The sequence below is a fragment of the Populus trichocarpa genome, chromosome 13 (assembly GCF_000002775.5).
Source record: "Populus trichocarpa isolate Nisqually-1 chromosome 13, P.trichocarpa_v4.1, whole genome shotgun sequence".
Classification (NCBI taxonomy): Eukaryota; Viridiplantae; Streptophyta; class Magnoliopsida; order Malpighiales; family Salicaceae; genus Populus; species Populus trichocarpa.
In genome coordinates this window covers 6,193,807-6,337,985 of record NC_037297.2, presented here as the reverse complement: position 1 = coordinate 6,337,985, position 144,179 = coordinate 6,193,807, and the positions used below count along the sequence as shown (strand labels likewise).

The following is a 144,179-nucleotide window of genomic DNA, read 5'->3' as shown; positions in this document are numbered from 1 at the left end:
CTTGATAACTTGTTTCATATTGCTTTCTTTCAGTTTATCATGGTCTCAATAAAATATATTGGCATTGAATTGATTCTCGATTTTACAAAAAAGAATAAAGTTTTCTTGTCTATGATGAATTAAAAATAAAGGGATCGAAAATGAAAGCTTGGTCCAATAACAACCATTTTTTTTTAAAATAAAATAAAAGAGTGGCAATGCCTTTAAGCTTAAGATTTTGGTCAATCTCTATTTCAATCCTTAAAGTTTGCAAATTATATGATTTAGTTCAAAAATTTATTTTATTCACATTTCAATCCCTAACTTTGAGAAAGTAGAGAGAGTCACAATATTACAACAATGGTGAGAGAAAGTTGATTAACAACATGCTTTTTTACGAGGAAACTTGTTGATCTTAATGTCAACAGGTCTCATTTAACGAGAAAAGTTTCATTAAGATCTTTTTAAATCCTTATCTTGCTTGAAAAACATAGATCAATATTGAGAAATAAATTTCATTTCTAATTAGATTTTTTTTTTGGACTATTTTTTGAGTTTTTTTTTTGTTGATAGATTTTTTTTTTGAGGCTTTAAGGATGTTTATTAGTTTTTTTTAGGTGAAAATTGTTTAAAAATAAATTTTAGAGTTAAAAAAAACCCTCTTTGATTTTTTAGTAATCTATGTGACGTTAGGATTCTAATTAGCAGATGATGTGTTGTCTACTTTTTTAAGAAATAATTAAGGAGATGACATGTCGCCTACTCAAATAAAAGAAATAGGCGTGTGGACCTACGCTTAAAGGCTTATACTTCTAGGCTTATTTTTAGTGGGTAGACGTGCTGGGTTTTTCAAGCTTGCATGACTGGTCTTTTATTGTTTTTTTCCTTTCCCAACAATTTAGCTTGAATTATTAAAAATAAAATAATTTAAAATATATTTGGTTTATATTTTTCCAATTATTAGATTAATTAAGAATATATTTAATATATTATTTTATTAAATTTCATTTAATTTTTAATTTGTTGTTAAATAAGATTATAGAAATCTCTTTAGACTATAAATAAGTGTTCTTTTTTACAGCCCATCATAATTAACTTTTTTTTTTAATTTAATTTAATTTGTTTGTTGTTATTTCCTATTTTTTTATCATATAACTAAATAAAGAATAGTTTCAAAAAAAGTAAACTTATTAAAGCTAATATGGTTCATGACTTAGGCCACATGTTTAATAGCTTGACTCAAATTAATCTAATATATTATCGTCTCAATGCTTACAAAAATAGGATGTCATACTGAATTTTATTTTAGTCAAGCCATTTTTTTAATTCACCAAGTCGACTAGGTCATATTAAATCAACCTCCACATGGTTTGATTTGAAACTTGAGCTAAGCAAAGGTTTGGGTCGAGCAATTTTCCTATGACAATGCACAAGCACTGTACTATTCTCTTGCTTTCTAATACACTCACATTAACATTATTAGGTTTTTTCTAAATAAAAACTATAGAATGAATTGCGTCAAAATAGGTATGAATACATGAACTTGTACACCTAAGAGACATCCTAGGAGTTCTGCAACCACAACCACTCCAACAAGGATGTTTAAAACAAGAACGCCTTATACAAGGTGATATTTCTTAGTATATTAAACATAACAAAAAACACAACCTAACTTCGATGTGATAGTCTCTAACATGTTAGCGGCTCCATGAATATAAATAACCATAAGCTTATTGCCTGGCCTATATAATTTATATCCATTTTCATAATTTTTTATTAGGAAATTCTATCTCCCATAAATCATGTTACAGTATAAAAATCTCAATCCCTTTATACAACAACCCTCTATTAGTGATAATAAAATGGAAGAGTAGATAAAATTGAATTATCTTAACGCTTAAGAGAGATATGGATAGAAATGGGATGAACAATAAGATCTTATTACAATCTTCCATATCTTTAATGGGTTGACAAATTGTATGTAATTCCTAGAGAAATAAAAATATAGATTTTAAGCAATTCTTTAAGAAAGACAACCAATCAATAAGAGAACACAACACCAATTTCATTAATTAATATGGCGATGGTGTAGTCAATATTTTCATAAAACCGAGGCTATTTGGTTTATAATTATTCGAATCCACTTTCCACTAGTTTTTAACACTACTACTTTCAAGAACACTTTTACTTCATAAAATTAGAGGCTAAATTATCTTATTTAGTCAAAGTAGTCAAAGACTTAGGAGAGGCTATAAAAACTTTTGCGCTATGGTTTAGGACTTTGAAAGCTAAGTGCAATAGAGCGATAACTGAGTAAGATGGATAAAGTTACTACTCGAGGACATGTAGTGGAACATAAAGAAGAAGTTTGTAAGAAACAAGTATTTAGATATCTATACTCTCATTGATGATGTTACTTGTTTTGAGAAAGTTCTAGCAAAACAAATAGAAAAGAAACCACTAAGTGTGATATACCTTGTTAACTATTTAAACAATACCATGAGTGCACTCATTGATTGATTCAAACTCTAATTTTCAAATAAGAACAAAATGTCTATTTTTATTCTAATTCTAATATTAGCAATGACTTCATAAATAATTATAAATGGACCTAATATGTTTTTTTTAATTCTTCATAAATATTCAATGTGAATAAAGTATCTATTTTTTATATTCTTATTCAATTTTCTCAAGTTAATTATTCCTTTATTTTCCTATACATTCACATAAAATTATAAGGATTGAAACTTATTTTTCAAATCATGATAAGTTCTTATTAGTAAAAAAGAACCATGTTAAAAATAATATATATATATATATATATATATATATATATATATATATATATATATAACAAAATATGTAAACAAGGGAAGTGAGTTTTATCTAAAGAAACTTTTAACAAAAATTCATAAGAAAAAATTATTTCCCCAACACAATTAGGTGTAAAGAAAGAAAAATATGTTCATCCTGTCAAAGATTTGTTGTTCTCTACTTTATTATGAAAATAATTTGGCCCTTATGGTGAACTTGCTATGTGAATTATGCTCATGCACCAAAATTTTATTTTTGAATAAGAAATTAAAATTATATTATTTATCAACTGAAGTAAAAACATCATTAAATAATTTTATTTATAATATATAATTTTATTATCATGACCAACATATATAATTGCCGACAAGGTACAGGTATGACATCTTCAATGAGTTGTTCATGCCACTACAGGGAGGTAGACTACTTCCGAACTCAGTCCTTCGTCTTGCTAAAACAGTTCCATGAAAAAAAGTCTTCTGTTCCTACGAAACTTGTACAGTATACCAAGTGCAAAATTCTCAAGATCTTTCATGGAGAAGAGATTTCAAGGAACGGAGAAAGCCAATAAAAAAAAAATACAAGAAAAGGATTGCTACTTTCTACTAAAGAACGACTGATAAGAAAATGATTTTGATTTGACATACAGAATTTGTTTCTCCTTGTGATGAATACACTTTTTTTTAAAAGAATCTGCTTCGGCTTACAAGCTCTTAGTCAATGTTTCAACTCTACAGAAAGTTCAGGGTTATAGGCATTGGAACATGACCTCCTATACTTCAGATTTATAAAAAAGGAAAAAACAGAAGAGTATGAAATGGAAGATAGAGTTTTCCTTTCTGTATGTATACACACAAAACTTAATGTTTGACTAACATGGCCTCCAGCTTCCCCTTCCTCGCAGCATGTTTTAGTTTCTCAAGTGCAACGAGTCCAACTTGCCTAACTCTTTCTCTGGACAACCCCATGCTGATAATAGCAAAAATCAACAAACTATAAATTTCAAGGCACTCAAATCTAGTCCTCATTTATACAAAGTCAGCAAGCAGAAGCAGTGCAAAAATTTACTCACCGCTTGCTTATGTCCTCCCATGTGAGGCATTCTTTATCTAAACCATGGTAAAGACGTATAATCTCTCTTTCTCGTTCTTGAAGAGCTGAATCGATAAGCTTGTTTACTTCCTCCTGTCAAATACATTACTCAACAAATTAGCCTTTTTTCTCTTACAATCATCTGGAATCCGAATACAGGAGGGTGAGTTTTATATATATATATATATAATATATATAATTGTGCCTCTCAAAAAACTCAACCATCCTTTCGAAACTCTACTTCACAAAATATCTCACTTAGTGTGGTTCATGTTTTTTGAGTTTTTATGGTGTCTACAGCATCACCTCATGGTAAACCTAAGCTGTATAAGTTAATTGCGGGTTTGTTCTTCCATTCAAAAGTTTTTCCTTCTCATTACAAATTCTTGTTTTCTTGTTCTTTTTACCTTGAGTGCCCACTCATCTACTCCATGCCATGGGTTGTTCTCGAGGCGATTATCTGCAATGTACTTTGAAAAAAGAGAGAGAAAATGAGTCAATGATGAAAATAGACACATGAGAAGGATTTGCAGAACGGAGAGTTGAGTTTCACTTACACTATGGTGTGTTTCTCCTGGAAGACCATTCAAAGAGGGGAACGCTTCCCTATCAAGTGAGAAGACCTTACTGATAGCCTGCGTATGATGACATTGTTTGGTAGGCAGAAAGAGAGACTGAAAGGCTATAGAACAAGCAGATTCATAAATTTAGTACCTCAGTAGCATTCCTAACTTTCCTTTGGGACATATTCAAGCTTTCTGCAATTCTCTGAAAATAATAATGAAATAAGAAGATTCGTATGGGAAACAAGAACAAAACAGAATAAACAAAATTAAATATCTCCTCATCAAAGAAAAAGGGATTAAGAACGTTCACAAATGGTCAACTTTTTGGAAATTGAATGATGCACCAGCACTCAATTCTTATACACAGGAAAAATTAAGAAACTAAATTTCTGTGATTTTGATCCTGGTAAAATAATGCACTTACATCAATTGATGGAGTCACTCCTTTCTCTTCTAGTCTAATCTTCGCATTCCGAATTAGGCCTAACCTTTCATGCAAGTGATTAGGCAATCTCAAGGTTCTTGGATTCTCAACTAAAGCTCTTGAGACACCCTGTGTCCAAACAAAGATGTAAAAATGCATTAGTTTTGTAATATCACTGATGACTAGCTGGCATTATTATCGCAGCAAACTCATTTTTCAGGTACGAATTGCTTTGGGATAAAAAAAACAAGGGCCGTGAATGCTAAACTTCATAGGAAGACAAGTTTTCGAATATAGGTTATTAGAATGTAATGATTCAAAAGATTTGTGTGGTTATTATCTATTGTGGGATATACATACAACTGCTGGTGGTAATATCTGATGTTCCAATATATGAAGTTGTCTACAATCTAAAAGGAAAAATCAGCCTTACCTGACGTATCCACCAATAAACATAAGTTGAGATTTTGAACCCTTTGGAAGAATCAAATTTCTCAATACCTCGCAATAGCCCAATTAAACCTGCCTGCATGAGAAATATTACAAACATTACATATAAGAGGTCGGCCACAACTCTATCCAAGCTACTCAGATACATGGATACCGACATTTCATACTTGAAGTGAAGCAAAAGAAAGTAACCTGAACAAGGTCAGCCATTTCAGCACCCATGTTATCATTTTTTTGAGCAATAGACATAACCAGACGAACATTGCTCATGGCCAGCTTCTCTCTTGCCAAGGAGCATTGAATCAATTGTGACTGTAAGTCAGCACGAGAAATCCTCAAGGAATCCGCAAGTTGTTCATCTGAGGGCTCACAACCTAATCTCTCCTTCAGACTGAAATTTCCAGATTCGAATATATTGATCATACAGCAATGGAATGAAACACAAATGAAAGATATGGATCGCATGTTTTATAAATGAGTGTTTAGCACACTAAAGAAAATTAAGTCATGATTTCTCTTCACATAAAATTGTCCCAAGTTTCGAGAACACGGAGCAAGGTGTGAATGATAAGGAAAGAAAAAATCATTGCCATCCATACCGTTGCCCTCAATTATATCTGCCTTTGTCACATTCAAAATCTATTTTACGTCAGAAAAATGCAATAAAGCTGCTTATCATAGAATCAACAAGGTGTGCGAACTGGGCGTTTAGCCCCGATTTCAACCAAAAAAAAAAAAACAAGGTGTGCGAACAAATAACTACACTGAACTACAAAACTTCTCTTATCATTAATATTGTATTCTCACCTGGATTTATGGTCCTCTAAGGAAAGACCAGCTCTAATTATCCTTGACAGACGCACAACTTCTGTATGGGGAAGCACCTCATCACTTACTACACCCTTCACATAACCTTTCAAACGATTCAGCAGTAGATCTGGACTAATATCTGACCTTAGCAGCTTAAAGTCACTACTACGTGACATGAATTTGCTTTGGTTCTGATTTTTTCTCTTGTTATTCAACCTTCGTTGTCGAGCAGACACCCCAGAACAAGTGACAGGTATCTTCTTGTTACTTTTTTTAATTTTTGAGTCACTTGAGTTTATCCTCTCAAAAGAAAGATTCCATTGCTTTTCTAGCATAGACTTCTGCAGCAAAATGAGAGCTTCTACTGAATAGTCGAGAACAGAACTTTCTTCTTCGAAGTCATCTAATGTCTTGAACCATGTGGCCACAGTTGAAGAAGCAGAAGCAGTATCAATAAGTTCTTTAAGGGCTTTATTGGAGTGTGGATTTCGATAGGACGAGGGGAAGCTGGGGCCATATTTTGATGACTTTTTTGCAACAATCACACTCTTTGTTGTTGTAATTTGATAGTGGGCTACTCCATGATCATTGACATTGGAAAGCTTTTCTGTGAGGTCTGAAAAATAAAAGGAGGAACTCAAGAGCCTCTTTCCTGTGGTAAGTCCAATAAATGAAGCTGTGGCCATCATATGGATACTTTCAGGTTTGTACAATAATCATCACAAGCTTTTAGAAAACTGATGAACCAGTCTACCGCTCTTCAAGCCTCCTCTATTCACAAGGCTCCGTGCATGTAGATATTGTTTAGGATAAATCTCCCTAAAGCTCACTTTGATAGCCCTTCTGGAATTAAAATCGAAGGAAATTGGGGGGAAAAAACAAATATTAGGCTCCTCAATAGGTCAAAAAAGAAAAGAAAAAGAGTAACTATATGTTTGGTAGATTGTAAAAAAATGTATGGAGACAATAGCGATCCTCGTCGCATCACATTCCATAACAATCTACCAAATTTTGTGTGAGTTCATTGTATTCAAACTATCCAAAATAAACAACTACATGAGTATCAGGGAATGGGGTCACAGATATGGATATGCAGAGGATTAGTATCCAGAAACAAAGTAAATAGAGTTGAACTAAGAATTTCTAAAAACATCAATCTCCAATCATATAGGAAATGGAAAGAAATATAACAGTGAAGTTTAAAAACAAAGATCCCATCAAATACTAAATACAAAACTAATATGATGCAAATTAAGTATTAAACCATAGTTTAATTTTCTGTACTGCATTAATAACAATTGAGATATATTACCATGCCTGAAACAGGTATGTGTTATAACATCTTGAAATCAAGCTTTAGCCAATAAAGTGAGACTTTGATGTTAAACCATGAATGAGTGGAGGGCAGATACATTAACTCAGTCCCAATACTCCAAGTGTTGAAGTAGAAGCCCATATCGTTTGCAGAGCTAATGATCACAAATGGTGTTTACAGTTGTGGGTTATTCTTCATATTTACTACTATATTTTCAAATTATGAGCTATGCAAGCTCTTCTCTGTCTAAACTGTCCCCCATAAATTGGGTTCCAAGATCCAAACAAAGTGGCCAAAAGAACAAGAATAATTCAGTTTACAGCAGAAGAATAAGGAAACGCAAAAGAAAATTTAGAGAGTTCTGAAAGAAGAGAAATGGTGTATAAGTTGAAGAGCTGCATACCTGGAAAACAACAGTTTGTTAGGAAAACAAGAGAAGCAGAAGGTGATAGGGAAGAGGTGAGGATTCCAAAGTGAGCAAGGGGCAGAGTGGTTGTAAACTGCACCTAGCCTTGTTCCAACCTTATTCGTCTGAACGTATGATTTTTTTTTATTATTATTATTTTCATATTTATCCTGTTTTGATAATCTTACTACTATAATACGATGATTTCAGTAAAGAAAATGGAGGGTTACAGCTTTTATATATATATATAATTAATTAATTAATTTCTTAATGTTTTTATTTAATTTTTTTAATTTTATGCTAATATAAAAAACAAAAATTTAAAAAATATTAATTTAATATATTTTTAAACTAGAAACAACAGCACTATACTATTTCAAAGGTGGTAGAAGATATGGGAAGGTGAGTTGCTATTGGCTATTAGAGATATTGGATCCATGTTTGAGTGGTGTAGAGATTGCCATTTCGCCTCTTTCCTTTTCTTCTCTGTTTTGTTCTTTTCCTAGTTTTTGTTCTTCGTTGTTTGAGAAATGGGAACTGAGCAAGAAATCGATGGGTCTGCGACAAATCCATTTGTCCCCGCTTCCATAAACTATGTGCTTCACACACGCTCTCTCCCTCCTCCTTGCACTTGCAGATATTTTCTAATTTTAATTTCATTATTATTATTATTTTGGGTTTGGGTTTCTAAATCTAAACTAGTCATACTCCACAAACATTATTTAATCTCAGAAGGTTGAAAATTACATAACTTCATGCTCGATACGACTTAGATAGATTGGTTTAAATAAGTTGAATTTATTTTAATCGAAAGATAAATCCTTTCTTCCCTGAGAAGTTGCTTTGAATCGTTTTTTCACAGCGCAGACTCCTCACTTCTTGATTAGCCACCACCATTGGCCCAAGAGGAAGTATGTCCTTATAGCTCCTGCTTCACCTGTTTTCTCCGCGCCAAATTTGCCACTTCACAGCATGAAACTCGTGGGCTTGAAGAGGTTGTTCTCTTCAGGGTTTTGCCAGGCAAGAAGATGAATCCCTAAACATTACATCCAACTAAGGACTCGGCATCTTGTACTTGAAAAGTCCAATTTACACCAGCAATGTAAAAACTCTTCACTGCCAGCGAGCTGGGAATCATAAAATACCTCTATTTACCCCCAACAATCCACCCAATTCATTGTAAAGCTTACAGAAATCTGAGTAAATACGATTCAATTTACACCTGGAAACAGTTGACTCAACCTTGACATGTTGACTCCCAGTTGAATTCTTCCTCTGGCCTTAAGTTTAAACCTCGTTGATAAACTTAACCCTTCACATGCATCAAATGCAATCACGATTGAGATGCATAAAATGAAAACCTGAGAAAGGGGTGTTCGGGGCCACATAATTGTTGGAACCAAGAAACAAAAAGATTGCATGTCAAAAATCTGGGCATGAAAGAAACCACAATGATGAATTATATTTTATGCAAGCATAATGAATGAGCATGTTTCAGATGAGGATTTTCGAAGCAACAGCCCACTAAGTATGTGAACTAATAATGGGGAACAACTTTCTTCCAACACAATAACAAAATCATCACAGTAAGAAATTCAGGTGGCTACGAAACTAGGCAATCCTTTCAAAGTCTTTTCTTCCTCGGGATGGTGGTGGAATGCTATTGAAATTGGCCCTACGCCCTACAAAAGATTTCCAATAGTAGTTAATAAATTTCAATTCATGTGGATCTAACAAACAATTAAGCAAATCAGTCAGAAAGTACCCCATGGCATGCTGTTGTTCAATGAACTACTTCCTGGAGAACGTTGCCCCCCGGAATTGAAGCTGGATGAAGGGGGCTGGACCTTGATATGATTCCATTCACTACCCCGAACAGTGGGCCTTCCATGACTAAACCGCTGAGGGGGTTGCTGTCCTAATCGGCTTGGAGAATTTTGTGAGATATGAGGTGTAAAGTATGAAGGCTTTGACATTGAACGACCATATCCAGCATGAAGATCATGTGCTGAAGGCGGGCTTCCCGCGTCAACATGTGAAAATGCATGAAAAGGCCCATTTCTGACATAATCATAATACAACCACAAAGGAGAGAAGAATAGTAAGAAATATTTAATAGTAAAAACATAACACCCACTGGTCCCTTCTCGACAAATAAGAAGGAAAAAAGAAAAATAAATGGTAGAAAACACGAATTATATATATAATAGAAAACATGAAGCAACAATTTCAGCATTATCTTAATTTACGCTGATCAATTTTCAAACTTTGAAGTTTCATATATACAATCAGTCAATCAACAGTTCTACATTTTCTTCTATGTTGAAATTTCGTTTGCTTGAATAGTGAAAGTTCTTGCTGCCCATTTTGCACAATGTTTGATTTATGTTACTCCACCACTTGGGCAATAGTTAAAAAATAATAGTAATAATCATAACTTGAAAAAATTCAGGCAACCATGTAAATTGAGAGAAACTGTATGCTTTTTACTCAACACAAAGCATACCTTTGGTTTAATGAGCTGGAGCTTGCATTTGAGGCTCGGTTGGATCTTCCAACACCTACCACTGGAACACCAGAACCAAGATGCACGCTATTGCTAAACTCAGTGCTTATGGAACTCACATCAGAACCATCCTCTTGAAGAAGAAGTTCATCACTGGAAAATGAATAACAGATGCCACACTAAGAGATTAAACAAACACATGGTAGAAAATACAAGAGCATACTATTTTAAATTGCCCTTGAAATATTCTTTGGAGATGTGGTGACAGGTGCATTGCCACCTATCGCTCCACCAATTAGTGTTCAGAAAAGAGAAGCAGTCAATGAAAAAGTAAAATAGCCAAAACAACTGTTATCTTATGTTTTTTATGCTTTTTAAATGTGCTTATTATTTCTTCATACAAAAATAGCCTTCTACTTTTCATATGTAAAATTTATTATGATTTTTACTTTTAGCAAAACTCTCGCCCAAAATCTTTTCTTGCCAAAATTATTTAGAAATAGCCACAAAAATGCCAAAAGTACTGTCAAAACAGATTATAAGCAATGTATTTATTGAAACTTTATTAACTGATCATGAACACTAATACCAAAGCCAAACTGCTTTGAGCTTACATCCCATTTAAACCTTGAATTAAGCAAATACATTAGCATGATGAATACAGCTCCAAATTTAGCACTGGCTTACTCCTAAACGAGTTACATTATGAAATGTGATGTGAATAAACCTGCCAATAAAAGATGAAGTCATACACATGACTGAATCCCAACATACAAGCAGACAGGCACCAACAACCTAAAAATGGTTTAACAGGGGCAGTATGCTACATGGGGCTAATAAGAACCCTAAGGGTGAAGTGCTGGTTTTAGTCATCTAAGGTTAACAGCTAAAGAAAAGCCTGAGGTTCCATTTAATGAAAAGATTAGTTTCTAACAGTAATAACGTTAGGAAAAAAAAAAGGAAAACCATGAACTGATTTCATCAAAGGCTAGCAATAGAGCAAATAAACACCTTATGCAGTGTGAATATCTCATAAAAACAACAGGGGGAATCACAGTCACATCTAGCTAAATAACAACTTTTATAACATGTCAATACACACAAGTTAAATTTTTTAACATATTTGATTCAATAAATTCTTCTTTTTTACTGAAAAGAAAAAAATAATCCTAAGCAGTGGATGGACAACTCTCTTTTTTATGCTATGTTCAATAAAACCATCAAAATCTGTTCCTTCCAATGTTATTTTGTTTGCAAGTATATGTGAAGGTAATATGCAAGGTATCAATGTAACTCAAAAGAACATATGATAGAAACTAACAATATAAATAACTCTCATTGTTACCTGTAATTGGGATCCCAGTCCCCTGGATCCGGCAGTGAAAGGCTAGCCTCGGGCTTATCATGAATAGGCCCCGCACTTTGAGGACATTTCATATTAGGAGCAGGCTTAAACGAGCCTGGAATACTCTGAATGGTTGAGGGACCTGCTGCACTTCCACTGCCTCCTTGTTGCTGCATCCAGCTTGACTGCCGATGTGAGGGTGAACTACCAAGTACTGAAGGATTTTCCTCAGATTGGTTAGAGCAAGCACCATCAGTGGATTGTCCTTGCCAATTTGAAGATGTACAATCTTGAGATTGATAACTTCCAGAATGCCCCCAACTTTTTCTTCTATTAAATTGTGTAACTGCAGCCATTTTTCCTAGAGGCGATCCATGACTGCAGCTTCTTGCAGGGGAAGTTGGACCATAATGTCCAGGAGAACCAGCTGAAGCTTGACTGTAGGAGCTTGGTGGAGTAAACTGTGAAGGACTGGTTCCAAGGGGAAGTGGTGCAAAATTTCCTGCTGATGGACTCATACCAAGACCATTTCCATGTGAATATTGAATAAACCTCCATCTTGCATCTGGACTACTTCCAAGCAATGCCAGACCAGCCTGTGGATGCATGTTCATGCCAGATGGAGCAACTGGTGAATAGTATGCAAACATATTACTGCCATCTCCATAGCTTCCATAGCTGCTTCCAAGGCCAATGCCATCATTATAGCTACCATGGCTTCCTACACTACCATAACTAGTACCATGACCATATGGAACCGCCTGGAAATGTGGGCTATTATGCAAGGAAACTCTGGCCCTTCCATGATTCTACATAAGAAAGACGAAGTTATGATTATATATTTTCCCCTTTTCTCTTATTCCCCAATTTTTTCATGCGTTTGCAGTGATGTAAGGCATCTTTCTTATTTTGAAGGTAAGTTGTGGAGGAAAAGTGTTCACTCCTGGCTAGTTAAAAAATAATGGGAAAAAAAAAACACGTGAGCTCACATTAGGAGAGAGACCAGCAGCAAACCAATGCCCTCCACCTGGGTGATGGTCCACCTTGATATTTTGGGAAACAGGCTACAACCATAGAGAGAGATGAGTACACTATCAAAAGAATAATAATCATTAAATACACCTAAACTCCCAGAAAACTATTAGTACAACATATGATGCGAATAATAAAACAAGAAGTCTGACCTTTAGAAGGACAAAATAGGTAAAGGTGATAGAAAAACATGCATAGACAGAATAAAATCAACATTTTTTATGGAACATTAATTCTTCTTCCTTCATATGAGTTAAATAATTTCCTAGCTCATTATGCGAGAAAGATGATTGTGAACAAAAACCAACTACTTAAAATAGAGCAGATAGTTCTCTTGAACTTCATAATTATTTAGAAAACAGAAACATATATGAGCTTATTAGTGAAAGTAAGAATCAAACATATGGGCAGGATGGAGCAAACCAGGCAATACATGGATCAGTAAATTAATTATACGAATTAATCCAGAAGAACAATAAGCTGGTTACTCTTTAAGGAAAATATCACAATCTTCCAGTATGATCCCAGATTAAATCTTAGAAAGTCAATGTAACAGCTCATACACTACTCTACTTACCATACGAGGGGTCTCCAAGGGAGGCTTGTATGGGCATGTGAAAGGTTCCCCAGTTACAAAAGGATGTTTTGAAGCCTGCACATGAATGAATTATGCCTCCATGTATCCACAAATACAAAGTTATAATTAATTATGAAAGAAATTGCTCAAAACTAAGAAAAACTTAAATTACCTGAAAAGGGGACCACCGTTTCGCAGGATCAAACTCAACAAGACCCCTCAAGAAATCAATCAAAGCTAATCGTATTTGACTTTCTGTAATGTGTTTAACAACAGCAATTAGCAGCTTCTAGAAATGATAGCAACATATTCAATAAAATGGTTTCATAAAATCAGATTCTTCGGATATAAGAACTACCTTTCTTCATATCTTCCAGTGGCAAATTCTTTCTGTAAGGATAGTTTGTAACAATTGCCTCAAGGTTCATATGATGGAAATACTCCTTCCCAATAGATGGTTTCTTCCGCTCTCTCTGGAAACAAAACCAAAATCATCACAATGAGGATGAGAATAAAATGCAGCAAACAATAGAAAAGAAAGATATACCCTTGTCTATTGATATTAGCTCTTGAGGAAAGAATAAAAGAAAAAAAAATCACATAGGAAGCTCTAACTTGTTCTTCTATTAATTGACTTTCCACTTCCAAACTACAACACGAACACTTACAGATTCATATTCTTCCACTGTTAATGCTTGGTATGCATTTCTTCCTCCCAAAGAAACTTCGCCACTCTCTAGATTCTGGACACTCCCAATGCACTTGAAGAACTTACTAACATTCTTTGCCTCTTTTAGGACATAATCAGGGGGTTGTCCTCTACAAAATGTCAACAAGAAAATAAGCTATTCTTCAAATAAATAATGAACACAAGTAACACAACAAATCAAAGCATTAAATACCACCCCCTAATAGTTCCAGTGCTCTAACAGGCATAGACAAATCACCCGCAAAATAAGATCATTTCCCAATAGCATTGGTTGCACCCCCACTGCTCATGCGTGCTTTTTAACTTTTATAAATTAGCTTAATATAAGTAATAACTTTGGGGAAAAACAAGTACAATTTACTTATATGTGCATGTATGGTTCTTCAGAATAATTTACCCACACACGGCTGTCTTGACTAAGATGGTGACAAAAATGGACAAGATAGTGATCGCATGGGCCCACTAGTTAACTTGCTTAGGGCTTGCTTAGCATAATTACAGGTATTAAACTCTCATAACAGTCAGTTATATCAAACTGCAAATCATAAATCCAACTTCGATAAATGAATTTAAAGAACTCTCAAAGGAGACACAAAAAGCTTCCTCAAAACACGTTAAAACAATAACAAGTAATAGCAAATCATTCCCTTTTCTTTTGTTTTCTCCTCTTTTTTTTGGAAGGATTCTTAGAAAGCAGATTGAACTACAATATCAAATACTCTCCAGAAAAAAAAAAGGAATGAAAAGTAAACATAGGGAAACAAAAAAGAGAGATAGGATTTATGTCATTCTTCTGACAGGAGAAGTCCATGGTTCAACAGGAGGCAGCTCACATGAGGGCCAGGGTCTTTAAACAGAGCATAGATGTAAAAGTGTTCAAGGTGCCGTGGACCTTCTTATATGCTGAATCATTGAGAAATTCATGAAATTTATATAAGTTTTCCTTTCTATTATCCTAGTTGAAGTACAAGTAGATGCAGATGATATTCAAGCCCCCCTAATTCACTATTATGTTGAATCATTGAAGTTTTCTTTGGGTTATTCTACAGGCTCCATTATATTTTCCCTTTCGTGGTAGTGCATCTGTTCTGCCTTGTACCACTGAAGAGCCAGCTAATTATATTTCAAAAGCAACTGCACAGAGCCTTGAACTTAATTCAATTGATCTTCTCCAACAATTATAATAGTATAGGTCTTTCAGAAACAATAGTCTATTGGGATCGGTCCAGCAAAGCATTTCATATTTCTTCCATTATATAGAGTCATAAGCATTTCAGGTCTGTGTCAACTAGCATCTAAAAGTAAAGCATGTGCAATAAAGAGATTAACGTATAATTAGCAAATATATCTACAAATCAATCGGACTCCCAATTGAGTGAACATTTATGTAAAGTAGCAAATATATCTACAAATCAATCTGACTCCCAATTGAGGGAACATTTATGTAAAGCTAGCTAACATGAATGCTGGCATTCAGCAACAAGTTTGCTTGGAGAAATTATTTAATACGGAACAGGCTCCAAGCAAATGTGAAAGGACTTTCACAACCACAGCAATCAGACATCTTACGATTTCAGTTTAACTAAGAGTTAGATTAATGCTGTTCTACTGTTGACTTATTTCCTAATCCATGCAAGTTCATGAGAAAAGATTACACCAGCTTATGTGACCCTTCATTTTGGTGCATGAAGACCTAATTCTGTCATTTTGCTATGTGCCATTGCTTCACTGTTAACAATCAAAATTCAATAATTTTTTTCATTCTACAGTTCATAACTTGAAATGATTCTAACTCCAGCTTCAGGAGTCTGATTTAAAAATAAAAAATAAATTCAATGAGTATCAATATACTCATTTCAAGCTATCTCTTCCCGTACATACAAATGATAACTATCATGAAACCAAAAGATTGGCACACCCACTGGAAAGGGTGAAACGAGGTGATGATCTGTTACCCCACACATGGTCCCACTGAAAAGAGTCTTGACAAGGAGATCCTTAAGATAGTCCGAAGCCTACCCTTCATTTTTGCATGAAGTGGCTGTTATCAAGAGCCAAACATGCACCCTTCTGGTTGTAAGGTTACCACTGCACCAATCAATGGCCCCTTGCAACACTGAAGAAAAATGAATTTTTCTTTTCATATACAGACAGTTATTTCCACAGTAGATCTATCAATAATCATGTCATTTTTCTTGTTTAATGGTCATTTTGTAATTCAAGAAAACACATACAAAACAGAAAGGACATCAAATTCATATTCTTAGCAACACACTTACGATATTTGCAAATATATTTCACTCCTATACTGCTGATAGAGATGACTTACCCAAGTATTTCAATCATTCTCCTCAAGAGATCAAATTCTGAAGCACCAGGAAAAAGTGGCAATCCTAGAAACAATTCTGCAACTATGCACCCGAAGGACCACATGTCAATAGCCGTAGAATATCTAGAATAGATTAAGGTCCCAGATAACACCCCCATGATTCTAGGATGTGAGCATGAGTGTACACAGATGATATGATATAATATAATAAAAAATTCATGAAGCTATATTTTTACTGAAAGGATACTGACAACCTAGAAGAACTTCAGGAGATCTATAGTAACGGCTCTGCAGAATAAACAGAGATGCCATTACAGGTACTTCACAAGTTGATAGAAATAAAATGAAAAGATGGAGCAGACATAAAGATAACCTGAATGTAGGAGTAAACAGTGCGGTCTTCCATGCATGCTGATCCAAAATCAATTATCTTAATTTCTGCAGGCTTCAAACTGTTTTTTCAAGATAAAAAAATTTCAGTTGAATAGAAATGAAATTTGTAATAGGTTTGAGGCTAAACACATCATGAATAATTAATTACCTTGTGCACAGAAGAATGTTTTCTGGCTTCAGATCACAATGGATTATCCCAGCATCTTTTAACAGAGCCAACCCACGTAAAATCTTTTTAAGAACACATTGAACAAGAAATGAGAACAAATTCAATTCAGATATAATGCAACATGGCAGCAATTTTAAAGTTGCCATACCTGCTTAGAGAATAATTGGACAATGCTCAATGATAACCCCCTAAATTGATTTATCTTGATAAGCTCATACCTGAATAACTTTAAAAGTCAAGTATATGCTGCTAAAAAGAAATTAATAAAAAAAAACAGATAACCAAAGATTCGCAGAAAAGGTAAGTCAGGAAAGCAGCTTTTCCAACAAAATGCAACTGCACACTAAATGTAACTATTCAAATAGCCCTTAACTTACAGATTTGTGTCAAGAAGTTCAAAACAGATGCATAAATGCCGCTGGTATACAAAGTAATCATATATACGAACAATGTGATGCTTATCCTCAGGATCATACTTCTTGTTTAACTGTTATAGGAAAGCATGGAGCAAACATAAAGAGACATCATTACTAATATCACAACAAGTGTGGCACAAAGAGTTGAAGAGCTTTTTAATTACCGTTGTCAAAATAGATACTTCAACCAGAGCTTGCTGATAGTAAGCAGGTTGGTTTTTTATTATCTTCACAGCAACAAAACTGTTGGTTTCTGCGACCCAGCATTTAGCAACCTGCCCAAAAGTCCCATGACCAAGAACATCCTTGACTATGTATCTGCAGATATGATGTGATAAGTGAGTCATTGATCTCATATTTACTACCATGCAATCTAAATTGTGTGCTTCTGTTCTCGTCGCCTACTGAATGGAACTTCTAAAGAAGGAAAGGAAACAAACAGTGAAAGTAAATATAGTATCAATGTTTCAAAGACTGAAGAATATTCATTCATATTGGAGGAAGGAAAACCTAAGAATTTAATGAATGTATTGAATTTAATATTTTCTCTAGATTGTCTTAGAATCTGTTTAGGTTTCTGAACTTCTATCAAACTTCATCTTTCTTTCTTTCGTATATTGAATTTTGCTAACTTCAACTTTTTATTTTGTGGATGACAAAGCATAAGGCTCATAATGATTTAGAAAAGCAAAGTTATAATTGGGAGAAAAAAAACTGTAAATATTGCAGTTCCAATGCACTAGGATATTCTGTTCTCCCAAAACACTCTCTCAATCAGAATAATTTAGTTCAATTGCCGGATTAATTATTATTAGGATTCTCGTTCTTCTAGCTAGTATAAAAGAAAAGGAGGCTTTTTTTCTTTTTCTTTTTTTGAGAATTCAAGAAAAAAAAGAGGTCAGTGATACACGCATGTGCATGAACAAAATCACCTAAAAACTTTGATAAGAAAAACTGAAACATCATGCATCCATAGAGAGAGAGGCTAATACATGAACAAACATTGGACTGCTTGTATCTAGGATTTGCAGAGAATGTTTCATTACAACTACATGGAATTCAGACTAGAATTTGTCTATCATCAAAATCAAAACTCATTAAAAATTGGAATAAGCGCAGCTTATTTTTACAAAGATGTCAAACAGGAATCAAAGATGTAAAGAAAACTAAACATATGGGTCAAGGACTCAAGGTCGTAAGGGACTTTATATGAATTGTTTTTTTACCAATTCACTCAAAATATAATGCATAAACTTTTTTGTTCAAAACCAAGTACAGGAAAAAAAAAAAAAAAGGAGTTCCAGAAAAATAAATGCAGAGGAATCAAAATGACAAACATAAACAAACCTTCTCTGTGTGTCTAAATTTACCAAAGCAAAGTTCACAGTCAGAATAAGATCTGAGTTCACATTATCATGGCCGTCGTTGAGGACTCCAGCTGATGGGCTGGTCAAATATCTTTTTGGATTTAATTCTTCGGAATATTTAAATTGTGGATTGCATATCTGATATGTTTCGACTATGTCTTTGGTTAGCCTTGCAACCAACTGCATCATTAAAAGCTTAAGAGTCAGCGCAAAAGTGTACCTCAAATAATTTTAACTCAACAGTACACTACTCAAACAAAATTTGGTTAATAAAACAATAATAATGTTCACTTAGCCAAGCTAGAAAATAAAATGGCAGTTCAAATGGATTCTTGCAAGAAGATCACTGCACGAAAGATGAGAGATGATACAGCAGTAGTCAATTAACCATTCGCATCTATATGCATCCCTATAGGCAATGTTAACCAAAAATAGAATGTATCCTTAACAAGTTCGCACTGAGACTTCAGATGCTAATATGATGTCTGAATAATGTCAAGACATGTGCTCGCATATATGTTATATGTGATCTTTCCAAGAGTGTGACATTTGGAGGATCTTTCACTGCTGCTTTTGCTTTCTAGGACAATTGTTTAGGAAGCTGGCAAGAAAAAAGCTCCTTGACTTAGCTGGCCGAATGAAAGATCATAGGAATTCCGGATCAATGTTAGATAGACACGATAAAGAAAATTCTCAATGTCTACAACTACCAAAAAAGTTACTAACTTTCTTTGTTTCAAATGCATCGAAATTGTAAGAAAAATGGTCCTCAAATGTCGGATGATGGGGCCAAAATGGATGCTCAAATGTTAGAAAGTAAGAAAAAGCATCCGGCTCGCTATACGACTGGACTCTTAAAACTTTCCAGTTTAATTTGAAATTGTTCCCTTTATTGAGTATCCAAGCTAGGGGAGGGTTACATATTACATGTGTCACACATGTAAAAGATAAACCAGTCCTTAAAAAAATAAATCTTTCTAACCCTCTAAATCCATTTATGTCACTCTTCCCTTTCCTTGCTCTATTGTGCATAGACTTCAACCGATCCAAAAAGAAGGTTCTTACAAAGACATATAGGGAACGATCATGAACTTTGGGTCATGGATTGTGGCAAATACTCTTTCGAAGTAAGCAGTTCAGGGTTTATTTATTTATTTATTTTTGTGAAATCAGCAGTTTAGGGATTAAATCAGGATTTTAAGAAAAGTCCTAGATAAACAGTTGTGACAGTTCATTGTGAAGAAAACAGTATCCGCCATGATAATTGATGTCAGCTCCCCTTAACTCTTGAGACCGAAATCCCTATAATTTTCAGGCTTCTAGGGAAATAACATAGTTAGGGTACTCATACTTAAAAGAGTGTGTTATGAAACAAGACTTTTAATAGGATTTTTTTTAAAAAAAAAAAAACCAGCAGTTTAAGGATTAAATATGAATTTTCACAAATTACTGCTATGTAAATAGTTGAAGTCATTGTGAAGTCAAATAGCGTCAGCAATGATAATTGGTGTTATATATACAAAGGATCACAAGAATGGATAACAATAGAAGCTAGGGATTCACATGCAACCAGTATTTAAAGGTTCATAAGAATTTAGATATAGGTTATGAGTTCTTCTCTTCATGGGTTTTGATGCAGAAAGGACTATATTGTATTTATTTTTTGGAGAACATTTGATTTCAGTTTCTCTTTAACTCCTAAGACCAAAATCTCCAAGGAATAAGTATGGTTTGGACACTCGTACTTAAAAGGAGTGTGTTGTGGGACATAGCTATTGATTGGAGATCTAAAGATTCACAGATTGGATAGGGGGAGGGCTAAAGTTGGGGAAGATGATGAGGCTAATCAGAAACCTATTGAGAAAAATATTGTGTTTACAGCTGAATCTTTTTATGAGGCTCTATTACAAAATAGATGTGAAGTGGAAAAACTCAGTTCCCCAGGACAGAGCTACACAGAAGTGTAATCCTCCTAGAATTCTCCTTTTGCATGGAAGGCAGCTTGGGGTATGATTTTAACTATGGATAAAATCCAAATGAAAGAAGTTTTGGTCAATTAGTGTTTTTTGTTCAAAACAGTTGCTACATCTAATCGATCATTTATTTGCATGGACTAGGAGTTCATGGTGGTTGGCAAACAACGCTGTGGGTTTCTCTTGGTCATGGTCACTCCAGGACAAGAGGGTTTAAAATTTTGGGAGAGGGTTTCACTATTATTTTAGGCTATAAAGCACTAGCAATCTTAAAACTTAAAACTGACCAAGTCACGAAGCATGTAAATCTAAGTGGCTCAACATCAGTAACATAAAAATATCAGCAAACATGAGACATGTGAAATATAGAGCTCCAAGAGTTCCAACATAAGAACTCAAAGGCATGCAACCATTGGCTCCATCTTTGATCATCATGGTCAATCTTCTGCTGTTGTAATAAAAAATAAGGGTGGATCAGAGTCTCCCTGTCCTCACAAGAACTAAGAACTTGATAGGAAACATATCGACATGATCATATGGTTTTACATGGTTAAAGTTAAAAGTGCTGCAAGGGATACTCCAATCTGGTAACAGTAGCAAATTTCGCAATGAAATGCTTTAATGATATGTGTCCTAGCCAAATTCAAAAGAAAGGATTTCTTCCCTCCCCCTCAAAGGCAGGATAAGGATCCTCTAAGCTCTCACATCTGCATTGTAAATATCAATCCCAAGTGTACACTTTCCATTATTAATCCAGAAATGCGTGCAACTCATTAGTTTCGCAGTTTAAAGTCCAGAAAATTGTCTTTATTATAACTCCTCTTTGGGGATTATAACATTGTGTTACTCTTCACAATGGAAAATACTACTGCAGAAACAGAATAATGTTGTAGATATTTCTGGAATGTCATATGACATCACAACCTCAAAAAAGCCTACGCCCTTCCGGCCATAAGCATTCCAAGGAAGATATTCTTGTAGTTATATACAGAGCTTTCTTTCTTGTTCATTTTTTCCATAAATTAGCAAGACAAACATGTGCCTTTTAATTAATAATCTCCTAGAAAACACAGACAGATTCCATGAACAGCTACCATTAGGCCTTCATAAATATTTTACTTTGAAATGCAAAAGCTAAGGCAGTTAGATAATCTCAATGGCATGCATGTAGACTAGTGCACCCAGTTATCACTCAAGCTATACCACTTAATTTTCAAATCCTAAACTTTTTACTTCAACCTTTGTATTAAACCCAAAACGCTCATATTCAGCATGCAAATTAAAGCCCACATAAACCACCAACAAAATCAATCAAATCAACAAAAGTAAAGGAATAAAAACACTTACAGGTCTTCTTACAACAACACGCAAAATTTGCTCCTTGTTGGCAGGTTCACTCTCCTGCCTGTACTGTCCAAATGCCAGCTGCCTCGGCCGCCATGGAATTGATGGCTCATCCAATTCATTTGAACCGACTTCATCCATTGATTCCACAACTGTAACTAAAACCCCCTAACGATCAAACTTGAATACCCAATTTCTTCATCTATATAACAAAACAAAAACAACCCAGAATTTGATAGATGATCAGCAATTAAACCAACCCATTTGAGTCTCTTTAGTTGAGAAATCCAAGAATCCACCAGAAGATTCTAATCCCATTATCTCTCATTCACTCAAAAAGAAAGTCAAGAATCAAAAGATGCCTCTTTACTTGATCCATTGAAGAGATCAAGAATTCACACAAGATTCAATATTTGATTGGAATTCAAGAGATTTTTGCTATTATTGCTATCGATTCTTGACAAATATATAGATGATGAAAACACGCAAAGCTGTGAGGAAAACAAAAGTAAAAAGGAGAAGAAAAACAGGATTAAAGAAAAGGAACCAAAATAAATATGAAGAAGATAAGTTAGTGTATTTTTTTATTATTTAATAATAAAAACAAAAAGGATTAATTGATGAATAGATACAGGATTGAGGGCAGATAGTTTTTGAGAGAGAGAGAGAGGGAGGGAGGGATTCTGCTGTCTGTTTGTTTGTTTTTATGGAGTAATAGATAGAAAGAAGGAAAGGGGAAATAATTTCGTTCGTTGGTGTTTGCGCTCAAAAATGATGACAGAGTTCTTGTTTTTTTTTTCTTTTTTTAAGATTTATGTTTGGTTATGGACTCTAAGAAAGTAAATTATAAATTAGTTCCTCTATTTCTACATAATTTCTCTGGTCTTAAAAATTAATTAATTAGTTTTAAAACTTAATTTAATATTAATATGTTTTCAAGATTGCCTTATTTTCTCATTAATATTTTTATATTATTTAATTTTTCTTTTTATTTTTTTAACAAAAAAATAAAATATGAAATTGATAAAAAGAAATTAATTAATTAATTTTTAAAATTAAAGGGACTATTTAATTTATTTTTTAATCTAGAAGGACTAATTTATAATTTAATTCAAATGTTATACATAAATCTATATGGTGTGAGTTTTTTATTGTAACACTAATAGATTAAAGTAGATTATTACAGTAAAATTATTAATTTGTCTTTTATCAAAAAAATTGGATGGTTTTTGTGTTAGGGGTAATTCAGTTGTTTGTTGAGGGGTGTATCTATTTTTTTTTTCACTTTTTAAACAAAATAAAGTGATTAATTTATCCTAAGGTTAAAAAAAAATTAAGAATTGTTGATAAATGTATCACTCTTTTCAATACTTTTTAAAAAAGATAGCAAGATATTTTTTCCTTTCGAATCAGAAAACAATAATTCATACGTCTAAAGGTATTTTTTTCTTTAAAAGAGGTTTTTTTTTGTTTTTGTTAACTCTAAATTCATGGAGGGTATTTTGATATTTTTTTATTTGATTAAATAATTTTTAAATTAAAAAAACTATTAGCATGTGCTCCCCAAACTCGAGCACGAGCACATGGGAGGCACCCAAGTTTTTTGAACGGAGCATGCAACATCTTCTAGTAGTCAAGCATGCCCTTTTGTTATATAATTAAAAGCGTCACTGCTTCCTCTTTTTCTTTGAACGACACGTTATGGCGGTGAATGGATGATTTGTCACTAGTTGTTTTTTTTTCTTTTTTCTCTTTTCCTAAAAAAGTTCACATTGGCCCTTTTTGTTTTTGATATTTCAATTTCAGTCCTTATTTTTTTTATTTTTTATTTTTGTTCTTAATTCTCTTATAAAAATTTTATTTGTTTTCAATTTTGTTCTTCAATTACAATTTTTCATGTATTATTTTTTTTAATTCGGTTCTTATTCTTTTGATTTCTAATTTTTTTCTTTAGCCTTTTTTATAAGTTTTATTGGTTTTTAATTCCACAATAAAAAATTTATGATGTATTATTTTTTTTCAATTTTATCCTCTTTTTTTTTCTTTTTGTTAAAGTTATTTTTCTTTTTAGTTTAACCCTCCAATCAACATTTTTTTCGTTGCCCTCTAATTTATTTTTTTATTTTGATTTTTACCCTCATTCTTTTAGTTGCAGTTTTTTGTTTTAGACATTTTTCTGCTATTGATTTTTTTTTCGATTTCATCCTTTAGTATTTAATTTATTAGGGATTGGGTTTCACAAGTTTGTTCATTTATGATGTTTCAAGTCTAATAACCCGAGTCATGAATGTCATAACCTAATTTTTTACCCTTTTATTTTAATTATTATTATTATTTACTGGAAAAAAAACTGATGATGAAAAATAAATAAAAACAAATAAATAAAGAATAAATTAAAATTCGGGTTAAGGGCATCATAATTAAAAGTTTTGGGATTTAATTAAACTTTAGATTAGTTTTATTAATCAAATCAAAAGTTTAATTGAAGAATTGACAAGTTTTGAGACTTATTTGGACTTGGATTTAATTTAATTAATGAAATCAGGGACTTAAGTAAAGAAATACCAAAATTTGGGGTTAATTGGGGGCACAATTGCAACAGATTAAAGTTCAAGGACTAACTTGTAAAAGGCGCCGAAATGTAGGGGTCCAATTACATTTTAACTAGTGGCTTAATTACAGAACTTTCAAACCTTCAAAGGCCAAAATGCATATAGCTGTGAATACCAAAACGGCACCGTTTCCGTTACTGTTCATCTTCCTCACCCGACCGAAACGGACGCCCACCGCCGCACAGCCATTACTTCTGCAATTATCACACTTTATGGTTGGAATAAACGACATTGTTTTCTCTGGCTACAAAAGCCAAAGAACGACTGAGCAGAAAAGAGGGGGCGAAAAAAAACTGGGGAGAGAACCTAGATCAAGAAGAGAAGCCAGGGGAACGGGCAAATAGAGGAGGGACTGAGGAAGAAAAACAGAGGAAATTCCAAGAAACAAAGAGGACCTGGGGAGACAGAGGGACTAAAACATACACAGAGAGGAGCGACACAGAGACGAGCATCAGCCCCACCAATCGTCTTCGTCCCTTCATCTCGGAACCGGAGGTGACAGAACGCAAACAAGAGGGTGACCCAAAAAAACAAACCAGAGAAAAACCGGGGAAGACCAAAGAAAGACTGGGAGAGAGCAGACAAAAAAGAAGAAAGAAAACACAGACGCAAGAACAAAGATAATACAGAGAAGACGAGAAAAAAACAGAAGGCCATAGGATAACAAAACACACACAGAACAGGGGACGGGCAGGAAGAAACCAAGCAGAGAAAACCAAAAACAGAGGTGAAGCGAAAGAAAACAAAAGCAGAGGAAGAAAGCAACTAGCCGACCAGTCCTCCATCACGTCTCCGTCTCCCTGCTTCCAGGTGAGTTTCTCCAGCTTTGCAAGATAATTCACCCACACTGTGCACTTACAAATTTAATTACATTGTGTTTGTAGCAAGCGTGCGTGAACAATTCACGCACGCTTGCGGGTAGAAGCCAGCCGGGTCTAGCCCAGCCCCCATGGGCTGAGCTGGACCCAGTCCAAAAATAAAATAAAATAAAAAATAAAAAAATATAATTTAAATTCATTTATTGGTTTATTCAATGACGCTGGAGTCAGAAACACCATAATTCATTTTTGTTTTTGGTTAGGTAATATTTACCAACGCTAGAGTTAGAAGTATCCGTAGTCGAATATTCACTGACGCCAGAGTCAGGAATATTACAAGCAAACTATCATAGCATACAAACTTTTAGCAATTCAAGATAAAACCAGTAATGCAGCCTGACACATGCATGACGTTTAAGGGGTGATAATATCTTTCTTTTTATGTAATTAGTTCCGTACCATAGAATCTATATTGACTAGTTAGGGCTCCTAGTGACCATAATACTAGGTGGCGACTCCTTAAACCAGACTCTTCCCATCAAAGAATAGGATGCTAGAAATCTGTTCTTTCCATATTGCATTTATTTTTAAGGCCGCCGCGATGTCTGAGTGCGACAATTAATTTGAAATGTTAATGTGGGTCAAAATCCTTTTATTGGAGCATTTTCTTTTTCAATTTTATTATTCAATGTTTTGTTTAGAAAAAAAGATTGGCTTTGTGTTTTTTTCAAAAAAAATTTACTGAGTTATCCAGATCTTATGAAATAAAGTGACCTTTGCCTTTTGATAAATGATCCTGACGTTCTTCAATCCAAATGGAATCACCTTGTAGCATAGAGTTTCCTAAAATGTGACAAAGGTAGTTTTTTCTGTCTTCCCCAGCCATTTGAATGAATAAGTGATATTTGTTTGCAACATTATCAATTAAGACATCTATATAAGACAAAGGAAAGTCATCATTTAAACTTGTCTTGTTCAGATCTCTGTAATCCACACATATCTTGATCTTGCCATCTTTCTTGAGAACTACAACTACATTAGCCACCCATTAGGGATAATGGATTACATTCAGAAACCCTACATCCCACTATTTTTGAATTTCAACATTTATTTTGAGTAGTATGTTCCGGTGCATTCGTCTTGTCTTCTATTTGATTGGTTTGCTTCCTTTCATCAAGGAAACTTTGTGTACTCATGCAACAAGGAGATTAGACCATCCTTTTTCTGAGTCAAATAAAAGTATCAATCTTCGAATCTTTCTTATCTTGTTCAATACTTATATTTATTACTTTTAATTCTTTCTTGGTAGGTTTTCAAGTTTTCTCAAATTTTTCAGCTAACTTGATAAACTCTTTTAAGTTCTTTTTTTTTTATTCTTAGTCACCTATTACAATTAAATTATCAAAATTTAGCTATTTATTCTTAGTGTAACGGGTTTATGGATCGGTAGAAGATTCACTTTTAAAATTCCTGGAAGTATAAAGCTCGCTTGCATAAGTGTATATTTGCATGGCAGAACAAAAAAAAATTGTATAATCTCATTAAAATAAAGGCTCATAGCTTATGATATAATGAGTTAGATTGCCAAAAATTCCCTTTTGTTTTTGAAGAGACAGTGACGAGAAAAACAAATTAAAAAAAGGGCTTGATTGCTGTTGGTTGTTAGAACCTGGCTGGGTTTTGGTTAGTGTTAAAGGGCTGACGATGAGAGGCTGCTGTTATGGTTGAAGATGAAGAAATGGAGAATGATAGAGGGTCGAATCCTGGACAACGGTTGATTTTGGTTGAAAAGGTGATTGTGTTGGTTGAGGGAAAGGTTCAGCTACTAGTATTTGTGTTTTTTTAGTGAAAAGGAAATGTGAGAGCTATTGTTGTTTTCGGTGTTTTTGGAGGGTGAGGATAGGTTATTGTTTTTTTGGATCCTGGAGGGTGAAGATAGGTTGAGTTATTTCATGGTGTCTATGATTGTTATGGTTGACAGTGGTTTGAGGGAAGAAGATGGTTCTTGTCTTTTGAATCAAAGGCTGATGATGGTTGAAAACCGGAAAGATTTCTAGTTTTTGGGTTAATGAGAGCCCTGTTCTTGGTGCAGGCTCTGTGTATAGTCAATGAATGTTAGTCCCCCCGCATGGCGATGATGAATTTGTATTTTCACGGAGAGAAAAGGCTGGAATGATGGGATTTGAATGTTGGAAATTTGGGGCTTTTATTGTGATTGAATGAGTTCTGGGGTTTTCTGTATTGAATGAGAGCCCCCCTGTTGATGAATGCCTTGTGTTGGATTTTGAAGAAGAGCTAAGGCTAGGATTGTAAGAATTTGGAAGAAATTCTCTAGTAAAACTTCGGGGATTTGATCCTAAAAAAATGTTTGGGCTTGATTTGCTGAATAATTGACTGTAGACAATCAATCTTGGCTAGAATTTGCTAGTTAATTGATTGGAAATAATCAACTAGGATTTGGACATTTAGAAAAGTTGAATCTTTGAAGTAATTAGGGATTAAATTAAAACCAAATTAATTCAATTGGACTAAAATGATCAAAATTGGACTAAATTGAATTAAATGGATTGAAATGGGCTGGAATACAAATTCGAACAAACATTTCTTATTCTCATTATAGTCCTTGGATTTTGGATTTTCCAATTTCATTCAATTTACCCTAAATTACCTTTTTCTTATTCCCTAATTCAATCAATTTAGACCTTTAAATTTAACAACCAATTACAAATTCATCCTTGGTTTAAAAAATTATGCAATTTTGATCTAACTCCCCATTCTGATTTTCTCTTCAATTAAATACTTAATTGATTTTCTAACTTGGCTATTTATTTCAAAATCAGCATTGAACTTCAAATTTCTTTAGCCAAATTAAATCAACTTAAGCTTTTTTTTATCAATTTCTTCTTCAATTAAGCCCTCAATTATGACCTAAAAATTCTCAAACATCATTTTTGCTTATGGTACTTCGTTATCAGTCCAATTTCAACCCCAACTATATTTTTATATTTTTATTTTGTATTTTTAATGATTTTTCAAGATTTTGTTTATCACATAAAAATTAAATAAAAATGAAAAATAATGAAATGTTTAAAATTAACTAAAAAGATCTATTTTTTTGGATTTTTCTATTTTTTTTCAAAATATACAAAAATAGAGGGTCAAAAATTAGGTTACAATAAAAATAGAGATCCTTTTCTTTTTTATGACACCTTTTTATAAAACATATCAATGCATTCTCCATTCATCTTTCCTAATACAACAATAATTATAGACTAGTTGATATAGGGTAAGCAATCTTCATAATTTTGAAAGTAGGAGATGAGTGTGGATTAGGAACAAAACTTCATGATGTCATTTTGGTATTTCATAAAGACGAAAGTGGTTTAGGGATTTTTATTCTCTCTAAATGAAAACTCCAAGTTTTTCAAAGAAGAATGAAGATGTAGAATTGAATTACAATAAAACAGTTAGTATAAGAATTGAGTTATGCTTGAAAAAACCTAAACATCAAGCCTAAAGGCTAGAGTTTATGTGATTTTTGAAAAATAATATTATGGTTGATGTGTTAGATACATTTTAAACATGGTCAATATTTTTGGGCGAGTAATGTCACTTGCCATATTATTAGTGATCGATTCAATTGATCAATTTCAATATAAATATGACGGGGAAATATTTATGATTTAATAAATGAAAGAATATTGGGGCATTATTTAAAAAAAACATAAGAGATGAGAATAATGTTTGTTCTTGTTTAAATAGGGAAATAAAGGCTAGAGTTTATGTAATTTTTGACAAGTAATAAACTGGTTAATGTGTTAGATATATTTTGAACACGGTCAATATTTTTGGGTGAGTAATGTCACTTGCCATATTATTTGTGATCGATTCAATCGATCAATTTCAATATAAATATAACGAGGAAATATTTATGATTTAATAAATAAAAGAATATTGGGGCATTATTAAAAAAAAAACATAAGTTAACTAGATGTGAATAGTGATTGTTCTTGTTTAAATAGGGAAATAAAGGTTGAAATCAATCATGAATTGTAGAAATCTACTAATCTTAAAGATTCCTAATCGACCCAAGTATCTAGAAAGTAGTTAATGATAAAAGGGTTCAATCCTTTTCAGAGCGGGAGTCCTTGATAGGTTTAACTAATCTAGTGGTTTAGCTTAATTAGGAATTCATGTGATTATGAACATTAAGAAGTTTAGTTCATATTAACATTCAATATACCTCCCTATTTTTATGTTTCCATTATTCATTGAAGCTGTATTGCATTCTGCCTAACCATATAGGAGAATATTAAAAATAATTTCTTTTATATATTAAGATTTACATGGTTGTATTGTAAATGAAATCTTTCTCTCTCAATATCTTAAGGATTAAAATTACATGCTTAGATAAAATTCAAACATTATACTAATATAAACAGGTTCATCTAGCTAATAAAAAAGATAGACAACCATATATATGCAATCTATTTCTTCAATTTATCTTTCTTCCTATTATTGATTTTATTTACAACTTCATTTATTTCTTTTGCTTTTAATTATTGTTCTTCTTCACCTATTCTTTTTCTCACATGATGCTACTTGGTATAAACATATCTTTTTTAAGGTTGATGGCTAGTTACTGTCTTGGTCCTTGTTTTGATTCATAGAAGACAATTAATCCATGTTTTTTTTTTTAACTAACATTCCTAATGGATTTGTCCGAATGTTCCTTAAATATTATGGGAGGAGGTCGGTGGTTTAGCTATACATGCTTAGTCTTTTAGCTATGACTTAAGACTTTCGGCATATAAGTTTTACATGCATTTTTTTCAAGGAAGTTAATGAATAGTATAGGGATGGAAATGATTACCTAAAAACAAAACTAATAACAATATCTATCCATTACCTATTAATAAAAAATTTGGATATCTGCACCTAATTTGTTAGCATTTTATTATGCATTTGAGTATTTATTATCTAAGTACTATTTATTATTAAATATAAAATGAAATGATAATATACATAGGGAGAAATTATATGTGTATGGGTCAGAGGGTTGCATTTGAATTGTTAATATGAGGGAATGTATGTTATTGAATTAAAAAACTATAATTATTTTTCACATATATGTCCATAATACTTATAAACATATTTTAAATCTAGTTTGGATTGAGTTTCAAGTCTGGTTTAATAATATACATATCTTATCCATTATTTATTAGTAAGAATTTTAGATATTTATACCCAACTTAAAAAAATAGTTATAAAAAAAAAAACTATAAGATTTAGTTTGGACGGGTATCCATTAGATTCAGATTAAATTATCATACGTTGGAGATATTTCTCTAATTTTAGTTTCAAACTCTTCGCTAAACTTAAAAGCACTTATGCTTCAAAAGAACCTTGTTTTCCACCAACTAAGATGATTCTCATATGCTAGACTATACTTTTAAATAAAGTTCCTGAAATAGTTTTATTTCACCCTTCAAACTAGGGTTTTAGTCATTTAGTCTAAAAAGTCAAAATTGCAACAACAAAGTTCTAACCGAGGTTTATAAACATATAATCAATTTTTTTTTTGGATAAAAAAGGGACTATGCCTAGATAGTTATGGGCCTAAAAGTATGATTTAGTGACTTTTATCTATGATTTTTAAGGGATTTGTTTTTACTTATTTTTGCTTTCTTTACCAATTTTCTTTTTTATTATTGGTTCATCTTGTTATAACCCTTATAGCCAAGTTCATGATGTTCGATTATAAATTATGAAGGCATCAAACTCTTTGTTGTACAAAAAAATATTGTGCTCAATGCCATACTTAATCCGTCCTCGCAATCAAAATCAAGAACTCATTGTACATACTCATTAATTTGGTCATAACATGTGATAGAATAAATATTGCTTTAAGGATATTTTATTGCATCATAAAAGCTAAATTCAATTACTTCATCTCCTACTTCCATAGACAAAGTATCCTTACCATAATTAATTTTAGTGTTGGCAATTTTCAAGAATAGCCTTCCAAACACAATAGGAGTGTTGGTGTTTGAGGAATCATGTTTCATATTAAGAATATAAAAGTCGCATATAATAACCAAACAATCAATCGTGACTAGAACATCTTTTATCACACCATGTAGATAAACAAAACTATGATTCGCAAGTTGTATTACAGTCCTAGTCTTAATTAAAGCTCAAGACTAAGAGAATTATAAACATGTTTAGGCATAACACTAATGGATGTACCCAAATCACATAAAGCCCTTTTAAAGTTAGCATTACCAATAATACATAGGATGGTATAAAACCAATAGCGATTTATACAAGCTAAATCTTCTAATCGATTATTGGGCCAAAGAAAAAGTTTTAATTTAATTAGTTTATTTTTATCTCTATCAAAATGTTTGCTTTTATCTATAATGTGAGCGTGGTTTTTTTATGTTATTATTATTGATAATTTCTGTATTTATATCATTTTCATTTTTTGAATTGAAAGAAATTAGAATTCTCAATTCTCTACGATGTTTAGAGGATAAAAGATTTTTGGGAAAAAGTAAATCATAATTATTTTTGTCTTTATTTCTAGTTAAACTTTGATTTATTACAATAGATTCGGTAAAATTCTTTTTATCAATATAGTTTTTTTTTCCTGTTTCTTTGATTAATTTATTGTTTTCTCTTATGAACCAATAAAATATTTATGGTTTGATACATAATAAATTTTCCATCATTTTTTACCAACAAACGGGTTGATTCAATAATCAATATTTCCTTTTTCATCAATTCTGTAAGAGTTAAATCTTTCTGAATTATTAGAATATCTAGACTCAGTTCTCCCCTTTGAATAGAGGATATAATAATTTCTTATGGATTTGTCAATCTAAGCAGGAGACAATATATTTTTATATTATTGATTATTTGTTTATTTAAAGAATCATCATCGTTAATTGAAAGCATAAATACCTTTTTAGCAAGAAATCAAGTTCTGCTTCCGTATTACTTTTGTATTGCATTTTCTTTCTACACTCTTTCCTGTCTGATCTTACATAATCTTCTTCAACATCTTTTTCTTGGTTTACTAGAACTGATTCAAGATCTACTTGATCCTTATACTCCTTTTCTTCATGATTTTGATTCTTTAATTGAATGGATTTTGTTTCATTGGATGATATAGATATAAAAGGATCGTTATTTTTCTTTTTGTTCATTTTTTTATTTTCACTAACATTTTTAGTTCCATTAAAATTTTAAAAAAGTAATTTGATTGGTATCACCCATGATTTTATCTTATATGCGTTACAAAGTATCACAAATTTTGAAAGAACCAAAATTCTAAATTTGATGTGGGACGATTTAGTATTTCTTCATTCATTCCCATCCAATCAAAAATGTTTTTTTTTTGTTTGGTTCTGGTATCGATCCAGGGATTCAATAGTCGACTTTCTTTGTAAGACCAAAATAGATAATTCTCCAATCCAAATATTTTCTATGCGAGCTTTTTTTCAGTATCGATAATATCATCTTCTGCTAGATGCTTATTGACAAGGGATACCTCCCGACATATCAAATAATTTTCCTTTTATCTATTTTGTAATTATAAAAAAGCTCTTGCTTATTATTTAATTGGAATAGTAATTCATAAATAGATGAGTCTTTTTTATCTTCATAATTAATGGATTTATATAATAAAATATTATATCTATAGTATTTTTTTAAATTATCTTTTTGGTTCGATAATGAATCTACTTTAAAAGCATTTGTTTTTCATAATGAATTAATTGGTCTTTGTCATACAAATTCCATTTATTTAAATCTTTATTTTCAATCATATGTTGTTGATTCATTCTATTTCGTCATTTTTGCGATATTAAAATAGACCATCTGATGTGAGATAAATTGTATTTATATTGATAATCACTTCTTATCCAGTTTTTCCATTTGTCGCATGTGTGCGGCGTCGCGGTGAAAACATCCACCCTCAAATTCTGTTATCTTCTATCTATCTGGCAAATGTGAGAAGATAAGGAATTCTTTCATTTTATTAGTGGAAAAATGGAATGGGAATCGCCACTTAGTATTTTGGTCACTAGGAACCCTAACTAGTCTCAGAGATCGGGTACGGGGACTGGTTGCGTAAAGGGAAGGTATTAGCACCCCAAATACGCCCTACCTAAGATAAGCTGCATTATTTTATTGTCTGATAAAATCTAAGGTCTTGTCGTGTTTTCTAGTTGTTGGCCCGTCTATGGTTTAAGAAAAGTCCTCCTCGGTAAGAAGATCTTTATCTTATCGGGTAATTCTGACGTCAACAAAAGAATTTAATATCCGGGATACGTCTTACGTATAAGGTCATAACCCCAGATATTAAAGGAAAACAAAATAATTTTTTTGAGAATTTTTGAACTATTGGCCTAGTTCTCGTGACTATAATAAACTGGTTATTAAAGCCAAAATGCATGCTAATACATATTTTTGAAATTTTCTTTGTTGTATGGAAATACAATATGATTTTTTTTTTAATTTTTGAGAGACTTGGCCGTATGTATAAAAACAAAATATTTTTTTATTTTTTTTTGTTTCAACAAAAACCAGGTATTTTAATACCGGATTTGTATCTTTACAGTATAAAAATACAAACCAATATCAATCAAAATGCAGTAAAAAATATATGAGAAAATCACAAATTTTTTGAAATAATTTTTGAAGAAATTTTATTTTATTTTTATTTTTTTTATGAGCTGGGCCCAACCTGGCCCATGTGGCTGGGCTGGACCCAGCAGGCCTAACCGCCCGGCTAGGAAAACAAAAGGCATGCTTACGCATGCATGCTTAAGTAAATGGAAGCAGTTACTGTTCAAGTGAATTATAATTCACTTGAGCAGTGAAAATGCAAAAATGAATTGCATGCACTGAGACGAAGAGAACAAACCTGGTGGCGGAAATGATGTCGAAGACGATGGTAATGGCGTACGCTCACAGTGATGCTGGTGGCGGTGGAGAGGAAGCCGACGATGGCTCACGGTAGTTATGACGGTGGCGGGCAGTGTTTGCTGCAGCTTTTCTTCTTCTTCCCCGTGCAGAGAAACAACCTCTGTTGTTGTTTTTTTTTTCATCTGCTTCTGTTTGGTTCTTCTCCTTTTGGTCTCTGGTGGGGGTGGAGCTGTTGGTGGCTTTCAGACGGTGCGGTGGAGGTTGCTAGCCGGTGGAGTTGCTATGGGGGGCGACAGTGGCTCTTCTCCTCTCTATGCAGAGGCGTGAGCCTCTGTTTTCTTTTTTTCTGTTGATCGATACTCCCTTCTCAGTGGCGGCGTTGTGGCAGCGGTGTAGAGGAAGACCAACGGTGGTTCTCCTTTTTCTTTCCTTCTTCCTCTTTAACTTTCTTTCCCTACGGCTCCTCTCTGTTTTTTTGTGTTTTCCTTTCCCTTCTGCCTCCTGTCTCTATCGTCTCCCCCTCTCTGTTTCTGTTTCCCCCCCTCACTGTCTCGTTCCCTCTTCTGTTTTTCTTTTTTCCATTGTGAAGTGCTCTGCGGCTGTAATGGAGAATGGCAGTGGCTGCTGGACGAAGAAGATGATGAGCTGACGATGGCGTTGGCAGTGCTGGTACGGCTCTCTCCCCTCCTTTATTCTTTCCTCTGTCGTTCCCCTCTGGTTTTCCCTCTCCTTTCCTTTTCTCCCCCCCTCTTTTCCTTTCATCGTCTTTCTCTGGCTTTTATAAGCCAAAGAATGGCCTGCGGTGCAACGTCCAACTTGGTAACGGCATGTAGAGGAATAATAGCCGTGAAACATTCCCCATAACTGAAGCAATCTGCTGTTTTTGTTGCTGAAATGGCTCCATTGATAACGCTCATTCACTGTCGAAACCGTTGCGGATGAAGAAGGTGATCAACAGTTGTCAAGGAAACGATGTCGTTTGCTAATTCAAAATGCATATTTCTGATTTGGTCCTTGGATGTTTTTTGCAATTTTGTAATCAAGCCCCCCAGATAAATTGTAATTGGATCCCTTGAGTTTAGCGCCTTTTCCGGTTTGGTCCTTGGTTTCAGATTGTTTCAATCAAGTCCTTAATTGACCATCAAACTTCAATAAATATGCAATTAAGCCCCTGATTTGACCAAATCAACTCTTCAAAATTATAATTGAACCCCAAAACTTTAATTTCTTCCAATAAAAGCCTAAATTGACTTAAGAAATCAATTTTCTTGCAATCAAACCCTCCATAAATTCAATTAAACCTTGGATAAAATTTAATTGAGTCCATAAACATCTGATTTTGGAATTTTCTTCCTCAAATTGAATTTTCCTTATCAGCAAGGTTCTCACTGTCAAATTTCAGCCTTTTGCATTTTTGAATCTCCTCAACCAATTTTGGCATTTTTTCGGCATTCTAACATCCTTTTCTCGCTCCTGTTATTTTTTGGATTTCTTTTGAATATTTTTTTGATATTTTTTGATATTTTCTCATTTTGTTTTATGGGAACCCAAAAATGGGTAACAACACCATTCATTCATTACAGAATTTCTAAAATTTGTATCTTTTAATTTGAACTGAAATCTTCCTTGGACTCCAAAATAATATTTTATTTCATTCTTAAGAAAAAGAGATGTTCCATGATATTGAAGGAAAAATCTTAACTTATATAGGTTAATAACTTGGACTTTTGATCATTTGTAAAATACATATGCTTGTGACAAGGAGGTTATGTTACAAAAAATCTTCGAGTTCTTATTAAAATTACTATAATTTAATGCCTTTTTTATAATCGAGATAAACTGAATTACTAAACTCATACCATGTTGTATTTGAAATAATAGTAATTAGTAAAACAAAAAGACTTGCACAAATTAGATAAGTAAGACCATTCCCAATAGTCCAAAGATTGAAATCTTTGTAATATTCTGAACCATTCATGAACATTACAACAAATAAAATTAAAATATTTATAGCTCCCACATAAATAAGGAGCTGCGCCGCAACTACAAAATGAGAGTTTGATAAAATATAAAATAAAGATATACAAACAAGAACCAATCCTAATGAAAAGGCAGAAAAAATTGGATTGGTAAGTAATACCACTGCTAGACCTCCTAATATAAGACCTAATCCTAGAAAGACTAAAAGAAAATCATGTATTGGTCCAGGATAAATTCATTGTACGTAAAATAAAAGATAAAAAAATCAAATTCTTTTTTTTTTCATGACTTTATTGACCCGACCAGGAAAAACTTATTTAGAATGGGTTCCTAATTGAATTAAATCCTAAAAGATTTAAATTACTTGTAGTACCGCTATCGGACTAATCTCATTCTTTCTCGAAAAAATAAAAATTGACACTTTAATTTTTATTTCTATTTCGAAATAGAAATAATTATGGATAGAATTATTACTATATTAATAGATTTTCAATCCAAATTAAGCTTGCGCTGCAATTCTTACCAATCAATCAAATCCAATCGCTAGTTGGGATTTGTAGCTTTTGTAGTTATTTGACCAAACAAAATGAAAAAAAAATATATTTCAGACTTTTATATCAAACCTAGATCTTTGTTTAATGATTAAAAATGACTCTTCAATCAATCTTTAATCAACAGGGGGTTTGACTCATTTTGATTAAAGATTGAGGTGAATTCAAAATTGTTTCGAATTGTATTCATTGGTAAACGACCTAAAGCAATTTGGTTATAATTCAATTCGTGACGATTATAGGTAGAAAGTTCATATTCTTCAGTTATTGATAAACAATTAGTTGGACAATACTCAACACAGTTGCCACAAAATATACAGATTCTGAAATCAATACTTGTAATTAAGCAATCGTTTCTTTCGAATATTAGTTTCCAATTCCCAATCAACAACAGGTAAATCTATAGGACATACACGAACACATACTTCACAAGCAATGCATTTATCAAATTCAAAATAGATTTGACTGCGGAAACCCTCCGATGTGATTAATATTTTCATAAGGATATTCAATAGTTACAGGTAAACGATTTACGTGGGATAAGGTAGTCATGAAACTTTGACCAATGTACCTTGTAGCCCGTATGGTTTGTTGACCATAATTCATGAACCCAGTTACCATAGGTAACATATCGTGAATCTCTATGAATAATTTTATATTTGTTTCTTTATCTTGTTTGAGACAAACTATAAATATAGAAAATAATTACTTTATAGTGAAAAGAGTTGGGAAGAGATTGTTAATAATAGATTGCCAAGAGAAATAGGTAAAAGAAATTTCCATCCAAGATTTTATAGTTGGTCCATTCTTAGTCTAGGTAAAGTCCATCTTGTTGTGATAGGAATGAGCAAGAACAAATAGTTTTAACCAATGTAATAAGAATACCCATTGTTGTTCCAAAGACTCTACCTACTTTATTTATTTCAAAATCAAAAAACTCTGGAACGGATATGTACGAAATAGAGATATTCCAACCGCCCAAGTAAAGAACTGCTACAAATAATGAAGAGACTAATAAGTTTAGATAGGAAGCAACATAAAATAAACCAAATTTGATACTCGAATATTCGGTTTGATAACCTGCTACTAATTCTTCTTCTACTTCTGGTAAATCAAAAGGTAATCTCTCACATTCTGCTAGGGAAGAAATGAAAAAAATAATAAATCCTATAGGTTGACGCCACAAATTCCATCCCCCCAAACCATATTTTGATTATGCCTCAATTATATCAACTATACTTGAACTGTTAGATAATCATAGTCGGTGATGACATCACTGTTCCCATCGCTATTACAAAACCATACATGAGATTTTCACCTCATATGGCTCCTCAAAGGCTATAAATAAATCTAAGGTCCAGATCATATTATTTATCTCGATATATTTGTAGGATAAATAGGATCCAAATCTATCGGATGCCCCTCCAATTCCAAAATTTGACCAATGTAATTTTGTCTATTATAATACTAAAATAAAGTACTTCTGAATTGATCTCATTTTTTAAGAATTTCAATTTTTCTTTCTTGAGCAATAACTTAAATCTTTCAATAAAATACTTCTTGTAGAAAAACCAATAAATATTTTAACCTATCATTTTCGATTACGAAAAATAATTAGACAGTCCATTATTTCATGAATTATGACACAAATTCGATTTCTATGAATATCGATATAGGAAAGAAAGAAGAAAAAATGATCTATTTTTTTTTCTTTTTCTATTGTAATTCTATTCTTTTTTTTTTGTTCCTATTCTTCCTTCTGGAAAAAAAAAAGAAGGTAAAAGATTAGTTCGTTCCTAATAGTTATTTGTTTAATTGGTGGATAGAAGCGTACTCTAGATTAGAATCATGGGGAGTACTACCTGATCATTTCTACTAATTTAAAGCCCCAATTAATATTCTTTTATTTTAGATAATTCTATTACTAATATTTTATGTATCTTGGTGTTCCAACCATCCACTCATTTTTATTTTTACTCAACTGCTCCGTAGCATTACAGTAACATATATATGATAGTAAAAACTCACTAAGGTTGAGTCTTTGAGCCCACTTTCAAGCCAGGATGACTAATCAACTAATTTTGGGACAAATGATCTCATCTTCTTATCTTAATTTCTGCTTTATTGTTGTACATAACAAATGAGTCTCGATTTTTTTTACTGCAAATTTAGAAGTTGTTTTCTTTCACTCATATAACTATCTAATTTAGTTCATCAATTCAAATTATAACTAAAAAATAAAGATATATATTCAATTAATTTCACCTTCTTCCTAATAAAGAAAAAGGGAATAGGGAAAAATTTATGTTTCAACGAATCGCACGTAAAGATATGGATAAAATACACAGAGAGTTAATGGTATTTCATAACTAATCGATTGAGCAGCAACTCGTAGACCACCTAAAAAAGAATATTTATTATTTGATCCATATCCTAACATAAGAAGTCCAATGGGAGCAATACTTGAAATGACAATCCATAAAAAGACTCCGATATTGTAACAACCTCAAAACAATTTCAATCAATATATATTTGTTTAACTCTTACATAAAGGGCAAATGGAGCAATTTTTTTTTTTTGTTAAATTCACCAAAATTTCTAACGAAATTTTGGCAGAGTCTCCCCTATACCGGGAGATCCCAAGTTATCGACAATTTATCCTGCACACAATTATAATCACATCCCACCCATAATCACATCCATGATTGGTACATTCAATCATTTTATTCATTCGAGAATATACTTAGGACAAATCTTCATTCTCAATCTCCATCTCATATCACATGCATAAATTATTAATTAAGAGGACCATCCAAGCACTGAAATTTCATATATATAAGCACAACACAATTTAGCGTTCTGAACATAAGCTATTACGCTATAATTTTTCCAAGTATAGATTAATACATTAATATTCCAAAACATAATAATATAGGGAGTATACTATTCTATTCAGGTTACATGTTTGCTGCATAACAAAATTACATGAAAATCTCTAAGTTCCTAACTTATACAAAAGGGATAAGGAACCTAAATTCTACTCCTGACGTGAATGGGAGGGACCTGCAAAACATAAATTTTCCATATAATTAAAAATAACTAAAATACAAACAATTCACGGAAGAAATTTATACAACACATCTACCTACTTAAGTCATATGCAATTTCAATACACCACCACCATCCCTTTTGAGGATTATCCAGTTTATTTCCTTTAACTACTTCTCCCCACATTAGGAAGACTATACCGGCACTAACGACCTCCATTAGTGTCTTTAGTTTTCCATCCTGGGGTCAACTAATCAGATTCATGAAAATGCCGACGCTAACACGACCGTTGGTGTCATTATATATATATATATATATATATATATATATATATATATATATATATATATATATTTTGAACCAAAATAGTTAATCACTGTTCTATGCTACTTTGGGAGGTCCTCGGGTATGCCGATGTCAAGGATTCTTGACATCATTAGCTTTCACCTCGGAAAGCTAATCAAGTCTATAAGTTTTGCCGATATCGACGACACCCGCCAATATCATTAACTATTCTGAATCCGAATAGTTAATCAAGTTTACAAATTTTGCCGATATCGACGTCACCCGCCGATATCATTAACTATTCTGAATCCGAATAGTTAATCAAGTTTACAAATTTTGCCGATATCGACGTCACCCGCCGATATCATTAACTATTCTGAATTCGAATAGTTAATCAAGTTTTTATATTTCTCCTCCCACGTACCGGTAATGCCGATGTTAACCAGCTTGGTTAACATCATTAGCCTCCCATATCAGGGACAGGCTAATCAAATTCGAGAAACAATCATTATTAAAATTCGTTGTTACTGTTCATCTCCTCTAAAAGGACCTATAATTTAAATTTAGTCCTCATTTCTATTTTCCCACCATTTCACCTTTCCTTTTCCCCTTTCTTTTCCTCATCAATATGCACCAAATTTTTATAGTTCAATAGTTAGTTAAAATAATTATTAACAAGAGGAGATATAGGTACCGAGTACCTACCTGCTGTAGACGCTCGACTTGCGTTCCCCTGTTGTTGTTGTACTCCTCCCGCGGTTCCTCCTGAAACCACAAACACCCATCATTATTCCATATTAGTCCACATATCACAACACAACAACAACAATGGGAATAATATTCATTTCTCTTTTACCAATCTTTTCTTTCTCACTTACATTCCTCATTATTATCCTTTCACATTTTCGGCTCATTTGTAGTCCAAGTGGACATCATAAATTCAATTTTGATTACCGTTTATTCTTTTTGAAGATCAAGACACACTTTGTGAAGGGCAAGAAAACAAATTCTACCCTTAATACGGCTAAATTTTGCCGTTTTATCGACTTGGCCGAAACTGCCAACAGGGGTGGCAGCTTGACCTCTCCTCAGATTTTCATTTGTATCCGGAGTTCTAGGACTCCAAATTAGGCGAGGTTAGATTCGTTGGAAAGCTAACACTTCCGGCTACAACTTCTATGAATGGACCCTCCCTAGATTCTATCATCTTCAGGTCCAAATTCTCTCAGGAACCAGGGCAACAAATCTGCCCTGTTTTGTCAATGGAGAAGGTACCTACAATTTTTATTTCCAATCCTTTTTTCCCCATCAATTTCAGCCAATTTCAGCCATGTTTTCACCTTACCTGGAACGTAGGTTCCTCTCCCTTATAAGTTACAATTTGTAACTACACTATAACAACACACCTAATTAATTAACAGGGGAGTCATACGTTCTCCTCTGTTTTTTTTCTTCCCCTCCAGTGGCCGGTCCTTTAAAATCAGTTCCTTCTCTTTTTTTTTTTTATTTATATATATACACACTCAATCACCACATTTCCTTATCATTCACCTCCTGAAACCTGTTTCAATTTTGCAATAAGGAAAACAACGCAACTATCACAATTTCCTTTCTTTCCTAACAATCTCATGGCTGGCCACTATTTCCCCATGGTCTTTGGTTTTTGTTGAAATCTTCTTTGCATAATTCCATCCTTTTTAGGCAACCTATGCTGCTCAACTCATTTAGTTCCAATTAATTCCACATTTCCCCAAATTTTACTCAAAGACCCTAATTTTTCAAACTTCAAATTAATGCACAATTCTTGCATGAATTTAATTTGGCTTTCCCAATTGGTTTAGAACTTCATACCTGGAGGAAATTTAGGTTTGATTTCTGATTTGATTAAAGTTTCCTAACCCCTTTCTTCTCTACAAGCAGCCGGCCTCCCACTCCCTCTTCTCTTAGAAATTCTATCACTTTTTCTTCTTGTAAATCTCCTGCCCCGGTTTGTCTCCCCACGTAGAAAATCTAAGGTTTGTGTAGGTATAGAAATTTAGGTGTTTTCTCTTAAGCTTGGTGAAGGAAAATCTGAAAAATTTCCCTCCCCTTTTCTTTTTGTTACCTCCCCCGGTCATGAATGAGAGAAGGGATGGGTATTTATAGTCCCATCTCTTCTTAATTCATTTTGGTCCCATCTTTCTCCCTTTTTCATATTTTAGCCCCTTCTATTTTATATATATATATAACAACATTTTTTTTTTAATTATTATAAACTCCCCCCCCCCCACTTTTTTTTTTTTTTGCATACTTTATTCTCAGGCTTCACAGATATTTAGATCCGCTAAAACAAAGTGATAGCCAAAAGGAATTACTAAATAGCTTAATAGAGTTGATATGACTACTATGGATGGTCCAATACTGAATAAGCGAGTATCTCCTCTAGATGAAAAAAGATTTTCTTTGAAAAGTAGTTTTGTTCCATCCGGGAGAGCTTGAAGAACTCTAAAAGGACCGGCATATTCAAGTCCAATACATTGTTGTATCCCTACAGAAATTTCTCTCTCTAACCACATAATTACTAATATGCCTATCATGATTCCCAATACAAGAGTTAAAATAGGGACAAGCATCCATATAATTCCATAGACCTCGTTTAAGGATTTCAATTTAGAAAAAGAATTGATAGCTTGTACTGTTGTTGTATCAATTATCATTTCAACGATCAACTTCCCCCATAATAATATCTATGCTACCTAGTATTGTCATAATGTCAGCCAATTTCATTCTTTTAATTAATTGAGGAAGAATTTGTAAATTGAACAAACCCGGCGGGTGAATTTTCCATCTCCAAGGAAAACTACTTTGATCCCCTATTAGAAAAATTCTCAACTCTCCCTTTGGTGCTTTAACGCGAACATAAAGTTCTTCTTTTGGCAATTCAAAGGCGGGAGAAGTTTTTTTTACTAATAAATCGATATTCAAAATTATTCCAATCTCGATTCCTTTCTCTATCAAAACTTCGAGTTTCTAAATTTTCATAAGGCCCCCCTGGAATCCCTTCCAAAGCTTGTTGAATAATTTTTACAGATTCCGTCATTTCACCAATTCGGACTAAATAACGAGCTAACAAATCCCCTTCTTTTTGCCACTGGACTCCCCAATCAAATTCGTCATTAACACTCATAATGATCAACTTTATGAAGATCCCATTGTACTGTAGAAGCTCGTAGCATTGGTCCTTATAAACCCCAATTTATTTCTTCCTCTACACTAAAAATACCTATTCCTTCAACGCGTTCTAAAAAAATAGGATTTCGCGTAATAAGTTTTTGATATTCAGCAACTCCTGTTAAAAAATAATCACAGAAATCCAAACATTTATCTGGCTAACCATGAGGTAGATCAGCTGCTACTCCTCCGATACGAAAATAATTATGCATCATTCTCATACTAGTGGCAGCTTCGAATAAATCATATATTAAATCTCTTTCTCTAAAAATATAGAAGAAAGGGGTATGCCCACCAATATTTGCCTAAAAGGGCCAAGCCATAAGAGATGAGAAGCTATACGACTCAACTCCAACATAATTACTCTGATATAGCTAGCTCTTTTAGGTACTTGAATATTTCCCAACTGTTCCGGTCCATTTATTGTTATCGCTTCTGTAAACATAGTAGCTAAATAATCCCAACGTGTTACATAAGGCAAATATTGTATAATTGTTCGGTTTTCCGTAATTTTTTCCATCCCTCTGGGTAAATAACCTAATAGTGGTTCGCAGTCAATAACATCTTCATCGTCTAGACTAAGGATGAGTCGAAGAACGCCATGCATTGATGGGTGGTGGGGACCCATATTGACTATCATAAAGTCTTTTCTTGTAGCTGGTATATTTATAGGGGGTTCCTCGATTTATTTTTCCATGAATTACTGAAAACAAAAAGAAGTTCATCAAAATTCAAGTTTGAGATCTAATAAATCAAATAATAATAATAAAAAGACTCTTCAAATTAACGAGTTTTTGATTCCCGAATGTTCAACTGGCTAATTAATTCTTTATAACGTACTCCATTTTTCTTTGCCAAATAAGATAGTAGTCGTTGGCGTTTTCCTAGAATTTCCCTAAACCTCTTTGAGATAAATAGTCTTTTCTATGTAATTCCAAATGTGAAGTAAGTCTTCTATCTTATTAGTAAAACTTACTATTTAAAATTCAACTGATCCCTTATTTTCTTTTTTGTCTTTTTGTGAAATAATTGAAATGAATGAACTTTTTACCATAAAATGAAAGCCCCCTCCTCCCGCTTTTTTAAGATAGTTTTATTGATCAGTAATAATAAATAATGGAATATTAAATAAGAATGTCAGTTTGTTTGAATTTGGTATACATAATAATCTTCAATTCATTAGGAATTCCTAATTTTGTCAACATTAATCAATCCAATTTTTTTTTATTCGGCTAGAAATACATAAAGAATGGTATATTTCTTCTCTTACAAAATTAAAAAAAAAATATCTATATCTAAAAATTTAAAACAAAAAATTGGATTGATTCATTTTTAGATCAAATTGATATATGATTGAATTCCATGTATCAGAATGGAATATGGGATGTAAAACAATGTATATGGACCTCTCCTTGTTTTCATATTCTAGATTAGATATGTTATGGGATATATATGACAAATGGACCTTTACTGAATTTTTAATGGTGGACATATATGTATCCTTATCATACTAAACCGACTAGCATTATTGGTATCAAACCAATAGTGATTTATTCAAGCTAAATCTTCTAATCGATAATTGAGCCAAAGAAAAAGTTTTAATTTAATTAATTTATTTTTATCTCTATCAAAACCCACCTAGGTCCTTTTGCTTTAAAGGCAAATTCTTTTGGACAACAACATATACAACTTCACCTATACTTACCATTTCATAGCCTTTTAGCTTGTAAGCTCTTTTGGTAGTACACAACCCCTTCAAGAATTTGACATATGGGAATTTGTTTGATAGCATCAATCAGAGTGTTGAGTTTCACTTTCTTGAAAATCTCTAAAATCTCCTTTTCTTTTGCCTTTTTCTTGGACTTAGAAGATCAATTGACGTGCAGCCTCTAGTGTTTTATCTACCAATGCCCCTCCACTTGCCGCATCAATGATATTGCGGTCAGTAGGCATCAGTCCTTCGTAGAAGTATTGAATGAGTATTTGATGATGAGAATATTGAATGCACAACTGCTCAAATCTTTCCCAATACTCAGAGAGTGTTTTCCCATGAGATTGTCGAATCCCACATATTTCTTTTCTTATATTGGCAACTCGAGAGGTTGGGAAGTACTTCTTCAGGAAAATCTTCATCATGTCATTCCAAGTTCCAATGGAACTTGATCAGGCCTTACCTTTCATTCATATTCAACATGAACCGAGATAGGCTTAGTTGATAAGTTGCAAGTAAAATCAAAATCATGAATAATAAGCAAAGAAGCATTAATCTCAATATATACCCTTGTGAAGTCAAGCCTAGTACACCTCAAAGTCTACTCATCACATGAAAGAGGCCTCTCAACCATAGTTGACACCTTGCTCAAACCCTTTATTGTCCATAAAAGGAATGGTAAGCCATGTAGTCTCACCTATACTGCCAATCTCTTGATTCTGTTCATATCAAATACGAAGTGGGGATTCCATTGTTGTAGCACAATCACCTTCCCTCCAAACATCCATGACCATTTTCAAGAACCGAATAGACATCATCCTTAGTTTTGAAATGAAATATCTTGAAACATTTTGTCGTCATCTTGATATCCTCCAAACCTAAACTCTTCCATACCAGAAAAGCTAAAATTTTCATGGCATGATAAGGCATCCTATAACCAGGGAAAAATCCAACAGTACTTCTCTATCATAGCAAATTGCTCTTATTAACAACAACATCCAAGACATCCATCGTTTTCCCTATTTCATGCCTAGGTAATAGTTCCAAGTACACCTTTGATTGTTATTGGTGACTAGAATCTTTTCAGCCCACATTTGTTTCATTTTCAATTTGATCCCTCAAGTTTCAATTGTTTTAGATCAATACAAGTTTATTTTATTTTTTAAAACCGAGTATTAACTGAGCAACAAAATGTTTTCTCAACACCATATGATTTTCTAATCTAGGTAGTCAAACTAAACCAGCAAGTCTAATCCTAAATAAACCCAAATTTAAAGGAATAAATTGAAAAAAAAAATTAAGGGACCAAAATGAAAAAAAGCCAAAGGATAAAAAATAAAAAAAAAACATTGTGGAACACTATTACAATTCATAATTTTTTTTTCTTGGTGAACACACTCCCTTTTTTTTTTTTTTTAATGGCAACGGATGTGTTTAACTCTAAATCGCACTAAAAATTATGTTTCCTTCACATGATACACACAAAGCATTTGATAATCCACATCGAGCTCAATACCTGCCTTAGCATAGGTGATCTTGCTTTTTCTCCATGGTCTAATCCTTGTTTAATTTGTAGGACACCATTACATATGTGTTCATAGCCAATTAACAAAAACATTTATTGATACAAATACAAAAGCTGGAGTACGGACTTGTTCAGGGAACAATATCTGTTTGTTCCTCTATCCATGTCGATATATATATTTTAAGACATCATATAATTGTAAGTTCAGAGGTTACTATAATTTGTGTAAGAATCAGCAACATAGTTAAGGTTGTGGAACTTGTCTATTATTTGTTGTTTATAAAGCATTTGATTAGAAAGTTCATAAGCAAATTGTATTGACCTTTCAAATGGTGTAATTAATTGTATGGTCCAGGAAATATTATTCTTGTTTGGAAGAATTGCAACATTAATTAATTAGAGGCATCCACAAACTATTTGGATTGTACTATTGTTAATAAATGTTTCTAAATTTGGAAACCATTCTTCTATTTATTATCACTCTATATATCATTTTCCCAGATAGAAACATCATGCGTACGAATAAGCAACATTAACAACTTGAACAACTTCTGCATTATGCTTCCATTGGTACTTGCCAATATTATTGTCCACTTGAAATCATATTGGATTGTAAATTTATAGCAATAAATCAGCAATTCCAATATAGTTTTAATATATATGAATTCAAAGTATATATATAAAAATTAGCATTGCCACTACCATTTGACAGCTTCTTGAACATGCTATCCAGCTCCTTCGCAAATCTTTCCATAGTCGGAGTCGGTGAGCAAAGAGTCCCAAGGATACCATTTTCTCCTTTCTTATTCCTGTATGATATCTGAAAGCTTGCCACATTACCCCTGGCAGGCACACTAGACATTGTGAAGTCCATCTCTGCACCAAGGCCTACCCTTAATAACCATTAGATCAGCCACAGATCGCATGCATGTACACTTCAGTCACACTTCAGATCGAATTCCAATGTAAAGCCTAAATAATTACGAGAAATCTCTCCTGCTGGTGCCATTGCCACTGAGTATGCAGTGCAGTTGCCATGATAACCTCTAGCTAACGGAGGGTTGAATATATTGCGAGCATTGACAATGCATACTGTCCGCATCTCATCATTGGGGTTTGGTTGAAGTGCAATAGTTCGACAACTCCACGAAAATGCTGTCAAGACTTCAAATGTAGAGCAATGGCGAAGGTGGAGCAGAGCAGAGTTACGAATAGCTGATATGTTCGAAGGTCCATAAAAGAATGAACTATGGGCCCTGCTAGTAAATGGAACTCGTGGAGTAAACAGGTTACATGAGGTGGGTTCAGTGCAATCTTTTTAAATTGCAATCACATGCAATCTTTAGTGTTTCATCCACCATTAACTTAGTGCATGTAAATGCTTATATTAAAAAGCAACATTTATATATCAATTAGATAAAATCAAATAAAAATCATTACAATTCATGTTTAAATAAATAAAAAAAAACCTAAAATCGATCTACAATAATAAAATCAACCAATCTTAAAGAATTTTCATCGATTATGAAAGCTAAAAAGTAGTTGGACAGATATCTAGAAGTTATGATCAATCAAATTGCAACATGAGTTTTAATTTATGTGAATGACAAGAAAGTTCAATTCTATTCAGAGTGGTAATTATTGATAGGGTAATATGACTAATTAAGTGGTATAACTTGGTTATAATTTATGTCATTATCAATGAACATGAATTTTAGTTTGTATTAGGATTTAATATTCCTTCTCATATGATATATGTTACATGTTTAAGATTGGAATTAAATGTTTAGATTGAATTTAAATAATATACCAATATAAATAAGGTCATCTAGCCTTGTATGTAATTTCTTTTTTGTGATTTATTCAAAAACATTTTCCCATCATAGCTTTATTTACTTTATTTTACAAGTATTCATTTACTTTTTTATTTTATTTATCCTTTTTCTTTACCTATTTTTGTTCTCATGTGGCGCTACTTGAATAGATATTCCTTTCTTAAAATATGAAATCTTAGAACACGCATATTTCGTTTGATTTTGTGAGTTTGCTACCTATCTCAAAACAGGATTTAGATTCTAATTATTATTTCTCCTTATTATAAAGAAGAAACGATTAATAGGTAACATAATTGATCAAAAGATTAATGATTGATCATCTAATTATTTAATAATCAATCACACAATTATTTATGAGATTAATATATTGGCACACCTGATATGATTAGATTAAGTATTTGTTTCATTAATTAACAATTATGCCATAAGAAAGAATATAGATAAACTTGTCATTATAGCACTCAATGAACAATCAAGAACTTAACAACAATAAAAAACCAAACTCGAGACATAAACTAAAGTGAATTTAAAGATTGATATATTTTTTTTTTACTTTTACTTTTAACTTTAACCACAATTAAGTTTTATATGACAAAACGATAAAATAACACGGAAACTAAAATATAAAGGGATATAACATGATTTTAAAGTCTTGCTCTAATACCAACTGATATGAACCTTGTTGATATAAAGATCCAAAAACCTATAGCAAAGTAAGACACTTTCTTATAAAGTTAAGATTAGGTTTGGAATTAAGGTTGACATAATGATAACTTGTGTCGAGGAATCAAGACTGTAAGTAATAAACCCCAACCCAACACCTACAATCAAGATGCGAACGAGAAGTATAAAAGATACCATGAAACATGGTTAACTCTTTGATAATTCAGAGTAGTTTCATGAGGAACCAAGAGTAAAAACAAACTTTCACATATAAGTTTTATTCCTGAATAATCAATCCATCTCTTATTAATTTTCTTAAACCTAAATACAAGTTAAATAAACTTATTTATATTGAGTAAAAAATCCTAAACAATGCTGAAAAATAACAAAAGGGTTCTAAATAAAATAGAAAAAATAATGTTAAATAAACTAGAAACTAATGCAATTCATGTGCAGTAGCTTCTAGATCTTCTCGCAAGGCCTCTCGAATTCTGATTGATCTAAAATTTTAACTCAACATCAAACAAGGCATCCTGAATATTTCAGTATGATTTCTATTTGATCCAACTGTTGGATTAAAACTCATGCTTGTTAAAGTAAACTTGCGTATTAGAAAAAATAAGATTAATCCACGTGTAAGTAAGGAAAACAATGATGAATCTGTAAGTCTTATAAGAAATAAAACCAAAATATCTTGAATTAACTCATTGAATGTCTTTTTAACCTTCTTACCTCTTGAACTTGTATTAGGTCTAATTGGCACATGTAATAAATCCTTTGGTGCAGTATGAATTGCGTTATTTTTTTTGTCTTTAAAAGGATTCAAATTCAAATCATCACCTTACTTCGATGTTGACTCACTTTTAGGGTACATATTAACTTGATTTTGCAATTTTAATCTTCTTTATATATAAAAATTTCAAAATAAACCCAACACTTAACTAAACTATAGAACAAGTCAAAATTCATGACATATGAACTAGGATAAAAAAAAAACCAAACAAACCAAAAAAACATAACTCAAGACACAAACTAAACTAAATTTATATATATATATATTACATTTAACTTTTACCAGAACTAAGTTCTAGATGACCACAACGATGAAATAATGTGAAAACTAAAATATGAAGGGATATAACCTTATTTTAGAGCTTTGCTTCAATACTAGATGTGAACCTCATTGATATAAAGATCTAGAAATCCACAGTCAAGTAAGATAATTCCCAAGAAACCTAAGATTACGTTTAAAATTGAGTTTGCACAACTATAACCTGTACCAGGACACCAAGACCATAAGTAACTAACCCTCACCTAACATTTATGATTGAGACCTGAACAAGAAGTATAAAAGATACCATGAAGCTTAGTTAATTCTTTGATAAGTTAGAGTAGTTCCGTGAGGAATCAAGAGTAAGAGTAATCTCTCACACACAAATTTTATTTCTGAATAATTAATTCATCTCTTATAATTTTTTTAAAACCTAAATACAAGATAAATAACCATATTTGCACTAGTTAAAAGAAATCATAAACAAGACTAGAAAAATAATAAAAATATATAAATAAAATAAGAAAAAGAATCCTAAATCCTAGGAAACTAATGCAATTCCTGCATAGTAACTTATGGATTTGATCACAAGGCCTTTTTTTTTTTTTTTTCTGATTGACCTAAAAGTTTAACTCAAATATAAAACAAGGCCTTTGAAATCTATTGGCAAACTTTCAGTGTGATCCAATGATCAGATAAAAGATTATGATTGTCATAATAAATCTCTATATTAAGAAAAATAAACTTAATCCGTGTGTAAGTAGAAAAATAAGTTGAATCTACAAATCTTGCAAGAAATAAGATTCAAATATCTTGAATTATCCTATTGAATATCTATTTAACCTTTTTAAATCGTAACCTTGTAATAGTCTTAATTGACATATATAATAAATCCGTTGGTATAGATATCTTGTATGATATCATATATGTTTGCTTTATTGTGTCCAACTCTACTAGTAAAATTAATTTCTTCCAACTTTTGTTTTCTTCTAGATGTCAAATCCAAGTATTGCAATTTCCTTTTCATAAGAAAGAAACCATCAATCAAATATCTTGAAAAAATAAAAAAAAAATGTAACGATCCATGCTAGATTTTTTGTAATTTAACTAAAAAGTTCAAAGTGAGTGAGTCAGATAGTAAATCAATTGTAATTGATGTAACTCTTTTTTATTTGTTTAGAAATTGTGATACTTTTTTCACTCATAATATCTCTTTTCATTCTAAATATGTTCTTATAATTTAAAATAAACTAAAATATTATTTTTAAGAATAAAATTATATTTTTCTTATAAAATTATTACGTGCTTTTTTTACAAAGCTTCACGATTTGTATTTATTTTTTCTAAAATTTTAACTTTTAGCTTTTAAAAAGAAAACTATTGTCCACAATGAGGTAGGTGGTCTTTCTCCGCAAGTCAACATTACCCACCTCGGCCATCAGAAGTCCAACTATTGTGTCGTGTGTCAACTTTAAATAGGGTGGCTTCGCTGGCTCTCATATTATTATTATTACTACTATTGTGTTTCATGCGCCTATGTTTTTAATAGGGTCAAAAAAGCATGCCAACCCATAAACGTGTGGTCCTTCAATTTTTTATCTCAGTGTATTTTTGTATAAATAATTTTTTAAAATAAGTTTTTCAAACAATGTTTCACTAATTATCCAATAATTTTTAATGATATTAGTATCTTTTATTGTAATATTAACAATTATTTTCCAAATAGTTATATATCAATCTAATATGTATAATTTAGTCTTATGATAAAAAAAAAATGATGATAATATTTGTACAGTCTTCTCTTGTGTTGGTTAATTGGCTAGTGTGTGTCTATAATATGAATGATTTTCCAATCCTCTTGAATTCTGTAGAGTGGTGAAATCCAATAAAGAACCAGTTCATAAACTAAATAAATAAATAAAGGGCAGAGCAGGTTGCCCGTTTGTTTACTAGAAAATAGTTTTTTTTTAAAAAAGTAAATTCCGGGAAAGTGAATTCTGGAAAAGTGAATTATTTTCTGATGTTTGGTTGTATAATGAAAAATAAGTTGGAAAACACTTTCTAGTGTTCGGTTATGTCATGAAAAATGAGCTGAAAAATAACTTATTAATGTTTTATTATTTTTAAGTTTATTAAAATAATGAGGAACAAATCTTACAAATTAAAAAGTGAATGAGAATGAAATTGAAAAAAAATATAATTTCATAAATTATCTCAAATAAAATAAATAATAATCAAAATAATAGAGATCAAATCTAAAAAATAAAAAAAATTGAAAGATGAAGAAATTAAAATAATAATAATTAACATTTTATAAATTATTTCAAATAAAATAAGTAACAATTAAAAGAATGAGGACTAAATTTAATAGATAAAAAATTCAATTAAAAAATAATAAGGAAAAAGCAAATAGAAATTATAAAAATAAGGACCAAAATTAATATAAAAATTAAATTTTAAAAGATGAAATTAAAAAAAAATTCAAAACAAAATATATATAACAATTAAAAATTTAAAAATCAAATTTAATACAATTAATAAATAATAAAATATTTCTAAATTTTTCTGAAATATAAAAACAGACCTACGGTATAAGTACACTCCTCAGATCTACATTTATGTATAGAATTTTCCAAAGTCATCAACCAAATCTTGTCTTGGCTTGTTCTTGAGTTATTTTTATACTTTCATCGGGAAGTACAAGCGATTAGGACATGGTTCAGAGACAGCGTTGAACATCGGATAACATGTGCATGACTGTTGTTACCAACTCACTGCTACCAATAATTAACGTTTTCAATCAATTAGTCTCATCAAGGAATCTTTTTTGTTATCATCGTCACTGTCGGGGATAAAATTTTGAATAGATTTAACGTATTATTTTTAGTTCCCCAACAATTTTTTCCCACAAGATATTTACTTTTTACTCCAATCTTCAGAGAAAAAAAAAACCATCAGTTATTAGCAGCCTGATCCAAGACTCAAGTTTCGAGTTTTGATCTCGTCATCAGGTTACCGGATTAACTAGATTAATTTTTATTTTAAAAAAAATTTTAAACAACATAATTTTAGTAAAAAAAATCAACGAGTTGCAATCATGGTTTTTTCAGGTCAACCGGGTCATTGGATCGGCCGGGTCACATCGAATCATGATTTTTTTTATTTCTTTATCAATTCAGCTCGATTCCAATCCTAAATCAATTAGATCTTAAATTAACATATTAAACTAGTTAGAGTTTCAAAAATATGCTCGTAAGCTAGCCAAAAAGTTTAGAGAGAAGGAAACCCAGATGAATAGCATAACTCTTTTAATTAATTGGAGATATTTTGAAGAAAGTAAATATAGCTTGGAGAAGACGGTGGTGATAAAGTGAATGTCTACATCAGAAAAGGACTGGCGATAAAATGGTAGAAAGTTAGTTGAGGCATATATGGACCCGAAAATTATAATATATGATCAGTAGAATGGGACCTATCTATTATTAATATTCAAGAAATGAGATGCGTGGAAACTACAAAACGGTCACAACATGATGGTCCAATCCACGTTTCTTGGTGGGATTTTCCATGAACCTCTCATCTCAAGACCATATGCATCATGAGTATTTTATTTTTGTGTTTTAAAATTATTATTCTTGATGGGATTTTGAAATATGAAATTAAAAAAAATTAATATAAAAAATATAAAAAATAAACAAATCTGAGTCAATTTGGGTTAACTCATCAAATTTATGATTTAATCATAAAATCAGGATAACTCTATAAAAAATAAATCAAAATAAATTATAAAACTTAATCTTCAACAAACTCTAGGGTAAAGAATGAGATTAAAAATTAAAAAAAAAGATAAAAACATATAAGTTTTTTTAAAAAAAGTTGTCTTGTTACTAATGTATTTGTTAGTTAAAAAAAAAGAAAATTTAAACTATATAAAACTTGATTTAATATAACCCAGTTGATTTGATAGGTTTAAAAGTAATTTGAATGACTTGTAAAACATAGTTTGATTTAAAAAAATTAAACTGATATCTTTTTTAAGAGTATTGAGGCAAATATATTACATTGATTTAGATCAACTCGGTTTAACCTGTCAAATTCATAATTTGGATCATGAGATTATAATAACCTCTAAAAAAAATCAAAACAAATTATAAAACACAATCCCCAATCAATTTAATGTTAAAGTATGAAATTAAAAAAAAAAAACAAATTGGAGTCAATTAAAGTTAACCCATCAAATTTATAATCTAATCATAAAATCAAAATAATTCTATAAAAAATAAATCAAAATAAATTATAAAACTTAATCTTCAACAACTCTAGGTTAAAGAATAAGATTAAAAATAAAAAAAAAAGGATAAAAACATATCAGTTTTTTTTTAAAAAAAGTTGTCTTGTTGCTAATGTATTTGTTAGTTATAAAAAGAAAATTTAAACTATATAAAACTTGATTTAATATAACCCAGTTGATTTGATAGGTTTAAAAGTAATTTGAATGACTTGTAAAACATAGTTTGATTTAAAAAAATTAAACTGATATCTTTTTTAAGAGTATTGAGGCAAATATATTACATTAATTTAGATCAACTCGGTTTAACCTGTTAAATTCATAATTTGGATCATGAGATTATAATAACCCCTAAAAAAAATCAAAACAAATTATAAAACACAATTCCCAATCAATTTAATGTTAAAGTATGAAATTAAAAAAAAAACAAATTGGAGTCAATTAAAGTTAACCCATCAAATTTATAATCTAATCATAAAATCAAAATAATTCTATAAAAAATAAATCAAAATAAATTATAAAACTTAATCTTCAACAACTCTAGGTTAAAGAATAAGATTAAATTTTTTAAAAAAAAGGATAAAAACATATCAATTTTTTTTTTTAAAAGTTGTCTTGTTGCTAATGTATTTGTTAGTTATAAAAAGAAATTGTAAACTATATAAAACTTGATTTAATATAACCCAGTTGATTTGATAGGTTTAAAAGTAATTTGAATGACTTGTAAAACATAGTTTGATTTAAAAAAATTAAACTGATATCTTTTTTAAGAGTATTGAGGCAAATATATTACATTAATTTAGATCAACTCGGTTTAACCTGTTAAATTCATAATTTGGATCATGAGATTATAATAACCCCTAAAAAAAATCAAAACAAATTATAAAACACAATTCCCAATCAATTTAATGTTAAAGTATGAAATTAAAAAAAAAACAAATTGGAGTCAATTAAAGTTAACCCATCAAATTTATAATCTAATCATAAAATCAAAATAATTCTATAAAAAATAAATCAAAATAAATTATAAAACTTAATCTTCAACAACTCTAGGTTAAAGAATAAGATTAAATTTTTTAAAAAAAAGGATAAAAACATATCAATTTTTTTTTTTAAAAGTTGTCTTGTTGCTAATGTATTTGTTAGTTATAAAAAGAAATTGTAAACTATATAAAACTTGATTTAATATAACCCAGTTGATTTGATAGGTTTAAAAGTAATTTGAATGACTTGTAAAACATAGTTTGATTTAAAAAAATTAAACTGATATCTTTTTTAAGAGTATTGAGGCAAATATATTATATTAATTTAGATCAACTCGGTTTAATCTGTCAAATTCATAATTTGGATCATGAGATTATAATAACCCCTAAAAAAATCAAAACAAATTATAAAACACAATTCCCAATCAATTTAATGTTAAAGTATGAAATTAAAAAAAAAAACAAATTGGAGTCAATTAAAGTTAACCCATCAAATTTATAATCTAATCATAAAATCAAAATAATTCTATAAAAAATAAATCAAAATAAATTATAAAACTTAATCTTCAACAACTCTAGGATAAAGAATAAGATTAAAAATTAAAAAAAAAAGGATAAAAACATATCAGTTTTTTTTTTAAAGTTGTCTTGTTGCTAATGTATTGTTAGTTATAAAAAGAATATTTAAATTATATAAAACTTGATTTAATATAACCCAGTTGATTTGATAGGTTTAAAAGTAATTTGAATGACTTGTAAAACATAGTTTGATTTAAAAAAATTAAACTGATATCTTTTTTAAGAGTATTGAGGCAAATATATTACATTAATTTAGATCAACTTGGTTTAACCTGTCAAATTCATAATTTGGATCATGAGATTAAAATAACCCCTAAAAAAAATCAAAACAAATTATAAAACACAATCCTCAATCAATTTAATGTTAAAGTATGAAATTAAAAAAAAAACAAATTGGAGTCAATTAAAGTTAACCCATCAAATTTATAATCTAATCATAAAATCAAAATAATTCTATAAAAAATAAATCAAAATAAATTATAAAACTTAATCTTCAACAACTCTAGGCTAAAGAATAAGATTAAAAATTTTAATAAACAAAAACAAAAACGAAATACTATTTTAGTAAAAGGAGGTCAGTAGTGATTTTATAAACATATAGCCAAGCCATCAAGTTTTTTGGATAAGACTTCACATGCTGTGGACCTCAATAATTTTTAGATATGGGGTGTGTGCACCAAGATGGAGTTCTTGTCCTTTTTGCGAAAAAAAATGAATTATATCTCAGTGGAAGTAGTCAGTTTCGATGCAAACAATTTATTTTCTTTTCTTTTTTCAAAGTTTTAAAATCTTCTAATTTAATTCTTAAAAAAAATGTATTTTCTATCAAATTTTTCTTTAATTTGTCCTTGGAATTTTTATTACGACACCATGCTAAAAATCTTATTTTCACTCCTATCGAAACATTCTAGAATGCCATAATTTATAAAATTAATAATTTCTAGTTGTTAGAAATTATATATTTCTTAAAATCTAATTCTTTCTTTCTCTCCGACTATTATTTGGTTAGATGTCTTTTTTATTTTTATTTTTTGTTTAAACTTCAATATCTAGAAGTTCACTTAACCCCAATCAATTCGGTCAAATCGGGTCAGCCTATTAAGAAGTAAAGTTCTCTCAGTGATAATGAATTTCATTTACAAAACTCGAACTCAAGACCTAAATTAAATATAATAAATATCAAACTACTTGAACCAATCATCATTCTAAAAAATAAATATATTTTATTAGATGAATTTTTATTTATTTTTCAAACTTAATTAGACTAGTGAGCAAAGAATGTTTTAGTGAGCAGTCAAAATATAAAAAATATTTAAGAAAAATCTAGACTTTATACATGTTTATACACACACACACTAGAACTCATGGAAAAATAAAGTTAATTCAAACATACTTTTAACACAAATATAATAATAGAATTCAAATTTGCAATTGATATCAATTCAAAATTCTTTGAGCCATTAAAATTTTAGGGATGAATACCAAAATTTTCATTAAAATTTTCAAATCAAGGAAATCTTTAATTTTTAGGGATTAATATCTAAACTTTCATTAAGAATAAAGCTTAATGAATTCTATTATTTTTAGAGATTAACATCATATTTCTCGACAATTTTTCAACATCTTTTTTTTTTTAAAGAAAAACTATAAATATCATAAGATACATCATAAAAAAAAAGTTAAGAAATAGATTTAGATAATTAATAACATGTGTATAATAAATTTAAGAAAAAACAGTTAGCAAAGATAATTTTTCATTTGAAAGGTTGCAATAAGGGTGATGTTAATTTTTCTTTAGACATAACTAATTCAATATCTAAATCTTTGAGACTAATTTCAATTTTTGGATTCATAGTTTCCTTTTATTAATTATTAAAGAGTTCTATATTCAAAATGTGACACAATTAACTAACAACTATAATATCAAGGGGAGCGAGATTAATAATCAATAATAGCATTGTAAGCAACCAAATTTAAAAAGTAAATAAAAGTAAAGTAGTGATCTCTCTTTATTTTTGGCATGGAAACTTTAATTTGATTGATGAAGTTTTAGTTTATGTATTATTTTATTTTTATTATTTTATTTTAGCATTTTACACTTTGATCTCAAACTTCATTTATTCATGTTTTTGTATCTAGAAGTTGAGAGAGAGAGAGAGAGAGAGTCATTGTAAAAAATTGAAAAGATAGATAAAAAATTGAGAAGATAGATAGAAAAAAAAAAGAGGCCGTAACTTTGATCAGTGAGGCCACATACGGCTTTACAGGAGATGAGCCACGAGTCGATCCAAGAAGCCAAGCCAACAGTTGAATGACAAATACAGCCAAGAGACACAGTTTGAAAAATCATATCTACTCCTTGACTAAGACTGCTACTACTTAGATCAATAAATCACTAAGAAAATCCATCACTACCGATCGATTAATAAAAGGAAGGTGGTGCCACTTGCATATCTTTTACATTCATTATGAAATAAGCATGGATGCACAGGCTAGAAGCTTACAACAACCATGTATTTGTCCCATATGCTCTCAGTTTTGCGCATGTACACGCTATAAGTTTACAAACACCCAAATATTTGTACCATATGCTTAAGTTTTTCCTATATATAACCTGTTGGATCGCACCATCTTTCACAAAACTCATTCTATACCACATTAATGGCTTCATCACCCGCTTCTCTGGTTTTCAAAGTTCACAGACGTGAGCCCGAGCTGATCAAACCAGCGAAGCCCACCCCACATGAGTTCAAACTGTTATCTGACATTGATGACCAAGAAGGGCTTCGATTCCACATTCCAGTCATACAATTCTATCGCCACAATCCCTCAGTGCAAGGGAAAGACCCCGTCAAGGTCATCAGAGAGGCAATTGCTAAAACGTTGGTGTTTTACTATCCATTTGCCGGTAGGCTGAGGGAAGGGCAAAACCGCAAGCTCATGGTGGAATGCACTGGCGAGGGTATCTTGTTTATAGAGGCTGACGCTGATGTTACACTTGAGCAGTTTGGTGATGCACTTCAACCTCCATTTCCTTGCCTGGAGGAGCTCATCTTTGATGTCCCTGGCTCTAGCGGGGTTCTAAACTGCCCTCTGTTACTTATTCAGGTATGTTTCACTGCACCTGTGCAAGGACAAGTATATTGTTTATATAAATATCCCGCTTCTAACTTTTTTTTTCATTTTGGGATGCTTTCAATATTATTAAAAAATCAAAACTATTTACTTTTAATGTTATATCCTAATTAGTAATTACAAATATTAATTGGCTTGGTTGAATATCAATCTATGACTTATTCACTGATCAAAAAATTTGGTTTGATATTTTTTTAAATCTTTTAAAATAATATTGTTTAATTTTTTTAAAAGATTCATTTTTGAAATGATGTATTTTTTAATTGACGTTGATTGACCATCTAACTTATAACTCATCTATTAATTTTATGTTATGTATTTTTTTTATTTCTTGGAAAAAAATTAAAAAGAGTAAAAAATAGCTGCAAAAAATAATTAATTAGTTTTTAAGACTATAAAAACTATAATATATTTAAAAAAAGTAAAAGAAAAAACTAATTTATAATTTACTCTCACATATATCAACAGTCATTTTGAAAGATAGAAAATTACAGGAGTTTCTTTTTCTTTTTTCTTTTCTTTTCTTTTCCATGAAACTATAAAATATACAATTACAATTTTATACTCATGTGATGTCAAATCAGTATATGATTATTTTTATAGTTTTAAAATTCAACCCGGCATAGCGGGTCAATCTAAGACCTGGCTGATTCTGGATCGGAACCGGACCGAGTTTATGAAAAATAAAGGAAGCTAAAAACCCGGCTGACCGGGCAGGTTGACTTGTTAACATGGTTGACCCGACAAGAAACGATCAAAAACCTGGTTGTAATCCGATGACTATTTATTTTTTTAAACCAAAAGAACATGGTTTTGATTTATAAAATAAAATTAGGGTTGACTCGTATGATCCGGTTAAAACCTATGACCCGACCCAAAGCTCGGGTCATCCACCGGGCTGGGTTTAAAAAGAATGGTTATTCTATTAAAAGAAGAAGAAGAACAAGAGTTTAACTTTTTATCTAGTTTTTACCCCGGAAGTTTCTCTTTTAGAAATCCATGGGAATCCATATATTTTCTCTAGCAGGATAAGAAAACCAGTTAACAGAGGAGGAAGAAAAAATCACACCATATATGTTACATGAGGTTCAAAATTACTCTTTAGTATACACTTTCAGGGAATTAAGGAATACTTTAAATCAGAGGTGTTGACACAGGCATAGCACAATTCATGGTGTCTGATATACTACGCAAAATGGCAGGTGACACGCCTCAAGTGTGGTGGTTTTATCTTTGGCCTTCGCCTCAATCATACCATGAGTGATGCCTCCGGCATAGTCCAATTCATGGCAGCGGTTGGTGAGATGGCACGCGGAGCCACTACCCCCTCCGTCCCAGCTGTGTGGGAAAGGCATGTTCTGAATGCAAGAAACCCACCACGGGTTACATGCATACACCGTGAGTACGAGGAGGTAGCTGACACCAACGGTACAATTATTCCACTTGATGATATGGCTCATCGTTCCTTTTTCTTTGGCCCTTCAGAGATATCTGCTCTTCGAAAATTGATCCCGCCTCACCTTAGCCGTTGTTCCACTTTCGAAATATTAACAGCATGTCTTTGGAAATGTCGTACCATTGCCCTCCAACCAGATCCTACTGAAGAGATGCGCATAATATGCATTGTCAATGCTCGTGAGAAATTTAACCCTCCATTACCAACTGGATACTACGGTAATGGCTTTGCTTTTCCGGTAGCAGTGGCAACTGCCGGGGAACTCTCGGAGAAGCCATTTGGATATGCCTTGGAATTGGTAAGAAAGGCCAAGGCTGACGTGACTGAGGAATATATGCGATCGGTAGCATCTTTGATGGTAACTAAGGGGAGGCCTCATTTTACAGTGGTAAGGGCATACCTTGTATCGGACTTAAGAAGTGCAGGATTCGAAGTGGTAGATTTCGGTTGGGGTAATGCTATATACGGCGGGGCTGCCAAAGGTGGAGTTGGGGCAATCCCTGGAGTTGCAAGCTTTTTAATTCCATTTAAAAACAAGAAAGGAGAAAATGGGATTGTGGTGCCGTTTTGCTTGCCAGCTCCTGCCATGGAAAGATTTGTCGAGGAGCTTGACGGTATGTTGAAGGGCCAGCTACAAAGTGGGCAAACTCATTCCAAATTTATCGCGTCTTCCTTATAAGTTTAATTGTTTACTTCTTTTTTTCTCCCATAAGCTAAATGGTTCCTCTGTGATATAATGTAAGCGAGGTTAAAAGTGTGCGTGTGAAAGTGATGAGGAGTGCTGCTAAAAAGAAAAAAAGATAGCGACGATCGATGAGAGAATGAATAATATATATATACACCCATCATTTATGTATGTTTGTTTGAAATTTTCTACAAAAGTTTACTGAAATATTCACTTTTCTTGTCAATTTAGCTCTGTGTTCTGATGATAAATCATTTGTTGCAATTATAATCAGGTAAAAGTATACTGCGTACGTACATACACATGTAAACGCGAGGTTGCAAAACGATTATTTCTGGTTGCATATATACAAGTGATGTTCAAAATCATCTACATAACTGATCATAGTCATTTGATGTAACAAGATTTTATTATTATATCTTATTTTTAAAAATAATGCGGGATCAAAGTAATTGCGTAGACCCAGAGCCCCTGATATCTGCAGGCGATCTGGACTGGCGCGCACCAACCTAGTCGCACCCAAAAAACAGGCGTGCTAGGTCTGACGCTCTGTCAAGCTCATTTCCCAATAGGTCTAGCATGACATCAGGTATAGATGTACTGGGCAGGTGCGCTGCTATGCCCAGAAAGTTTCTAGGGTTTTTAGTGAGCAGAAGAGGATAAAGTCTTTTGGTGTTCATGCATTACATAAAAAGTCATACTTGGATCTAGCACAAATGGATAGAAAACCTACATATCAGTTTGACAGTGCCTTTGAGAAATAAAGTTGTACAGCTTAGTGCCTGGCTGCCAGGTTGAAAAGCTAAGATAAACGAATCATCTATATACCACAATAATAGGCTATCAGTGTTTTTTTTATCCGCCTGGTACTGGGGGAATCTTTGCTGAACTCCATTAAAATTGACGAGGAATCATAAATGACATTGTAAACTTTATAGCTAGATGGCATTGTGTGGAATGTCAAGGCAAATAACTACCTCAACTTCATAGACGAGGAAATTCTTTCAGAAGGAACAAGTGACACCAAGGCTCTTCATATCTCTTTAAAATGTAAGGATTTCATCATGGCATGTGTCCTCATAGCCAATGGCTCCTCCTTAAACATCATACCTAAATCAACTCTAATGAAATTGATAGTTGACATCTCTTATATGAACCCAAACAACATGATAATGAAAACTTTCGATGGCACAGGAGGAATTTATCGGTGAGATTGAATTACCAATTGAAACAGGGATATGTGTGTTCAATACAACTTTTCAAGTAATGGGAATATCTTTAGCCTATAGCATCCTAGTGGGGAGGCTCAAGATCCATTCCCTTATAGCAATACCTTTAACATTATATCAAAAGCTCAAATTCATCGTGGATGAAAATCTAGTAGTCATCGAGAGAATGGATGATATGATTACCAAGTCCCAAGAAGAGAAAAATAAGCTTCTTAAAAGTTTAAGAAAATTTCAACTCAAGTTAAACCCGGTAAAATACACCTTTAGAGTGACATCCAATAAGCCTTTGGAATTAACAGTGAGAAAAGAGGGAATTAAAGTATATCTAAATAAATTAAAGGCAATTTTAGAAATACCACATTCACGAACCCAAACGGAGGTGAGGAGTTTTCTAGAAAGGTTGAATTTTATAGACAGTTTCATTTGTAGACTCACGCCTGCATGTGAGCCAATATTCAAACTTTTACAGAAGAATTAGACTGAGAAGTGGAATGAAGATTTCCAATAATCTTTTGAGAAGATCAACTATTATCTCTAAAATCCACCAGTCTTGATGTTTTTTTGGTTGTTGAGAGATCACTAATCTTTTATCTTATGGTATTGGAGATGTCAATGAGGATCATGCCGGGGAAACAAGGTGAATTTGATAGGAAAGAGTGGGTTGTATACCTACCTCATCAAAAGAATTAAATATTCAACCCTAGAGAGAACTTGTTATGCTTTAACGTGGATTTCTCGTCGGTTAAGGGAATACATGTTGTGCTCCACAACTTGTCTTATATCTAAAGTGGACCTCATAAAGTATATATTCAAAAAGCCTTAATTTATGAGAGGATTGCTAAATGGAAAATGTTTCTAATTGAACATGACATCATCTACTTGTCTTGAAAATCAATCAAAGGTAGCACAATCATAAACTACCTCTTGAATCGAGCAATCCCAAACTATGAGCCTGTAAAATTTGATTTTCTTGGTGAAGACATAATATTTATTGAAAAAGATAGGGGAAAAGACTCAACAAAAAAGAAAAAAGAAAATGGGTTATGTTTTTTTATGGGGCCTCAAAAGCTCTTGAGTATGGTATTGGAGTTGTATTGATATCACTAACAGGTAAACACTTCCGATTACTATGAAGTCATATAATATGAAGCTTGTTGATTGGGATGCGAGAGGCCATCAAATTAAAAGTAAGGCATTTAGAGGTATATGGAGATTAAGCGTTGGTAAAAGGAGAATATTTGGCTCCATATTTAAAGCTTATATATCCCATACCAATAATACATAACGTGATTGATAAAAAAAATAAATTAAGATTGTTGATTTCAGCCACTTGCCTCAAGGTGAGAACCATATGATGAATGCATTAGCGATAATTGTAGTAATGTTTAAAATTGATGAAGGAATGGAGATCCAACCATTTAAAATAGAAATATAAGACACTCTAGCCCGTTGTCTGAGCATAAAAAAGGAATCTAATGGAAAACCATGGTTTATATATATATCTTGGAGTATATAAAAAATCAAGAATATTATGAAAAGGCAACTAAGAATGACAAGAAGACCATTAAATGTTTGTCCATGAACTTCTTTTTAAATGGAGAGGTTCTTTATAAAAGAGGATAATATATGGTTTAAGAGGTTTGTAAGATTGATGGGAACCATGGATATGATTGAAGAGGTTTGTAAGATTGATATAAACTCCCAATAAAGCTAAATTCATGTTTATAATTGAATTTGACACGATAATAACTTATACTAAAGTACCATTATAACTAACCCCCACTTAATGCTTATAATTGAGATCGTTTTAATGCTTATAATTGAGATGCAAACGAGGAGTATATAAGATTTTATTAAGCTTGGTTAATTCTTTGATAAGTCAGAATAAAAAAGCAAGAGTAAAAGTAAGGTTTTAAAATAAGAGTAGTTCCCCCAAATTTCCTAACAATAGTCAGACAATCTTTATTTCTCTAATTTAATCCTTAACCATATAATATACATCACAATTAACACAAATTAATACTTTATGACAATTCATTTAAACCCTAAAATCTTTAATTTATGAATTTTCAATCTCCTAAATAATAGCAAGAAAAAAGAGTGGGTTTAGTAGAAAATGAATACTTTACCAATGCTAATTAGCCCAATTTGATAGGCCTTTTGTCAAAATTTCAAGAATTTTTCTCATTTTCTTCTAATTTCAAGCTCTCTCTCTACACCCAAACTCCCCATATCTCTATCTCTCTAAGTTTTTCTCTACTTTGATTTTGTTTTCTTTAATATAATCCTTATCTCCCCATATCTCCCCGTATCTTTACCTAAATCCTTATCCAATGCCATATAATTTGAGAGGAAAGGAGAAAATGAAGAAAAATAAAGAGGAGTCCAATCGACTATTATGTTTAAAAGGGGAGGAAAATTTCTTTTATTTACAGCAATGTCAATCATTAATTGTCTCATATATTATTTATGTCAAATCTTTGACCATCTATACTTTTCGCATACCGATTTAATTTTTTTTTTGTTTTTTCCAAGTTTTATGTTAACATACTAGGAATTTTCACTCATATTTATAAAAATTTTCCTTTTAATTTAGTATTTCTCGATTGGGAATTATGCTACTTAACACATGGTTTACATGTTTTCTCTTTTTTGTTTTTTCAGGAATATCATCTACTTAGAGATGAATCAAATTAAGATTCCCATATAAAATCTATATGAAAAAAAAAAAAACAAAACACATGAAGTGAAAATCATGGATTTCAAATTATAGCAAGAAAAAAAAAAATGCAAATTTGGCTTGTTGATTTATCCAAAAATATATGGAGGAATTACATTGAGCCAACATCAAACTCTAGAAATAGGAGTATTGTTGGTTTAGTGTTAGAACTAATATGTGTTACTTACAACATGAAAAACATATGGAAATCTACAAGAAGGAAAAAAAAAAAGACTTTTTAAAATATACTCAAGACAAAAAACCTAAACAAAGATTTTTAAGTCAAAATCCAAATTCGACACAAAATAAAAGGCAATTCAAATATGTAACATGCATAAATTAGAACATATGAATGCAAGTAGAGTATGCTTAATTTTGATAAATAAAGGGAAGAAGAATAAGCTGAATTGTAGATAAATAAAAATGAAAAGAATATATTGAATCATGATAAATACAAATGTTCTTAAAGATGACTATATATATTGATAATCAAAACAAGGAAAACAAGTAAAATTCAGAACAGAGTCTGGACATGACAATAAGAATTTTTTTAAGAAAAAAACAAGGCATTGAAAAAAAGATAACAAAAAGGAAAAAACTAGAAATTAAAATTTTCTATTTTGAATCCAAAGCCAGTCAATTTTCCAATAAAATAAAATAAAATAAATTATCCAATAAAAAAATAAGGATTAGCTTTGAAAACTGAAGTGAAAAGTAAAAGTGTAACTTCATGATAAAATAAAAATCAATTACATTTGATTGCTAACTTGGAAAAATACATACCTGCTATAGCTTTCAGGAGGTAGTGTGTGGGACACAGCTGATGGTATTAGGCCTCCACTAGCTGGACCAAAAGCAAGAAAGTCTCTTATTCTCTTTTCCAACCATCGTGCAAGTCATTGTCAGCTATAAGTGGATATTAGAGAAAAAGACATTTTTTTTTTTGCCTTTCTCCTTGGTATTGAGTGTTTTTTTTTCCCTTGCTTGTCATTGCCTTTTATTGGTGCTAATTTCCTTGCCAGAATCTAGTGAAGGAAAGAACTTCATTGCTGTTGATGGCAGAGAACGTCGTCGTCGTTGTTGGTTGCTCCTTTTTTTCTTGGATGGTTGGAGCTCTAATTATGGTAGAGAGAGTTAGATCAACAATTATGGATACTGTGGCTACATTTGTATGATGTACGAGTTTATGGTCAAGTAAATAAGGCTTGATTTATAGTGGTGAGGTGTGCTTTTTCTTTATGGTATGAGTGTTTGTATTCAATGTTGTCAAAATCACGAGTTGACTCATAAAATCGTACGATTTTACGAGTCAACTCATATATAACGTGCAAAATCGGGTTAAAAACTCGAAAACAGTTAAACTCGGTCAACTCGGTAAAAACGGACCGAGTTAACGAGTTTGATAAAGAGAAAAAATTAATTAATTGTCTTTGTCTCCCCTCCCCGTCACACCGACACTCTCCCCTTTCCCCTTTCCCCTTTCTCAAATCTCAAGGGTTCTTCAAGCGTGCCCTACTGCTCTCCTTCAACAACTCACTCAAGGATGGTTTTGATGATTTTTTGGGCGAGGTTAGGGACTCCATCAACACTTTAGTAAATAAGGGAGGAAATATTATGCAAAGCTCACTAGACACAATTACTTCTTCAATAACATTGATTAAGGAAGGTGCTTCAGAAGCAGTAGATGGTCATCCAATATTGAGATCATTTTTTAGAAAAGCGTGGAGTTTTTTAAGAGTTTTAAGATGGGCAGGTCACCTGATATTGAGACCGTTTCTTAGAAAAGCGTGGAGTTTTCTAAGAATTTTAAGATGGACAAGTCACCCAATATTGAGACCATTTTTTTAGAAAAAGCGTGGAGTTTTTCTAAAAAATCTTAAGATGGGCAGGTCACACGATATTGAGACCATTTCTTAGAAAAACATGGAGTTTTCTAAGAATTTTAAGATGGGCAGGTCACTCGATATTGAGACCATTTTTTAGAAAAGCATGGAGTTTTCTAAGAATTTTAAGATTGGCAAGTCACCCAATATTGAGACCATTTTTTTAGAAAAAACATGGAGTTTTTCTAAAAACTCTTAAGATGGGCAGGTCACCCGATATTGAGACCATTGTTTAGGAAAAACACAAAGTTTTTTGCATGATTAGGCAATTTATCTTTACAACACTTACTACGCGAAGCACTTGACAAGTCTTAGCTTCATAAGCATTGTAAAGAGGGGGCATTTGTTGTTACTCATTTTTGGACCCCACGTGCTGAAGATGGTGTGTACCCTTTTTGAACCGAGTGCAGGAGTTTAGCTCATGTTTGCTGTAAGTTTGACAAAAGCAGAGAAGGAAGAAATGTTTGTCGAACCCTGTTTGAGCTGTTTTCTACCCTCTTTATCCTTCCCCTTTGCTGCCAAAATCGTCAGGTTTCTTAGATTAACTAGGAGTCTTCATAATGCTAAACTCGTCACTTCTTTATCTGGTCTTTAAGTTTGGATAAATCCCTCAGAATTTGAACTAAAAAAACTGATTCTGCTACTGTCATAATTTTTTTGTTCCAACTTAGGCTCTGATTCTGACTTGGTTTCGTACGATATCTGACAATCCTAGCTATATTCTGTCACTCATGACATGTTGAAGAATTGACCTACACCTTTAATGGGTCCTAGGGCTCGCTGTTCTTATGGCAGACTCTCAGTTAGATTTGGATGCTCAGCATTGTCAGTTTCCTGAATCAGATCAGGAAACCCTTTTTGACTGCCAGATTCTGTTCTTTAAAATAATTTTTTCTCACTTTGAATCCTTCATCAAATTTGTATTCCTGAATGCGTAGATGGATTTGAGCTTTTGAATCACTTGATTTCGATATCAGAAGCTCAAGATATTCCTGTTTGAATATCTAGTGTGAAAGCAGAGAATCCTGCCAGGAGAAAGGTTCCAGCCCGAGTTTATTTGCAATTTTGTTCTTCAAAAGGATTTTATCTCACTTTGGATCCTCCATGAAAGTTGTAGTCCTGTATGTGTAGATGAATTTGGGCTTTTGAATCGCTTGATTTCGTTATCAGAAGCTCAAGATATTCTCATTTGAATATCTAGCGTGAAAGTAGAGAATCCTGCCGCAAGAAGGATCCTGACCTGAGTTTGCAGGTTTGATTCGAGGGACCCGACTTGATGTTTTAAGGATTTATCAGATTAATTAAAGACAAATTTCAAACTTTGGAAAGTAAATCGGTTTCGTTCGAGGAATAAAAAAACAGGGACTGGATCAGAAAATGTCAATAATGTCTGTTACTTGGCAGCGTAAAACAGCCTCATAGGATTAATTAGCAGGGTACTGTTCATGGTAATTTTGAGCACAAACTATCCTGTCTGATTTCTTTTTTTCTTTTTTTCTCTGCACAACCCTCCCCGTTTGATTTCTTTCCTGCAACTTCCTGCTAGTTGCCATTTTGGAGCTGCAGATCACGTTTGTGAAGTTTTAATTCATAGGAGACAACAACTTTTGACAGCTGCAAAATGCCATGAAGAGAAGAACCTCACCATCATCTAATGGCCGGGATTTTATCCCTAACATAGATGGATGGGATGATGAGTTTATGTTGGAAAGAAATCACTAGAATCAGCACATAGTCAATGAGAATATTGTAGTTTCCTCGTTTGCATTATTTGGCTGCAAATCAGCTGGGATTTGCATCCTAGATTAATGCATTGAATCTTTCCTAAATAGAGATATATTAGGCTATATATAAGCCCCCTCTACTGACCTAGAGGAAAACAAAAGGAAAAGAAATAAAGGGGAGGAGAAAAATAAAGAGAGTAGAGGGAGACTGAGAGAGTTTAAACACAGAGAGGAAAAGAAGAGAGATAGAGGAGAAAAGGAAAAACAGAGAGAACAAGGAGGAGGCCGAGGGTAGGAGAAATAGAGAAACAACGAGAACGAGAAGAGATTATCTTGAGAGTTAAGTCTATCCTACCTTGCCGAACAGGGATTTGCAAAAACTCTAAGAGGTTTTTTGAAAAAGCTCCTAACGGCAAAAAGAGGAAGGCTTTCTTTGGTTATTATAAGTAAAAAGGCAGAAGCTTTTCCATCGGTTTATATTTCATTTTCTGCATTCAAAACGTGCAGGATCCGCAGGTATGAGTCTTGACTTTCTTTTTCTTTAACATATGTAAAGTTGTTTGTTTGGTTTTGTTTCTTTTCAAAATCTGTTTCTGCTTCTGTTTTGGGACGTTCATTTTCCATCTTAGCAATAAAGTTGTATGCTTGCCTACTGTTCCTCCCATGTCTTTGAGATTAGATTATTATTTATGTTACAGCTGCATTTTTTTTTACTCTCTTGTTGTGAGGAACTGTGAACTTTACAGGTCTTCATTATTCCTCCATTTCGTTGTTCGAATGTCTCTCTGCTTTAGATTGTTGCATAGGATGAGTTTGGCTCCTAAATAAAGCTCTGTCCAGAGGGAAAAGAAACAAATGAGAGAAGGTCCTCTTTAGTTTGAGGTGATATTTCGGCTGGTTCTGGAGCCATGTTTTCCTTCCGGTTCTTTTAAAGTGAGATAGCTGGCCATTTGATTTGTTGGTTCTTGTTCTAGTGTCTTTGATATACATGGTATAAAAGCACACTCTTTAAGTTATTTCCTTTTTGTATGAAACAACCATGAAAGTGTTAGAGATTAAAAAAGGGTGCGCGTGAGCAACGGTTTCTGTTATGGGATTGGGTTCAAAACTTTAGCTTTCTTGTGTATGCGAACTTCCTCCTTTCTGTTGAAAGCGATGGGCCAAGCTAGGTTTACGCTCTAAGCTTAAGTTGATGGACTGGATTTTGTTTGACGAGTTAGCTTTGGAGGGCCATTTTTCGGGTTTCTGCCCTTTTTGTTTTATATGAACTGTTTATTTTTTTATTTGAGAATGTTGAAATGCATGTGTATGGTTTGTGTTCTTTAATTGTGATTAGCTGTGATTTTGTGTTTTGATCAAATATGAAAAATGGTTTTTTGTGTGTTGCATATATTCAATACCCTAACATGTTTTGAATATTTTTTTTATATAAAAAAATATTGGAAGTTTCGAAAATGTGTTTTCGCATGGATTTCTTAAACATAACAAAAATTATTTTCTTGCATTTTTGGATTTTACAACATGTTTGTAAAACTCCAAAGGGAATTGACCAATATTCCAAAAAATACAAAAATCTTATTTTGGGGGGAATGAATCTATTATTCACTGTTAATGTTTGGATAAAGAAATCCCAAAGGGATGAATATCCAAAATATTATTGGGAATTACTTGTTATTATTCAATGTTAATATTTGGATAAATAAACCTTAAGTGGTAAATATCCAAAATAATTTTCTAGGAATAATAAGTCATCACACATCCTTGAAAGAAGCCTTGATTATAATTGAGGACATTTTAATTTTTGACTCCACGGTTTACGAGCCGTGAGAGTATGAAACACTAAGGCAAAATTAGGCTTTTAAAGCGCTTTGAATTTTCTTAGATTTCTAAATTTTTGTCCCTCCTCCTTGCGATTTACGAGTCGCAAACTCTTGAAATACTAAGGGAAAAATGAGCTTTTAAAGCACATGGAATCTCCTTGGATTTCTATCTTAATAAATTTAGTTTGAATCAAACACAGATTTCAAGAGATTTGCATTGGTTCTCCTTGGCACTTTGTAGACATATCTAAAGGTATGATCCATATTGGCCAAGTGTTCTTGCTTTTAGACTTTGAACCCAAATCTACTCATCATAGCAAATCTATCTTAGGAAAAAATTAATTAAGAGAACACCAACACCATAGCAATTATAAGGCAAACCAAACATCAAGCAGCTTACCTTAGGTAGGACGTACTGGGGGTGCTAATACCTCCCCTTTACGCAACCAGTCCCTTGCTTTAGAATCTCTGAAAGACCAGTTAGGGTTCCTGGTGACCATAATACTAGGTGGCGACTCCCCTTATTCACAAAAACAAAAAAACTGAAATCAATCAATTCTCTTTATTCGGGAAGGGTCGCCGCAACGCCGCGCTCTGCCGATCTTTAAAACATTAGGGAATTCCCAAAATTAATAAAGTAGCATGAACAAGCTTGGAAACCCGCTAAAGAGGAACTTAAACCATAGATGTGGGTAACGAAGAAATTAAAAGAATCAACTGAAGATAGGGACTATGATTGCTCCGAGATTATGTAGATGTTTTTGCTTGGTCCTATGAGGATATGTCTGGCTTAGATACGGATAACGTAGTACACAGGGTACCACTGGTAGAAGGATGTAAACCGTTAAGCAAAAGTTGAGAAGAATCCATCCGAATGTCTTAATAAAAGTAAAAGCTGAAATTGAAAAGTAGTGGAACGCTGATTTTCTAGAAGTAGTCAAATATTCACATTGGGTGTCCAACATAGTGGTAGTACCCAAAAAGGAAGATAAAATCAGGGTTTGCATGGAATTTAGGGACTTAAATCGGGCTAGCTCTAAAGACAATTTCCCTCTACCACGTGTAGATGTGTTGGTGGACAATGCAGCACGTAGCTCTACATATTCCTTTATGGATGGATTTTTTGGGCTACAATAAGATGAAAATGGTGCAATAGGATAAGGAGAAGACAATATTTGTAACACCATGGGGAACCTTTTGTTACAAGGTCATGCCATTTGGGTGAAGAATGTCGGGGCCACCTACCAAAAGGCCATGTTGACTCTATTTCACGATATGATGCACAAAGAGATTGAAGTATATGTGGATGACATGATTGCTAAAAATCTAGAGAGGGAGAAAATCATGTCCAAATATTGAAGAAATTATTTGAAAGATTAAGGAAGTATAGGTTGAGGCTTAACCATGCAAAGTGTTCATTCCGGGTGAAATCTGGGAAGTTGTTGGGATTTGTGATGAGTGACAAAGGGATAGAAGTTGATCCCGATCAAGTAAATGCTATTCAATCTATGCCACCTCTCAAGACTGAGAGGGATGTGAGAGGTTTCTTGGGAAGGTTAAATTACATTGCTCGGTTTATATTCCAATTAACCACGACTTGTGACCTAATCTTTCGTTTGTTAAGGAAGAAGAATCCGAGAATTTTGAATGAAGAGTGCGAATAGGCTTTTGAGAAAATCAAATAGTACTTGTTGAATCCACCCCTGCTTGTTCCTCCTGTACCAAAAAGGTCGTTGATATTGTACCTAACAGTAACTGAAACAACAATGGGATGTGTGCTTGGACAACACAATGAAACTAGAAGGAAGGAAAAGACCATTTATTACCTAACCAAGAAGTTCACAGAATGCAAGTCTAGGTATACTATGATTGAGAAACTATGTTGCGCACTAGCATGGGCTGCGAAGAGATTGCGTCAATATATGTTGTATCATACTACATGGTTGATTTCAAAATTAGACCCATTAAGGTACATCTGTGGAAAGCCTTATCTGTCAGGGCCACTAGAGGCTTCCATGGTCGTTAACTTCAGAGCCCGTGGGATTAGTCGAGGTGTACGCAAACTGGCTCAGACACCTACATTAATCTAAAAAAGAGAGTTTACAACTTCTAACGAAAGTAAGAGAACTAGAACTTTTTTAAAACCGATATGCATGTAAGTAATGGAAAGTTTGCATCATAAGAACAATAATATTTTGAACAAGGAAGGTTAAGAAAATACCCCTTTTTCTTAAAGTGTGATATTAATTTATTGTCGAAATGGCAACGAAAATAATAGGGAGCTATACAAGGTGTTTATTATAAGAAGATGAATAACATGGAGGGCTCTGTATGGATGATGAAATAACATGCTATTTATAGGGATTAAGTTAAAGGAACAATCATTTCCTTCTTTCTTTCTTTTTTTGCGTAGGTCTTTCTTCTTGTTTTTATTTTCTTTTTCGACTTTGATTTTTTTGCTTGTTCCTTATTCAAAACATGTAAAAAAAATGCAAAAATACATTAAAAAATCATAAAATAGCTAAAATCTAAAAGACTAGAGAAATTATTAAAAATATTGATTTTTTGGATTTTTATAAAATTGGAGAGTCAAAATTGGAATATGATAATTCTAATCATAGTGATGAGTGTTTGGTTTTTCAAAACACAAAAACATAGTGAAAACATCAATTTTTAATTTGTTTTAGTCTTAATGATTTTGTTGGATAATTTAAGGTCATGTTGGGTTTGTATAAATATTACCCAATTAACAAATTTTTTTTAGGTTATATGAACTTTTCAAGGCTGAGTTGTCACAAGTCATAAGCTTCATAATTGTCCGACCTCTAACATAATCCACACAAACCACCGGATTAGAAATGTTTTAAAATCTTTTTAGAAGATAGTGATTGTTATACCTTGAGTACTAGCTCGTGCTTTTCTTTACATTGCTTATTCTTATTGGTGTATCTGATGAGTAGAGTGTGTATATCACTTGGAAAAAAATATAGAACATAACATTCTATTTATAGAGAAAGCTTGATAACCGTATTGATAGAAAAATATCTTTTTGCTCCTTAAAAAACATCATCTATAGTATTTCACCATATTTTTAAATTTTTATGCAATCAAATCACTATTTTATTTTTCTTGGTCTAGAATCGTAATTCCTTGTATAAATTACACTCTAGTTGTTAATTTCTAAAATTAATTTTCAATCAAGTCATAATTGATTAATCATCCTAGTTGAATTTCTTACCAATGATTCTTAATGTTAGTGATACATTAGATTCTTAATATATTAGTCCAAATATAAATCACAATCCTAAATAAAAATACAATTAAATAAATTAAACAATTTAATTTATTATCATTTAATAAATTAATTGATTTATATTTAAAGATTAAGTGCACTGTCTAGTAACATATCATAATCTCCCAAATATTAAAAATTTATATATGATTTGACTTAACCTTTTCGTGACTAGTTTCTTAGTGTAATTACCTTCATTAAGAACGTTTCAGTTTAGACATTTAAGTATATCGTGTTTCTGCTCTATCAAACCATGTTTTTTTTTTCCTGAACATCAATAATTATTAATTCTTTGAATAAGATTTAAAAACTTTTTTCAAATGTGATTGTGCATTGCGTAAGAATTTTATTATCAATACTATTTGAGAACATGTGGAACATTTTCTCTAATTCATCAAGGGTAATGAATCCTTTCTTAATCACTTAAATATCTTCATATGGTTCATGATATACTCAATATCTATCTATTTCTTATTTTTTATTAAGGCAACTTGTAGTCGGGATCAAAACATAACATTATCTATATAAGATAAATTAGTGATCTTAAGTCTAATGATCACTTAAAAAACTATTATGTGAGTCTTTTTACACACACTTGTGATCTCTCTATATGAAACTCTTTTTTTTTTTTGTCAGATTAGTATACATGTTATCCAAAAAGCACTTACATATTAGGTTCGAATATCTCTCATATCTTAGCTTATGAGGATAATTATTTCCTTTAAAATAATAATAATATATATTCATGTCAATAGCTTTAATTAACATTCATCTCAATAAAGCATGGATAAGAAAGATTAAATGCTTTGTTTTTGAAGAAATTATCATAATTATAATCACTTTATAATTTTGTTTCAAAGACTTTATCTTTACTCAAGACTCATTAATTAAATATAAATAAATAATCTAGATAAATAATGTTTTTATTAATAATAAATATTTTTTCATGAATAAAGTCAATGTTATATATAATTAACTGATTGATTGCAAAACATATACACTAACAATGAAGGTCAAGAGGAAGATATTTGAAATAACATATATTAAGTAATTATATTATTATATAAAATGTAATAATTACAATTTGATATAGTATTTCATATAATTGTGTGAAACTAGAAGCAAATCGTGGACCGTATGCTAGTTAAACCATTCCCAAAATACACTAAAAGAGATGGGTTTTTATGTTGCTTTATTGTTCACTGTAATATATATATATATATATATCTGTGTGTGTGTGTGTGTGTGGAATCAATTCCACATGGTTGATGCAATCATTTCTCTTTTTGTTATCCATTCCCTATTCTCTTCCCTTTCCTCCCGTTGACTTAAGTTGATTGTTCGTTTAATTGGTTCACTTTCCGTACATATTTCTTCCATAAGAAAGTCATAAGGATCAACCCCCATTATGTGATTATGAATAATACAACATGCAAGCACAAGATCTACTTGTGTTTCATAAGACCAAAAAGATTTTCTATCAATTGATCTAAAACAACTCTTCAAAATACCAAACCCTCACTAGCGGTTCTCAATGAAGAGTGTCGAAGATTAAATAGCTCCTTTTCATTTTCTGGTGAACGTTCTGTAAACTTATTCAAGTGATATCGAACTCCACGAAAAGGAGAAATGATTCCTTTTCAAATACCGTAACCAACATCACCAAGATAATATTTCCCTACAAATTAAAAAAAAAACCTATCACTATCTTTATCTAATAAGACATTTTATATGTTTATTGCATATAATACATACTTTATTATATACCTTCTGGAATTTTTAGACTACTAGGTCTTGATAATGCATCACCTAAAACCCGTGAATCATGTGCACTTTCTTCCCAGCCAGCTAAAACATACATAAACTTCAAATCAAAAGTTATAGCTGCTAAAACATTTTGTGTTGTTCCTTCTTTTCGACCTCAAAACTTTCCTTGAATCTTAACAGGAACATTTGCATGAACATGGGTACCATCAATTGCTCCCACACAATCCTATATAAACATGAAAAAATAATTTATAAACTTTTCTTCTAGATGTAATTAATTAATGTATAAAAATATTGGTATTGTTCTCATACCTTAAAATAAGGATAGAATCTTCGATTATTCATTATCTCAGCTGGAACTGTATCCTCTGGATCTTTAATAAGGTGTTTGTATAACTTAAAAACTGCTCTTAAAACAATTTTAAAGTAATGATGGATAGTTTCAACAGACCTATAGTATATACCACTAATAAAACGAAATCTTTGGTTTTGGCCAACAATTTATAAGAACACAATTACTTGCTCCCTAATAGACACATTTTGAGTTGATCGTAATAGGTCACGACTTGTGAGAACATCACATAATCTATATAAGACAACAGGTTTCATACGAATTTGTTCAACGCAATGTCTATCACCTCGATTCAAAATGCTGTCAATATAGAATTCTCGTTGAGCAATTGCATTTATACGTGGTTCTCTTGGTATATAAATTCTATTTCTTTCTTGTTCAATAATAGCTACCACTGTAGGTATCACAGTTACAGCTGCTCTCATACATGCTGTATGAATTATCTTACTATCCATAACATGAAAGTGAAGTTTTCTGATAACAAAACCTAAAAATTTGGGGAAATAAATATTAAAAAAAGCATATAAAATACTTCCACAATCAATACAATAAATTATGCTGAAAGAAGCTGACAATGTATAATAGTTATGGCAATGATATCTGATTCCCTAAACAAACAAGGTCTTAAAATATATTATCTAAGACCATAAAGTTCAATTTCTCGATGATAAAACCGTTTTGAAAATTATACAATTCATAAGTTCACAACGATCAATAGATATTGCGCAATGAAATCCATATAATTACCGGTATAGTCCCACAAATTTATCCATATGTAACAAATATAATCTAACACTAATCATAAATTAATCAAAGCAAAATAAAACACAAATTTATGTTTATTAGGTTCTGTTATAATTCCCCTTATTAAACTTCCTCTCGGTTCCCCCTTTCCCATTCCCCTGTTCCCACTCCCCTGTTCCCTCTCCCTCTCGGTTTCTCTCATTCCCCTTCCCCTGTTCCCTCTCCCTCTCGGTTTCTCGGTTTTTCTCTCATGACCCTGTTCCCTGTCGGTTTCCCCCTATTCCCTCTTGGTTTCTCTCGCCATTTGTTCTCTCTCGCCAAGAATTCCTTAACTTCCTCTCTTTGTGCACAAAGAATCCGGACAAAGATCAAAGATTCAAGGGGTAAGAGGGCTATACCTCAAAGACCTGCTCCTCCTTCCCAGTTCTCCTCCCTCTCTCCCCCGGCTACTTGTTCTGATAACGCTGGGACTTGAAAAAAAAAAGAGCAGGGTTGATTTTCCACACATTCACTGATTCCCCCCTTTTTTTACTTTGTCTCTCTCTCTCTTTGTGCTTCCACCCGGGATATGGTGGCTGGATTCGGGGACGGGGTAACAGGGAGGGGCTGTTTTTTGCTGGGGAAGTTTGGGGATTTTGCTTTGATTAATTCACAGTAATCTTGCCCCCCCCCCTTTTTGCCTCTCTCTGTAGACTTGATTTGGTTTGTTTAGTTAGAAATGTGAGCTACCGAATGTGAGTGATGAAGAAGAAAACTGTCATGGAAAAAATGTGTTTTTTGTGGCTTGCTTGATGAATTTGGTTTGTTTTAACTAGCCGAATGTGACGAGGTAAGATGAAGAAGAAAACTGTATTATGGAAATGTTATGGAAAAAATATGACAGGTAGCAGATTTATCAAGAATATCAAAGGATTTATGCCATAATTTTTACAGATCTAAATGAAGAAGATAAAAATATAAAGGAAAAAAGATACCTGAAATCAATTGTTCCAGAGAAATGCTTCAATTGTTTCAGAGAAATGCTTCAATTGTTCCTGCTTCCAATTGTTTTTGAAAAGAGAGAGAGACCGTGATTTGAGAAAATGGGTGTAATGAAAGAAAGGAAAGTGTTTTCCTTTCCTTATCAGAAGGAAAACACTTTCCTTTGATAAAGTTACTTTTTTTTTTATTTTGACCGGAATTAACTTTCCTTTGACTAGTTTTCCATATTGTAACCAAACATGGGAAAATGAGGAAAATAAATTCTAGGAATTTGTTTTCCTGCAAACAAACAAGGCATAAAACTCTTTCAGAAGAGAGAGATCATTGTGTTAGTGAATATACCTTGTAATAATAAAATATATTTATTATTATTAAAGGCTTTCTTCATATTTAATATTCATTTATATTTGATTAATAAATCTAATGTTTGATTAATGAATCTAAAGTAAAGATAAAGTCTATGAAACGAAAATGTTTTGCGTATAAAATTATAAAGTTATTATAATTATGAGATTCTTATTGCATCAAAACATTATTTTTAAATGTTTTTTTGTCAATGTTTTATTAACACTAGATATTAATTAAAGCTGTTGAGATTGATGCATATTATGTTCATTCATTTATGAAAGAAAACAACTACTCTCATAAACTAAGGTATGTTGGATACTTAGAACTAATATGCAGGTGCTTGTTAGATGACATCCATACTGAACTAACCCATAAGAGAATTTCATATAGAACAATCACATATATCTATGGAAAGACTCATATGCCAGTTGTGTAAGTGATCGTTAGACTTGAAATCATTAAGTTATTTATATAGGGAGTGTTATGCTTTGATCTTAAAGACACGTTATGATATTTTTAATATTTGGGGGATCATAACAGGTTGCTAGATATTGTACTTGATCTTCAAATATAAATCACTCAATTGTTGAATAGATAATAAATTAAATTCTTTAATTTTATTTAATTTAGGATTATGATTTATATTTGGACCAACATATTAGAGAACATAATAGGTCACACACATAACAACCACTAGTCAGAACGATTAACCAGGTGTGACTTCATTGTAAATACATTTTAAGAAATCAAAAGTAGAATGTAATTAATAAATGAGATTACAATTCTAGACCTAGAAAAAAGAAAATAAGGACTTGATGGAACAAACTTCTAAAATTATCCTAAAATAATACATTGATATTATTTAAGGGGAAAATTAATATTTTACCATTTGAAAGCTGGAGAGTTGGACAACTTGTGTTTTCTGACAACCTATCCTTGAAGTAATTATTTAAAGCCAAGAAGAACATCTAATCTTCAGGTAATGTTTGTGTAAACCCTAAACAACTATAATTCTGTCTAACAAGATCCTTAAGAATTCTAAAAAAATTTAAAATTATCATTTTTGCTGCGTGTGCGTTTTGGAAAACTCAACACATTGTGCGTTTATGTTCTAGCTCTTTCTTTTTGGCTCCTTTTCTTTTTGTATTTTCAAGTGTTTCTTTATATCATATGTTGTGTAACCTAGCTACATCTCTATATATAAAATATGAGGCATATCATTCTATTTATAGAAAAAATTGATAACCCTATAAATGACAAAATATTAATTTACCCCTAAAAATACAACATATATTATTTATGGACAATATTATAAACTTATTCAATCAAGTTCATACTTGATTTTTTTAGATCTAAAATTATAATCTCTTGTATTAAATACATTTTAGTTCTTAGTTTTTAAAGCTTATTTATAATCAAGACACACTTGATTAATCATCAAAGTTTAATTTCTGACCAACAGTTCTTAATATGTGTGACTCAATAAGTTGCTAATAAGTTAGCCCAAATATAAATCACAATCCTAAATAAAATAGGATTAAATAAATAAAATAATTTAATTTATTATCAATTCAACTAATTAATTGATTTATATTTGAAAATCATATGCAATATTTACTAACATGCCATGATTCCTCAAATATTTGGAAAGTTATACATGATTTGACTTAACCTTTTAATGATTAGTTTCTCAGTGTAATTATTATCTTTTCATCAAGAATATTGTATTTTAAACGTTATAGCATTGAGTGTATTTGCTTTATTAAATCATTTTTATTTTACATCACATATAATCATTAATTATTTAAATAAAATAGAATTTTTTTCAAATCTCATTTCATAATTGTTTTCTGTCAATTTGTAGGTAATTATATATTGATGAAAAAGTAATTCCATCACCAATTTCTTATGGTACTATAGATCAAAATATACTTATTTATTTATTAATTAATTATTTCATCAAGAATTCTCTACCGCACATTAAAACTTGTTGCACGCTTATATTTGTATTGTCACATGCTTCTACCAGGTGAACAATTAAGGATTGAATATATATTTTTTAAAGAATTAGAGTCAGATTCCTGGAAAATTCTCACCAAAAAAATACTTTTTTTTTCTTGTTGAATCAATCATAACCATCACCACCTATATTTCATAAAATTTCAGACCATAAATATGAGTTAATAGATAGAGCAACATATCTATAGAAAAACATCATGATCTGGGAAAAAAATAAAGTACTTTGCTGGCCTGATTGATCCTTTAAGAAAGCTAATAATTTTTTAATTTTGATTTTTATTTTTAACTTTCACTAACGAAAGAATTTCAATTTTTTTTTTAAATTGTGAAAGAAAAATATAAAATTAAGGATGTGTTGGTTTCTGAAATTTAATACACGGATTAAAAATAATAAAATAAAACTATTTAAGATTTTTTAAAATTTTGCTAAATAAATCTAGAATTATTTAGAAATTTATTATTTGAAAATATGATCTTCATTAATTTTGAAATGTTAAGTTGTTGCGAACCACAAACCGTCAAATTATCTAGTCTTTAATGTTAATACACACGAACCATTAGTGAAAAATCATCTAAATTCCTATTTAGGTGAGAGAGATTATTATATCTAAAGTATTAACTTTTTATTTTATGACTTATATAGTTTTTTCGTGTTGCAGAGACCTAACTTATTATTTATAAATTAAATATTAAATTCATTAATTTGAATATTAAAAATAAATTAAGTGTTTATTAATCATAAATATTTATTATATAAATATAATAATAATACATGTAACTAAGCAATCGATTACAGAAAATATTTGTCATTGCTTTTATTTACAACTTTATATTTGCACGCTTATATTTCTATTGTTGCATGCTTGTACTAGTTCAACGATTAAAGATTGAACATCTCTTTTAAAGAATAAGAGTTAGAATACTTTAATATTGTACAGCGCTACATTGAAGGTTGAGTCCAAAAAAAAAAAGTGTAGACAGCAAGGAATTATCTAACATTATTATTAAACCTAACCTAACCTAACCTAACCTAACCTAACAAGTTAATTTAAAATTTTTCCATTCCAACTCCTACCATAATTCAGGTTTAAAATTAATCCATATAAAAGTTATCCCAACGCAACCTAATTAGCTTAACATAGATCCAAAAACAACCTAAATAACAGGTGAAAAACATGGTTTGATTTTAAAAATTTCAAGATAATTTTTTTTAATATGAAAACGGCAAAATATTAGATCGATTATGGTTTTGCAGCATAACCTATCAAACCAATAAATTAGATCATGAACTTTATGGAATTTAACAACTTTTCTTTTTTTTTTTAAAAAAAAAAACTAATTTTTTTATCTAATAATATGATAACAATAGATGCTCGCAAAATTAAGCACCAATCGAAAGCCGATATGTTTGCTTGAGTTTGTGATAACTTCATAGAATAACAACTAAAACAAATAATGAAAACTAATTTAAAATCAATCAAATGTTGAAGGATGAAATAAAAAAAAATTCATCAAAGATTCAATACAAAAAAAATGAAAGATGGAATTAAAAAAAACTACCTGGCATTGTTTTTTTTATTATTATTATTAATATGGCTGTCCGGAACAACTTGCGTGCACCTCGACTAATCCTTCGGGCCTTGAAATTAACGACCATGTAAACCTTCAGCAGTTCTAAAATTTATGGGACTCAAACTAATGACTTTAAAAAAATAAATTCAGAACTTGATTAGTTTTACTGCACTCCTTCGTAGTTATTTCACATTGTTCATGATAGTGATAGTGAAGGAGGTGAAGGAAAATGCTTCTCACCCATTCGATAATCTTATAATAACCGGCCTCACTCAACCTATGATCTAACTTGATGGTGAACACCTGTGCTACGACTGATAATTTATTGTGGTTCGTGCAGCCATCCCATAATAGTTCGTCAGAATCTTTCAACATATCAAAAAACCTTGTTGCATCTGCATTAAGTTCTTCTACGATTGGACATTCCCTGACATTACCTTCACTCCTTCTCATTGCATCCATAACCATATTCCTGTAAAGAATACTGTTCTCATTTCCAACTTCATGCATGTTGCTAGCACTAGAAGTTGACCCAACCACCTGTTCTTCCATGCTCTCATCAGGAACAAATAGTTCTGCGTGTGCATACCAACACAGGTAATCCTCCATGAACCTTTTGGTTAGAAGATGCATCGTTACAACATCTTGATGCAGAAACTTTAAATTTTTACACTTCTTACATGAACACCTAATACCGCCATCAGTAAAATTCATCGGAATAGATGTTGTGAAATTAATAAAACCCTGAACACTGTTACAATAATCCATCCTCCGCAATCCTTTGGGTGAGTCCTGATATATCCATGAACGATCATCCATGACTTCTATTGAACCTCTATAAAACATAACAAAAATATTGGTTTTCCCCAACATTATCGATCCAACAAACTAAAAAAACACTTATGTTAAATATTCATTATCAATTATACGTTTATACATACAAATTTATACATATATAAATTTACGAAAATCACAACTTCACAATAGAATTGATAACAATTAAAACAGACCCGTTAAACAAGCTATTATTTATTTCATCACAACACATTTAATTCGGTCTAATTCAAACAAAATTTCAACAATTTACAAACAAATATAATTTGACAAAATCTAAAACAAACTATAACAACTACAAAATTATACATTCATACTACAAGTTTCTTTGACAAATAACAATCAAACAAGTACATACGTTAACAAAATACATATACTAAAAAAATAATAAAATTCACATTTAAATGTTAAAATTAAAAAGGATAGATTTACTTACAAAAAATGATAAAATCCACAAGAACGGATATTAATTGTGACTACGTACAAAAGTATAAGAAACTTGAGTGCTTGTGTTGAGAAGAGTGGAGAGTTGGAATGGGTGGTTGGCTGCAGTTTGGGAGGGGAGAGGTGAGATGGGAAAGAAGAAGGGGAGGAAGAAGGAGAAACAAAGGAAGAGAGTGTCGGTAGAGTGGGTATATAAAGGCTTTTATCGATGGAATCACCAACGGAACATGTCTGTCGGTGATTCCATCGGTAATTCCGCCGGTGAAAGTGCCACGTCACTGTATGGCTATCTCGGTTTGAATCCCTCGGTCATTTCGTCGGTAAAATCGTCTGAAAAAAATCCACGTCACCACACCGTTGCAACTTTCCAAACAAACTGTATAGGCCCTTTGGTGATATGGTTGGTATATACCAATAGAGTTGGAGACACAATTATTTCCATTGGTAAAAATTACCGATGAAAAAATTTTCTGGTAGTGTAACTATCCAGATATACAACAACTGCATGCAACATCTCATTGCTCCTTTTCCGATCTTCCTACAATGGTTAGGTGTCAAGATGGTTTCAGCTAAAATAGTAGTCACTGGATTGGTTTGTGTATTCTCATACTCTACATAAGCAGCAGCAGCCTCCAAACTCACTACACCCGTTTGGCTTGGGAACAACACAGGGCCAAATATGCCCAAGGCAATCAATCTCTCTTTTTCTGATCCTGACTTCTTTTCCAGTTCAATTTCTAGCATCCTCCATTTCAGACCGATAGCATTCTTTTCCAAAAACTTTTCCAAGTTGGCGATTCTGAGCAGTTTTGACAGTTCGAGGATGATCTTATCAGATCTCAAAGGAAAATAAATCCTATACAGATTGTTTGGAAACTCAGTCAACATCCCATATTCCTCCATAGTGGGACATAGGTCTATACTTCTAAAAGAGAAACAATGGTAGTCTGGATCCCAAAAATGAACTAAGGCTCACACAGTTGGGCTTAAAACTTCTACCCTTGCAATTTCCACCGAACATCCATATTTCTTAGAAAATGCATCTTTATCCACATTCTGAAAGTGAGTCGTTAACTTGTTTACCTCATTCATAATGCAATTCAAGTTCTTGATTGGTGACAGCTTCTTAGCATTGCTTTTAAGGCAGTCTCCTTTAGTCAATTGTGACAATTCATAATTTTTCTTATATTCTATGATGGAAAATTTAGCGATGGTGGTCATTTTGTTCACAAGTCCTGCAATTCGAGATGCCTTGGGGTTAGACTTGTTTTGATGCAAAAGATATTATGGTGCATACACCCTAAGGATAGGTTCTAGTTCCTTTACGTGAGACACGGGATAGGTTTACTACTTGGTCTCTAAAAAGGGTCTCTTGTTGTCCTAGTGATCACCCTCGTAAAGGCAATATGGGGGTTCAGCAGATAGCGAGATGGCACGTGTACCAATCACTATCAATCTAAACACTCAGCAAAGAGTTGGGGTTTTCACAAACTTAAACCTTGACTCAAGTCATAAGGCAAACTGCTAGTTCCCCACTTAACTTAAAATTTAAGGTGTGTACCCTCAAAAAGATGAAGTGATGAATGACTATATCATGCATGACAGAATGTAAAGATGCATGCTAAAGCTTGTAAACAAAGTATCATTCATATAAAAAAAAACAAAAACCAACAACACATAACATAAACAAACAAATTACCAAGCCTAGTCCTAATTCCCCAGTGGAGTCGCCATCCTGTCGTACCCTTGTGGTGGAGCGCGATGTCACGACGACCCTCGATTTATTTCTGGTTTTTTTTATTTATGGATAAAGGAGTCGCAACCTAGTATTTTGGTCACTAGGAACCCTAATTGGTCTTTCATAAATTCTAAGGCAAGGGACTGGTTGCGTAAAGGGAAGGTATTAGCACCCCTAGTAAGCCCTACATAAGGTAAGCTGCTTGGTGTTTGGTTTGCCTTATAATTGATATGGTGTTGGTGTTTTCTAATCCCATCAGTTTTTCTAGGTTTGATTCAAACTAAATTTATTAAGATAGAAATCCAAGGAGATTTCATGTGCTTTAAAAGCTTATTTTTCCCTTAGTATTTCAAGAGCTTGCGACTCGTAAATCGCAAGGAGGAGGGACCAAAATTTAGAAATCTAGAGCGCTTTAAAAGCCTATTTTTGCCTTAGTGTTTTATACTATCACGGCTTGTAAACCATGAAGTAAAAAATTGAAATGTCCTCGATTATAATCAAGGCTTCTTTCAAGGATGTGTGATGACTTATTATTCCTAGAAAATTATTTTGGATATTTACCACTTAGGGTTTCTTTATCCAAATATTAACAGGGAATAATAACAAGTTATTTCCAATAATATTTTAGATATTCATCCCTTTGGGATTTCTTTATCCAAACATTAACGGTGAATAATACATGAATTCCCTCCAAAATAAGATTTTTTTTTATTTTTTTAGAATATTGGTCAATACCCTTTGGAGTTTTACAAGCATCTTGCAATTGTGTCCTTACGAACTCGGGCAAAAATCTTTCTCGCGGCAGGAATCTCTACTTTCACACTAGATATTCAAACGGGAATATCTTGAGCTTTTGATATCGAAATCAAGTGATTTAAAAGCTCAAATTTATCTACATGTCCAGGAATACAACTTTGATGAAGGATTCGAAGTGAGATAAAATCATTTTAGAGAATAGAATCTGGCAGTAATCTGGTTGGTCAAAAAGGATCTCCTGATCTAATTCAGAAACTAACAATGTCGAGCATCCTGATATGACTGAGAGTATAACCTAAGAACAAATCAACAAAATTTGTTATGGAAATAGAGTCTTTAGTGCAAAACTCGGGTCAGGATCCTTCTCGCGGCAGAATTCTCTGCTTTCACATTAGATATTCAAACAGGAATATTATGAGCTTTTGATATCGAAATCAAGCGATTCAAAAGTCCCAAATTCATCTACACTTGTAGAGATACAACTTTCATGAAGGATAAAAATGAGATAAATTCGTTTTGAATAACAGAATTGCAACCCAACTCGGCTGGAAACCTTCTCGCGGCATGATTCTATGTTTTCACGCTAGATTTCAAACAAGAATATCTTGAGCTTCTGATATCGAAATCAAGCAATTCAAAAGCCCAAATTCATCTAAGTGTCCCAGACTATAACTTTTAAGAAGGATTCAAAGTGAGATAAAAAAATTTTAGATAACAGAATCTGGCAGGAATCTAGTTAAATTCGTTTTGAATAACAGAATTGCAACCAAACTCGGCTGGAAACCTTCTCGCGGTAGGATTATATGTTTTCACACTAGATTTCAAACAGGAATATATTGAGCTTCTGATATCGAAATCAAGCAATTCAAAAGCCCAAATTCATCTAAGTGTCCCAGACTACAACTTTTAAGAAGGATTCAAAGTGAGATAAAAAAAATTTAGATAACAGAATCTGGCAGGAATCTAGTTGGTAAAAAAGGTTCTTGATTTGACAATGCCGAGCATCCAAATCTGACTGAGAGTCTGCCCTAAGAACAGTGATCCCTATGACCCAATAAAGGTGTAATTTAATTTTTCAACAAGTCATAAGTGATAGAATATAGCTAGGATGATCAGATATCGTATAAAACCAAGTCAGAATCAGAGCTTAAGTTGGCACAAAAAATTGTGATAGCAACAGAATCATTTTTAAAAAAAATGCAAATTCTGAGGGATTTATAAAAAGACTCCTTATTAGCCTAAAAAAACCTGACGCTTTTGGCAGCAAAGGGGGGGGGATAAAAAGAGTAGAAAACAACTCACACAGGGTTTAAAAAAATATTTCTTTCTCCTCCGTTTTTGTCAATTTTCCATCAAACATGAGCTACACTCTTGCACTTGGTTCAAAAGGGGTACACACCATTTTCAGCACGTGGGGTCCAAAAATAAGTAACAACATTGATGTAAGGATTAAACAAGGATAAAACAATTGTCAACGTTAGAGGATCCACTAATGGTATTTCAAATAAGTATAGTATAAACTCTTTTTATTACTCAACTAGAAACCACACACAAAGAAGGTTCCAATCGGATTATAAATTGTTAACATGATTACATTAGTTATCTTATTCGAATAATGTTAATACTTGTAAATGTTGTCAGATATTCATGATGTTAATTTACGTTAACAACAAATCAAGTTCCTTTCATAATACAGGTGTCAGTTATACCATACAGTTGGTTATGAAAGGATCAAATATTTGTTGTACCATGGGTTATACAACATAAATCTAGATTAACCATTTAACAAGCAAAGTATTAAGAGTGAATAAGATAACAAATACAAAACATGTTCGTATCAAACATTAAAGTCCATGTTGAGTTTACACTATACTTATTATTACACCATTAGTGTAACCTTTTCACCTTGACATAATAAACTTAACTAAACATAATGAAAGAGAGAAACATAAATAAACACGATAAGAACATAAATAAGTTAACTAAGTAAAGGAATTAAAGGAAATGAATTGAAGTAATGGAAAGCTTGCATCATAAGAACAATAATATTTTGAAGTGTGATATTAATTTATTGTCAAAATGGCAACAAAAATAATAGGGAGTTACACAAGGTGTTTATTATAAAAAGATGAATAAGATGGGGGCTTTGTAAATAACATGCTATTTACAGGGATTAATTTAAAGGAACGGTCATTTCCTTCGTTCTTTCTTTTTTATTTTAGTCTTAATGATTTTGTTGAACAATTTAATTTATTATCAATTCAACAAATTAATTGATTTATATTTGAAAATCAAATACAATATTAAAAAGTGTTGTGAAAAAAAAAGATAGGATGTTTGGTTTGTCAAATTTTATACACCGGTTAAAAAGAATAAAATAAAATTATTTAGAAGTTTATAGAATTCTGTAAAATAAATCTAGAATTATTTAGGAATTTATTAATTGAAAATTTAATCTTCATACGTTTTGAATTATTTTTTAAAAGCTAAGTTGTTGTGAACCATAAGTTGTCAAATTGTCTAGTCTTCAATGATAATACACACGAACCACTAGTGAGAAATCATCTAAATTTCTATATAGGCGAGAGAGATTATTATACCTAGAGTACTAACTTTTTATTTTGTGATTTATATAGTTTTTTTATTTAGCAGAGACATAATTTACTATTCAAAAATCAATTAAATTCATTAATTTAATATTATATGAATATTAAAAATAAATTAAGTTTATATTAATTATAAATATTTATTACATAAATATAATAATAATACATGTAACTCATCAATTGAATACAATACATATTAAACTCATATTTGCATAGTTATTTATCTGTTAATTACAAACAACATGGATAATGACTCCCCGACAACGACTAGTTGCATGTTAAAAATACTTTTCATTTAAAACATTTATTATCCTTAAGATAATATTCTTGTGCAAGTCTAACATGATATTATTGAGAATTATGAATAAAAAGTCAACACACAAATGTGAAATTACTTACTTATAGATAAAGATGGTACTTGGATTTTAATATAATTATAGAGTAAGATACAACAAAGAGAACATATCTTATGTTATGTTATGGATATCTAACCAAAATCATCAATAAAAAAATAATAAAAATAAATGGTTTTCCTATAAACTCTCACGCTCATAAAACATATCACTATAATTGTTTTCCATAAAAAAAAAATACATGCTTGTACTAGTTCAACGATTAAAGATTGAACATCTCTTTTAAAGAATTAGAGTTAGAATACTTTAATGTACCGCGCTACATTGAAGGTTGAGTAAAAAAAAAAAACCTAACCTAACCTAACCTAACCTAACCTAACGAGTTAATTTTAAATTTTTCCAGTCCAACTTCTATCATAATTCAGATTTAAAATTAATCTATATAAAAGTTATCCCAACACAACCCAATTAACTTAACATAGATAAAAAAAACAACTTAAATAACAGGTAAAAAATATAGTTTGATTTTAAAAAAAAATCAAGATAATTTTTTATATGAAAACAACAAAATATTAGATCGATTAGGGTTTCGCAGTATAACCTATCAAACCAATAAATTAGATCATGAACTCTATGCAATTTAACAACTTTGCTTTTTTCAACAAAAAAAAAACTATTTTGTATCTAATAATATGATAACAATAGATGCTCGCAAAATTAAGCACCAACCAAAGGCCGATATGTTTGCTTGAGTTTGTTATAACCTCATAGAACAACAACTAAAACAAATAATGAAAACTAATTTAAAATCAATCAATTGTTGAAGGATAAAATAAAAAATTAAAATTCATCAAAGATTCAATAAAAAAAAATGAAAGATTGAATAAAAAAAACAATCTGGCATTGTCTCTTTTTTTATATTAATATGGATATCCGGACCAGCTTGCGTGCACCTCGACTAATCCTACAGGTCCTGAAGTTAACGATTATGTAAGCCTCCAAGGTCCTAAGGTTTGTGGAACTCAAATTGATGATCTTTAAAGAGTAAATTCAGAGCTTGATTAGTTGAACTACACCCACTCAGAGTTATTTAACATTGTTCATAATAATAGTGAAGGAGGTGAGGGAATCCCAATTTATTTAATGTAGCAGTTAATAACAGTGAAGGAGGTAAGGGAAGTAGTTAATTCGTAGAAAATTCTCAACAAAGAATACATTGTATTCTTTCTAGTCTGGTCGAATCCATCATAATCACACTTTAAGAGAAATTGTGCACACAAAAAATAAGCCCACTATATTTCAAAAACTTTTGCATTATAAATGAAAGAAATATTTCGCACCATAAATAAAAACAAATAAATTAATTGATAACCTGATCAATCCTTCAAGAGCTAACTTGACAACAACATATCCTACCAAATAATATATATATATATATATATATATTACACACACATACTTAATACTATATAGCTCCTTATCTTATATAGATTACATTTATATTTTTAATATTATGATTGAATTAAAATATTTTAATCTCTATATACGATAAGGAAGCTATATTCAATCTTAATACTATATAAACAAGCTCTTTGAGATTCCTAACTAAGCTATATTGAATCCTAATACTATATAACTAATCTCTACGGTTTGGTAAAATCAAATTCAATTTTTTAATTTTTTTTATTGAATCCTTTGTGGCTAATTTAATGAGTTATTAGTGAAATTTGTAATGGAAATTTTTTTTGGCAAAACCAATTTTAAATTTTGTTGATTTTGCTTCTAATTTAATCCTTTTATGACAAATTTAATGAGTTATTGGTTAAATTTATAATAGAAAAGTCAAATTCAAAGAAAGAGAAATTTGCATGTATAATTCTTGATTTATTATTTTGAACACATGTATTAACTTTTTAGTTTACAATTAATTTTTTTCTCGATAACCAAAAAGAAAAAAACATTAACAACATTCACAATTTTTTTCTTGCATTGAACAATAAAAATTGCTCCATCTCACAATGTAGCGCAAGTAATTAGACTAACAAACACACACACAAAAGAAATGTAGGGCATGGAAAAAATACTATAGCACTAGACACGAATTATGATTAATTGTACTAGTTAATAGATGATTTTTAGAGTCATGACGGTCACTATGAGTTTGTGATGATGCCATCGGGATTGACAAACACTCCAACATCCTTTCAGAGTCTCATGAATGATATTTTTCGGCCACATTTACGAAGGTTTATTCTATTTTTTTTATATGATATTTTAGTGTATAGCAGGTCTTAGGAGTATCATCTGCTGCACTTAAAACAAGTGCTGGGAATTCTTTCTGACAATCAGTTGTATGTCAAACTCTCAAAGTGTCAATTTGGGGTGCTATCGGTGGGGTATTGGGGCCACCTCATTTCTTCTGAGGGTGTGGCAGTGGACCCAACAAAGATACAATCTGTTCAAAATTGGCCTATGCCAACGTCCCCTAAAGGTGTCCGTGGTTTCCTTGGATTGGTCGGGTATTATCGCAAGTTTGTGAGGGGATTTGGCATAATAGCTGCACCATTAACACAACTTCTCACCAAAGATGGGTTCTGCTGGTCTGAAGATTCTCTGTTGGCTTTAACAAATTGAAGCAAGCTCTTATTTCACCTCATGTATTGCGATTGCCTAATTTTTCACAGCAGTTCGTAGTAGAATGTGATGTTTGTGGAGATGGTTTAGGTGCAATTTTGTCTCAAAACAACCAATCAAAGCTTATTACAGTGAAGCCTTCAAGGGCAAATCTACATTACTGTCCACCTACGACAAGGAGATGTTGGCTGTGGTGAAGGCAGTGCGAAAATGGCGACCCTACCTTTTGGACAGGTCATTTGTGATCAAAACTGACCGTCGAAGTCTTAAGTATTTATCAGAGCAAAGACTCATAACGCCTTCACAAGCTCGATGGCTGCAAAAAATAATATGATTTGATTACACTATCCAGTACCGCAAGGGAAAAGAGAACCAAGGAGCTGATGCTCTCTCTCGTGTAGTAGCGTTCCAATTTCATGCCTTGTCATTGCCAATTGCTGATTGGTGGAAAATTCTACATCAAGAGGTACTCCAACAACCTTATTATAATACTTTGCTTACTAATCAGTCCTTAAACTGTGTTCAACGGGATGGTATATGGATGCAAAGTGGACGGGTCCACTTGAGTCCCACTTCGTCACTGTTGCCTGCTGTCTTGATACAGTGGAAAGGGGCTCTGCCTGAAGATGCTTCAATGGAAAACTTGTGGCGTTTCACCAAAACGTATCCACAATTCAACCTTGTGGACAAGGAATTTATTGGGGGGATGGATTGATAAGAAATCTTTACTACATGGCTTACGTGGGTGACTGGGTACATGGCTGGGTACAAGGCTTATGCGGGTTACTATTGTTTTGTGTTTTGTTGAATTAGTCAATTAATAACTTAATGTGGGAACAGGAGTTGCTGAAAGCATTCTTAGTCTTCAGCTCCACTACTGGAGTCCCTGTTATTTTGGATTATCGTTGTATTGTGGTGGCCTATTTAGGTTCACGTTTTCTGTATTGAAGTATGCAATTAATAACAAATACTCTCCAAAACCTCAGTTCTTCTTCTTTCCTTATCTTCCCTAAATTCTTTCCTTATCAAATGGCTGGGTCACAGGTTCAAATCGGTTTTTTTTTTACTTATTTTCTTTTTCGATCTCATTACTTGATGTTGATTTTGATTTTTTATTAGAATAGGCTTTGTGGTTTTCTTTGTTTTTTTTATAGGGTTATCTCGATCTCGTGACCTAACTCATGAGTTTGACGGGTTAACCTAAATGAGCTTGCACCTTTTTTTTACTTTTAATTATTGTTTTTTCTTTTAGATTAGTTTTTATGATTGATTTTTTTTATCCTTCAATATTTGATCTGTTAGGAATTGGTCTTCGTTGTTTTTCCTTGTTTAGTGTTTTCAGTCATGAGTTTGACGAGTTAACCTAAGACATAGGTATTTTGGGTTAACACGGGTTAACATTGTTTTTTTTTTTTCGCTTATTTTTTTTTGTTTTCATGATTCAGCATTGATTTTTATCATTTGATATTATTTTCTCTTTCTTTAAAACACATTTGTGTTGACTGAACCTTAAATGTTTTCTTAGTTTTTTTATTTGACTTGCAGCAGAGTGTGGGTCTCGTGTAGAGAATGAGACTGGGCTTGAAGAAAAGTACTCAATTCCAAATTTATAATTGCTGGATATTTTTTTTAATTCTACTATAACCAACAACTATGTGATGCTACCTGCCTACCTACCAATTCAAATTAACCAAGCTTCGTATTTATGTTTGAATTGTTAGATTAATTAGCCCGCGATTGACGAGGGATAGGGAAAAAGAAAAATCAAACACAAACTTAGTAGAAAATGAGAAATGAATGAATGACACAATTTCAATTTGTGCGTTAACATCAATATTCACATGTGAATTCGATAATAATATACTTAAATAAGAAAAAAAAAACTAAAATCAATCATGAATAGTATACCAAGAAAATTTGAAGAGTTCTAATCAATCAAGAAAATCCAAAAGAAATTGATCATAAGACCAAGTGTCATGATATACAAAAAAATATGATCGATTGTAAGAATTATAATTCATATGAATGACTAGGAGGTTAAATCCTACTTAGAGCGGGAATCTCTTATAATTTAAATTGACAAAGTTGTTTAGCTTAGTTAGGAATTCACATGATTATCAACAAATAAAAGTTTAGTTTGTATTAAAAATTCAATATATCTATTTATCTTATATATGTTACCTATACAATATTAGAATTATATACTTAGATTAAAATTCTAACACTATATCGATTAAAATAGGGTCATCCAACTACTTTATATATCTCTTTTTTTCTTGCAAATCGTTTTCCTGTTTACCTATTGTTCTTCTCATGTGATGTTGCTTAGGATAGATATGTATTTCTTAAGATTTAAAATCTTGAAATACCCACATTTTATTTAATTTTATGAGACTATTACTTGTCTTTGGTTATGTTCCTAGTTGTAGTTTCTTCTTAGTAGAAAGAAGAAATTGATAATAAGTTACATAATTGATCAGAATATTAATGATTAGTTAGTTAATTATGTTAGTTTAATATGCCATATAGCTAGTTGGTTGGTTACACGTGACATTATTATATTCATGTAAATACATATTTATTATCAATAAAGACTAGTGTATCTTTAATATTTATATAATGTAAGATTAATGAATCTAGAGTAAAGATAAAGTCTATGAGACAAAAATATTCTACAAAGAAAATTATAAAGTTGTTATAATTATAGGATTTCTATTGCATCAAAACATTATTCCTAAAATGTTTCTGGTTGATACTCTCTTAAATATTGGACATTCATTAAAGCTGTAAAGATTGATATATATTATGTTATTTTCTTTATGAAAGGAAGTAGTTGTTCTCATAAGCTGAGGTATAAAGGATACCTAGAACTAATATGTAAGTGCTTATCATAAGACATGTACACTAAACTGACCTGCATGAAAATTCCATATAGAGAGATCGCCTATGTCTTTGGAAAAACTCACGTGACGGTTGTGTAAATGATCTTTATACTTGAGATTACTAAGTAATCTTATATAGAGAATGTTATGCTTTGATCTTATTACATATTATCTTAATTAAGGTAACGAAGGGCAAACATTGCGTATAACATGAACTATATAAAGGTATTTGAGTGATCAAGAGAGGATTCATCACCTTAGGTGAATTATGAAAATGTTTCATCTATTATCAGATATGTATTTTACAATGTTAATATACAACTTGATATTATGCAAAATTATTAGAAAAACATGAGAAAAAATCACAAATATTTTGAAATGACCCTTAATTTTTGTTTTATTATTAAATTTAAATTGGGCTAGACTTGAAATAGGTCCAGCCTGATATAGTTAGGTTGGGCTGATTGCCGGCCAAACAAACTCTTTTTTTTTTGTTGGTGAGTTAGTTAGGTTGGGCTGATTGTCGGCCAAACAAACTTTTTTTTTTAGTTGGTGAGTCAGACCCGACCTAACTACTATTGGAGTTGTCAAGCCTGACCAATATTAATGGCATTTTTTCATTTGCATGCTTAAAGAATTCTGCATGCAAATGACTACGGAGGTTTCGAAGTAGAAAAAAACGAGGCAAACTTTCTTGGTTGGAGGAGAAGAGAGGTTGGTGGCGTTCCTAAACATCCAAGGCAGATAATTTTTTTTTTAGTTTAACGTGGGTGTCCGGGCCAGCTTGCGCGCACCTCGACTAATCCCATGGGCCCTGAAGTTAACGACCATGTAAGCCTCCAGTGGCCATTATATGAGCAACCACAGGGCTCGAACCTGAGACCACAGAGGGAGCAAACCTTTTGGTCCCAAGCTCTTACCACTGGGCCACCACCTAAATGGTTACATCCAAGGTAGATATTTAATAGAGGGCATGGTGGTACTTTAATAATATGAATATATATGTGTGTGTGTGTGTGTGTGTAGAAAATTAATTAATTAATTGATATTTGTTTTTTTTGTAAGTGACTTCATGATGTTTTGGGTTGGTAGGTTGTTTAAGGAAGTTTTTATGGTCTATTTGTAGTTTTTGGTTAAAAAAAAGGGTAAAAAATAGATTTTTAAGCCAATTTTCCTTCAAATTTTGAGGCCATCGGATTTAGACAACAACTAGTAGGCAACAGGGTCTGAATTTTCAATTTGAATCTCGCAAGAGAGCAAGTAATTAAGAAACAAAGAGAGTGAAGATGGCGAGGAAAGTTGCAGTCCTGCCAATTGTGGGGATGGTAATGGCAGAGTGTGCACAAGCTGGGCGTATGATATTAGGCAAAGCAGCCATGTCAAATGGCATGATATTAGGCAAAGTATAGTGTTCTTCTTATATTTTAGATCTTATTATTATCTTATTAAATATTCGAGTTAACTCGGATGTCAGCTAGTTTTTTTTGTCCCAATATACTACAATGACACCATATCTTCTGTTTTTTTTTTTTGGGTGCACCAATATCTACTAGCTAGTTTCACATATTTGCGTCCTTCAATTGATTTTAAATTATAATATCCTTTATTATATAGTTGTATTTTGGTCAAGACAGAAGATTAATATTTAATCTTGTTAAATTAATTACTAACATTAAAAGGAAATTAAAAAGAGTGCCAAACTAACTCCAAGGCACACCAGCACGAGCTTTAGATATAGCATGGATGGACCATTTCACAGGGCATTTAAAACTTCACCACCAAAACTTACCCGTAGCTCATCCATTAAGAATAGAGATTACATTAATGCCCAACTCACCTGGTCGATATTTTTATATCCCACCTTTTGGTTTCTAAAATTTAATTATTATCTATAGGTTAAAGTAAATATATCACCACTCTGTAAACTCTTTACTTTTCTATTTCTTTTTTTTTATTATTCTAATTCTTCTCTTCCAAACTGCAAACAACCACCAAAAAAAAAAATCACCATCTTTTTATAAACTAAGGATTGATTATCTTTTTTTAAAGAATTAGAGTTAGATTCATGGAAAAATCTCAACTATTCCTCTTTTTTTTGTATGAAGAATTTTCACCATAAATAAAAGATAATAAATAGACCAACGAATCTATAGAAAACAATACATAAAAATAGATTAATTGAGGACATTAATCCTTGAAGAGCTAACTTGACAACCAAATAACATATTTATCAATGTAACATGGAAACATGCCGGTAGGCTGAGGGAATCTTAAATTGTGCTTATTAAGCATCACTGCACGATAGGTCAACCTTTTATCTTTATTTGTCCGATGTACTCTTAGCCTTTTCTATATGTAACTTGCTAGTTGGCATCATTTTTCACAAAAATCATTCTATACCACAATGGTTTCATCACCCTCTTCTCTAGTTTTCAAAGTTCACAGACGTGAACCCGAGCTGATCAAACCAGCGAAGCCCACCCCACATGAGTTCAAGCTGTTATCTGACATTGATGACCAAGAAGGGTCGAACTTGTTAGGCTATCCTGGAAGAAGTAAATTAACAATTTACCATCTTTGATAACTTCTGCCATCTTGTTATAGTAGGAACAAAGATGGGTCTTTGGGCATTTCATTCCGGTATACTTAACAAACTCCGGCACTCTGAACTTCTTTGGAATTACGATGTTAGGTACCAAACATACTTCAGTGGCCCTAACTAGGTCAAATAAATCATTTCTTTCAATTACCCTTAGCCTTTCTTTTAGCGCAGTCCACTTATCATACCCTATATGATCAGAGAATCTGACGTCCTATGGATCCTCGTTTGTTAAATCCATTGTAATAGGGATTTGGATGGGCCGAGTGGGATTAGGATGCTGCTTATTTGGTGTATTTTCCCCCGCGTTTATAGGTGCGACAGGGATTTGAGCTGCTGGTGGTGCTTCATCAGGTTGAGTAGACGTCCCCTCTCCATCTCTGGCTCTCAACATTTGCTCGAGCAAACTGGTCAGGTGCGCCACATCATTCCGAACTCCTTCAAGCTCTCTTTGGTACTGAGCTTCTGGTTGTGACCTTTCTACATTTTCCATCTTTTTTCTTTGTCGAGTGTTGTGGATTCTAGAAAGGGGACCTATGTTTCCTAATCTGCAGATGTGTGCATAGATGTATGAGAAAATGCATGATTGTGATAAGAATGCTTTGTATATTAGGTATGGATGCAGCCTTCTTATGAACGAATAATAGCCACCACCTTATAAACATAGGTTCTCTTGTCACATTGCTTTGCTAGGAGTACTGCCTTTCTAGTCGTTTGCTTGAATTATATTCACCAAGAGACAGATTTTGCATAAGAAGATGGGTCAACGCCCTTTCATTAATGCTTGATAGGCTTATTACATATAGAAATAAAAAGGAAATACAACATATTAATCCCTTTCCTCCACGAACTCTCTAGCCAAAGATAAAAAGGCAAAGTCGCGGTTCTCAATCTTCCCTAGAAAGGCATCGGTTTTAGCTAGGCTTCGGCGATAGCGAATGATGTCCCCTCCCACATTTCGTGCATTGATTCTAATAATCCGAGCATGTGCAGCAGCATCGTCCATTTGCTCATCTGTCTTGGTCATCTTTTTTATGAGCAACTTAATGGTTCTGTTCAAAACAGCGTTGTTAGCGTCGATTTGATCCTTGTGTTTTTCCATTGCTGCTAGCTTCTCATCCAAATACTTCATCTTTTCACGTTCCTTGTCAAGCTTTATCCTTATAACTTTTATCTCATTCTTCTTAACGGCTAACTCTACTTCAACAACCTCAAAAACTTTCCTTTTACTTTTTTCTTTTGCAATCTCTATCGAACGGCTTTCCAAATCCATATATTTCTTGTTCAAATCCTCATACTTCCCAATCCTATCCATCAGTTCGAACTGAACTTGTGCAAATTTTTCTTGGTAATATTTTGCGCTTCCTTAGCAATCATTAAAGTCAATCTCCATTGCTTCAAGTTTAGAGCAACTTTGCATCCAGTCCAAACTCATCCCTCCTAGCTCCTTCTCACTTTCTTCCCTAGCAATCTTCTCCTCACCTAGCTTTAAATCAAGCTTCGTTATTCTCGCATCTCTAGATTGTATTTGCTCATCTAGAAATGCTCTCCTTTCATCCCCTTCCAGCATCATTTCTTCCAACATTGCCTTGTCTTTTATGCTTTTGCTCAACTCTATCCGAAGTTTTTCCACTTGTCTTCTCAACTCCTCTTCATTATTGACCATTTTCCTCTTAACAGGCTCTTATATAGCTTGGGGAGATCTGACCCCTACATAAGGCATGGTTGAAGCAACTAAGTCTCTCCATCTTGTATTTCCTTCACTTGCACTTGGATCCTTCAAACCTTTTATCTCAACCAAAACCAGATACTTCCAATCTTATTTGATGATCTCCAAAACTTCTTGTGCAATGGGATCTTTAAACAAAACAAAGAATTGAGCAATTCCCACAGTCCTTGGGATAAACTGCATGCCCCCAAGTTGGCTTACCACAAAGGCAAGAGCATAACTCATATAACCTGTAATCCCCACCAAGGGCACCCAATGTCTTTGCCCACAACTTCATCAGGAGTTTCACTACCGTTACCCATGAGGCTCTCCACTTGAAATCACTATTAGGTAAACCTTCTAATTTGTCAACCCAACCTTGGTTGTCTAGATCTCCCCATTCTTCTTCTTCTACCAACTTCAAGGGTCTTTAGGTGAACCACCAAAAATTATTGAAGACAAGCTTTTTTGTTTCGATATGGCTAACCATCTAGATATACAACAACTGTGTGCAGCATCTCATTGCTCCTTTTCCGGTCTTCCTATAATGGTTAAGTGTCAAGATGGTTTCAGCTAAAATAGCAGCTACTGGATTGATTTGTGTATTCTCATACTCTACATAAGCAGCAGCGGCCTCTAAACTCACTACACCCGTCTGGCTTGGGAACAACACAAGGCCAAATATGCCCAAGGCAATCAATCTCTCTTTTTCTGATCCTGACTTCTTTTCCAGTTCAATTTCTAGCATCCTCCATTTTAGACCGGTAGCATTCTTTTCCAAAAACTTTTCCAAGTTGGCGATTTTGAGCAGTTTTAACAGTTCGGGGATGATCTTGTCAGATCTCAAAGGAAAATAAATCCTATACAGATTGTTTGGAAACTCAGTCAACATCCCATATTCCTCTATAGTGGAACATAAGTCTATGCTTCTAAAAGAAAAACAACGGTAGTCTGGATCCCAAAAATGAACTAAGGTTCACACAACTAGGCTTAAAACTTAAACGTCCGTATTTCCTAAAAAATGCATCCTTATCCACATTCTGAAAGTGAGTCGTTAACTTGTTTACCTCATTCATAATGCAATTCAGGTTCTTGATTGGTAACAGCTTCTTAGCATCACTTTTAAGGCAGTCTCCTTTAGTCAATTGTGACAATTCATAATTTTTCTCATATTCTATGATGGAAAATTTAGCGATGGTGGTCATTTCGTTCACAAGTCCTGCAATTCGAGATGCCTTGGGGTTAGACTTGTTTTGATGCAAAAGATATTACGAAGCATACACCCTAAGGATAGGTTCTAGTTTCTTTACGTGAGACATCGGGTAGGTTTACTACTTGGTCTCTAAAAAGGGTCTCTTGTTGTCCTAGTGATCACCCTCGTAAAGGCAATATGGGGGTTCAGCAGATAGCGAGATGGCACGTGTACCAATCACTATCAGTCTAAACACTCAGCAAAGAGTTGGGGTTTACACAAACTTAAACCTTGACTCAAGTCATACACTACAAGATTTCACAGTTTTACCGACGAAAACATTCCGTCGGTGTGTGATTATAAGTTCGTCGGTAATTTTTTTACCGACGCCATCACCGACGGAATACGTCCGCCGGCTTTACCTTCGTCGGTGATTCCCCATTCCGTCGGTATATCAGTCGGAAAAACAAAAAAACCATTTACCGACGGGTTTACAGACGGAACGTGCGCGCCAAAAAAAAAGATTCCCGCTTGAAATATACCGATGGATTTTAATTCCGTCGGTGACGTTTAAATTACCGACGGAAAATATCCGTCGTTAAAGCAGTCGGTGAATTTATGACATACCGACGGAATATTTCCGTCTATAAATTCGTCGGTACTGGTGGAAGCTACTGTTAAATGGCGACGGATTAAGTCCTTCGGTAATTCTGTTGGTGAAAGTTTAAAATATCGACCGAATTCATCCGTCGGTAAAATCCTTGGTAATAGTTTTTTTCTTAATTTGTTTTTAAAAAATTATTTAGGATATATAATATAAAACTATATAAATTAATTGTTATACAAACCAATTATGCAAATAAATTTTTTATTAAACATAAAAAAAAAACAAAGTTAAATAATATTCATTACAAACTGAATATGTTTCAAGAAAAATAATAAATGAAGTTTTAAAGGTAAATAATGTTGATTACAAATTAATATAAAGATGATGGAGCTTGAGGAGGATGAGGAGATCCTGGCGGAGGCTGGTGGTTATACGGCCAAAAAGGATTAGGCGCACATGTTCCGCTATTTGACAATTTCATAATCATTTCGTAAAGCTGGTCATAAGCCGCTTTTTGCTGTTCCTGAGCCGCTTCATACTCCGCTTTTTGTTGTTCTTGAGACGCTTTGAATTGCTCAGACTCCGCTCTTTGTTCCGCTCTTTGTTGTGCATGAGACGCTTTGAGTTGTGCGTACTCCGCTTGTAGGTTATCGTATTTCTCGGTGAGTTGCTGCAAAGCCACGGACTCCTTAGATTGGGAGCTCGATATTGATTGGGAGCTCCCAACGGTTGAAAAACTACGGGTCGACCGCAAGTTGTCGGCCGTAGTGTTGGAGAGCCCGTAAACCCGATTTTTATCGGGTCCACCTGACGAGCCAACCTCCATCCACAAATCCGGATCGAATTCCGGATGGGTCAAAGTATCGTCCCCGTATCTCTCCCTCAACCGATTATTATAGGTCTCCTGAAAATAAAATAAAAAGTAATCATCATATTCAATACAATAAACATAATAACTTACATAATAACTTACAAAATAAAATGGTTGAACAAACATACCACGAAATACTGAGCACGGTTATCAACGAACTGTTGCGCCCCCTTCTGGCGGTCTTGACTCCGCACGTGCGTCTCCACAAAGAGCTCCATCGGGCTCGGCTCACGTCCAAGAGACGCAGCCTATAATGAAAAAAGATATATTAACAACAACTGAATTTAACGATATATTTCATTTAAATTAATCTTACCATCCGTTTCGCATGTGCAGCAAACGGAACGGAGCCGCCAGTGTGAGTTGTCACCCCGCCATGAATTGGCCGATTCCGGTTGCCAGCACCGGACTGTGAGCGTCGTGTGAACCGCTCAGACGTCACGTGCTCAAGATAGTGCGGCCATATATCTTCCGGGATGTATATCGGTTTGAAATCCCTCCAAACCGCAACATCGTTCCAGCCGTGGAAACCCCTATCCCTCGCGGTTTTTTTTGCCTTTTTCTGTGCTTCATACCAAAAATCACGCAACCTGCTTCACGCAACCAAAAATTACATTTCGAAACATAAATTTTTGTCTAAAAAAAATCTTGTATTGTTTTCGATCTTACCTAGTTGCCGCGTGATTTTCCCACACCCTCCTCACAACAGCGTTATGCTCAATGTCCCAGCAGAATTTGTGCTTTGTATAAATAAACAAGTTAAAATAAAAGTAATAATTTATTTACAATTATATTAATAAGCTGAAAATTATAAATTAATACCAACCTCAAACCTGTTAAACCATGCATTGATTTGAGGCATCCATTCAGGATGCTTGGATATCTGACTCCATTGAAACAATGGAATCTCCATCGACGATTTAAACGCCGATGATATTACTCGGGCGGCTTCAATGTTTGTGAACCTGAAAATAAATGAAATAAATTCAATAGTGATTACTTGATAAATTATGTTGTAATTTTTTTTTAAAAAAACTAAAACCTTAACAAACTTACATTGAAAGGTCGTCCTTCCACTGTGCCTCGTACTTGCGGGTAAATTGATTCCGCAGCGAAGGCACGCCGCCTCTGCGCTGTGAAGTACCACTGGAAGAGGCAGCATCGGTTGACGGCGCAGGTGGTGTAGGTGCCTCTTCTTGAGAGGCACCTAAGGAAATATCATCCTCGCTGCTAGACGAACTAGCTGCGACCGCACCTGAGCGACCAGCTCTGGTTTTCGTTCTACGCATCTACATAATTTGATACAAATAATTATATAATTAAATTCAAATGTAAAAAAAAAATCGACAGCACCTCCCCTATACCGGATACTACCCAAATCCACAAACCTGCACATATATATTAACAATAGCCACAACCAATTTACCCAATCTATACTAATTATTCCAACATATTCAATTACTAATTCTAAGGTAAATTCAACATTAACAATTACAATTCAACAAATTATTTAATATTAATTATGCCAATACAACAATAAAATATATTCAATAAATTCAAAAAAAACTCTAGACTAACAATCAAAATAAATGGAACAAATTATACACAAATCATGCAATAATAAAGTAAAATTAATAATTATTCCAACATATTCAATTACTAATTCTATGCTAAATTCAACATTAACAATAAAAATTCAACAAATTAACTAATAATAATTATGCCAATACAACAATAAAAAATATTCAAAAAATTCAAAAAAAAAAACTATATACTTTAGCAATGAATTATGCAAAAAAAACTATAGACTTTATCTACATTACAAAAAATACACCAAAACAAAAAACAATAACCAAAAAAATAGCAAAAAAAAACTATTAAAGTAAAATGAAATAGAGAAAACACTAACCTTTTAAACTGATGAAGATGATGAAGAAAACTTGCTAGAGATTGGAGGTGAAAGCTTTGAAGAATGGAGAGGAAAAAAATAAAAGCTTAAGGTGAGAAACGAAGGAGAAGAAAAAATGAACTGAAACGGCGGTCACTTGAACTTATATGGCAGTTTTACCGACGGATTCACCGACGGATATAAAATTAATTATTATTTTAATTTAGTCCGTCGGTGATATGTTAAAAATCCGTCGGCAAAGTTTGAATTTCGCACCAAAATTTTCAATGACCCTCCATATTTTTCGTGGTCCGTCGGTAATTCCGTCGGCAATATTACGCGGTCAGAGGCGCATTAAATGCGCAACCCTTTGAAATTCGCGCTGTCCGTCGGTAATGTTGTCGGTAAAATTGAACCGCCGACAACTTACCGACGTATTTAAATTTGTCGGTGTAGCCGTCGGTGATTTGATGGCATTTCAAGTAATTATTTTCGAACTCTCTGTGAAACACCGACGGACTAATTCCGTCGGTGTGGCCGTCTGTAATTGGGTGGCATTTCAAGTAATTATTTTCGAACTCTCTGTGAAATGCCGACGGACTAATTTCGTCGGTGTTGCCGTTTGTAATTGGGTGGCATTTCAAGTAATTATTTTCGAACTCTCTGTAAAATGCCGACGGACTTAAGGCCGTCGGTGTGGCCGTCGGTGATATAGTGGCATTTCAAGTAATTATTTTGCGAACTCTCTGTGAAATGCCGACGGACTAATTCTGTCGGTGTTGCCGTCAGTAAATGGGTGGCATTTCAAGTAATTATTTTCGAACTCTCTGTGAAATGCCGACGGACTTAAGGCCGTCGGTGTGGCCGTCGGTGATATAGTGGCATTTCAAGTAATTATTTTTGAACTCTCTGTGAAATGCCGACGGACTTAAGGCCGTCGGTGTGGCCGTCGGTGATCTGGTGGCATTTCAAGTAATTATTTCATGTCACAAAATATATCATCCATCATAATTGTGGCATTTCAACAAATTATTTCAAGTAATAAATATTTTGTGTTTCAAAATATATATATCATTCATAATCTAAATTACATGTAAAAAAGGGTTTTACATAGGGCTTCATTTTGGTAGTTAGTCAGAATATTCTTCTTCTTCGTCATCAATTGAATTGTCATCACCTTCATCGCAATCTTCAATATGAATATCATCTTCTTCATCGATATTTGGTTGTCCGCTAGAGCTCAAAACAAAATTTAACTCATCTGCGTCAACATCAACAAGACTATCATCGAAAACACGAAAATTTGAATTTTCTTCCAATTCAATCGAAGGAGCAACTCGATATGGTTCAACCACCTCACTAACTTGAAAGACTTTATCTCGCACACTTATGTCTTCGTTCTCATCCTGAACAACCTCGACACGACCCCGGGGTTTCGTTTTTAAAACGGACAACCAATCCACTCTTGATCGATCCTTTCTAAATGAAGGGGTGTATGTGTAATAAACTTGTTGACATTGCTTTGCGAAAGCAAAGACATCGTTTATGTTGCGGAGTCTAGCTTTTGAGTTGATTTCGACCAGACCATAGTGCGGATCAACTCTGATTCCTCTGTCAGTCGTGTCATACCAATAGCATTTGAATAAAAACACTATATTCTGCTCGTTATGATATTGCAGTTCGACGACCTCTTCTAACCTACCATAGTAGTCAACTTCTAACTCACTACTAGTGGATCCCTTAACACAAACACCGGTGTTGTATGTCTTTCTTCCTTGCCCGTATTCTTCAGTATGGAAAACATATCCATTGACAAAATACCCGTTGTAGCACTTACATTTTCTTTCAGGCCCCAGGCTTAGTAAAGACAATGACTTAGGTGCACTCCTTCCCATTTGATAAACCTTGCATGTAATGTACATCAATAAACAGTAAATGAACGGGAATCTCGTAATGACATGCATACGTACAGTAATTTTGCAAGTTAGAATGAGTTTGTGATAGTGCTTACATGTGTTCTGAACCACGTGGCAAACTGCTCATCTTGTAATTGAAAGATCTGGGATTCAGTCAGCTGTGAGTTATTGGAGAGCAAATATTGACGATGTTGCCTGCAAGTGATAATGAGTGTATGATATTACAATATATAATTAACAGTATATTACTAACAAAGTTTAATTAGTATAAACTTACTGAATAAAAGGTCTCAGCTCATCACAGTTAAATAGAACATAGTTGTGTGCTTGTTTGAACTCTATTTCCGTCAAATATCTTCCTCTTACGGCATTTTTAGGTGTGGGTCGTCCAGTATTGGAGAATATTGACAGGTTCCCTCTGGAAGGCACTTCACCGCCATCATCATGCCGTGGAACGCGATTGATTCTCGTTCTCAGATGAGGTTCGAAATAGTACGAGATAAATGTTGAGATCTCCTCAACAATATAGGCCTCACATATCGAAGCCTCAACATGCGCCTTGTTCTTAACCTTTTTCTTGAGATTAAACAAGTACCTGCATTGAAATATTAATCAAGTATTTTCAATTAAGAAAAACATATAAAATACTTTTATATATATATGAATTACATTGCAACTGTAATATCTAACCGTTCGAATGGGTACATCCATCTATATTGGACCGGTCCTCCAGCTTTTGCCTCGAACGGTAGATGTATAGGGAGATGCTCCATTGAGTCAAAAAATGATGGAGGGAATATCATCTCAAGTTTGCATAGTGTCTCGACGATATTCGTTTGAAGCCTCTCAATGTGATCAACATTCAACTTGCTGGAGCATATATCTCTGAAGAAATGACTGATCTCCGTGAGTGCATCCCATATTCCCTTTGGCAACAAATCACGAAAAGCTAATGGGATGAGTGTTTGCATAAACACGTGGCAGTCATGACTCTTCATTCCATACAATCTGCAGTCCTCTATATTAACCAGCCTTGATATGTTCGATGCATGTCCATCCGGAAAACGCAGACTCTTAAGCCATTTATAGACTAGCAGTTGTGCGTTTTTCTCTAACACGAAGCTTGCTCTTGGTTTTGCGACCCGTGACTCATCATAAACCAACTCCATATTTTTACGGTTACAGTATAAAGCTATATCCAATCTAGCCTTGATGTTGTCCTTTGTCTTCCCCTTCACATCCATGACGGTGTTGAAAATGTTCTCAAACATGTTCTTTTCGATGTGCATGACGTCAAGGTTATGGCGGAGCAGATTGGTCTTCCAATAAGGAAGCTCAAAAAAGATACTTCGCTTTACCCAATTATGGGTCAAACCAAAACCAGGAAACTTTTGCTTACCTGATTGAAGGCCAAACACAATGTCACCGTACTCTGAGACAACATCATGCAATTCTTCACCAGAAAAACGCGGGGATGCAACATCTTTTTCAACTCTGCCAACAAAGAAATCTTTTCTGTTCTTTCTGTACCTGTGATGAAGTGGCAAGAAGCGACGGTGACAGTAAAAAAAAGAAGCTTTACCTCTGTTTGCTAGCGTGAATGCCTTGTTGTTTTCCATGCAGTATGGACATGCGAGTTTCCCATGCGTGCTCCAACCAGAAAGCATTCTATAAGCTGGAAAATCATTGATAGTCCACATCAATGCCGCCCTCATAAGGAAATTTTGTTTCCTCGATATATCATAAGTCAGAGCTCCGGAGGACCACAACTGCGCCAACTCATCAATCAACGGTCGAAGACAAACATCTATATTCCGCCCCGGGCTTCTAGGACCGGGTATGACAGTAGATAAAAACATGAACTCCGGCCTCATACACATTCCCGGTGGCAAGTTATAAACTGTGAGTATGACCGGCCAACAAGAATAAGGAGCAGCAAATGACCCAAATGGGTTGAATCCGTCTGTACACAACCCAAGACGCACATTCCTTGATTCAGCTGAAAAGTGAGGATGAACACTGTTAAAGCGTTTCCACGCTTCGCCGTTAGAAAGATGAACCATCACTCCATCAACCGCATGGTGTGCTTGGTGCCATGTCATGTGCTCAGCAGTCCTTGGTGACATGAATAACCTCTGCAGTCTAGGTGTGATCGGGAAGTATCTAAGTTTTTTATATGCCACTAGAGTCTTTCCCCTGCCAGTTCTAGGTTTGTAACGGGAATGCCCGCATGTCATGCACTCGGTCATCTCAGCATTTTCAAGGTAATATAACATGCAGAAGTTAGGGCACATGTCAATTTTCTAGTATCCTAAACCGAGGGGTTTCATCATGGACTTCGCAGCATAGAAGTTCTCTTTCAGCTTGTTCCCTTCAGGTAAAATGCTTCTTGCCCATTCAATAATCTTGTCATACCCGGCCTCACTCAACCCGTGATCTGACTTGATGGTGAACACCTGTGCTACGGCTGATAATTTATTGTGGTTCGTGCAGCCATCCCATAATGGTTCGTCAGAATCTTTCAACAAATCAAAAAACCTAGCTGCATCTACATTAGGTTCTTCTTCTACGATTGGACATTGACTGCCATTACCTTGATTCATTCTCATTGCATCCATAACCATATTTCTGTAAGGATTAGTGTTGTCATTTGCCGTTTCATGCACGTTGCTAGCACTAGAAGTAGACCCAACCACCGTTTCTTCCATTCTCCTCTCACTCTCGCTAACAAATACTTCTCCATGTGCATACCAACACTGGTAATTCTCCATAAACCCTTTGTGTAGAAGATGCATCGTTACAACATCTGGATGCAGATACTTTTTATTTTCACACTTCCTGCATGGACACCTAATACCGCCTCCAGTAAAATTTCTGGGAATAGATGTTACGAAATTAATAAAACCCTGAACCCCATTACAATAATCCATCCTCCGCAATCCTTGGGGTGAATCTCGATACATCCATGAACGATCATCCATGACTTATATCGAACCTCTATAAAATTATGATGACATCATGTATTAATTAACTAAGTTAGGTAAATAAACTTGTACAAATATTACTTTAACTCGAGATTATCCAACAAACCAATCACAACTTCTCATAAATATTAAATATTCATTATCATTTATCAACGACGTTCATACGAATTAAAAAATATAAATTTACAGAAATTACCACTCCGCAATACCATTGATAAAACTTTAAACGGGCCCCTTAAGCAAGCTATTAATTATTTCAAAATAGCACATGTAATTCTGTAATTCCATAAAGAAATAACAATTTACAAACAAATACAATCTTACAAAATCTAAAACAAACCATAACGGGTACAAAATTATACATTCATATACTACAAGTTTGTTTGAGAATTAACAATAAAACATGTACATCTACTAACAAAATACATATACTAAAAAAACAATAAAATTGACATTTAATTAAATGTTAAAATTTAAAAAGATATAATTACTTACAAAAATTGATAATATCCGTTGGTAAATCAGAACACGCGCGGATGCTGTGACCACAAAACTTCAAGAAATATAACTTGTTGTGCTGATATGAGGAAGATTTTTTTTTTGGGGGGGAGGGGGGCTGGTTGTTTGCAGATGGGGAGAGTTGGGATGAGGAAGAAGAAGGAGAAATAGGGGATGAGAGGGTCGGCAGAGCTGTCATATATTAACTTTTTCCGACGGTTTTACCGACGGAATGTCCGTCGGTGATTACGTCGGTGATTCTGACAGAAACAAAGACATGTCACTGTACGGATCTGCCATTTCAAATCCCTCGGTGATTCCGTCGGCAATTTAAACGGCGAACCGGTCGCATCACTGTACGGGCAGTCGTTTTTGAATCCGTCGGAAAAAAACAAAACCGCCAAAACCCCCACGTCAGCGACCCGCCTTTTTTTAAATTCGAAAACTTTTCCGTCCGTAATTCAATCGGTAACTACCGACGGAAAATTACGGACGGAAAGTGGCCGTCGGTAATTTCGACCTCAAAATACCGACAGAAAATATTCCGTCGGTAAATTCGTTGGTATTTAGCGAATTTCTGGTAGTGATAAGGCAAACTGCTAGTTCCCCACTTAACTTAAAATTTAAGGTGTGTACCCTTGAAAAGATAAAGTGATGAATGACTATATCATATATAACAGAATGTAAAGATGCATGCTAAAGCTTGTAAACAAAGTATCATTCATATAAAAAAAAACAAAAACCAACAACACATAACATAAACAAACAAATTACTAAGCCTAGTCCTAATTCCTCAGTGGAGTCGCCATCCTGTCCCACCCTCGCGGCGGAGCGAAGACCCTCGATTTATTTCAGGTTTTTTTTTATTTGTGGATAAAGGAGTCGCCACCTAGTATTTTGGTCACTAGGAACCCTAACTAGTCTTTCAAAAATTCTAAGGCAAGGGACTGGTTGCGTAAAGGGAAGGTATTAGCACCCCTAGTAAGCCCTACCTAAGGTAAGCTGCTTGGTGTTTGGGATGCCTTATAATTGATATGGTGTTGGTATTTTCTAATCCCATCAGTTTTCCTAGGTTTGATTCAAACTAAATTTATTAAGATAGAAATCCAAGGAGATTCCATGTGCTTTAAAAGCTCATTTTTCCCTTAGTATTTCAAGAGTTTGCGACTCGTAAATCGCAAGGAGGAGGGACCAAAATTTAGAAATCTAGGCGCTTTAAAAGCCTATTTTTGTCTTAGTGTTTTATACTCTCACGGCTCGTAAACCGTGGAGTAAAAAATTGAAATGTCCTCGATTATAATCAAGGCTTCTTTCAAGGATGTGTGATGACTTATTATTCCTAGAAAATTATTTTGGATATTTACCACTTAGGGTTTCTTTATCCAAATATTAACAGTGAATAATAAGAAGTTATTCCCAATAATATTTTGGATATCCATCCCTTTGGGATTTCTTTATCCAAACATTAACGGTGAATAATAGATGAATTCCCCCTAAAATAAGATTTTTATTTTATTTTTTTGGAATATTGGTCAATACCCTTTGGAGTTTTACAAGCATCTTGCAATTGTGTCCCTGCAAACTCGAGCAAAAATCCTTCTCGCGGCAGGAATCCCTACTTTCACACTAGATATTCAAACGGGACTATCTTGAGCTTCTGATATCGAAATTAAGCGATTCAAAAGCCCAAATTTATCTACATGTCCAGGACTACAACTTTGATGAAGGATTCGAAGTGAGATAAAATCGTTTTAGAGAACAGAATCTAGGAGTAATCTGGTTGGTCAAAAAGGGTTTCCTGATCTAATTCAGAAACTGACAATGCTGAGCATCCTAATATGACTGAGATTATAACCTAAGAACAAATCAACAAAATTTGTGACGGAAATAGAGTCTTTAGTGCAAAACTCGGGTAAGGATCCTTCTCGCGGCAGAATTCTCTACTTTCACGTTAGATATTCAAACAGTAATATTATGAGCTTTTGATATCGAAATCAAGCGATTCAAAAGTCCCAAATTCATCTACACTTGTAGAGATACAACTTTCATGAAGGATAAAAAATGAAATAAATTCGTTTTGAATAACAGAATTGCAACCAAACTCGGATGGAAACCTTCTCGCGGCAGGATTCTATGTTTTCATGCTAGATTTCAAACAAGAATATCTTGAGCTTCTGATATCGAAATCAAGCAATTCAAAAGACCAAAATCATCTAAGTGTCTCAGACTACAACTTTTATGAAGGATTCAAAGTGAGATAAAATCTTTTTAGATAACAGAATCTGGCAGGAATCTAGTTGGTCAAAAAGGTTCTTGATTTGACAATGCCGAGCATCCAAATCTGACTGAGAGTCTGCCCTAAGAATAGTGATCCCTAGGACCCAATAAAGGTGTAGGTCAATTTTTCAACAAGTCATGAGTGATAGAATATAGCTAGGATGATCAGATATCGTATAAAACCAAGTCAGAATCAGAGCTTAAGTTGGAACAAAAAATTGCGACAGAAGCAGAATGATTTTTAAAAAAAATGCAAATTCTGAGGGATTTATATGAAGACTCCTTATCAGCCTAAAAAAACCTAACGCTTTTGGCAGCAAAGGGGGGGGGATAAAAAGAGTAGAAAACAACTCAAACAGGGTTCGAAAAAATATTTCTTTCTCCTCCGCTTTTGTCAATTTTCCATCAAACATGAGCTACACTCCTGCACTTGGTTCAAAAGGGGTACACACCATCTTCAGCACGTGGGGTCCAAAAATGAGTAACAACATTGATGAAAGGATTAAACAAGGATAAAACAATTGTCAAGGTTAGAGGATCCACTAATGGTATTTCAAATAAGTATAGTATAAACTCTTTTTATTACTCAACTGGAAACCACACATAAAGGAGGTTCCAATCGGATTATAAATTGTTAACATGATTACATTAGTTATCTTATTCGAATAATGCTAATACTTGTAAATGTTGTCAGGTATTCATGATGTTAATTTATGTTAACAACAAATCAAGTTCCTTTCATAATACAGGTGTCGGTTATACCATACAGTTGGTTATGGTTATACCATAAAGGATCAAGTATTTGTTGTACCAAGAGTTATACAACATAAATCTAGATTAACCATTTAATAAGTAAAGTATTAAGAGTGAATAAGATAACAAATACAAAACATGTTAGTATCAAACATTAAAGTCCATGTTGAGTTTACACTATACTTATTCTTACACCATTAGTGTAACATTTTCACATTGACATAATAAACTTAACTAAACATAATGAAAGAGAGAAACATAAATAAACAAGATAAGAACATAAATAAGTTAACTACGTAAAGGAAAGGAAATGAATTGAAGTAATGGAAAGCTTGCATCATAAGAACAATAATATTTTGAAGTGTGATATTAATTTATTGTCAAAATGGCAACGAACATAATAGGGAGTTACACAAGGTGTTTATTATAAGAAGATGAATAAGATGGGGGCTTTGTAAATAACATGCTATTTATAGGGATCAAGTTAAAGGAACGGTCATTTCCTTCTTTCTTTCTTTTTTATTTTAGTCTTAATGATTTTGTTGAACAATTTAATTTATTATCAATTCAACAAATTAATTGATTTATATTTGAAAATCAAATACAATATTAAAAAGTGTTGTGAAAAAAAAGATAGGATGTGTTGGTTACACTGATTAAAAATAATAAAACAAAATTATTTAGAAGTTTATAGAATTCTATAAAATAAATCTAGAATTATTTAGGAATTTATTACTTGAAAATTTAATCTTCATACGTTTTGAATAATTTTTTAAAAGCTAAGTTGTTGTGAACCACAAGTTGTCAAATTGTCTAGTCTTCAATGATAATACACACGAATCACTAATGAGAAATCATCTAAATTTCTATATAGGCGAGAGAAATTATTATACCTAGAGTACTAACTTTTTATTTTGTGATTTATATAGTTTTTTTATTTAGCAGAGACATAATTTACTATTCAAAAATCAAATATTAAATTCATTAATTTAATATTATATGAATATTAAAAATAAATTAAGTTTATATTAATTATTCTTGTGCAAGTCTAACATGATATTATTGAGAATTATGAATAAAAAGTCAACACACAAATTTATATTGTCTGGTGAAATTACTTACTTATAGATAAAGATTGTACTTGGATTTTAATATAATTATAGGTAAGATACAACAAAGAGAACATATCTTATGTTATGGAATACACACATATCTAACCAAAATCATCAATAAAAGAATAATAAAAATAAATGGTTTTCCTATAAACTCTCACGCTCATAAAACATATCGATATAATGGTTTTCCTTAAAAAAAAAAAAATTACAGTGATGAATAACCCTAAGTATTCTCTGTTTGGTCGCCCATTAAAACAATTTGCACGCTTATATTTCTATTGTTGCATGCTTGTACTAGTTCAACGATTAAAGATTGAACATCTCTTTTAAAGAATTAGAGTTAGAATACTTTCATGTTAATTTTAAATTATTTCAATCCAACTCCTACCATAATTCAAGTTTAAAATTAATCCATATAAAAGTTGTCCCAACGCATTCCAATTAGATTAACAGAGATCCAAAAACAATCTAAATAACAGGTGAAAAACATGGTTTGATTTTTAAAAAAAATTTCAAGATAAAATTTTTTAATATGAAAACGGCAAAATATTAGATCGATTAGGGCTTCGCAACATAACCTACCAAACCAACAAATTAGATCATGAACTCTATGGAATTTAACAACTTTGCTTTTAAAAAAAAAACTATTTTTTTATCTGATAATATGATAACAATAGATGCTCACAAAATTGAGCACCAATCGAAGGCCGATATGTTTGCTTGAGTTTGTGATAACCTCATAGAATAACAACTAAAACAAATACTGAAAAATAATTTAAAATCAATCAAATGTTGAAGGATGAAATATAAAAAACAAAATTCATTAAAGATTCAATATAAAAAAAAAATGAAAGATGGAATTAAAACAAACTAGCTGGCATTGTTTTTCTTTTATTAACGTGGCTGTCCAGACCAGCTTGCGTGCATCTCGATTAATCCTCCGAGCTCTAAAGCTAATGACCATGTAAACCTTTAATAGTTTTAAAATTTTTGAAACTCAAACTAACTTTTAAATAATAAATCCAGAACTTAATTAGTTTAACTACATTCCCTCTTGGTTATTTCACATTGTTGTTGATAGTGAAGGAGGTGAGGGAATCCCAATTTATTTAATGTAGCAGTTAATAACAGTGAAGGAGGTACGGGAAGTAGTTAATTCTTAGAAAATTCTCAACAAAGAATACATTGTATTCTTTCTAGTCTGGTCGAATCCATCATAATCACACTTTAAGAGAAATTGTGCACACAAAAAATAAGCAAAATAAATTATAAATGAAAGAAATATTTCGCACCATAAATAAAAACAAATAAATTAATTGATAACCTGATCAATCCTTCAAGAGCTAACTTAATTGACACCAACATATTCTACCAAGTAATATATATATATATATATATATATATATATATTACACACACACACATACTTATCCATGTAACAAGGTCCACACTTGTTCCATGCAGATGGCTAGTCAAAACATGCCACATCATTTCAATTTAAACAACAAGAATTTTTAAATTAACCAACCCAAATTAATGCTTGCATTGATAGATAGATACATACATAAAATTCAAAACCTATAATTAATTAATAAAAAGAAGAAGAAGCCAAACACAAACTTTAGTAGAAAATGAAAAATGAATGAATGATACAATAATGTGTTTATATAAAAAATAAATATTTACATGTCAAAAACATATTTAAATTAAGAAATAAAGGCTAAAATCGTTCATAAATAATGAAATCAACTAGGTTCGAAGAATATTAATCGATCAAGGAACCTGACTGCAAGAGTTTATATTCACATGAATGACTAATAGGTTCAATCCTACTCTAAATGAGAATTCTTTATAGATAAAACTAATCAAGTCATTTAGCTTAGTTAGAAATTCACATGATTATTAGTAAATAAAAAATTTTGTTTGTATTAGAATTCAATATATCTCCTTATCTTATATAGATTACATTTATTTTTTTAATATTATGATTGAATTAAAATATTTTAATCTCTATATACGATAAGGAGCTATATTGAATCTTAATACTATATAAACAAGCTCTTTGAGATTCCTAACTAAGCTATATTGAATCCTAATACTATATAACTAATCTCTATGGTTTGGTAAAATCAAATTCAATTTTTTAATTTTTTTATTGAGTCCTTTGTGGCTAATTTAATGAGTTATTAGTGAAATTTCTAATGGAAAAAAACTTGGCAAAAACAATTTTAAATTTTGTTGATTTTGCTTCTAATTGAATCTTTTTGTGGCAAATTTAATGAGTTATTGGTTAAATTTATAATAGAAAAGTAAAATTCAAAGATAGAGAAATTTGCATGTATAATTCTTGATTTATTATTTTGAACACATGTATTAACTTTTTAGTTTACAATTAATTTTTTTCTCGATAACCAAAAAAAAAAACATTAACAACATCAACAGTATTTTTTCTTGCATTGAACAATAAAAAATTGCTCCATCTCACAACGTAGCGCAAGTAATTAGACTAACACACACACACACACACAAGAAATCTAGGGCATGAAAAAAATATACAACAGCACTAGACATGAATTACTATTAATTGTAATAGTGAATAGATGATTTTTCCCTTCATCAAATTAGCATAGAAAACTAAACTCTGGAGAAAAATGATTTTTTACATGTTATCCATTTGTTATTTTTGTTTTGATTAGGGGTACAATGATATTTTCCTTTTTTTTATCGAATAGTAAAATACTTTCACTACCCTTAAAAGTAAAAATCAGATAATTAGCCTCCATGTTTTTTTTTAAAGATTTTACATTTTCTAGCACAATGAATTTTCTAAGATAACCTTAGTTTTAAAATTTAATTAAGCTTCTTTAGGGGCATTATCATATATATATATATATATATATATATATAGTCTCTCATAATAATTAAAAAATATTATAAAAAAAGTCAGACATGTGAGAGAAGCCACATCGTTTCGGTGGAGTATGAGCAGTCATACGAAGGTTAAAAGTTTGCTTCCGTCATGTCATTCAGTTATTCATCCTCTAATTTGATCATCATTCTCTTTGGTGGTTTCATCTTTTAATTTTTACTTGATGTTGATTTTGATTTTTATTTTAATAGGCTTTATGGTTTTCTTTGTTTTTTTTATAGGGTTATCTCGATCTCATAACCTAACTCATGAGTTTGACGGGTTGACCTAAGTGGGCTCGCACCTTTTTTTTTATACTTTTAACTATTGTTTTTTCTTTTGGATTCTTTTGTATGATTGACTTTTTTTTTATCCTTTAATATTTGATCTGTTAGGAATTGGTCTTCGTTGTTTTTCTATATTTAGTGTTTCCGGTCAAATTGTTTGAGACATAGGTTTTATAGGTTAACACGGGTTAACATTGTTTTTTTTTTTTTGCTTTTTTTTTGTTTTCATGATTCAACATTGATTTTTATCATTTGATATTATTTTTTCTCTTTCTTTAAAACACATTTGTGTTGACTGAACCTTTAATATTTTCTTAGTTTTTTTATTCGAGTTGCAGCAGAGTGTGGGTCGTGTGTAGAGAATGAGATTGTGATTGAAGAAAAGTATTCGATTCCAAATTTATAATTGTTGGATATTTTTTTTAATTCAACCATAACCAACAACTATGTGATGCTACCTGCCTACCTACCAATTCAAATTAACCAAGCTTCATATTTATGTTTGAATTGATAGATTAATTAACCCGTGATTGATGAGGGATAGGGAAAAAGAAAAATCAAACACAAACTTAGTAGAAAATGAGAAATGAATGAATGACACAATTTCAATTTGTGTGTTAACATCAATATTCACATGTGAATTCAATAATAATATACTTAAATAAGAAAAAAAAACTAAAATCAATCATGAATAGTATACCAACAAAATTTGAAGAGTTCTAATCAATCAAGAAAATCCAAAAGAAATTGATCATAAGATCAAGTGTCACGATATACAAAAAAATATGATCGATTGTAAGAATTATAATTCATATGAATGACTAGGAGGTTAAATCCTACTCAGAGCGGGAATCTCTTATAATTTAAATTGACAAAGTTGTTTAGCTTAGTTAGGAATTCACATGATTATCAACAAATAAAAGTTTAGTTTGTATTAAAAATTCAATATACCTATTTATCTTATATATGTTACCTATACAATATTAGAATTATATACTTAGATTAAAATTCTAACACTATATCGATTAAAATAGGGTCATCCAACTACTTTATATATCTCTTTTTTTCTTGCAAATCGTTTTCCTGTTTACCTATTGTTCTTCTCATGTGATGTTGCTTAGGATAGATATGTATTTCTTAAGATTTAAAATCTTGAAATACCCACATTTTATTTAATTTTATAAGACTATTACTTGTCTTTGCTTATGTTCCTAATTGTAGTTTCTTCTTATTAGAAAGAAGAAATTGATAATAAGTTACATAATTGATCAGATTATTAATGATTAGTTAGTTGATTATGTTAGTTTAATATGCCACGTAGACAGTTGGTTGGTTACACGTGACATTATTATATTCATGTAAATACATATTTATTATCAATAAAGACTTCATGTATCTTTAATATTTATATAATATAAAATTAATAAATCTAGAGTAAAGATAAAGTCTATGAGACAAAAATATTCTACAAAGAAAATTATAAAGTTGTTATAATTATGGGATTCCTATTGCATCAAAACATTATTCCTAAAATGTTCCTAGTTAATACTATCTTAAATATTGGACATTCATTAAAGCCGTAAAGATTGATACATATTATGTTATTTTCTTTATTAAAGGAAGTAGTTGTTCTCATAACCTGAGGTATAAAATATGCCTAGAACTAATATGTAGATGCTTATCATAAGACATGTACACTAAACTGGCCTGCATGAAAATTCTATATAGAGAGATCATCTATGTCTTTGGAAAAACTCACGTGACGGTTGTGTGTAAATGATCTTTATACATGAGATTACGAAGTAATCTTATGTAGAGAATTTTATGCTTTGATCTTATTACATATTATCTTAATTAAGGTAACGAAAGGCAAACATTGGGTATAACATGAACTATATAAAGGTATTTGAGTGATCAAGAGAGGATTCATTACCTTAGATGAATTACGAAAAATATTACATCTATTCTCAAATAATAGTGACTGAGAAATCCTTGACCAAGATGGAATGAAATTTAAAAAGAGTTTCAAATCTTATTCAAATGATCAATGACTATTATGTAAAGAATAAACATTATTTAACATGGTAGATATACTCTATACTTTAATGTTAAATTGAAACATTATTGATGAAAGGGTATTAATTACACTGAGAAATCGGTCACTGAAAGGCTAAGTCAAACCACTAATGACTTTTCTAATATTTGGGGGATCATGACATGATCTTCAAATATAAATTAATCAATTATTGAATTCATAATAAATTAAAATTTTTAATTTATTTAATTATAATTATAATTTATATTTATATTTGAGCCAACATATTAGGAACCTAATAGGTCATACACATTAAGAACCATTAGTCAGAAATTAAACTCAAATGATTTAATTAAGTATGACTTGATTAAAATATATTTTAGAAATCAAGGACTAAAATATAATTAATACATAGATTATATTTCTAGACTTAGAAAAATAAAGTAAGGACTTGATTGAGTTAATTTATAAAATTATCCTAAATTAATATATGAAAATTAATCATGGGACAAATTGATATTTTACCAATTTATAGGTTGTTTCAGATTTCCCTATAAATAGTAAGTTATGCCTCTTATTTAGGGTGGTTGTCTGTTAGATAGAAAAACTATGTAAACATAATAATAGAGTTAGCACTCTAAGCATGGTAATCCCTCTCTTCTAAATAAGAATATAGGAGATTTCTCACAGATGGTTTGCGTGGATTACCGTTGAAGGTCGGACAATTAAACGACTTGTGATTTGCGATAACCCAACTTTTAAGGAATTATTCAAAGTCGAAGAAAAGATTTTCAAGTAATAAATCCCTAAGCAATTCCAGATCTATTTAACGGGATCTTTGAGACTCTCGAATAATTTTAAAACTTAACTATTTTAAAACCCAAATTTTACTTTATATTTGAATAAGAGTATATTGTTCTTGTTATATTTTAGATCTTATTATTATCTTATTAAACATTAGAGTTAACTCGAATTATTTAAAACGTGTTGAATGCTTATATTTGTAATTTTGTACTGTTACATTCTTCTACCAGCTCAACTGTTAAGGATTGATTATCTTTTTAAAAGCATTAGAGTTAGATTCATGGAATTTCTCAGCAATAAATACAGTGTGTTCAACCTTTTCTTCTTGAATCAATCATAACCAAGGTTGTCAATTCCGTTCCGTTCCGCCCGGAATGGCCGAAACATTCCATACCAATTCAAAAAACGGAACAAAACGGAACAAATTTCATCTCATTTTAAATCTCGGTCCGTTCTGGATTTTTCGGCTAAATTCCGCCCGAAACGTTCCGGTTCCATTCCACATGTTCCGTTCCGCTCTTGAAAAGCCATTGAATCAAATTGAACCTTATTCAATTTAATTAATTAAACCATCCAATTATAAAAAGCTCTTTTTTATTACTATTTTCTATAACAATGATATTAATAATAACATTGAAAATTATTATTACTATTTTCATTAACAATGATATTAATTTTTTAAAATTAGATTTATCACTAATATATATGGTTTATATTCATGTTGTTTTTTTTCATGTTTATACTTTGTACGAATTTGAGCAAAACAAGGGATGCTTTAGATTCCATTAGCCTTAATAACATTGACCTAACTTTATATTTAAAATATTTGTGTTAAAACATTTTACTTTCATAATATTTTGATATTTTGTTTAAGTTGAATTACTTTAAGTTAAAGATCTATTTAATCTTGACTATTTAGAAATATTTTAAATTTTAAAATTATATTTGTTTGGCATTGTGTTTGTATTGCATAATTTATAATTAATTTATCTTGAATTTGAATTATGTTTGTTGAATATATATATATATATATATATATATATGAACAGTACAACCCCGAAACGGCACGCCGAAACACTCCGAAACTGAAACATTCCGTTCCAATTGAAAAAACGAAACACCTACCGAAACGGAATTGACAACCTTGATCATAACCACCGAAAATGAGGTGATAAAAAGACCACCGAATCTATAGAAAAGACATCACCATCTCTCGTGAAAAAAAAAAATTAAAACATGTTGCATGTTTATATTTGTATTCTTGCATGCTTCTGCCAGGTCAACAATTAAGGATTGATTAATTTTACGTCATAAAGTTAACTAACCACAGAGCTCGAACCTGAAATCACAGAGAGAGCAAACCTCTTAATTCCAAACTCTTACCACAAGTTTTTATCACTAAGCCACCTATTAAAACGTGTTGAATGCTTATATTTGTAATTTTGTACTGTTACATTCTTCTACCAGCTCAACTGTTAAGGATTGATTATCTTTTTAAAAGCATTAGAGTTAGATTCATGGAATTTCTCAGCAATAAATACAGTGTGTTCAACCTTTTCTTCTTGAATCAATCATAACCACCGAAAATGAGGTGATAAAAAGACCACCGAATCTATAGAAAAGACATCACCATCTCTCGTGAAAAAAAAAAAAGATTAAAACATGTTGCATGTTTATATTTGTATTCTTGAATGCTTCTGACAGGTCAACAATTAAGGATGGACTAATTTTACGTCATGAAGTTAACGAATATGTAAGTTTTCAGTGATCATCATATTAGTAACCACAGAACTCGAACCTGAAATTACAGAGAAAGCAAACCTCTTAATTCCAAACTCTTACCACAAGTTTTTTATCACTAAGCCACCTATTAAATGGTTTGTATGAAGAATTTTGTACCATAAATAAAAGATAATAAATAGACCACCGAATCTATAGAAAACATACATCAAAATAGATTAATTGAGGACATTAATCCTTGGAGAGCTAACTTGACAACCAAATAATATATTATCAATGTAACATGGAAACATGCCGGTAGGCTGAGGGAATCTTAAATTGTGCTTATTAAGCATCACTGCACGATAGGTCAACCTTTTATCTTTATTTGTCCGATATACTCTTAGCCTTTTATATATATAACTTGCTAGTTGGCATCATTTTTCACAAAAATCATTCTATACCACAATGGTTTCATCACCCTCTTCTCTAGTTTTCAAAGTTCACAGACGTGAACCCGAGCTGATCAAACCAGCGAAGCCCACCCCCCATGAGTTCAAACTGTTATCTGACATTGATGACCAAGAAGGGCTTCGATTCCACGTTCCAATCATACAATTCTATCGCCACAATCCCTCAATGCACGGGAAAGACCCCGTCAAGGTCATCAGAGAGGCAATTGCTAAAACATTAGTGTTTTACTATCCATTTGCCGGTAGGCTGAGGGAAGGGCATAACCGCAAGCTCATGGTGGAATGCACTGGCGAGGGTATCTTGTTTATAGAGGCTGACGCTGATGTTACACTTGAGCAGTTTGGTGATCCACTTCAACCTCCATTTCCTTGCTTGGAGGAGCTCCTCTTTGATGTTCCTGGCTCTAGCGGGGTGCTAAACTGCCCTCTGTTACTTATTCAGGTAAATTTTCTGTATTTTTGTCCACTACGCTGGTCCAAGACTTTTTCTGTGTCACCTATTAGGCAGCAAAAATTATTAAGGGAGCAAGAAATCCTTCTGCGTATCAAACACTACGAAGTCTATCAAGCCATCATAAGAGTAGACGGATAGCAAAATTATAAGCTATTATATTGGTGAAACCTACCATGATTAATTGTATGTTCCGATATTTTTTTCTCGTAGTTGTTATAGTTACTATAAAATTACTTTCAAAATTTTATTAAAAAAATGATCTCAAAATTTTAATTTCAAATCGTAATCTTTCTTGTTAGTGCAAGTTGAGGAGGAAAAAGTCACATCATATATGTTATATTTATTAGGTTTAATATTATGTTCCTGCTTTGTGTTGATGATCTAAAAATTCCAATCCACTAGTCAAATAGGCATAATTCGCTAATACATCCACTCATCAAGTCATCTAACAATCATCTAGGTATATGCTATCTAATTTATTATGCAAATTGGCAGGTGTCACGGCTCAAGTGTGGTGGTTTTCTCTTTGCCCTCCGCATCAACCATACCATGAGTGATGGCCCAGGATTAGTGCAATTCATGGCAGCGGTGGGTGAGATGGCCCGCGGAGCCAACGCCCCCTCTGTCCCTCCAGTGTGGGAAAGACATGTCCTTAATGCAACTGACCCACCTCGAGTTACATGCAGACACCGAGCGTACGAGGAGGTAGCTGGCTCCAAGAGCTCAATTCTTACACATGATCATCTGGTTCATCGTTCATTTTTCTTTAGCCCTTCAGATATAACTGCTCTTCGAAGATTGGTCCCACCTCACCTCAGCCATTGTTCTACTTTCGAAATATTAACGGCATGTCTTTGGATATGTCGGACCATTGCCCTCCAACCAGATCCTAATGAAGAAATGCGCGTAATTTGCCTCGTCAATGCACGTGAAAAATTTAACCCTCCATTATTACCAAGAGGTTACTATGGTAATGGTTTTTTTCTTCTAGCAGCAGTAGCAACTGCAGGGGAACTTTCGAAAAAGCCAATTGGATATGCTTTGGAGTTGGTAAGGAAGGTTAAGGCGGACATGACTGAGGAACACATGCGATCTACAGCATCTTTGATGGTGAGCAAGGGAAGGCCTCTTTTTACTGTGCCAGGGACCTACATAGTGTCGGACTTGAGACGTGCGGGACTTGAAAAGGCAGATTTCGGATGGGGAAATGCTATATATGGTGGGACTGCAAAAGCCATCCCTGAACTTGCAAGCTTTTATATTCCGTTTACAAATAAGAAAGGAGAAGATGGGATCGTAGTACCATTTTGCTTGCCATCTCCTGCTGTGGAAAGATTTTACAAGGAGCTTGAAGGCATGCTAAAGGGACAGCTAGTTAGTGGTGGAGCAAATTCCAAGTTAATCGTATCTTCTTTATAAGTTAAATTGTTTACTCTTATTTTCTATGTACCACGTATCATTTATGTATGTTTCGTTTGAATTTTATTTTTTAATATTAGTACGACATTTACCTTTTATGTCCATTCAGCATGTGCTATGACTATTAATAATATGAGTGTTTGTTTTTGTAATTGTTTTTATGGTTGTTATTTAAAAATAATAATTTAAATTGTAGTTGGATATAAAATGATTAAAGAGGATATTAATTTTTTTCAACATTGAACATTTAATATATATGTAAGATCAACTACTTATAACATAAAAACTTTTATAATTCTCTCATCAAACTTAAATTTGTTTGACGAGGATGATGGTTGTTCTTAAAATGTTATTTTATGGGTTTTAGTTTTACAATCGTTTGTGGCAAAAAAAAAAAAAAAAAAACATGACATATGTAACAAAGGTTTTAAGAAGGGAAGAGGTCAATGGAAGAAACTGTGAACTATTGATGGAAACAAGATGATGATGAGAAGCATGTCAAGGAGAGGAGGGATATTTTGGTCAAGAGATAATTGAACGGTATTCAATGTTCAATAAGTAGGTATGACATGCTTTTGATCAACCTATATGGTTGGACCACAATTATTATATGGGTCTTACATTCTTCAACCAACATTTTAATGTTTTCCAAACAATCATTAATTGTGGATACACCACACCCACAACCAGAAAATTGACGAAAACCAACAAAAATAATTCCATCTCAAATTTTGTCGGTATATACCGACAGAAAACACCCGTCGGTGATACGGTCAGTATATACCGATGGAGTAAGTCCGTCGGTATATACCGACCGTATCACCGATGTATTATACAGTTTTTTTGGAAAGTTGCAAAGGTGTGATGACGTGGATTTTTTCAGACGATTTTACTGATGGAATGACCAAGGGATTGAAACCGGGATCTCCGTACAGTGACGTGGCACGGTCACCAGTGGACTCACCAACGGAACGTGTCCATCGGTGATTCCATCGGTAACAGTCAATAAATACCCACTCTGCCGACACTCTATTTCTCCTTCTTCTTCCCCATCCCACCTCTCTCCTCCCAAGCTGCACCCAACCACCCATCCTAATTCTCCCCCTCTTCTCAACACAAAAACTCAAGTTTCTTATACTTTTGTACGTGGTGACAACATCCATTCTTGTGGATTTTATCATTTTTTGTAAGTAAATTTATCCTTTTTAGTTTTAACATTTAAATGTGAATTTTATTGTTTTTTTTAGTATATGTTTTTTTGTTAACGTATGTACTTGTTTGATTGTTATTTGTCAAAAACACTTGTAGTATGAATGTATAATTTTGTAGTTGTTATAGTTTGTTTTAGATTTTGTCAAATTATATTTGTTTGTAAATTGTTGAAACTTTGTTTGAATTACACTGAATTAGATGTGCTGTGATGAAATAAATAATAGCTTGTTTAACGGGTTCGTTTTAATTTTTATCAATTCTATTGCGAAGTTGTGATTTCCGTAAATTTATATATGTATAAATTTGTATGGACGTTGATAGTTGATAATTGATAATGAATATTTAACATAAGTGTTTTTTTAGTTTGTTGGATAATGCCGGGGCAAACCAAATTTTTGTTATGTTTATTTATGTAACATAGTTAATTAATACATGTTGTCGTCATAATTTGATAGAGGTTCGATAGAAGTCATGGATGATCATTCATGGATGTATCGGGACTCACCCCAAGGATTGCGGAGGATGGATTATTGTAACGGGGTTCAGGGTTTTAATGATTTCACAACATCTATCCCGAGGAATTTTACTGAGGGCGGTATTAGATGTCCATGCAGGAAGTGTAAAAATAAAAAGTTTTTGCATCAAGATGTTGTAACGATGCATCTTCTAACCAAAGGGTTCATTAAGGATTACCTGTGTTGGTATGCACACGGGGAACTATTTGTTCCTAATGAGAGCATGGTAGAAAGGGTGGTTAGGTCAACTTCTAGTGCTAGCAACATGCATGAAGTTGGAAATGACAACAGTAATCCTTACAAGAATATGGCTATGAATGCAATGAGAATGAGTGAAGGTAATATCAATGAATGTCTAATCATAGAAGAAGAATCTAATGCAGATGCAGCAAGGTTTTTTGATATGTTAAAAGATTCTGACGAACCATGATGAGATGGCTACACGAACCACAATAAATTATCGGTCGTAGCCCAAGTGTTCACCATCAAGTCAGATCACGGGTTGAGTGAGGCTGGTTATGACAAGATTATCTAATGGACGAGAAGCATTTTACCTGAAGGGAACAGGTTGAAAGAGAACTTCTATGCTGCCAAGTCCATGATAAAACCCCTCGGTTTAGGATATCAGAAAATTGACATGTGCCCTAACTTCTACATGTTATACTACCTTGAAAATGCTGAGCTGACCGAGTGCATGACATGTGGGCATTCCCGTTACAAACCCAGAACTGGTAGAGGAAAGACTTGTGGCATATAAAAAACTTAGATACTTCCCAATCACACCTAGACTGCAGAGGTTATTCATGTCACCAAGAACTGCTGAGCACATGACATGGCATCAATCACATCATGCGGTTGATGGAGTGATGATGCATCCTTCTGATGGCGAAGCCTGGAAACACTTTAACAATGTGCATCCTCACTTTTTAGCTGAATCAAGGAACGTGTTTCTTGGGTTGTGTACATACGGATTCAACTCATTCGGGTCATTTGCTACTCCTTATTCTTGTTGGTCGGTTATACTGATGGTTTATAACTTGCCACTAGGGATGTGTATGAAGCCAAAGTTCATATTTTTATCTATGGTTATACCAGGTTCGAGCAGTCTGGGGCGAAATATAGATGTTTGTCTTCGACTGTTGATTGATGAGTTGACGCGGTTGTGGTCCTCTGGAACTTTGACTTATGACATCTCGAGGGAACAAAATTTTGTTATGAGAGCAGCTTTGATATGGACTATCAATGATTTCCCAGCTTATGGAATGGTTTCTGGTTGGAGCACGCATGGAAAACTAGCATGTCCATACTATATGGAGAACAACAATGCATTCACGCTAACAAACGAGGTAAAGCTTCTTTTTTTTGTCACTGTCGTTTCTTGCCACCGAATCACAGGTACAGAAAGAACAGAAAGGATTTCTTTGTTGGCAGAGTTGAAAAGGGTGTTGCACCCCCATGTCTTTCTGGTGAAGAATTGCATAATGTTGTGTCAGAGTACGATGACATTGTGTTTGGTCTCCAATCAGGTAAGCAGAAGTTTCTTGGTTTTGGTTTGACCTATAATTGGGTGAAACGAAGTATCTTTTGGGAGCTTTCTTATTGGAAGAACAATCTTCTTCGCTATAACCTTGACGTCATGCACATTGAAAAGAACATGTTTAAGAATATTTTCAACACTATCATGGATGTGAAGGGGAAGATAAAGGACATCAAGGCTAGATTGGATGTAGCATTGTTCTGTAACCTTAAAAATATAGAGTTGGTATGTGATGGGTCACGGGTCGCAAAACCAAGAGCAAGCTTCGTGTTAGAGAAAAACACACAACTACTAGTGTACAAATGGCTTAAGAGTCTGAGTTTCGCTGATGGACATGCCTCGAACATATCAAGGCTGGTTAATACGAAGGAATACATATTATATGGAATGAAGAGTCATGACTGTCATATGTTTATGCAAACACTCATCCCATTAGCTTTTCGTGATTTGTTGTCAAAAGGGATATGGGATGCACTAACGGAGATCAGTCATTTCTTCAGAGATATATGCTCCAGCAAGTTGAATGTTGATCACATTGAAAGGTTAGCAACAAATATCGTCGAGACAATATGCAAACTTGAGCTGATATTCCCTCCATCATTTTTTGACTCAATGGAGCATCTACCCGTACATTTACCATTTGAGGCAAAAGTTGGAGGACCGGTCCAGTACAGATGGATGTATCCATTCGAGAGGTTAGATATTACTGTTGCTATGTAATTCATAATTAAATGTTTTTTCATTTTTTTAATTGATAATTTTTTATTAATTCTATATATATGCAGGTACTTGTTCAATCTTAAAAAAAAGGTTAAGAACAAGGCACATGTTGAGGCGTCAATATGTGAGGCCTATATTATTGAAAAGATCTCAACATTTATCTCATACTATTTCGAACCTCATTTGAGAACGAGGATCAATCGTGTTCCACGGCATGATGATGGTGGTGAAGTGCCTTCAAGTAGGAACTTGTTAATATTCTTCAATCCTGGACGACCCACACCTAAAAATGTCGTGAGGGGAAGATATTTGTCTGAAATAGAGTTCAGACAAGCACATAATTATGTCTTATTTAACTGTGATGAACTGAGACCTTTTATTAAGTAAGTAGATGATCGACTTGAACTTTGTAAAGAGTGTACTATTTATATATTGTGATACCATAAACTCATATAATTTGGAACAACCTTGCAGGCAACATCTACGATACTTACTGTCTAATAACTCACAGCTGACCGAAACCTAGATCTTTCAATTACAAGATGAACAATTTGCCACGTGGTTTAGAACACATGTAAGTCCTATCACAAACTCATTATCTCTTGCAATATAATTAACTGTAAGTCAATATTACATAATATCCGTTTATTAATTATTATTGTATTTGATATATAAGGTTTATCAAATGGGAGGTAGTGCTGCTATTTCACTGTCTTTACTAAGCCTGGGCCTTGAAAGAAAAGTCAAGTGCTATAACGAGTATTTTGTCAATGGATATGTCTTTCATATTGAAGAATACGGGCATGGAAGAAAGACATACAACAACGGTGTTTGTATTAAGGGATCGACTTCTAGTGAGCTTGAAGTTGACTACTACGGTAGATTAGAAGAGGTCATCGAACTGCAATATCATGGCAAGCAGAATAGAGTGTTTTTATTCAAATGCTATTGGTATGACACAACTAACAGAGGAATCAGAGTAGATCCTCACAATGGTCTCGTTGAAATTTACTCAAAAGCTAGACACCGCAACGTAAATGATATCTTTGTTTTCGCAAAGCAATGCCAACAAGTTTATTACACATACACCCCTTCCTTTAGAAAGGACCGATCAAGAGTTGATTGGTTATCCATTTTAAAAACAAAACCCAAGGGTCGTGTCGAGGTTGTTCATAATGAGAACGAAGATACAAGTGTGATAGATGAAGTCTTTCAAGCTAGTGAGTTGGTTAAACCATATCGAGTTGCTCCTTTAATTGACTTAGAAGAAAATTTGAATTTTCGTGTTTTCGATTATTGTCTTGTTGATGTTGACGTAGAGGAGTTGAATGTTTTTTTGAGCTCTAGTGGACTAGAGAATGTTGATGAAGAAGATGATAACCACATTGAAGAGTCCGATGAAGATGTTGGTGACAATTCAATTGAGGACGAAGATGAAAATTCTGACTAAATATGTTGTAAAGCCTTATTTTTATAATGTAATATTAAGGATGATATTTTGGAACATGAAATATTTATTGTTCTTTAATTGTCAGCTCTTGTTATTGCGTTGTGCGTGCTGTAAGTTTGCAATTCAAGATTTTGTGCAGGAAGATAGACAGAAGCTGCAAAAATATTGATAGTTTTACCGACGACTATACCGACGACATGGAACCCGTCGATATTATACCGAGAGTTGAAAAAAATCACGGCATTTTTCCATAATCACCGACGGACTCACCGACGGATTCCTGAAGGTTGGCGTGCATCCCAAAGCGCACGCCTGTCAGACGGATTGGTCGGTCGGCATAGTTACCGATGGATTTGCCGACAGACTCGGCAAATCCTATGTGCCCGTGCTCTGACACACGCGTTTACCGACGGATCGAAAATCTGGCCGGATTTTTGAATTTTTTTGTGCGAATATCAATTAATTACCGACAGAATTTAATGTCACTGCCCAAAAAAATATTATTCAATGTTCCGTCGAAAACATTATAATATAAAACCCTCCCCCCCTTCTTGGTTCATTTTTTCTCGGCTCTTCATTTCTATTTCTCTTCTCCTCGCCGTTTGTATTAAGTTTTTGCAAGAGGTTTTATTGTTTTGTTGGTAGTTTTCAACATATTAAAAGGTATGTATTCTTTTTTCTTTATCTTTGAATTTTTTTATTTTAATTATGATTATTTTTTGGTATTCTTTGTTTTGTGTATTGTTTGTAGATAAAATTTTAAAATCAACATACTATTAAGGTAAACATTTTTTATTCCTAAATTTATTTTGAATTTATGTAGTGGTCTTTAGTTTTGTGTATTGTTTGTTGTGTGTTTAGGATGTTTTGTGTAGTGTCCTTTAGTTTTTTTCTTTTTATTTATTAATTTTATGATATTATTGTTTGTATTGCCATAATAAAGAATGTTATTGTTGAATTTATGTTTACAATGTTAATTGAAATATAGAATTAAATTTAATTAGTTTATCTTAATTTTAGGATATTATTGTTTGTATTGTCATAATTGTTATTGTTGAATTTATATTTAGAATGTTAATTGATATATAGAATTAAATTTAATTAGTTTATCTTAATTTTAGGATATTATTGTTTGTTATGTTTTTTTATTATTTTGATTAATTTTAATTGTTATTTATGAATTTGTATTGATGTTAGTTGAAAATATATAGATGTTGAATTTCTATATTTGTGTAATTATCAATAGTTGTAGGTATAAAAACTGTGGGTAGTCTCTAATATAGGGGAGGTGCTGTCGAAGTTTTTTAAATGATTGAATTTCTATAGATGTTAGGTTGTATATATGATGTTGCTGGAGTCAATTGGATTGTGGTTATTGTAAAGATTGCTGGTTTAAAAACTATGGGTAGTCTCCAGTATAGAGGAGGTGCTGCCGATTTTTTTTTTAATAATCAAAGTTAATTATGTAATTATTCGTATACATTTGTGTAGATGCGTCGAATGAAATCTACAGCATGTCGTTAGCAGACGGTTGCAGCTAGTTCTTCTAGCAGTGAGGAGGACATCTCCCTAGGTGTTGATCACGACGAGGCATCTGCGCCAACTTGTGATGTTGCATCTTCTAGTGCGGTTTCACAGTGCAAAGGCGGTGTGCCTTCACAGTGGGGTCAATTCACCCACAATTACTAGGCACAATGGAAGGATGACCTCTCAATGTAAGTTTGTTTAGGTTTTAGTTTTTTTATATACTTATAACATAATTTATGGACAACTAATTAATATTTTATTAATTTTATTTAATTTCAGGTTCACAAACATTGAGGCTGTCAGGACAATAACATCGGCGTTTAAATCGTCGATGGAGATTCTATTATTTCAATGGATTCAGGTCCCCAGACATCCTGAGTGGAGATCTAATATCGATGCCTAGTTTCAGCGATTTCAAGTAGGTGTTAACTTTTAATTTCCAGTTTATTTTTAATAAATAATTTTTGTAATTTCATATCTTGTACTATTTTTATTTTAAATGAATTATTTATATACACATAATAAATTTGAGTGAGATAGCGCGGATAACAATGTTGTCAGGAGGGTATGGGAGAATCACGCGAAAACTAGGTAACATCGAAAATAATATTTATTTTTTATTTATAATTTTTATGTTCTAAATTCTAATTAGTTACTATGGAAGTAGGTTGCGTGATTTTTGGTATGACACCAAAAAAAAGCGAAAAGATATGCGAGGGACAACGGTCTTGAAGGATGGAATGAGGTGGCGGTTTGGCGGGAATTCAAACCACCATTCATATCGAGAGATATATGGGTGGCATATATTGAGCATGTGATGTCTGAGCGGTTCTCACGGCGCTCACAGTATGGCGCCGGCAACCGGAACCGACAAATTCATGGTTCGGTGACCACGCACACCAGCGGCTCCGTCCCGTTCAGCGCACATGAAATATATCATTAATTAATTTGTTCATTCAATCATTTTATTTTGTAAGTTATTATTTTCTTGAATTGAATATGATGGTTTTTTTTAAAAAAATTCAGGAGACTTATAATAGCCGGTTGAGAGAGAGATATGGGGACGATCCTTCGATCCATCCGGATTTCGATCCGGATTTATGGATGGAGGTCGGATCGTCTGGTGGACCCGATAATAATTGGGTCTAGGGGCTCTCCAACACTACGGCCGAAAACTTGCGTTCGACCCGTAGTGTCTCAACCGTTGGGAGCTCTCCATCAGTATCGAGCACCCAGTCAGAGGAGTTCATGGCCTTGAAACAACAATATGAACGCCTCTCGACGGATTATTATCAGCTCCGTCAAATGGTCATGGAGATTAGATCAAAGATGGGTGATGATACATGTGCAGCTCCTTTTTCGCTGGACGGTCCCGGGAACAACAAGTCTCCTCCTCCTCCTCCTCCTCCTGCTCCGCCGCTATTTTAGTTTAATTTTAAAAAAAATATTAAATTTGTAATGAATATTTGGATTAATATTATTTAACATTATTTTTACATTTTTAATGTTTAATACAAATTTATTTGGTTATTAAGTTTTTTTACTGTTAATAAATAATTTTTTTAAATATTTTAAATAAATACCGACGGCTTTCTAGACGGAACTAGGTCGTCGGTATTTACCGAGAGTTGCAAAAAAATTACCACCCATGCCACAATCACCGACGGATATATTCCGTCAGTATTTACCACTATTATTACCGACGGATAGATTCTGTCCGTATTTTAAAGAGAGTTTTGAAATATTTCCCGCTCATGCCACAATCACCGACAGATATTCCGTCGGTCATTACCGTTGAAAATACAAACGGAATTATTCCGTCGATAAAATTCTCGCGGGAATTTTTTTTTGGCGCGCTTCGCCGTTTGTAATACCGTTGGTGTTTGGTTTTTTTTAATTACCGACAGAATTGGCGATGGAATGAAAAATTACCGACGATCAGTATTTCGACGGACGTATTCTATCGGTGAGGCTGTCGGTAACATTTTTACCGACGGTTTGCTTGCCTCACACCGACGGAATGAATCCGTCAGTAAAACTGTTTAATGGTGTAGTGACCACACTTTCTACCACAAAAATAAACACCCTCGTAAACACAAGGTTGACAAATCTATGCTTGAAGAAAAGGACTCCATTTCTTATTTATAACTGATGGACTTTTTCCTAATTCTACCATAACTAAAAATGATGAGATACTAACTACCTACCTACTCAAATTAACCAAGCTTCACATTAAGTTTTATCATACTATGATTACAAAAGTGACATTTAACATTGTGGCCCATTTAATGGGTTTGAAGTATTGTTACATATTGGTATTCAACATTTTCCCCTCATAAATACAAAAACAATGCACCTTTAAAAGTTTTGTGTAGACAAATTTCATCGAGTTTCACTTGGGCCAATTCGGTCATGTTATTAATTTACATATTTTTTTCTTATAAAAAAATTAATCTTACAACAACGTTATTAACAATTCGAATTCGTATCCACAATGAAGCGTGAGCAACTATTCTTATGAGATCTAGAAAGACTAGCAAAATAGTTAATGGCATTCTTGCATTTAGAATTCGAAACAGGATAGAAGGACCCCACTGTGCTGTGAGCCAACCCAATTTTTTTCCGACGTTAAAAAAAAAGTCAAGACAATGCAAGAATTCAAAAAACAAAGTAAAAAGAATCTGAGACTTGGGCATTGACTTGATTGAATTTAATAAGCTCAATTAATTTAAATAACATGAATGAAAAAAAAATAATGATAATAAATAAACTAATAAAAAAATTGACAACTTAAAAAAGATAAAAAAAAAAGTGAATCAATCCCACCCGAGTTAGCATGTGAAATCTACGATCTAATCGTGAGACGAGGTAACCCCATCATAACCAAACTAAACATGAAGCTCAATTTAAAACAATTCAATGTTCAAGGATGAAACTAGAAAAATATTAATTAAGAAAAGCAATGAAAAAAAAAAGATTTATATCTACTTGGGTTAACACGCTAACCCCGTGATCATATGCATATTGAAGGATGAAAAAAAAAGGGCATGAAGATCAATTTCCAATAAATAAAATGATGAAGGATGAAATTGAAAAAAAAATCAAATTTAGAAAATGACCTTAAAAAAGACCAAAGTCAACCCGTGTTAACGTTCAAAACTCGTGACCCTGATCATTAGCACGAGACCAACCCCTATAAAGGACAAACCCTAAAAAAAAAAAAATTATAAATCAATAAATTTTAGGGGATGCAATTGGAAAAAAATTAAATAAAAAAATCCTTCAAAACAAAAGAAATGATAATTAAAAGAAATGGGACTAAATTTGACATAGAAATAATTTGAAATCAAATGTAAAGGGGTGAAAAAACAAAATTCAATTAGGAAATGGATTAAAAAAATAAACAACAATTAAAAGAATGAGGACCAAATTTGATATAAAAATCAAATAAAGCCAAATGATAGGAAAAAAAATGAAAAAGAAAAAAATCCATCAAAATAAGATTAAAAACAAAACAAATATAAATGATCAAATTGGATACAAAAAACAAATGAAAGGACACATTTATTCTTTAGCAAAGAGAAAAGTGAGAAAAGAGGGAGAAGAAAAAAAAAATCACTTGAGCTCAACCACATCTTCAACGACCACACACGTTGTATCGTTGGAAAGAACACAACAAGTCATTTCAAACATCACCCTGGAAGGTAGTGTTTGGATAAAGATGATGTTTCATGTGCCAACAATATTTTTAAAATTAATATTTAAATTGATAAAAAAAAAAAAACCAAATCAAATATATATAATAGCCTTAAAATATGCAAATACCGCTAGTTGCAAGGTTTAATCTTTCCGCTTTTAAAGGGTATGAAAGTGTTTACACTGTTTTTCAAAAATGTTAAAAGATAAAATCGATTCTAAGAAACCTAGTAATTACAAAAAAAAAAAAAAAAAAAAAAAAAAAAAACCCTGAAAAAACAGTAATACCCTGGTTGTAAGCTTTAATTCTTTCGCTTTGAAGGGCATAAAAATATTTACACAGTTCCTTGAAGAGCTAACTTGAAATTGCTAAATAATATATTTATCAATGTAACAAGGTTCATACTAACTTCATGCACATGGCAAGTTAAAGCATGCCACATAATTTCAATTTAAACCACAAAATCTAATAATGATAACCTTAATTTTAAATTGTACTGAGCATCACACAATTGGATAATCTTTTGTCTTCTCCATGCTACCTCAAAGCCCAATCTTTATTTGTCTGATATACTCTTCGCTAGCCTTTTCTATATATAACTTGTTAGCTGGCATCATTTTTCACAAAAATCATTCTATACCACATTAATGGCTTCATCACCCTCTTCTCTAGTTTTCAAAGTTCACAGACGTGAACCCGAGCTGATCAAACCAGCGAAGCCCACCCCACATGAGTTCAAGCTGTTATCTGACATTGATGACCAAGAAGGCCTTCGATACCACATTCCATTCATACAATTTTATCGGCACAATCCCTCAGTGCAAGGGAAAGACCCCGTCAAGGTCATCAGAGAGGCAATTGCTAAAACATTAGTGTTTTACTATCCATTTGCCGGCAGGCTGATGGCAGGGCATAACCGCAAGCTCATGGTGGAATGCACTGGCGAGGGTATCTTGTTTATAGAGGCTGACGCTGATGTTACACTTGAGCAGTTTGGTGATCCACTTCAACCTCCATTTCCTTGCTTGGAGGAGCTCCTCTTTGATGTTCCTGGCTCTAGCGGGGTGCTAAACTGCCCTCTGTTACTTATTCAGGTAAATTTTCTGTATTTTTGTCCACTACGCTGGTCCAAGACTTTTTCTTGTGTCACCTATTAGGCAGCAAAAATTATTAAGGGAGCAAGAAATCCTTCTGCGTATCAAACACTGCGAAGTCTATCAAGCCATCATAAGAGTAGACGGATAGCAAAATTATAAGCTATTATATTGGCGAAACCTACCATGATTAATTGTATGTTCCAATTTTTTTTTTTCCTGCTAGTTGTTATATAGTTACTGTAAAATTACTTTCAAAATTTTATTAAAAAAATGATCTCAAAATTTTAATTTCAAATCGTAATCTTTCTAGTTAGTGCAAGTTGAGGAGGGAAATGTCACATCATAATGTTATATATATATATTAATTTTAAAATTATGTTCCTGCTTTGTGTTGATGATCTGAAAAGTCCAATGACCAATCCACTAGTCAAATAGGCATTCATTAATACATCCACTCATCAAATCATCTAGATATATGCTGTCTAATTTATTATGCAAATTGGCAGGTGTCACGGCTCAAGTGTGGTGGTTTTCTCTTTTCCCTCCGCCTCAACCATACCATGAGTGACGGCCCAGGATTAGTGCAATTCATGGCAGCGGTGGGTGAGATGGCACGCGGAGCCAGCGCCCCCTCTGTCCCTCCAGTGTGGGAAAGACATGTCCTTAATGCAACTGACCCACCTCGAGTTTCTTGCAGACACCGAGCGTACGAGGAGGTAGCTGGCTCCAAGAGCTCAATTCTTACACATGATCATCTGGTTCATCGTTCATTTTTCTTTAGCCCTTCAGATATAACTGCTCTTCGAAAATTGGTCCCACCTCACCTCGGCTATTGTTCTAGTTTCGAAATATTAACGGCATGTCTTTGGATATGTCGTGCCATTGCCCTCCAACCAGATCCTAATGAAGAAATGCGCATAATTTGCCTCGTCAATGCTCGTGAAAAACTCAACCCTCCGTTATTACCAAGAGGTTACTATGGTAATGGTTTTGGTCTTCTAGCAGCAGTAGCAACTGCAGGGGAACTTTCGAAAAGGCCAATTGGATATGCTTTGGAGCTGGTAAAGAAGGCTAAGGCGGGCATGACTGAGGAATACATGCGATCTACAGCATCTTTGATGGTGAGCAAGGGAAGGCCTCTTTTTACTGTGCCAGGGACCTACATAGTGTCGGACTTGAGACGTACGGGATTTGAAAAGGTAGATTTCGGATGGGGAAATGCTCTCTATGGCGGGACTGCAAAAGCCATCCCTGAACTTGCAAGCTTTTATATTCCGTTTACAAATAAGAAAGGAGAAGATGGGGTCGTAGTACAATTTTGCTTGCCAGCTCCTGCCATGGAAAGACTTTTCAAGGAGCTTGAAGGCATGCTAAAGGGCTGATAAAAACAAACAAAAAAGCATGAGAGGATGAATAATGTGTACCACGTATCCTTTATCCATGTTTCGTTTGAATTTCATTTTTAATATTAGGACGACATTTACCTTTTATGACTATTAATAAATAATTTGCCGTAATTATGATTAAGTAATTGAGTGTTTGGAAATGTAGTGGTACCTGTGTTTTTTAAAAAAAAATTTAAATTTTTTTTGTTAAAAATTAATTTTTTTTATATGTTTTTGATCGTTTTGATGTGTTGATTTAAAAAATAATTTTTAAAAAATAAAAAAAAAATATTGTTTTAATATATTTTAATATAAAAAATATTTTAAAAAATAATCACAACAAAACTTTTAAACAGAAGTAAACTATGTATGAATCTATGTATGAGTGTGTTGTGCAAACACAAGGCTAATGAATCTGTCCTTGAAGAGAAGGAATCTTGTATATTTGTATCTGTGGATAGTACCATAACCAACATTAACATACCTCCCCAAATTAATGTTTGAATTGATAGATGGATAGGTAATATTAAAAACCTATAATTAATTAACCCTGACAAGGTACATGGAAAAAAACAAGTCAAACACAAATTTAAGTAAAAAATAATGAGAAATAAATGAATGATACAATAATGTGTTTACATCAAAAATATATATTTATATGTAAACCAAGTAAGAACATATTTAAATAAAAAAAAAACATAGGTTGAAATCTATCATAAATAATAAAATCAATTAAATATAAAAAATCTTAATCAATTGAAAAACTAAAAAATAACTGGTCAAATGGTTAGAAGTTATGATAAATCAAAGAAAGTAATTGATTATATAACATTTTAACTTCACATCAATAACTAAGAGATTCAATACTATTTAAAATAGAAATCATTGTTAGATAAAACTGGCCAAGTCATTTCACTTAGTTAGAAATTCACATAATTATTATTGGTAAATTAAAAGTTTAATTTGTGTTAAAATTCAATATAGCTCTTTATTTTATATAGGTTACGTATATGGTATTATAATTACATGTTTAGATAAAAATTCAGACACTATATCGATACAAATAAGGTCATATAACTACTGAGAAAGATGGTTAGCCTTATTTATACAATTTATTTCTTTAATTTCTTCAACTTATATTTTTTCCAATCATTATTTTTATTTATAAATTTATTTACAAATTTATTTATCTTTCTCGCTTATTGTTGCATTGTCGCGATCACATAAATCAATTACTCTAACTTAAATGAATAAGATAGTATAGAGCAAGCAAAAGGTCGATATCACAAGGAAGGTTTAATTTAGATTTTTATGCTAGATGATATGCAAAAAAATTTTGGGAGGGGGCTTTTAGGTTATCTAGATTGTAGTAGAATAAAACAATCAAGCTAAGTTAAATAAATCAAAAAATTATCAAGAGAACAAACCTTGGTTTCTAATAAACATCCACCTACATAAATCAAAACCGATCATTGAAACAATACATCAATTTATATTCTGAATATTTATCTTTTCTTAATGTTAGTGAGTTAACCGATTCGTAGCATAACTAATCCTAACCATCAAACAACCACAGTGTCTGCACTAGTAATTTAATTGAATGACAGCCTTAAGAACTAGATAAGTTGATTAATCTAGACACATAACTGTTTGCACTACATGTTTGATTTGATTGATTGTTTTCTCTAAGATTAATAATATAGATCCGCTACGATTATTAAACTCAGTTGCTTCACAAGTTTATAAACCACAAATTCGGTTTTGATAGCAAACTTAGTAATAAATTATTTACAATAATAACTTAGAGCCTGTTGTAGCAATTAAAATAAACAATCATAGAAAATAAGTATAGAAAAACAAACATATTCATCATATAAATTGAAAAGAAAAAGTAAAATAAATTTCACAATTCTTGAAATCTGAAGGTTTATGTGTCTTTGCAACCAAGAAAAAAAGTTTAGCGTTTCGTGTCTATTGAAAAACTAATCAAAAGGAAAGAAGAATGCATGATTTTAGTTTTTTGAAGGAAATGGTGCGTTTTTCTTCTTTTTCTAGCTGCCCCCTCTTCTTTCTCTCTCTCTCTCTTTTATTTCATAGGAAACCCTAATCCCTCTTTCCTACAAAATAGTCCTTTTCTAAGTAGATAAATTACATTTAAGTAATGTAATAACTATTTTTCTAAAAACAAATAGCCTTGTATAAAATCTTCACGCTTTGAATTTGGATTTAGAGGAGCTAAATTACCGAAATAAAGACTTAGATGTTGGTTTGGAAGCTTTGGGAAGTATTTTGGACTTGTGCAAAACCTATCTATTGACATAATTCATGTGTTATCTTAGAAAAATTATATTTCTCATATGAGCTCCTTTTTTGCTGAAATTTGGTAGGCTAACAAGTCTTCGAGTCAGGAATCCAACAAAATTGAGTTTGCATCTAATGGACTTCTCGAGCTCAAGATATTCAAGTCGTGATGGTCAAAAGTCAACACTAACAAAATGCGAGATTTATCTTTAAAGACTGCAATTTCCATGCTCTTTCTCTTTTTATTTTTCTTGCCATATATGTATAGAAAGTTAAGGATTTTAGCTTTCTAATGTCACTAGAATCACTTCATTTTGACCTCTAGAGCTGAAGTTCTGCACAGAACATCGATTGTCAATTATTTTTAATTTACTTCTTTTTGAATCTTACATCCAAAAGTGCTATCAAAACATAAAACAAAGAATATCAAGAAATTTTATATATAAAACATAAGAAAAATACTAGGTAAATGTGGGTAAAATTATCGAATAATATAGTTACATCACTTACAATTCCTTTTCCTCTTTACATATTTTTCTTCTCACTTTGTGTTATTTAGGATATATTTACCTTTCTTATGTTTTAAAATCTTGAAACACCCATATTTTATTTAATTTTATAATTTTGCTATATGTTTCTACTCATGATTCTTAGTTGTAGTTTCTCCTTATTGCAAAGAAGAAATTGATAATAGGTAGCATAACTGATCAAAAAATTAATGATTGGTTAGTTGATTAGCCAATGATCAATTGCATGCTAGTTTGTCAAATCAAAAGTCTGCAACTATAATTATACCACATTTGTTAAATGCTACCATGTTTGCTTTAAAATTGGAGAATTTTTTGAAACGTTGAGAATGCTCGTGAGATAATTGAAAAATGGTTATAAAATACAGCATTAGAATAATAACAACAAATCCAATTCATTTTCTTCTTTATCCTCAATCTTTGTCATTTTCCTCAATAAATTAACTTTAAAAAACAATATCTTTATCATTTTCTCCAATAAATTAACTTTGAAAATCAATTTGCATAATCAATTAATTCAAATCCTAGAGTTAGCGGGCTTTTCCCTATGATTTTGCTCTTGGAAGTGGTCACTCGCCTGTGGATCATATTTAGAAGTGTGTTTATGATATCAAAAATAAAAAATAAAATAAAAACTCAAGTCCTATAAGAAACAATGTTTACTTAATTTTAAGAAAGAGCTTCGACAAATGTTTACGAGTATAAAATAGGTAGAGTCAAGTCATGGTAAAAGTAAAGTTGAAGAGAAAACAATTGGCATAATTTTACAAGATATAGACTTTTGGTGTTGATGTGAACATATAGTCAAAATTAGGGAGCCTTTGGTTCGAGTTCTTCAGTTAGTAAATAGTGAAGAAAAACTAGCAATATGTTATTTATATGAGCCAATGGATAAAGCAATAAAAGTCATCAAGACAAGGTTGAAAAGTAAAATATCTCAATATGGGCCATATATTCGGGTCATTGATGCTAGATGGGATAAGCAACTTCATAATCCATTACATGTAGCAAGTTGTTTTCTTAATCCAGTAATTTATTTTATGCGTTCTTTTTTTTTCAGGCTTGGCAAAACCCTTGTATAGCTTCTTTGATTTCTCGATAAAAATAAATATGACCAACAGTGGAAAGTTACTCGAGATTTGCTTAGCAGAATTACTAGATTGGTCCCTAATTGTAACACTCAAAATGTAATTAGTGGCTAACTTAAGGAGTATAAGAAAGAAACTGATGATTTTTACATGCCCTTAGCTATTCGTCAAAAAGAAAAGTTAAATCCGAGTGATAACTTTGTATTTTTAAAATATAATATAGTTTTGTATCTATAATATCTAATTTATTGAACTTTTATCTTAACTAGTTGCATGGTATGAGCAATTTGAAAATAATACTTAAGAACTTTAAATGTTTACAATTCGAGTTTTTAGTCAATATTATAGTGCAACTAGGTGTTAAACAAATCAAAATATATTTGAATATATCCATTCTAAAAGGTGAAAAAACCAGAGCACAAGAAACTAAATGACATGATATTTGTGTTTTTTTTTTATAATTTGAGGATTTAAAAAAGATAAAATATTAACATTATCATATTAATAATAATACTAAAAATGATTATTATTATTTTTATTAATAATGATAATATTTACTTAAAATTAAATTTATTACTAATATATATGGTTTATATTCATGTTATTTCATTTCATGTTTATATTTTATTACTTTAATTTTTATTTATTTTATTTAAAATAATTTATGAAATTAGATTTTTTCTAAATTACACCTTTTAATTTTTTTATCTGTAAGATTTGGTCCTCATTCTTTTAATAAACTTGAAAAAAATCAAAACTTTAATAAATTATTTTTCATAACATAATTAAACACTAAAATTTATTTTCTATTACATTACCAAATATAAAAAAAAATTTACTTTTTAATATTCACATTCTAAAAAAACAAATTTCTAGTAGAGCTCAATATTATAATAATAGACAGCTCCCCGTAAGATGGAGCGTCTACGATTTGTGAATGAACGGACCGGGCTTGCAAAGAAAAAGCCCCTTCGCCCCTTTACGGGTGAAAACCCTCCTGTGTGACTGTGTCTACCTCTCTTCAAAATGGGTTAAGTAACTAAATAGATAAACTGCGTAAAATTTCCCCTGAAAATGGCAAAGAGCCACACCATCTTCATGTCGTGGCGCCCCTACTCTCTCCTTCGCCTAGCTCTCCCTTCATCTCTTCTCCACCTCCCAAAACCACACTCGGTCATTTTAAACAAGACTCAACCAAACTTGCTCTTCTCTTGCGCTAACAGAACCAAACTCCACTTTGAAACCCATGGCTTCGTTAAATTAGGGTTTGGTTCTGTCGGTAATCGCAGATTCAGTACTGAAGCTTCCCGTGATGTTAATGATGCTGGCTCCATTGACTCTCCTCTTATGAAGTCCATGGAGAACAAGGTAAATTCATGCATTTTATGGATGAATTATCAAATAGACATTAACAAAAATTATTTGTTTGTGCAACAGATTAAGGAAGAACTAACTGCGGAATCAGTCTCTGTAAAAGATGCTTACGGTGATGGTCGACATGTCTGGTATGCGTTATCTATTTCTCACTGCTTTAAATGAATTCTATGATGTTTTAAATTCTATGGTCGATATGTCATTGTTTGATGAGTCAGTTAATGGAGCTTCTGGCTACTTTCGCTTTGATCTGTTAGAGTAGCATTAGAATGTTGAAGTTGCGTGCATTGCATTTAGAGAATGCCAAGCCTTGTTACAAAAATTATTGTTTATGTATGCTCCCTTTTTATGAAATCATTGGAACGCTACTCAGTTGAGATCAAGATACTGTTATCTATGTGTCTCGCGTTGGATTTTTTTCCCCATGAAAAAAGATTATTGTGAGCAATTAAATGATATTTAGTTTTCTCCCTTGTCAATCCCCTTTGTTACCGTTCAAAGAACATCAGAATTTGCCAAGAGATCTTCAAAATGAAAATAAATAAATAAAAGTTGACTTCATTGAGTTTATGAATATCATCAGTGGTTAGTATAGGAGGGAGTGATGGTTTTGGAATGGCTCTTTGCAACTTGTGTAAGCAGAGATAAGTGAGAAATGGGAAAATGCATATAAAATTATGCGGAGAGAAAACGATATTTGACATGTCCGGCAATTAGGAAATCAGGTTGGAGAGAACAGGAAGAAAGATACCAAGAGATATATCCCAAAAGCCCAAGTTCTGGTAAAAAGATTGATATGCTTACAGGCCTCAAAATCAGAGTGCAGGGGGTGATGATAAGCCTCGATGAATAACTCATTAAAAATGGCAAAATCCATTGTTAAATCTAATTATTGGAACATGTCAAAGTAATGATACAAAGAAGGAATGAAGATTTTTCCTTGGGTTGCAATATGAATGAGTACATTTCCCCTTTTTTTCTTCCATTAGATGTATTTTAGAACATGATTCCTGCAATTGATTGTTTGCAAATTGGATGAATCTTTCAGCTTTTGACTATTACTTTGAGAGTTGGCTAGATGTTTACATGAGTTGTATATGACACCATGGGCTTTTCTCGAGAAATGGCACATTTTGTAAAGGTAGAGGTGAACTTGAGAGTGCAGCTTATGTTCAAGCAGAGAAGACACTGTTGATCCATGACTAAGGAATTCTCCTGGATCTTGTGGAGGGACGAAACAAGAGAGTGTTTAAAGAACAATAATCCTTCCTCTCTCACCTATTTGAAGGTTTCTAGGATGTTTTCCTTATATTATTGGCATACTGAGCAATCTTCTGTCAATTGGAATTTCCGGTTCAGTTGATTATTTAATGTTTAAGCTGTTTGGAGTATGGTGAAACTTTTTTTTTCCTAACAAATTAATGAAACCCCCCTGGCTTCTTTAATCAATATTGATTTTTTTTTATTTTAAATAATATTTTAGAGAAATATTCATCTGACCATTGCCCTTGTTGAAAACCCTTAAAAGGCCTTCTGTTTATACACATGTTATTTAGCTAGTCATTCCTCACGAAAACACATACCAAAATGGAACTGATCTTATGTTGTTAGTAATTTGTGCTATTGTGCTTGATTAGTACTACCATGGGCCCTGATTTCAGGCCATAATAATAGGTGTTTTTACTGTACGTAAATTTTTTGGTATTTTATATTGTTGGTTGTATTTAAATTTTCGGATGAGTAAACAAAAAAGGTTGTTTTCATAGTTTACTTTCATTATGGAGTTTTGATCTCATTATCCTCGGTGGATATAGGCATTATCGCCGAAGATCTACCTGCTCACATATCTGTCTGTGTGTGTCCTTCACAACATGATGTGAAAGCTTTAGAGAATTGTTTGACTAAGAAACTCAACTTGATCATTTATCATGTATTAAGAGATGGCATGTATATCTGATACCAAGAGTTGCATGTCTAATAGATTAGGGTTATAAATCCCTTGCCATTTCATCTAATGAATGAAAGTTGCTGGTCTTGCTTAAAAAATACTACATATTATCTGATAAAGCCTTGCTCTACTAGTCTGCTATTTCAAGCAGTGGGTGGTTGCAGGGCATAAATATATGGAACGAGGTTAATTAGGCTTTATGGATGAGATACGGTTTGATTTTAGTAATGTTTGAAAGGGCCCCATAGCCTTCATTTTTTATTGACTCCCCTGAGCACAGCCCTTTCTAATGAATTGAAACATTGTTTATGACAATAATGAACCTTCTCGGAACAAATCATCTCACTTGGCCATTAAATTAATGTCTTTTTATATGTATCTGACACTCTTCAGATCATTCTGTGTTCAGCCGAATCAGTACACGCTCATAACCAGCCATGATTTTTTCGCTTAGCTATGTTAATTGAATTTGTGTGCCATGTGTTTGCAGCATAGATGTTATCTCTGAAGCCTTCGAGGGACAGTCAGCCGTGAATAGGCAGAGGATGGTATACAAAGCCATCTGGGAGGAGCTTCAGAGCACTGTACACGCAGTTGATCAGATGACTACCCGAACCCCAACTGAAGCAGCTGCCCAGAAGTGATGGAACATTTATGAAAATGACAATAAAAGTCGAAACTTCCTCTGTTCAGTTTTCTTGTTGCCATTCATAAAAGGAATCAGTAAGCTGTGAGCCTACTTTTCTCATTATTAAATTTGCTCTTGCTCCCTCGCTGTTAATCCTTTACCTCAAAAATTGATCCTTGTAGAATTTATAATCTTTAGGGCTTTAAAGAAAGGACTGTACGTTGTGGGTTACAGCCATACCAAATCATTCGTATGGTATTGCTCTTCCACAGCACTTGTTTTGTAGTAATTTGTTTTTCCAATTAATGGCAACCATGGTTTCTGCAAGCCTGACATGTGTGCGTCAGTGCTTAGGACGCGTTTGGGAACGCGTTGAAACCGTGTTTTTTTAAAATTAAAAAGAAATTGCTAAAAATTATATATTTTTAATGTTTTCAATCATTTGATATGCTAATTTTAAAAATGATTTTGAAAAAATAAAAAAATATATTTTAAAATATTTCTATTTACTACTACAATTCTAAATATACTCTTAAACTGCGTGTGATATCTGTGGCATCGCAAGTGATGATGTCTGTGTATCAATGATACGCCTCCATTAATA

The 144,179-nt window shown here is 32.6% G+C and overlaps 7 protein-coding genes and 1 long non-coding RNA gene across 10 annotated transcripts; 4 read left to right on the top strand and 4 right to left on the bottom strand.

Moving 5' to 3' along the window:
* Window positions 1–3,410: 3,410 nt before the first annotated feature.
* LOC7493891 (RNA polymerase sigma factor sigA) lies at window positions 3,411–8,052 on the bottom strand. 2 transcript variants are annotated; one of them, XM_024584192.2, is made up of 10 exons: window positions 7,854–8,052; window positions 6,133–6,978; window positions 5,518–5,716; window positions 5,309–5,401; window positions 4,876–5,004; window positions 4,600–4,653; window positions 4,443–4,520; window positions 4,293–4,355; window positions 3,866–3,978; window positions 3,411–3,762 (listed from the first exon to the last, which is right to left on the bottom strand). In XM_024584192.2, the coding sequence occupies exons 2-10, from the start codon at window positions 6,822–6,824 to the stop codon at window positions 3,654–3,656; spliced, it is 1,530 nt and encodes a 509-aa protein (XP_024439960.2). In that variant the 5' UTR covers window positions 6,825–6,978; window positions 7,854–8,052; the 3' UTR covers window positions 3,411–3,653. The 2 variants fall into 2 exon arrangements, with proteins under 2 accessions (XP_024439960.2, XP_052302199.1); XM_052446239.1 differs by lacking the exon at window positions 7,854–8,052 and adding an exon at window positions 7,448–7,712.
* Window positions 8,053–9,293: 1,241 nt separating this feature from the next.
* On the bottom strand, window positions 9,294–22,798 carry LOC7465616 (dual specificity protein kinase YAK1 homolog). Its single transcript, XM_024584191.2, has 19 exons — window positions 22,277–22,798; window positions 22,020–22,174; window positions 18,680–18,879; window positions 17,497–17,650; window positions 17,294–17,403; window positions 17,065–17,134; window positions 16,896–16,978; window positions 16,728–16,806; window positions 16,602–16,642; window positions 16,355–16,477; window positions 13,985–14,135; window positions 13,675–13,789; window positions 13,489–13,571; window positions 13,317–13,391; window positions 12,697–12,771; window positions 11,708–12,516; window positions 10,363–10,515; window positions 9,622–9,917; window positions 9,294–9,538 (listed from the first exon to the last, which is right to left on the bottom strand). Exons 1-19 carry the CDS (start codon window positions 22,332–22,334, stop codon window positions 9,468–9,470), a joined length of 2,901 nt encoding a protein of 966 aa, XP_024439959.1. The 5' UTR covers window positions 22,335–22,798; the 3' UTR covers window positions 9,294–9,467.
* Window positions 22,799–39,220: 16,422 nt separating this feature from the next.
* Window positions 39,221–42,940, bottom strand: LOC112323884 (NAD(P)H-quinone oxidoreductase subunit 1, chloroplastic). The gene is given in 3 exon segments (XM_052446628.1): window positions 39,221–39,250; window positions 39,253–39,416; window positions 42,553–42,940. Coding segments are annotated over 3 exon segments (582 nt in total).
* Window position 42,941: 1 nt separating this feature from the next.
* Window positions 42,942–44,094, bottom strand: LOC127904221 (NAD(P)H-quinone oxidoreductase subunit H, chloroplastic-like). The gene is made up of 3 exons (XM_052446627.1): window positions 43,750–44,094; window positions 43,191–43,419; window positions 42,942–43,153 (listed from the first exon to the last, which is right to left on the bottom strand). The coding sequence occupies exons 1-3, from the start codon at window positions 44,092–44,094 to the stop codon at window positions 42,942–42,944; spliced, it is 786 nt and encodes a 261-aa protein (XP_052302587.1).
* Window positions 44,095–58,551: 14,457 nt separating this feature from the next.
* On the top strand, window positions 58,552–122,721 carry LOC18104173 (benzyl alcohol O-benzoyltransferase). Of its 2 annotated transcripts, XM_052446341.1 has the most exons (3): window positions 58,552–58,945; window positions 120,887–121,138; window positions 121,646–122,721. In XM_052446341.1, the coding sequence occupies exons 1-3, from the start codon at window positions 58,751–58,753 to the stop codon at window positions 122,567–122,569; spliced, it is 1,371 nt and encodes a 456-aa protein (XP_052302301.1). In that variant the 5' UTR covers window positions 58,552–58,750; the 3' UTR covers window positions 122,570–122,721. The 2 variants fall into 2 exon arrangements, with proteins under 2 accessions (XP_052302301.1, XP_002319767.1); XM_002319731.4 differs by lacking the exons at window positions 120,887–121,138; window positions 121,646–122,721 and adding an exon at window positions 60,427–61,591 and having other exon boundaries at window positions 58,584–59,197.
* Window positions 68,607–70,203, top strand: LOC112323744 (uncharacterized). Its single transcript, XR_002977201.2, has 2 exons — window positions 68,607–69,436; window positions 69,667–70,203. It is a non-coding gene; the product is annotated as an uncharacterized LOC112323744 (long non-coding RNA).
* An 11,120-nt stretch (window positions 122,722–133,841) lies between the features above and the next one.
* On the top strand, window positions 133,842–135,851 carry LOC7482422 (benzyl alcohol O-benzoyltransferase). The gene is made up of 2 exons (XM_002319729.4): window positions 133,842–134,321; window positions 134,831–135,851. Exons 1-2 carry the CDS (start codon window positions 133,875–133,877, stop codon window positions 135,704–135,706), a joined length of 1,323 nt encoding a protein of 440 aa, XP_002319765.4. The 5' UTR covers window positions 133,842–133,874; the 3' UTR covers window positions 135,707–135,851.
* Window positions 135,852–140,558: 4,707 nt separating this feature from the next.
* Window positions 140,559–143,728, top strand: LOC7493882 (protein BOLA4, chloroplastic/mitochondrial). The gene is made up of 3 exons (XM_002319728.4): window positions 140,559–140,993; window positions 141,063–141,130; window positions 143,438–143,728. Exons 1-3 carry the CDS (start codon window positions 140,700–140,702, stop codon window positions 143,589–143,591), a joined length of 516 nt encoding a protein of 171 aa, XP_002319764.3. The 5' UTR covers window positions 140,559–140,699; the 3' UTR covers window positions 143,592–143,728.
* Window positions 143,729–144,179: the final 451 nt, after the last annotated feature.

Excerpts from the sequence above, each read along its gene's own strand:
- LOC7493891 (XM_024584192.2), bottom strand. The coding sequence starts at position 6,824 with ATGATGGCCACAGCTTCATTTATTGGACTTACCACAGGAAAGAGGCTC. Across the intron at positions 4,654-4,875 it reads GAGTGACTCCATCAATTGAT|AGAATTGCAGAAAGCTTGAA; the intron begins GTAAGTGCATTA and ends TATTATTTTCAG. Across the intron at positions 3,979-4,292 it reads TAGATGAGTGGGCACTCAAG|GAGGAAGTAAACAAGCTTAT; the intron begins GTAAAAAGAACA and ends TGTATTTGACAG.
- LOC7465616 (XM_024584191.2), bottom strand. The coding sequence starts at position 22,334 with ATGGGATTAGAATCTTCTGGTGGATTCTTGGATTTCTCAACTAAAGAG. Across the intron at positions 13,790-13,984 it reads CAGTGGAAGAATATGAATCT|AGAGAGCGGAAGAAACCATC; the intron begins GTAAGTGTTCGT and ends TTTTGTTTCCAG. Across the intron at positions 13,392-13,488 it reads AACGGTGGTCCCCTTTTCAG|GCTTCAAAACATCCTTTTGT; the intron begins GTAATTTAAGTT and ends ATTCATGTGCAG.
- LOC127904221 (XM_052446627.1), bottom strand. The coding sequence starts at position 44,094 with ATGATAGTCAATATGGGTCCCCACCACCCATCAATGCATGGCGTTCTT. Across the intron at positions 43,420-43,749 it reads GCCCTTTTAGGCAAATATTG|TTGATCATTATGAGTGTTAA; the intron begins GTGGGCATACCC and ends ATCTTCATAAAG. Across the intron at positions 43,154-43,190 it reads TTTTGAATATCGATTTATTA|AAGAACTTTATGTTCGCGTT; the intron begins GTAAAAAAAACT and ends AATTGCCAAAAG.
- LOC18104173 (XM_002319731.4), top strand. The coding sequence starts at position 58,751 with ATGGCTTCATCACCCGCTTCTCTGGTTTTCAAAGTTCACAGACGTGAG. Across the intron at positions 59,198-60,426 it reads GCCCTCTGTTACTTATTCAG|GTGACACGCCTCAAGTGTGG; the intron begins GTATGTTTCACT and ends GCAAAATGGCAG.
- LOC7482422 (XM_002319729.4), top strand. The coding sequence starts at position 133,875 with ATGGCTTCATCACCCTCTTCTCTAGTTTTCAAAGTTCACAGACGTGAA. Across the intron at positions 134,322-134,830 it reads GCCCTCTGTTACTTATTCAG|GTGTCACGGCTCAAGTGTGG; the intron begins GTAAATTTTCTG and ends GCAAATTGGCAG.
- LOC7493882 (XM_002319728.4), top strand. The coding sequence starts at position 140,700 with ATGGCAAAGAGCCACACCATCTTCATGTCGTGGCGCCCCTACTCTCTC. Across the intron at positions 140,994-141,062 it reads TGAAGTCCATGGAGAACAAG|ATTAAGGAAGAACTAACTGC; the intron begins GTAAATTCATGC and ends TTTGTGCAACAG. Across the intron at positions 141,131-143,437 it reads GGTGATGGTCGACATGTCTG|CATAGATGTTATCTCTGAAG; the intron begins GTATGCGTTATC and ends ATGTGTTTGCAG.